The 144,179-nt window shown below is 35.0% G+C and overlaps 3 protein-coding genes across 4 annotated transcripts; 1 reads left to right on the plus strand and 2 right to left on the minus strand.

Moving 5' to 3' along the window:
* Positions 1 to 7,504: 7,504 nt before the first annotated feature.
* LOC148942055 (uncharacterized) lies at positions 7,505 to 8,507 on the minus strand. Its single transcript, XM_089103224.1, has 2 exons — positions 8,143 to 8,507; positions 7,505 to 7,892 (listed from the first exon to the last, which is right to left on the minus strand). Exons 1-2 carry the CDS (start codon positions 8,505 to 8,507, stop codon positions 7,505 to 7,507), a joined length of 753 nt encoding a protein of 250 aa, XP_088959350.1.
* Positions 8,508 to 13,419: 4,912 nt separating this feature from the next.
* Positions 13,420 to 67,576, plus strand: LOC148942056 (ATP-dependent DNA helicase DDX11). 2 transcript variants are annotated; one of them, XM_089103713.1, is made up of 11 exons: positions 13,420 to 13,604; positions 24,109 to 24,369; positions 25,684 to 25,988; positions 37,665 to 37,908; positions 38,476 to 38,628; positions 48,057 to 48,586; positions 51,489 to 51,699; positions 54,253 to 54,402; positions 57,227 to 57,481; positions 60,003 to 60,236; positions 67,479 to 67,576. In XM_089103713.1, exons 1-11 carry the CDS (start codon positions 13,479 to 13,481, stop codon positions 67,509 to 67,511), a joined length of 2,502 nt encoding a protein of 833 aa, XP_088959839.1. In that variant the 5' UTR covers positions 13,420 to 13,478; the 3' UTR covers positions 67,512 to 67,576. The 2 variants fall into 2 exon arrangements, with proteins under 2 accessions (XP_088959839.1, XP_088959840.1); XM_089103714.1 differs by having other exon boundaries at positions 25,684 to 25,850.
* A 4,505-nt stretch (positions 67,577 to 72,081) lies between these two features.
* Positions 72,082 to 102,637, minus strand: LOC148942057 (U5 small nuclear ribonucleoprotein 40 kDa protein-like). The gene is made up of 3 exons (XM_089103576.1): positions 102,531 to 102,637; positions 82,818 to 83,092; positions 72,082 to 72,907 (listed from the first exon to the last, which is right to left on the minus strand). Exons 1-3 carry the CDS (start codon positions 102,536 to 102,538, stop codon positions 72,150 to 72,152), a joined length of 1,041 nt encoding a protein of 346 aa, XP_088959702.1. The 5' UTR covers positions 102,539 to 102,637; the 3' UTR covers positions 72,082 to 72,149.
* Between the last annotated feature and the right edge of the window lie 41,542 nt (positions 102,638 to 144,179).

Raw genomic sequence — 144,179 nt, forward strand, 5'->3', positions numbered from 1 at the left:
TCAAGAGATTGTAACTGTGACAAGGTATACCACGACAAAACACTACTGAAATATTCCAACTCTTGCATTTCAATGAAAGAAATCCAATACGAACTTTGACAAATCAAGAGAATTTAACTGTGACAAGGTAAACCTCAACAAAACACTACTGAAATATTCCAACTCTTGCATTTCAATGAAAGAAATCGAAAATGAATTTGAAAAATCAAGAGAATGTAACAGTGACAAGGTAAACCACGACAAAACGCTTCTGAAATATTCCAACTCTTACATTTCAACGAAAGAAATCCAAAATGAACTTTGAAAAATCAAGCGAATGTAACAGTGACCAGGTAAACCACAACGAAACGCTACTGAAATATTCCAACTCTTGCATTTCAACGAAAGAAATTCAAAATGAACTTTGAAAAATCAAGAGAATGTAACTGTGATTAGGTAAGCCGCAACAAAACATTACTGAAATATTCCAACTCTTGCATTTCAACAAATGAAAATCAAAATGAACTTTGAAAAATCAAGAGAATGTAACTGTGACAAGGTAAGTCACAACAAACCACTAGTGAAATATTCCAACTCTTGCATTTCAATGAAAGAAATTCAAAATGAACTTTGAAAAATCAAGATAATGTAACTGTGAAATGGTAAACCACAACAAAACACTACTGAAATAATCCAACTCTTGCATTTCAACGAAAGAAATTCAAAATGAACTTTGAAAAATCGAGAGAATGTAACTGTGACAAGGTAAACCACAACAAAACACTATTGAAATATTCAAACTCTTGCATTTCAATGAAAGAAATTCAAAATGAACTTTGAAAAATCGAGAGAATGTAACTCTGACAAGGTAAACCACAACAAAACCCTACTGAAATATTCCAACTCTTGCATTTCAATGAAAGAAATTCAAAATGAACATTGAAAAATTAAGAGAATGTAACTGTGACAAGGTAAACCACGACAAAACACAACTGAAATATTCCAACTCTTGCATTTCAACGAAAGAAATTCAAAATGAACTTTCAAAAATCAAGAGAATGTAACTGTGACAAAGTAAGTCACAACAAAAAACTACTGAAATATTCCAACTCTTGCATTTAAATGAACGAAATTCAAAATGAACTTTGAAAAATCAAGAAAATGTAACTGTGACACGGTAAACCACAACAAAAAACTACTGAAATAATCCAACTCTTGCATTTCAAATAAATAAATTCAAAATGAAATTTGAAAAATCAAGAGAATGTATCTGTGACAAGGTAAACCACGACAAAACACTAGTGAAATAATCCAACTCTTGCATTTCAACGAAAGAAATTCAAAATGAACTTTGAAAAATCAAGAGAATGTAACTGTGTCTAGGTAAGCCACAACAAAACACTACTGAAATATTCGAACCCTTGCATTTCACGGAAAGAAATTCAAATGAACTTTGAAAAATCAAGAGAATGTAACTGTGACAAAGTAAACCACGACATAACACTACTGAAATATTCCAACTCTTGCATTTCAATGAATGAAATTCAAAATGAACTTTGAAAAATCAAGAGAATGTACCTGTGATAAGGTAAACCACGACAAAACACTACTGAAATATTCCAACTCTTGCATTTCAATGAAAGAAATTCAAAATGAACTTTGAAAAAACAAGAGAATGTAACTGTGAAATGGTAAACCACGACAAACCAGTACTAAAATAATCCAAGTCTTGCATTTCAATGAAAGAAATTCAAAATGAACTTTGAGAAATCGAGAGAATGTAACTGTGACAAAGTAAACCACAACAAACCAGTACTGAAATAATCCAACTCTTGCATTTCAACGAAAGAAATTCAAACTGAACTTTGAAAAATTAAGAGAATGTAACTGTGACAAAGTCAACCACGATAAACCACTACTGAAATATTCCAACTCTTGCATTTCAATGAAAGAAATTCAAAATGTACTTTGAAAAATCAAAGAATGTAACTGTGACAAGGTAAACCATGACAAAACACTACTGAAATATTCCAACTCTTGCATTTCAACGAAAGAAATTCATAATTAACTTAGAAAAATAAACAGAATGTAACTGTGACAAGTTAAACTACGACAAAACACTACTGAAATAATCCAACTCTTGCATTTCAACGTAAGAAATACACAGTGAACTTTGAAAAATTAATAAAATGTATCTGTGACATGGTAAGCCATGACAAAACACTACTGAAATAATCCAACTCTTGCATTTCAATGAAAGAAATTCAAAATGTACTTTGAAAAATCAAGAGAATGTAACTGTGACAAGGTAAAGCACAACAAAACACTACTGAAATAATCCAACTCTTGCATTTCAATGAAAGAAATTACAAAATTAACTTTGAAAAATCGAGAGAATGTAACTGTGACAAGGTAAACCACAACAAAACACTATTGAAATATTCCAACTCTTGCATTTCAATGAAAGAAATTCAAAATGAACTTTGAAAAATCAAGAGAATGTAACTGTGACAAGGTAAACCATGACAAAACACAACTGAAATAATCCAATTCTTGCATTTCAATGAAAGAAATTCAAATGAACTTTGAAAAATCAAGAGAATGTAACTGTGACAAAGTAAACCACGACATAACACTACTGAAATATTCCAACTCTTGCATTTCAACGAAAGAAATCGAAAATGATCTTTGGAAAATCACGAGAATGTAACTGTGACAAGGTAAACCACGACAAAACACTACTGAAATATTCCAACTCTTGCATTTCAATGAAAGAAATTCAAAATGAACATTGAAAAATCGAGAGAATGTAACTGTGACAAGGTAAGCCGCAGCAAAACACTACTGAAATATTCCAACTCTTGCATTTCAATGATCGAAATTCAAAATGAACTTTGAAAAATCGAGAGAATGTAAGTCTGACACGGTAAACCACAACATAACACTACTGAAATATTCCAACTCTTGCATTTCAATGAAATAAATTAAAAATGAACTTTTAAAAATTAAGAGAATGTAACTTTGACAAGGTAAACCACGACAAAACACTACTGAAATAATCCAACTCTTGCATTTCAATGAAAGAAATTCAAAATGAACTTTGAAAAATCGAGAGAAGGTAACTGTGACAAGGTAAACCACAACAAAACACTATTGAAATATTCCAACTCTTGCATTTCAATGAAAGAAATTCAAAATGAACTTTGAAAAATCAAGAGAATGTAACTGTGACAAGGTAAACCACGACAAAACACTAGTGAAATAATCCCACTCTTGCATTTCAACGAAAGAAATTCAAAATGAACTTTGAAAAATCTAGAGAATGTAACTGTGACAAGGTAAGCCGCAACAAAACACTACTGAAATATTCCAACCCTTGCATTTCAATGAAAGAAATTCAAATGAACTTTGAAAAATCAAGATAATGTAACTGTGACAAAGTAAACCATGACAAAACACTACTGAAATATTCCAACTTGCCTTTCAACGATAGAAATTCAAAATGAACTTTGAAAAATCAATAGAATATAACCGTGACACGGAAAACCACGACAAAACACAACTGAAATATTCCAACTCTTGCATTTCCCTGAAAGAAATTCAAAATGAAGTTTGAAAAACAAGAGAATGTAACTGTGAAATTGTAAACCACGACAAACCAGTACTGAAATAATCCAACTCTTGCATTTCAATGAAAGAAATTCAAAATGAACTTTGAGAAATCGAGAGAATGTAACTCTGACAAGGTAAACCACAACAAACCAGCAGTGAAATAATCCAACTCTTGCATTTCAACGAAAGAAATTCAAAATGAACTTTGAAAAATCAAGAGAATGTAACTGTGGCAAGGTAGGCCACAACAAACCACTGCTGAAACATTCCAACTCATACATTTCAACGAAGGAAATTAAAAATGAACTTTGAAAAATCACGAAAATGTAACTCTGACAAAGTAAGCCGCAACAAAACACTACTGAAATATTCCAACCCTTGCATTTCAACGAAAGAAATTCAAAATGAACTTTGAAAAATCAAGAGAATGTAACTGTGACAAAGTAAACCACGAAATGCCACTACTGAAATATTCCAACTGTCCTAGTTGATTACGTCATTCAATGCCCATTTTTGGACTCCCGTCATGACCTTCTGATAGGGTTCTACCGATTATTTAATCAATTTCTCAGATATCCAACTGTCCTAGTCGATTACGTCATTCTATGCCCATGTATGGACTCCCGTCATGACCTTCTGATAGGGTTCTACTGATTATGTAATCAATTTCTCAGAAATCCGTTTTCCTAGTCAATTACGTCATTCTATGTCCATATATGGACCCCTGTCACGACCTCTTGATATGGTTCTACCGATTATGTAATCAATTTCTCAGAAACTCCATTTGTCCTAGTTGATTACGTCATTCTTGTGTCATATGTCATGTGTCATGTGTCATTCGTCATGTCATGTGTCATGTTTCGTGTCATGTTTCATGTGTCATTTGTCATGTGTCATGTGTCACGTGTCATGTGTCATGTGTCATGTGTCATGTCTCATGTGTCATGTCTCATGTGTCATGTTTCATGTGTCATGTGTCACGTGTCATGTGTCACGTGTCCTTTGTTATGTCTCATGTGTCACCCGCTAGACTCAATGATCCATCAAAGTGAGAAAGTTTCTGTTTTTCCAATCTCACTGAAAGGAACCATAAAACAGACATAATTTGATGTTGGCATCCATTAAAGTGAGAAAGTTCCTGTTTTTTCATTCTCACTGACAAAAACCATAAAACAGACATAAATTGCTTTTTACATCCATAAAAGTGAGAAAGTACCTGTTTTTAAATTCTGACTGACAAAAACCATAAAACAGACATGAATTGTTGTTGACATCCATAAATGTGAGAAAATTCCTGTTTTTTCATTCTTACTGTAAAAAAAAAAAAAACAGGCATGAATTTATTTTAACATCAAAAAATGTGAGAAAGTTCCTGTTTTTTCATTCTCACTGAGAAAACCATAAAACACGTGGTCATGTTGGGATCAATTGAGGCCTCTCTACTCATGGCTACTTAACAACGGCAATAATTTTCAGCTAAAACACTTATAGTGGGATATGGCTTAATAAACCAAAGACTTGGCTCCCTTTTTAAACACAGCCAGAACTTCAGCTCGTTTTAGCTCCAAGTAAATTGCTAACTCGTTTTTTTACCTATTCTATACTAAGCTCATTTTCGCATTAACTCGAGACTTGGCTCGTTTCTAAATAGAGTTTTACACAGATCGAAAGCTATTTAATTTCCTTTTTAGCTAACATGCACCTCAACAATAAAATTTTTAACAATTCTTAATTTCCAACATGATGAAACTCGTGGGCACATTTTTACACAAAGAAACGGATGTTCTATGGTGTGATGAGCTATTTGGAAAAGATTAATCAACGTTAAAGCAATTTTTTTTTCTCTTGATTAAAAAATTCTGATTTTTATCACGGGCCAAATTTGTGGTACCAAGAAAGCACAAAGAGTGATTTTCATTGCTTTTTTTTCTTCTTCTTCTTCTTTTTCCTTACCAGTGGGAGAATTGTTAAATTTTAGGAAACAAAAGCAATATACTCACTTGGTTTCTGCGCTAGGCAATGAAAAACAGCCGAAATCAAACAATTCGTGGTATCGAACGGTCAATGAAGAGCGACTAAGCCTAATAGTAACCAAAACTCTAAAAAAATGAATTTTGATAACAATTAACGGATTTTATGATGGTTGAGTTATGTGGGAACCAAAGAATTGGTTTGCTATACAGATTCCAAATACATAAAAACTCATTAAGTTTCATGATACAAACCGAAAGCTAAGAGCCTGAGCTAATTTACCTGATTTTTGAAAAAGGGGGGTAGATACACCCAAAAAGTCAAACAGTCTTAATGAAAACGAAAATGCCAAATTCAGCATATCAGAGAACCCTACTGTGGACGTTTGAAGCTTCTTTTTGCAAAATGTGCATTTTGAATTTATTCCCAGAGGAAAGATCACTGATGCGTGTTTATTTGTCGTTTTTCCCCCAGACGTGAAAGGGTGAAAATAATATTCCTAAAACATCGTAAGGTGGCTCATTTGAACGGAACTTGAAAATTGTAGTGCATTTTATTTTCAGTGACCGAAAAATTCTTCCACGGAAGAGTGGTGTTTTTTGCCATTTTGTGGTACCAAACTATGATTTGGTCCCATGGAGGGCTGAAGTTGCCATCGATTGACAATTCTGAAATTTCCTAATTGATTTATGAGTATCAAATCCTACCTGTTGATCTTCCAAGTTGGAAAGAAAATAATGGCACATGGTGGTGCATTCGAACCTGAAAAGTTACTAGTCTAGTCCATTTAAGATGATTAATGGTAAATACAGACATTTATCATCTTATTGCTCGGTTTAACCATGACATTGAATCATTGTATAAGTAGGGAGGGGGTATCATAGGCCTAGAAGAGCGCATTCCAATGTCCAAATTGTGTAACTCTCCTTGAACTTTCACGTTAACACAAAAAAGGGCATGTCTGGTGGTGGAGGATTTATCTGTCATGTTCTTTCGTTTACGCTAAGCTTAAACAGGGTTGCTACGGAGTGATGGCTTCCTTCTTATTTTAATGCTTATTTTAATAATTTTTATTTTATTACTTGATTTAACTAAACAGGTATACTTCATAGCACAGTGATGCATAAGTGCATGTCAGCTATTACGAAGGAAGCTTCAAATTAATGTGGTGCAAAATTGTACAAAATAAAACATTTTATTTTGTGGTACAAAAAAAGCTTCAATGTTTCGTGGTATAAAAGGGAAGGAAACAGCACTTTGACGTTGCATATTACCAATATATACTTAAAAGGCCATCATCCGTTATTAATATTCTACTCCTTTCTCAGAATCAGAACTCTGGGCTAGCTTGGCATGTGTGTAATTCAATATCTTCGGATAGATAAAACAATTGACTGAAAAAAAAACTGAGAAATGAGAGCACTTAACACTCTACAACATTACTCATTTCCCTCTCAATGACTGGCTATACATTTAACAACGTTACTTAATATAATGCTAAAATTTTACATTTAAATATGGCATATTTACTTTGAAACTCATAATACTATTCAACCTTCTAACGGTTAATCAACCTTACTATTCAACGATTCAACTTACTGAATTAGTAAAATTCTTTTCAATTAAATAAAATTTTCTTCTAATCCAGCATCTTACCAAAAACTCGACTTAACAATATACAAAATTCTCGCCTATTCATTTATCAATATCCGCTTAGCAAAATCACAAGCCAACTTGACACATTAGGGCATACTGAGCCATTTCGATGGCAAATATTAAAATTAAATGCCCTGCATTACATCATTGACGTAAAATATATACCATATCGACAAAAATCGGACTTTGCGAAACTACAATTAAGTGTCAAATTTAATGCTATCCATTAAGAAGCTAATGGAATAATACTGAATGATAAGACTTCTACTTGTACTTGTAGCAGGACTCAAGCATCTCCGCTCTCCCTGGCGTCCAGTAACTTTGTCATTGCAGTAAGCAAATAATCTCGGTCGTTTGCGAGTGGCTCAATCAAATCGAGCCAGGACTTTTCCCATCTTCGTCCATACTTCTTGAAGCCACTGATTGGGTCTAGGTCAGCCTTGATACAGGCGAGTCGCGTTTTCTTTTGTCCCCCATGTCGATTTGTCCATCCCAAAAGAGGTGTACATCTGAGAACTTTATCGACAAAGGTGTGATGTGGGCGGCGAAGTGTATGGCTGAACCATTGAAGTCTTCTTTGTTTAATTATAGTGGCCAAATCAGAACGCTGATAGCAGATTTTGCGGAGTTCGACATTGCTGACACGATCACGGAGTTTAGTGCCAATGATTTTCCTTAAACATGAATGGTCAAATACTTTGAAGGCTTGAATGTCGGATGCTTTTATAGTCCATGTCTCACAGCCGTATAGTAAGCCAGACCGAACAAGGGCCTGGCAATTCCTTATTTTTATCTTCAGGAGAATATTTTTCTGGTTCTATAGAGAGTGATTTAGCTGGGTGAAGACTCCAGCTGCTGAATCAATTCTTGACTGTATTTCAGATGTGCATCCTCCTTATTGGGTTTAGCAGAGAGTCTAGGTACTTAAACTCATGTCTCGCGTAAATGGGTGACTGTTCTTGTAAAATTAGAGGTTCTTGAGATGATATACCGGACGCCATGACTTTTGTCTTCTGGAAGCTTGTTTTTAGGCCAACCAAAGAGGATTCTTCATCCACCATCGATAGCATAGATCGGGCTTCTGGACAAGATTCAGCTAACAAGCAAATATCGTCGGCGTAGTCCAGATCGGTGATCACAAAATTGGGACTTACTTCAACGCCTGAAAAGGTCGTCATTGCTCTGGTCATAATCCAGTCGATCACGAAATGAAATAAGACGGGAAACAATATACATCCCTGTCGGACACCAAAATCAATTTGGAACATCGAGGAGAGTTCTCCACCCATCTGAATTTGGGCTCGTGTATGCTGTTAGTATGCTTGGATAAGTCTGACTATGCTCCATCCTCTGTCGTGGCCTTCCAGATTCCATCCCTTAGAACAGAATCAAAAGCTGTAATAAAATCTATGAATAGAGACACTGTTGGTTTCTGGTCTTTTGCCCTGTGTTCAAGGGTTAGTCTTAAAATAAATAGTCGGTCAATTCGATCCCATGCCTGGGCGGGATCCCGATTGACTGGGCCTTGTCTTTGCGTTGCGCTGGAAACGAAAACAATTATGTAGCACTATGGCAAATATTTTTGCAGCACTGCATATGAGAGAAATCCCGGGATAATTGCTTCATTTTGCCTTTAGCCCCTTTCTTCTTCCCATTTACGACAAGTTAGTTTATGAATCCTGCTGGCAAGTGCTATCCCTCCATACTTGTAAAGTTCAGCTAGAATAGCATCAGGACCAGGGGCTTTATTGATTTTAAGGCAATTGATTGCTTGTAGGACTTCCTTCAACGTGGGCGTAACCACATTCACGTCATTGTAAATACTGCTGGGAGAGTTTTGTTCCTGCATTCCATCAGAGCTACGAGTTGGATTGTGGCAGCGCTGATTATCGTCTATTGCTGTGGAGAGTTGGTGCTGGATAAGTAGTTTGGTCAAAGTGCTCCTTCCAGCGATTTATTATTTTAGTATTATTCGAGAGTAACTTGCTGTTTTCATCTTTAACGGATGTACTAGTAGGCTTATTTGATTTACTTCTGATTGATTTTAGGAGCTGATAAATCTTCCTGATGTCCGACCTAGAGGCAGCGGCTTCCATGTCTTCAGCGATTTTCTCCCAGTACTGTTTCTTATCATTTTTAGCTGACTGGTGGCACTCTCTTCTCAAGCGTTTGAACAACTCCGATTTTCTGTCCGTTATCTGTTGCTTGTGCTCAGCCAACTGAATTGTGCGTGTTGACATCCACTTTTTGGATATTCTTTTGCGATAGCCTATTGTAGCTTCCGCAGCCTCGTGGACTGCATTACGTATGGTCAACCACTCTTCATCCAAACTTTGAGTTTGCTTGTCGTTCGCTTGCACTTGGAGAGCTTCAAAGCGGTTAGCCAACTCTAAAAATGATAAAACAACTATAAATAAATTTTAAAATGAGTACATTTGTAGCATATCCCTCCCCCGCCCTTTTAATTGAAACATTCAAAAAAGAAAATAAGAAATTCTACAGATTTCCTGGGACGAGCTTAAACGTCAAAATTAAATTTTTACAACTCAGCAGACCTTCTTGCTAGACGTCGGTCCATTGACTTGACGCTGTTGAGCAGGATCTTGTGAAATAACATCACCTAAGGCAAAACCACTTGAATTTCTTTGCAGGTTGAACATTTTTGAATAACCTGGACACCAGAATATTAGTTGTAAAATAATACCCTCTTCAAATTACTAAAAGTCTGTCGGTCATGTGATCCCCAAGGAATTTTGTCGGGAATGTCCTTCTTGGTCAGATCTGGTAAAGGCTTGGGTACAAAGGCGTAATTCTTTATGAGCTTTTGGTAATATCCAGTAAATCCAAGGAACGATCTCACCTGTGACTTCTTGGGAATGTCTTGAGAGAGATTTCATGGCTTCGACTTTGCTAAACGAAGAAGATATTCAGAACTAATAGTAAATTCCCAAATACTGTACTAGTTCTCCAACAACCCCAGCTTTCTTCGGTCCAACGGTAGCCACTTTTTCCCTCTGTGTCTCAAGAACTGGTCAAAGATAGTTAAGATGCGTATCAAGTAAAAATTAAGAAGTGTAGACGTCGATGAAAGCTTTCACGAATTCCAACATGTCCTTAAGCATTTCATCCCTAGCCTTGTGAAAATAAAACGGAACATTCTTTAGTCCAAATTGTAAGACTGTCCATTCAAACAATCCAAAATGCGAAATGAATGAGCACTTCCCTTTTGGTTGCTTTGTTGATTTTTATTTTTCCAATATACACACCTGCGAGTATTGCAAATATCAGGATACAGCTTGAACCTGTGAACTTCCGTGTCAATTGATCGGCTCTTAGCATTTGATAAATCTTATCCTTCGTTACACAGTTGAGTTCTCTATTGTCCGCACTAATTAGCATTTCTCCGTTCTTTTTTGGCGCCACGATAATAGGAGAATTCCATTTACCGTTGTATAATTGCATGATACGCGCGGCAACTCAGAGTTGAAGCTTGATCTTAAGTTGATTCATCTTGGATTCAGAGATACGGTTGGGGTTTTTCAGATTGGTTTAGCGGAGCCGGTGTAAACGTCATGCTCTATATCTATAAAGCAGGCATATTTCATTATGTTTCGACAACATCTTTCCGACATTTACGGCTCTTAATCGTAACTCTCATAAATTTGTTTTCACGGTAAACTTTTGCTGTTAAAACTAACCAAAACATTAGTTACTTTTCCCGAATCAGCTTGAACTTGAAATGTCAATTTTCTCAATAGACAGTTTTTTCATGACACGTTTCTTATATTTTCCACGGGCCACGTTTTGCTCTTAATTCGATACCGTACTCAGGGCTTCCACTCTCGGAAATTAAAATTCGGGGACAAGTCTTAAAAGTTCGGGGAGTTTTCGGGGACAAGTCCTCAAGATTCGGAGATTTTCGGGGGAAAATCAAAATGGAATTTTGTTGCGAAAATTTGGGAGCCAAAATTGGTTTTAGCTTCGTTTTCAGGCTCAAGTAGGGCTTGTATCTGCGTAGTAAATCAAGCCTTTTACAAAATAGGTTTTAGAGCCAGAGCCTGGGATTGGAACCCAAAGCTGAAAACATTTATTGCTGATATTGCGGCAACAACTTCAAAACTGTTTTCAAAAAAAAGAAGAAAAATAGTGAACACATGTGAACTGTAAATACCAGTAGCAATTTTTTATTAAGTCATTAATCTCAGAAATTCATTAATAATATTTAAAAACAAAAACAAATATTTTTTGCAGTTTCTAGAAATGTAAATTAAATAGACAAATTCAACCTATCAGTACAGCGTAATATTAAAACTTAAATTAAACAAGAACTAAACTAAACAAGTAAATTTAAACTTAAATTAAAAAGGGAATTTTGACGACAATTGAGACATTGTTGGTTTTTCATGCTGCTTCTAAGAACTTAGGTGTTTACCCCCCCCCCCCCATAAAAAAAATCATCCCACGGTAAAACAAAAAATACCCCCCTCTCCTCACAAAAATATACCCCGCAGAAAATGCTCCCCTGCTGAAAATACTCTCCACGGAAAATACCCCAGCGGAAAATATCCCCCGCGAAAAATACCATCGGAAAATACCCACCCCCGTGCGGAAAATACCCCCTCGGAACATACATTTTTTTCATTGCTCGTTTCTACTATGCTTTTCTTTCTTTTGGTTACCTCATAATTACTATATAGTCAGCAATTAACCCCCAACCCTCCCACCAACCCTGTGACCATCCATATTCCAAATATAATACTTATTGCAGTCTCATTTTTATATCAGCCCATCTAATGCCTGGACATGATAGCTGTAGGCTATAAATCATATAAAATTTACTAATTCTTTTACTTCTCACTGACATTATTTGGCATTATTAACCAACTTCTCGCGATAAATATGTTCGAAAATAGTTAAAACTTGACAAGAAAACATATGATCCTAATACCCAAATTTTTACTTTAAGCTGTATGGTAAGTTTTCTTATGGATAATATTTTTGGGGTTACTTCCGTTTGAATCCTTTATTCCTCGACCTTTTACATAGTCTGTAGCTAAATTTTGCCTCATTAGGAGGGGGAGAGAGTTGCAAATTTTTTATGGTAAGAAGATCATATTTAGGGATAGTTCTTGGGAAGAAATAAATTATACCACATTTTCTTTAAAAAAAAAATTTATCTCAGAATTAGCCTTCATACAGGGTTATTAATTGTTAAAGCATTAGAAGTTGTAAAGGTAGGCCTTGGAAATTAAGAAAAAATTACTTGGCTATCCCAAATTTGAGCAGAATATATTTTCCTTAAAATTTCCTTTGCCTAACTAACAGGTTTGTAAGACTGTAAAAAATTCCTAAAACTGCAGTTTAAAATAATACGCCCACTGAAAATATTACACGGATGAATGGTTCAGAATAATAATTGCGAAGGAGTGCTGGGTGAATACGTTTGAGGATAAAGGGTGGTATGACAAATACAAGTCTCAGATAAAAAGAAAAGAACTTAAATTTTACACCGAATGAAACAAAAATTTAAATTGTAAGAAGTTCTGTCAAAAAGATAAATTCCTTCAATATGATATGCGTTCAATTATCAAGTATTAAACATTAATACAGTATGTCCAAAATCTAAAATAGCAAAAGAAAACCAAATTTAAACTTATGATTCGGCTTTCAAAACAATTCTCTTTCTTTAGAAGTTCAGTTTCAAAATCCAGAATCTAACTGAGCGTTCCGTTAAACAACTTCAAGTATAATTCTTGGCTAATTTTGTCAAGATACTTGACCACGAATGATGTAAATGTAAGAATCTTATAGCATTTGGAATACTGCGTTCGGAATTATTAAATCTAAATAAAAGAAATTGATGCAATTGCAATCATAAAGAACCGTCTATAATTAAATCTTATCGGTCTGATTCTCGTACAAAGTAACACAGGAGACAAAAAACAACAAACAAGAGAGAATTTAAAAATTATAGTATGTAAAGTTATCTATGACAGGAGTAGTTACTGGTGGTAAGACCGTGGTTGAGTGATTTTCGGGGAAATTTCGGGGATTCGGGGAAAAATACATATTTTCGGGGAGACACATAGATTTTCGGGGAAATCCCCGACAATTCGGGGATAGTGGAAGCCCTGACCGTACTAGTAGATGGCGTTAATTTTTCAAACTTTAAATTTTAACAACGAGGTTAGGTGATTGGAATTAGAATCGATTTATAAAAAAGTACCATTTGCCAATCATTCTGAAACTTTCACTTTGTAATGCTAGAAACAGATAGCTATGGCTTTCCTTTTCAGCCATATTCCATCCAATTGGAGTTTATGAGAGGGCTCTACACTGTATGTGAAGATTCATCTGTTGGCATATTTGAAAGCCCTACAGGCACTGTATGTTTTTGTTATATATAAATTGTATAATTGAAAAAAAAATGAAAAACAGAATCAGCAAGCTCTTGTTTAGGCAAAGTTCTGCGAAATCATATTTTTGAGTTAGGAATAAAGTGAACACACCATTCGATGCCTTTTTTATGCTGATTACAAATATAATAAGCATTTCTATTGGAAATGAATTTCAGCCCCCGCGCCTATATAGGCTATACCTAACCTAACCTCAAATTGGCATATATAGGGGGGGGGCTGAAATTCATTTCCAATAGAAATGATTATTATATTTGTAATCAGCATAAAAAAAGGCATTGAATGGTGCATTCACTTTTGTCCTAACTCAATAATACAATTTCATAGAACTTTACCCTTGTTTATAGTCTACAGCAGTGATCAGGTGCCTTTTTAATTTATAACACCAAGTAACCTTTTTAAAACTAGGTAAAAAATCAAATGAAGAGCTATAGTTAGGACATGAAATGTTATACATAAAACATATGTATTGTTGATTTTGCAACCTTAACCATCTCTTGTTGACAGATTCTTTTTATATTGGAAAGGAACTGAGTTAGGCAAATATAACTTTCAGGAATGTATCTCTACCAAAGATTCAGGAAACTATCTCTATCCTACTCTTTCTTTATTTTTATGACTAAAAAGGTTGCATAGATGACAGGCATATGCCTATCTAAATTTCTGTGAAACATGTTATCATTTTTGTCAGAAATGAATTTTACCCCCACCCCTATATGTACCAATTCAAGGTATATATTTGCACATTAGGGGGTGGGGGCATTTCACAGTTCATACTATTGACTTAAAAATAAAGTAAACATACCACTAGATGCCTTTTTTTATTTCTTTTTCCAAATATAATAATCATTTTTGTTGGAAATGTGTTTGACCCCTACCCCTATATATACCAATTCAGGGTATATATTTGCACATTAAGGGAGGGTGGTGGAGGTAAATTTTATTTATGATGTAAATGAGAGGTAAGTTTAAAATTTACCCCACCTGGATTTTTTCATCAGGATTTTAAGCCATATAAAGCCTTTTTTATCTCAAATTCAACAAATAGATTATCAAATCTTAAAGCCTTATAAATGAGGACTAGCCTAGGTCTAAGCCAAGGTATAAGATTCAAAACACTTTCCTTGTTGCTTGTTTGAGCAATGTATCCATTTTCAAAGTTTCACTTTATAACAGCACACATGTGTAGAATAGATGGTGTTGGGCAAATGGTTGGCTCCCCCCATGCTGAAAGAGACCTGGGTATACTTGCAGATGAAGAATTGAAGTTTGACCAACATGCTCAGTCAGTTGCCTCCAAAGCTCTCTAGACGCTGAGAATTGTAAAAAGAACGCTCCACAATAGGTCACCAAAGCTGATGTCAAAGCTCTACAAAGGACTTGTTCAACCAATACTGGAATTTGGAATGTGTATGGCAACCCCATTAAATAAAGGTGACAAGAAAAAACTAGGGAGTGTCCAAAGGTGAGCAACTAAATCAATAGTGGATTCTAAAAGCCTGTACTGTCCATCCTGTCTGGAGAAGTTATAGATTCCTATCCTCTCCTATCAACAGAAGTGTGGGGATGTCATCACAGCATACAAAATGCTGCTTACTCAGTCCTTGCAACAAAATATGCTCACTCAGTCAACAAGAACTAGAGGACACATTATGAAGCTGTACTGCAAAAAACCCAACACCAGACTACAGAACAACTTCTTCCCGAATTGAGTTATGTGACTCTGCAACACCCTAAGTAAGGGAACAGTCTCTGTCCCTAGTGTGGAGGCCTTCAAGGGAGCTGTGGACAATGATTGGTCTTCCAAGCCATGGCTTCAAGAATGAGATGCAGCTGATGCAATTGGCTCAACATCTTCACTAACCAGCAACTACAGGATAATTCCTTATATGCTGAACAATGCAATTTAAGGTAAGTTTTAAAAGGTCATCAGATATCAGTGCTCTTTCGAGGGGGAAGGGGTAGAGGTAGGTACTTCAAAATACCCTTGCAGGGGATCATTGAGGCTCTGGATACATTCCTGAGTGTTCACTCACCCTCCTCAACTGCTTTCCAAGAAAGACAAATTTACTTCATCTAGAATTTTACTGCAGCCTAATTAGCTTTGATCAAGATGTGGTGAAATAAATTTATAAAGAGCATGTGCGTTCAACAGCTCACAATCCTTTGTTAAACAACCTCCATATGGCAAACATAAATACATATAGTTTTGATTTAAGATCAAATAGCTAACTATCAATGATGTTTGATAAATGGCAAATTAAATGTCTTACTACACACATAGGACTACTACATCTGTCAATATAAATCTATTTTACAAACTTGTCCTCAAGCTATTCCTTCTCATGTTTGTCCAGCAGACTACATGTACAAATTCCATCTTAAATAGTTTGATAACACTGTGGGTGTGATGCATGTGAAAATAAAGTAGCACTGCTACTCATGGGCTATATTACAAATTTTTCTAAGGAATAAACTAATAACAAACCTTTAAAATGTGTTTGGGTTAGAATGTGGATATGAACTGGGGAATACTTTAGATTACAAATGATTCATGCTGACAGGTTTGTAAATAGAAGTTTTAATCTGTTTGCTCTATTTTTTAAGCTGATTTTGATTGTAGAATTTGCATAATCAAAATGACAAAGGGTTTCTCAAGATTCATACCTTCATGACAAATAACCTGGATGCGACTACAATTCTTAAGCTGCTGACCACTGGTCTAGGGTTTGGGTAATACACTTGTCATTTGGCAATAAAAATATGTTTTGGCTCTGAAGAAGATAATGTTAACTGAAATTAATGAAATATTGCTACTGTTTCAAAGCTTACTCATCAAGGGATTAGAAATTTTTTTACTTTCATGTATGAAATTCAATCATATAGTTTTAATTGTTCCCTGAGTACCAGAATTCTGAACTCCTAAAATTTGTGCATCAGTGTTTTGTTTGATCATAGATAGCATTTAGCATAGCACTAATGTTGGTAACATTCTTATCTGTTGCCACTTCCAAAGAAAACACAATAATAACAAAGTTCTTACTTTATAACATTCAGGAGCAATTCATTAAGCAGATTTTCTGAGCTGCTTCCACTTTAGTCAATGTTTTCCTGCAAGGCTTATCTTGGTTTTATTTAAAATAATGTTGTTATCCCCTAGTAGTTTTTTGTATGCTCCTGTAGTTAAAATATCTATGTTTTTATATGCCAGCCATTTTTTGTCAACAAAGATCTGCAAATAGGGCCTACCTATTTCAGATATTCTAGAATTGTATATATGTATAAAACAAAACACAAAACAAACAATATAGCAGACAAAACATAAATTAAGCAGGAAGTAACCCCAAAAATTTGTGTAGCAAAAATTTTGTGCATATTACAAGGTAAGAAAATTATTGCAGTGCATTCTTCAGAATAATGTATACAGAAGAATGCTACCCTGACATCATTTTATAGAAGAGGGCTGCTGATTTTGAAATTAAGGAAAAATTATAGCTCCTCTGTATATTGGAAAAAGTACCCCAAAGCAATCCTCATGTAGGCTATATAGAATACTGACAAGGCAGTACCCAACAGAAGCTTTGAAAAGAGAATCTAATGGTAATTTTGCACCAAGATTTCTTTTCTGAACTAAACACTATAATAACTAAACGGTTGTACAATTAGATTCCCCATTTAACAGTTTCCTTGTTGCTAGTAATATTGCTTTAGCTAGTTGCTATTTCCTTGTTTGCTAGGAATTGTATCCCAGAACCCCTGCCCCTGTTTTTGTTTCAAATTGGCATTATTTTAGACTATGAATCAACTGCTGATAAGGAGCAAAAACTAAGTATAATGCAGTAAATTTATAGATGAGGTTTTCCTTATTTTTAATGGTAGTTGAGCTAAGGGAAGTAAAATTTAGGTTTTGAGAATAAATTCAGAGCTTAAATTATGCTCTGGGAAGCTGTCTAAATGTTCCTGTATCTACTGCATCTCTGTTTCTAAGGCTTAGGAAACTGCAAAAACATGTCTAAACTGCTTTGACCCTATGAATCAAGATCTAGCAAAGCTATGAGGCTCAGAAAACTTTTCTTATGCCTTGTGGGTGTACTCTGGATCAATTTCTAAAAGTTTTTAACTTTCAGAATATAACATAAAGTTTGTCAAATCCCATTAAAGGTCACTGTTCTTGGGAAAAAGAAAGGGTAGGGGTAAATGCTTTTAAAGAAATTTTCTAGGATATTTAGCTTAGCCTCTGGAGTGAGAGTGAAAATGGAGATGGGAGGGCAAGGATTTTCTTTCAATGTATATTTTACTGGAGATACAAAAAATGGTCTTTCGAAATTCAGGAGATGGAGAGGGGGACATTCTTTTTTCATTGAGAATATCTGGAGGTAGAGGCAATTGCCCCCCCCCCCCCAAGAAGGAAAGGAATCTTGGCAAAGGGAAGGATGGGACAAAGTTACCAAAAGGAAATATACCTTTCAATGGCATTTCCATATATACTAATCACTGCTATTGCATCCAAGCCTCCCCCCCCCCCCGTTTTAGTTGGGCCAGAGATAGCCATAATCTATGTGCAGAAATTTATTTATTTTATGGATTTACATTATATTTTGTGTTTAGTTCTGATGAACAGTTGGTTCATATGCCATATAAAGCCAGTCTGAATTACTTTTCATGGAGCCAGATATAACCCCTAGGTTACAAATAGAAGCTTGCTAGTTTTTTTTTTTTTGTTTTTTTTTTGCAAATTAGCATTATGAACCATCTGCTGATGATAAATAAGCACTAGAAAATTTTTAAACCAACCAAAATAGGAAGAAAAAAAAAAATCAAGTTATGACCTCCTTTGACTATTTCTGGCCTTTTTGAAGAGCTAGGGTGAAGCAGCAGCGATTATTATCTTTCAAAAGAGAATCCAGTAGGGATTAAATAATAAACTTCTTCTTTTTTCTAATTTCTTTCCAATAACACGAATTTACTACCTGGTCTAATAGGGATCAGACCTAACTATGCTTACATTTTAAACCTAGCATTATCATTTGTCTTCCAAGTTTCTTAGAATGTTGACGTTTTTTATCCCCTAAGTTACTGTAAAACATTGTTTTTAGATGCCATGTTGTTTAAAATTCAATTAAACTGATCTAGTAAGCCAAAGAAAATTAATGTGAAAATGATTTCCATATCTCTTAGTAGAGTACCCTCTAACTTTACCAAAATAACACAGTTTTCAACTGCAATACTTTAAAGCAATTAAACCACTGTTTGTTTAACAATAGCCTACTTGACAAATAATTGAACGCCAACATTGGACTTATGAGCTACACTGATGGAAATGACAACTCTATTCAAGCATAATACACATATAACAGATTTTGTGTATAAGCTTGTTCTTAGGTTTTCACCTAATATAGCCTATGGTGAACTGATCAATTTTTTTTAGCAGCCTTGGTAATGCTAAACGTTATAATAACAAAATTCTTACTTCCTCACATTCACAAAATTCCTACTTATTGGCTATTCAGAGATGCTTCCGGTTTAACTATGTCCCAGCCTTGTTCCCCTCCCCATATACATGAATAAACCCCAGGCTACTCACAAAAGATTGCTGATTTTTTTTTTTTTTCAAATTGATATTATTTGGCATTATGAGCTAATTGTTGATGAAAATTAAGCACAAAAAGTAATGGAAACCCAAAAAATCCAACATATTAAAACCAAACTGAAACAAAGCTGTATAATAACTTTGGGGCTCTTGTATTAAGTCTATCTGTCCTTGAAGGTGGATTTGGGGCTTCTTCTTTCATCAGTCTTTATGCCCTCTCCTATGTGAAATTCCATCTTCAGCCAGGCAAAGAGCATTCAGAATGTTGAGCAATGATATATTGTCTTTCCATCCCCTTGGAGGGTGATCTATAGGGTGAGAACAGTGATCAAGGCATTCAAATGTTGTCTTTAGGAGATGAGTGCTTTCTCAATATTTGGTTTGTCCTAGCAATCTAAGTTGTTGCTGCTTTATTCTCTTAAGGATTTATTCTCTAAGTAATTTTTTGTAGTGACTTTTTGCAAAGGCAGTGAGGCAACATTGATCATCCATTCTATGAGTACAAAATTCAAAAGTATAAATGATAATAGGAGTAATGAGCAAGTTGAATAGCCTCACTTTAAGGGTTTTTGTTATTTTCTTGTTTCTCCATATGGGCATTAGAGCTTTACAACTAGAGTTCACAAATTCCCAGGGGTCTCTTCATGTTTTTGGAGTGGTTACTGTCAGAGGTGAGCTGGCTATCAAGGTAGATAAATTCCTTTACCCACTCTACATTACCACCTCTCAGCTAGAGGCGGGAGTTCACCTAGAAATCAGATTAATGCGAACAGCGCATGGCTTTTGTTTTTAGGGTTTTGATGATCATTCCAAAAAGGCTGGTGGTAGTGTAGACAATGTTGGCCTGAGATTGTTCCAGGGGTAACTACTGAGCACATTGCTAGGATATGCCTAAGGATGAAAAGGATATGTCCAAGTCAGTATTTTAGCAGCATGACTGACAAGACTGATTGGTCACTAATTGTTGCAAACGGGCTTTTGAACCTTTCTTATGGAGAAGGGCTATCATGGCTTTACACCATAGTGAAGGAAAGCAGCCTACTTCCAAGGAAGCTGTGGTGATTTTGTGACTATGAATGAATAAATGTATATAAAGCAAAAAGAAATTAAGATGAATAGCTAGCCAAACTTAAACTTAACAGTGATTGTTATGAATTAATAAATAAAACATAAATCATACAGAAAATAAAATTAATAATCATTTACAAAAAAGGGTTTTCTTAAAGAAGTAAAGAGCAAAGTTGAAACTTGAAACGGACAAAAGTTGTTACATCACATTATAAACAAGATAAATCTCTCGAACTAGGTCAAATAAACTGAGACTTGATATTTTGCCATATTTGTAGAATATAAAAAACTTGTGATTTTTTTAAAACACAGAACCAGTGCTAAAAAAGAAGATGTAGTCTTAGGAGCAGAAGAGTCCATAAGTAACCTGCTGAAACAAAAGACTAACTTGTAAATTAATGAGCCAACTAACTGTTTGATGATCACCACCATACCCAAAAGCAGGGGTAAGGAAGCAACACTTTTACAGAAACTTAGCATTGCAGAAAAAATCATCACTTCGGAAAGAAAATTTCTTACTGACTCCTGCTTAAAAGATATTCCATGTGCAACTTCTTCTACTTGGTTTTCTTCCAAGGCTGCAATAAATACAGCTTAAAACAAGTATATTCAAAGAATTCGTATATAACGGTAAGATGTTAGATCCCACTTTTTCCAAGAGTTCTTGATTACTGTTTAACAGCAAATTGCCAGTGAGCAACAACATACAACACAGATTCACAAAGTCCAGAGCTAAGATAAATAACTAAGTGCTATGTTGTTAAAAGAGAACTTTGATTCTCTAAAATTCCGCTTTGCTATGAAGAGGTTGGAGGGAAAATCCATTTATTTGGGGGTTATTCTTCACTCTATGGAAAACAGCACTTTAAGTAGTAACAGTTTCTTAGACAATTCATCTAAAGTAGTTTACAGCTTTGTATTGTTATCTTTTGTGTTTAAAAATCATGTCACTAATAAATATGTTTTTATTTAATTCTTGGTCTATCCTTCATCGTTAAACAGTGAAAACTTAAATCAAGGAAGCAAGTTTATACCAGCAACCAGTTCTAATTTTTAGTTGTTTTTTTTTTTTTTTTTTAACAGTTGCCAAAGTAACCTTTTAAATAATTATTAGCATCATAATTATATCTCCATTGTCCCCTCATAAGATTTGCTTCTCAAGCAGAAGATATAAAACGGAGTATCTGTTATAACAGCGAAAAATGATGTATTTTATTAATAGCAGGTATATTTAAAAAAAAACTGTAGACTGTGTTTAATCATTTTTGTTTCAATGATTCCTTAGAAGTACTTTTCTATACCTCATATGTACTCCTGTATATAATTAAATAAAAAAAAAACAAGTTTTTTAAACTGAAAGTAAGGAGCGACATTATAACTTAAAACGAACAGAAATTATTCCGTATATGAAAGGGGCTGTCCCCTCCTCAACGCCTCGCTCTTTACGCTAAAGTCTTTTATTTTTTTAAAAATTAAAGTTGTGAGAAAGAGTCAAACTTTTGCGTAAAGAGCGAGGCGTTGAGGAGGGGACAGCCCCTTTCATTACGGAATAATTTCTGTTCGTTTTAAGTTTTAATGTCGCTCCTTACTTTCAGTTTAAAAAACTTGTTTTTTTTATTTAATTTCTGATCGTTTTTTAGTTAATGCAGCTTTTATTTTGGCTCATTGTCATTGAATAAGTAAACAAAATTTGCATAAAAATTTTACTTTTCTTTTGCTAAATGGCTGTCTCTAAATTTGGTTCTGACGTAATTTACAAATTAACCTACGTAACCCTAGTCAATACCTTACTCTTTAAGCTAAAGTTCGAATTGTGTTCCAATTCTTTAAAAACGACCCCTTAATCACAAAGGCCGTTAATTAGAACAAATAGCTCTTATGAAGAAAGTACTAAAAAATCTTTGGCTTAAAGAGGGAGGTATTGACAAGAAGGTGAACCCAATCATATAGCTAATATTTTTTGTTCGTTTTAAGTTTTGATTTTGCTCCTTACTTTCAGTTGAAAAACTTGTTTTTTTTATATTTAATTTCTGATTTTTGTCTTAAATAATGATGGGAAATCCGGCGCCCCCTACTTAGCCAAGTCCCTTCCCCCATGAAAACTTCCTTCATGAAAAGATCCTCCCATATAAGCCCCGACCCACCCCCACCCCCCACTACCAGAAAAATTCCCCCTGAAAACGTCTGTATACTTCCCAATAACCAATACTATATTTTAACATTGGGTAAAGTTCATAACTTTCAGTCCTCCCCCTGGGGGCTTTGAGGGATTAAGTCATCCTAAAAGACATAGTTGTAATATTTTCGACCATGCTGAACAAAATGGCTATCTCAAAATTTTGATCGGATGACTTATGGGAAAAAAATGAGCGTGGGAGGGGGCCTAGTTGCCCTCCATTTTTTTTGGTCACCTAAAAAGGGCACTAGAACTTTTAATGTCCATTCCAATGATCCCTCCCACGATATTCTAGTACCAATGGGTCGATACGATCACACCTGGGTAAAAGAAAAAAACAAAAAAAAACAAATAAACACGCATCTGTGATCTTTCTTCTGGCAAAAAAAAAGCAAAATTCCACATTTTTGTAGATAGGAGCTTGAAACCTCTACAGTAGGGTTCTCTGATACGCTGAATATGATGGTGTGATTTTCATTAAGGTTCTGTAATTTTTAGGGGGTCTTAATTTGGCTGATTTTCGAAAAAAGGGGGAAAGACCCCCTTAAAGCTATAGAACCTTAATGAAAATCACACCATGATATTCAGCGTATCAGAGAACCCTACTGTAGAGGTTTCAAGCTCCTATCTACAAAAACGTGGAATTTTCCATTTTTTGCCAGAAGAAAGATCACAGATGCGTGTTTATTTGTTGTTTTTTTTTGTTTGTTTTTTTGTTTTTTTCTTTTTCCCAGGGGTATATATATATATATATATATATATATATATATATATATATATATATATTCACATAATTATTCTAAAGCTTGGTCATCCAGAAATAAAATTAACAATTTTCTTACAGTTCCAATTTGTATACCATATTGGTTAGCATTTTTAGCTTATATCACTTATATGTTTTAGAAGACAACTGGTGTATCCTTTTGGGGGTGCTACCATTTCGGCGAACTGTCAAAAGCACGAAACGTCATAACATCGAACCGTCAGAACCTCGAACCGTCATAACATCTAAAAAAAAAAATTATAAGTGTATATAATAGTAAGAAGTATATAATAGTTTAGAAACAAATTTCGACTATATATTTGCACATCAGGGGGTAGGGGTAAATAATAGCATATATTAAATATGTAACCTAACCTAACCTGGGTACCTTTTTCCCTCTAAACCCCAAAGAACCAAAGTTTGAAAATTTCGATGTTATGACGGTTCGAGGTTCTGACGGATTTTTTTTTTGTCGATGCTATGACGGATTTTGTACTGTTCCTGACGTTCGTGCTCCTGACGGTTCGATGTTAGGACCCCTTCCCTCCTTTTTGGTTTGTCTTGGCGGTACATCATTATCCATAGATTATCGTAGTGACTTATAACTGTTGCTGCTTACGATATAGAGATATGCTTTTGCATTTTTTAATTATTTTTTTTACGGCCTCATATTTTCTGAAGTCATTGGTTATATACCCCTTGGGTTAGCTAATAATTTTCCTTCTATACCTAAAACGAATGAGTACATCTGAAAGCTTTTGCAGAAAAAGCTATTGCTCAAACATCGAAGGAAAACATATTTTAAAAGTGTCAGGTGTGCTCACTCGGTTTCGGGTATGACAATACTATAGAGAATAATCCCTTATAATTTTTGAAGGGTAAATCTTTGAGCATCATTTGTGGCAGCCTATCATGGCTTCGAAACTATGAGAAGAATCGAGTTTCTAGTTTACAGGAACAAGCAACATGTTTGAAAAATGAAATAGAAAGGCTAAGCGAGGGCGATGATTGGCTTTCGAATGCATCTGAAAAATGTCAGCTAATTGAAAAGCTGTCTGCCATCAGATGTGAACTATCGATCTGGGAGGAATATAGAAGTCGAATAGAGAATTTGAAGAAAGAACAAGCTAAACTAAAGGTGAGCTATACTGGTACTTAGTCATTGTTTCTAAGACCGACAATCTTGCCCTAAGGAAAACCAAAAGGACATCCCCCAGCCCCCCGCCCCAAAAAAATATGACCTAAAATGAACTTCTTTGCATTTTGGACTCTCCATAAAGAGAATTCCCTGATCTTAGGGTTTGACTTGCGTATCTATCAGTAGTGAAGGAATTTTTTTTTTTCGTTTGCTTCTGGGACTTCTATCTCTAAAGCTTTTTTTGCTGAGATCAGTTTAAATCTTAAGTTTTCAGGAGATATTTTTTAATCTATTTCCATCTGATGTTCTTGATGAACTTGCTTAAAAATTTTTCTGAATAAGTTTCTTGTTTGATTAGACCAGAAATTTAAACTGCTTCCTCTTAGCCATTTATCAACTTTCATTTTGTTGCAATGCTGCTATCAAAGGAGTTTGGCCTGATAAAATTTTTTTTCCTGATTTTGTAAAACTGCCTACCTGAAAGCTAATATTGGCACAAGAAATAAATCTTTGCTTAGGTAGCACTACAGTACTGCTTCTGATAATAGCTTTCAATTCTGGTGAAACTATGGTGAGTCGCTTCATCTTAGGTTCTCTCCCCTCCCCCCCCCCTTCCCTGATTTTATTCAAGCAAACTTACAAAGTGGAATCATCTTTTATTTTACTAGAGCAGATTTAAAAATGGGGTGGGGTTTGCAAGGTTTCCTGGAGTGTGTTGCAAAATTTTCAACAAATTTCTCTTCTTTTTCTTGTAATTGTTAGTAGTAGCCAAGCTTTTTTTAAAGTAGGCTAATGATTGTTCATTTCAGATTGTGAGGGTGATCGCTTGAAAACATTTGGCAAACGCTGGAAATAAAGAAAACTTGAGTTTAGTATGAAACATATGTATTATTTGCTTTTGACCTCAATCTTATCCTGGTGAATTCACCTATATATAGTAGTCATAAGCACATAGATGCATATCAGAGGGAATATAAGAGGACAGGAGGGTGTATCTTCGCTGTGGAAGTTGAAAATTTCTAATAAAATTTGAGGGCTTATGTTGAGCATAATCGTTGACTGTAACTGTAGAGGATACTTTAGATGGTAATATTTTGGTGAGGAGAACTATTGGTCACTTAGACAAAGTATTCTGATATATTATCGAACTATCACTGCCTTGGAAAGAAAAGAAGTGTGCATATTTTAGGATTGAGCTTTTAAATGCCTTGATATGGACCAGAGATGGTAAAAACAACCAGGTAGGTTTTTATATAAGTTTATTTCTTTGAATTTTTTAACAATTACATGAACCGTTTTTCGTATTTTTACCAGGAAGATACAAAGAGGTCTAAATTTCATCCACAAATAAACTATAAAACAATGATAGAAGATGACGAAGATATACTGGATTCTTATGGACATGACGATTCTGATGATGAAATCAATGAAGACCTTGGTGGAGGGATCAAAATATTATTTGCATCAAGGACGCATTCTCAGTTAAGTCAATTTGTTAGCGAGGTGAAAAAATGGAAACATTGTAGTGAAATTCGATTGGTGACCTTAGCATCTAGACAGCAGCTGTGTATCAATGAAGATGTGAGGAAACTAGAAAATAATAGCCTAATAAATGAAAGGTAAAGAAATATTGCCTATAGAAGTATCAGAAACGAAAGGATATATCTACAATTTTTTATAATATCAGAGGAAGCGGAAATGAGTCTTTTAGGAATGTTTTCTGTAAAACTTACTGTGACCAGCTAAAAAAAAACTACTAAATTTTTAGATATAGTGCCAAAAAAACTCATTGTGAATTATTGTAAAAGAAAGAGAGAGAAAGTAAGCAAAAGGACAAAGGAGAAAATATGCATCAAACCTGGTAAAGTTTGTATTGTAATAAGGAAAACTGAACAAAAATATGGGACAAAGGGATGTCCCAAATTTGTATTTGGAAAGATAATTTTTCCAAATAAAAAACTTCTTCCACGACGCTTCCCTTTACTTTAAAAACGTAAAAAACTTTTTCGCATCTGAGTTGCATAGATAACGATCTCCTGATTCGATGCCTTCGGCCAGAAGTGCAATCCGTGGTTGGGGGCAAATCATCCAACGCTTCCCGTGCTTCCTCCCAGATTTCTCCAGGTATCCATTTTGAGCTGGGTCGACTCTGGCTGAGCTTACAGAGTCACACCATTGACACCCATTCCAAAACTAATAACCATCGACACCAGGAACCGAACCCTTGACCTTAGAATTCCAAGTATGGAGCGCTTACCACTCGGCTAGGACGGCTCTTACGGAGAGTATCCCTTTAACTGGTGCTTAAATCTTCGTTGTTACACCTACAGGTTTTAACTGCCATTACCTTCTGAAAACCAGGCTATCCAGGCTATCTGAAAACCAGGTTTACAACTCTTATGAGGCTGCCCTTAGTACCTTACGACTGCCAACGTTGCGTGATAGGCGCTTACAGTTAATGTGCAATTTTGGGCAGTCCCTTCTTTCGTCCCAGAAACACCGTTCGTTGCTTCCCCCACCTGCACCTATCACCGCCAACACCCGCCATAAAAATCAACTAGTGCCGCCAAAGTGTCGAACAACCCGTCACAGCAATTCTTTCGTGCCTTTTTTTGTCAGTTATTTAAACCGCCAGTGACCAGTTTTATGCAATGTACTAAATAGCGTCATTTAGTCGGGGCTTCGGCCACGGCTACGATAGTTGTTTATAAATAAATGAGTCTATGAGTCTATGAGTCTATTTACTTCCTACAAAGAAGGTCTATCAAATAAGGGTTGTGTCTCTAGGTTCTACTAACTCCCTGGAGAGATGCAATAGTTATGCTTTGTTTAACGAAATTGCTGCGTTTCAACTCAAGTTCATATCCGTTTTTTATTTTAATTTCTGAAACTTTGATCTCTGACAGATCTCAACTAGCCCTCTGCTTAATGGTATTTTTTTCTAATGAACGCATATTGCTAAGGAAGACAACCTTTAACTCTGGGGATGGCTTCGAAATGGAACCCAAAACTCTTCTTAATAGTTGACAAAATAAGAATAGCAAAAACCAAAGAAAAGTTGGCTAGTTTGAAATTTTTATGTTTTACTTGTCGTTGCTTTAGTGTTTTGTCTAGACAAGAAGATACTTTTTTCTAATAAAGGAACATTGTCCTAGGAATACTAAAAACCATTACTACGGGAATGTTAATATATCACAAAACACTACTATATTTAGTATTATACTAATGTTTACGCAGATAGTGCTTATCTAAATATCGAATTAATAAATACTACTATAAAAGGGGGAACCCCCTGATCTGTTTTAATTTAATTGCGATAAGTTTTCACTTGCAGTACATCAATCTGTTCAGCAAAAAAACTACATTTGCCACCGTATTTTTTTTTTTTTTTTTTTTTTTAGAAACAATTTTCGAAGAATTTTAAAATTTTTAGGTTGGAAAATTATGGTTTTACCTTTTTTAACTTCTGTACAATTTCCCCGTTTAAAAAGTTGAACTAGGTAGCAAATTATAGATACATACATAAATGTGAGGAAATCATGAGAAAGATTTAATTTGGAAGAAACATTAATTACCAAACATATTAAAAAAATCACTATGTGGGGTAACCATGCTTACGCTCTTTTGAAAAATATTTTGTTTTATATTTAGTATCTTCTGATTGTTAGAAAGAAACTATCCTATAAAGTACTGCCATCCTGATGTAACATTCTTGATCCATGGAGCAAGAGCTTGACAGTCTTAATACTGCAGCTCTTGCTCATTCTGAAAAAAATTTAAATGAATCTACTGAAAAAAATGTGCATTGTTAGTTTAGTATACATATGCTGATATTTATTCCTTTAAATCTGAAATTAATTTTTATTTCTCAAAGTTATAAAAGTGAAAACATTTAAAAGAATATTTCAGTAAAGTACAAATTATAATCTGGCTTTTAGAAAACATAGGGTTTAGTACCCCACTCAGATTAATTTCTGATCGTTTTCAGTTTGACTTATTTTAATTTCTGTTTGGTTATGAATAAGGAAGCTGCTAAGTCTTGTTTAGGCTGGGAAGGTATTAATAATAGAATACTAATTGCTCATTTTATGACTAGAAAGTTCAGGGTATCAGTTATAGTAGTATACGCCCCTGTAGAACCGACTGACGGAAACACTGGTGACTCAGATGAACTTTACTTACAGTTACAGGAGCAAATAGAAAGGGTCCCAGGAAGAAATATGAAGTTTTTATTCGGAGATTTTAACGTCCAGGTTGGTAGAAATAGGGATAGATGATATCCCAGCCTAGGTATATTTGGTGTAGGAAAAGAAAACAGTAATGGATACAGACTTTTGCAATTTAGTAGGTATAACAATCTAGTTATTACCAATACGGTGTTTTGTCATAAAATGGCTCACAAGGTAACATGGTATTCACGTGATGGTAAGACAGCAAACCTTATTGATTGTGTTATAGTAAACTGAAGACTGGCAGGATCAATACAAGATGCTAGGGTATATAGGAGTGCTGTTATTGATGTTAAAAGTAAAGATCACCATCTAGTAGTGTAAAGGGTTAATTTAAAGCTGAAATTTCGGAAGGGTAACTACCTCCCGGGAAGTCGTGATGTTGGTAGACTCCAGGATGAGAATTTGAGAGAAACTCTCCAGGAACAGTTGAAAAAGTTGATAATGTGGAAGATGGTTGGAATAATTTTAGAAACATAATTTGTGAAGTTGCTGAAGGTGTCTTAGGGAAGAAAGCTAGGACTGCAGCTAAGAATATTAGTGAAAAGATTTATGTTTAATAGAAAGGAGAAAGGACTTGTACAAGAATTATCTGAGTGATAGATCATATGAAAACAAAAGGAATTTACGGAAAATGGAGAAATCATCAAAATATAAATCAAGGAGGTGTAAAGTGGACGCCATGGATGAAATTGTCGAGGATCTGGAAGATGCAGCTAGACGGTATAATAGTAAAATTTTATACTTGCATGTTAATAAATTGAGAAGGACTAATCTACCCGGACTTGGTGCAGTAAAAGATAGGAATTGGGCCGCAATTAGTGATAATTAAAAAACTAAGGCGAGATAGGCCGAACATTTTGAGAACTTGCTTAACAGAGATAGAGTTGCAGGAACAAATATAGAGGAAAATGAAAAAGTTTGTGATACCTTGGATGTGAAGTACGAGTTGTTTTGTGAGGAGGTATTAGCAACAGTACTAAAAGGATTAAAGAATAATAAGGCTCCAGGTGCTAATAGGGTAGTAAATGAGTTTCTTAAATATGGTGGCTCTGAGGTTAGAAATAAGTTATTAAAGATTATGAATATGATTTTTGAAAAAGGGGAAGTACCTAACGATTTTAGGAAAACTAAAATCGTTTAACTTAATTAAGCCACTTTATAAGAAGGGGGATAAAAGTGAGTGTGGTAATTATCGAGGCATTAGTCAGGTCTGTGTAGATAGCAAATTACTTAGTAATATAATACTTTTTAGACTGAGAGATGCCGTAGACAAAATTTTAAGAGAAGAGCAGTGTGGTTTTAGAAAAGTTAGAGGATGTATCAACCAAATTTTCACTCTTAGGCAAATTATTGAGCAGTGCCTGAGTTTTCAAACACCTTTGGTCCTCAGTTTTATAGATGATGAGCAAGCGTTCGATTCTGTTGATAGAAGAGCTTTAGTAAAGGTCTTATCCATGTATTGTATACCAGACAAGTGCATTAAAGTGATTAGTGCTATGTACGAGAATAACACTGCTGCGGTTAAGGTAGGAAATGAGGTTAGCAGCTGGTTTCGTTTAAAATCAGGAGTTAAGCAGGATTGTGTTCTACCCCCTTCATATGGATTATTTTGATGGACTTTGTTTTAAGCAGCACAGGAAAGGCAATAGGAGACCACGGAATCAAATGGGGAGGAAAAAGTCGCCTGGACTTGGATGATGCTGATGATTTAAGCATCCTAGATGAAAATGTGAACAAAATGAATGAAGTTTTAGAGGTTTTACGAGTTCAGGGTGCTAGAATTGGGTTGAAAATTAATGTTAGGAAGACTAAGTCACTAAAGCTAGGAATAAGTGAAGATTAAAATGTTACATTGGGTAAAGAAAAGCTAGGTCAGGATGGCAGTTTAACTTACCTTGGTAGTATTATTGGTAAAGACGGTGGGAGCAGTGAAGATATTAAAAATAAAATAGCCAAGACTCAGGGTGTTTTTCACAGTTTAAAAAAGTCTGGAAGAATAGGAAAATATGTCTACAAGCCAAGGTTATATTATTAGAAACTACAGTGATGATAGTGATCAAATATGGCTGTGAAGCATGGATGCTTCGAAAACTGGAGAAATATTTGCTAGATTAGTTCCAGAGACATAGTGGAAGGATTGTTCTGGGTACCTGGCTGACTGACTGTATTTCAATTACTAGGCTGTACGAAAAATTTGGTTCAATACCACTCTCTATGGCTATAATTAAAGATAGGTTGAGGTGCTTAGGGCACGTTGTGTAGATGAAGGATGACAGATTGCCGAAGATTGTTCTTTTCGGCCAACCATCTAGGGCTAAACGGAAAGCAGATTGTCCCCGTCTGGGGTGGGAAGACGTCATGAAGAAAGATTTAAAGGAAATGGGAACTTCGTGGGCGGGTGTAAAAAGGGAGGTCTTGAATAGATTGGGGTGGAGGAGGAGCGTGCGTAGCTGTGTTGGCCTCAGGCGGCTTGGTGCGGCGGTGAGTTGTTAGTAGTAGTAGTAGTAGTTTGGTTTGGGTTTCATTTATTTTTTTATACTGATTTGTGCTAGTTGTATGTTTGGTAGATTATTTGATTCTTTTTTTTTTCATTTTTGGTTTAATGGAGTTCTTTAATTTTTTTGAAAAACTTTTTTTGTGCAAAAAGGTTTTTGATTAATTTCTGTTCCTTTTATATTGGCATAGTCTTTTTCAGGGAGGAAGACTGAGCCTATTCTAAAGTTAAACAACCATCCCTTCTATTAAAAACTTGAATACCCGCTTGGCATGTCTTACAACCCCTGCCCCTAATCACTGTGGTTTGTTTCAACCCCAAAGCCTTGTTATATGATATTTAGACTATTTTGAATAGAATGGCTATCTCAAAATTTCTATTAGATGCATTTCGGGACAATACGACGTGTGTGCAGGGTGGAGGGGATAGCTGACTTTCTGATGACTTTGACTCTTAAAAAGAGCACTAGAGCGTCTGATTTTCCTCCAGAAAGCGTTTCCGAGGGAAGTTCCACCCAGGCGAGTTGGTAACAACGCCCAACAAAATAGTATTGCCGATATTATTGCAGCGTTCAAAAGATGCGACTCTGAAGATATAGATGTGCCGGACTTCGTGATAAGGAACGCTAGGGACATCCCGAGAAGTCCCACATCGGCATATTCCATGCTTACTATTAAGGTAAAAGCCAGTTTTAATGAACTACGCGCTTTGTCAGAAAAGCTTCAAACACAGTCGCTTTTACCCCCCACCACGCCGTCGTTAGTTGGAGATAAACCTACAAAAGCAGTGATTTTGAAAAATTCTGCTACCGATTTAAGTGATCCTGGTTTGCGAAAAGATAAATTGAATACGCTTGAAGGTCATGAAGGGATTTTAAGTCTAAAACCTGATAATCAGAATAAAAAGTGGATCGTAGTTACTTGAGATAGGCAGTCAGCAGTATCCCTTGCCGCCTCAGCCTCTAAGAGCCTACCTAATGTTTAAACCATGGTCCTTGATAAGAAAGCACTTGGTATTGTTCGGAGTATCCTTGAACATGTATCAGAATCATCTCTAAAGGAAAGCGTATAGGGATTAGTACGTGCTATAAAAATAGGACATTCGAATTGTTTTCTTTTGGAATTTCTGGATCAGTTAGCACTGAAAAATGCAATTAACCGATGGTCTCTGACTTGGATATGAACTTTTTCGTGTTGAAATCTACCAAGAATTACCGCGTTGTTGTTTCCGGTGCCAAGGGGTAGATCACACTATTGCTAGATGCCCACGTTCTCCTGATTTACCAAAATGTTCCCGCTGTGCTGGGGCTCACGAAAACACCACGGACAACCCTTGCTCAGTTGCTCCTAAGTGCGCCAATTGCGGAGGAAATCATGTTTCTTATAGTTTAAAATGCTCGGTACTGAGAAATGCGCTTACCAAGACAACATGATGACTTCTCCTACAGCCTTAAGTTTTGTTTCTCTGAACATTAATGGTACTAAAGATAAGGATCTGCAAATTGACGAGCTGCTAAATTTTGATGTTGTATTCCTACAGGAGCATCTACTTTCCAAAGTTAATATGAACAGTTTAAGGTGGTCTGCTACACATGATATATTTATTCGAGAAGCAAAAAAGACCCGCGGTCGCCCTTCCGGCGGCACCGGTATCTTCATTCGGTCGGGATATCAGCCTATACAAATTTATTCTGATGTTAACATTCTAGCAATCCAGTGTAATAACATGGCTTTTGTAAATGTGTATCTCCCATGCAATCATCGAAACACTCAGTCTTTTACTGCTTTTGCTAAAGCTTGCCATAAACTGAAATCTCTTTTCATAAATTTTGCAGATAAAAATGTTGATTGGATCTTAGCCGGGGATATGAATACTGACATATTGACCTCATCTGATCGATCTGAACTCCTGCTAGATTCTCTGCCAAGTGTCTATCATGTCGCTGCTAAGAACCTGGCTTATACATACATTCATAATCGAGGCTCCGTTAAATCCAACCGCGACCATATTATTGTGTCTAAGTCCAGCCTAATTAAATCCGAGGCGTTTGCTGACGAAGATAAAATCAATGATGACCATTTCTCTATTTCGTGCCTAATTGAGCCTCCTGATGTTCAAGCCCACTTTAAGGGTCCCCATTCAAAATGGTATCAAAAGCCCAATTGGAATCGTATAAACGTTGAGATGTATATTACTACTTTGTGCACTCTACTCTCAATTATTAAAGTCCCGTTTCACTTGCTCCAGACTTCGATAAAGTGCCCTGATTCTAAGGAAAACCTAAATTCACATTATTACCGGATAGTGGTGTGTTTAAAGTCGGCCCAAAAACTGCAGTTCTGTTTGAGCACGTGCGTTCTGGGTCTTGCAAGCCCCTGTGGACTGTATATCCGGAAGTGAAAAGAGTAAAGAGTCGCGCGAATTTTTGACTGCGACTGTGGAACGCTTGCGATCGACCCTCTTCCGGTGCTGTGTTTACAGTCAAGCAAAAAACGAAGAAAGAATACAAATCTTGCTTACGTAATTCAAGGCTAAACGCGTGGGACGCTCCAAATAGTAAAATTACTTGGAATAGAGTTATCAATAGCAGTAACTGTTCTCCCCCACCTCAGTCAGAATTAAACCTTATGAATTTTGTGCGCCATTATATTGACATATTTTCCGTATTTAATCAGTGTGTTCAGAAACATTTTTCTAATCTACTTAGTTTGGTCCTGCCAGTGTCTGTTTGTTAATATAGGGTCCCTGCGATAAGTATGAGTGATTTACATTGGGCGCTGAAGAAAGTAAAAAGATCAGATTCTCCTGATTGTGATGGCCTCTGCTTTAGGAATTTTGCTTATGATTGTCCATTTTTGTTGAAACACCTGCAGTTATTATTTCAGATTTGCGTTGCTCAATATTTGGTAACTGATAGTTTTACTTTCGGTAGTATCACGTCCATACTTAAACAAGGTGAAGATCCAGATTCACGCTCGAATTACAGACCGATTACTGTACCTTGCTTTATGAGTAAGATTTTTGAGCATATTCTTTTGCCTGAAATAACTTCTAAGTGCGATTTTTCGTCTTTTCAACTAGGATTTAGAAGAGGGGTTGGTTGCCCCCAGGCGCATCATGTGCTCAGCCGGTTGTTAAAGGAAGCTTTTGCCCAGAAGTGTTCATTGTATTGCTGCACAGTAGACATTTCCGGGGCTTTTGATAATGTTGTTCACGCCCAGGGATTGCATTCCCTTGCTTGTTCTGGAGTCAATTATTCAGTTATTTCTACATTGTGATATTGGTATGATAATTCTTATGTGCGTATTAAGTGGCTGTGAAATACTTCTGATTAGATAGCTTTTGGGAAAGGTGTAAGACAGGGAGGAGTTTTATCTCCTTGTATATTTAATTGTGTTCTCGCTGCTTGTTTAAAACATCTATCTCCTACTGTGTTTTTTCGTGATATTGGTGTAATTTATATTGCATATGCTGACGATATCCTTTTAGTTAGTTTTTCTTGTCGAGGGTTGGCTCAGAATTTCTGTAAGCTGTCTTCTCTAGTTAGTGATATTGGCCTATCTGTTAATGTGGTAAAGTGTGAGTTTATGTGCTTTAATAGTAGAACTTCTGTATCTCCACTAAAAATTGGTTCGATTTCATTACCTTGTTTGGATAAAGTCAAGTGGCTTGGTATATCGTTTTGCCCGTCCATTTATGAAACTTGCTCCGAGTTGGTTACTAATGCATTAAAAAATATTTGTGTATCATATGGTAAGATATCTCCAAATAGAGGGAGTTATAATCGTAAGGGCCTAGCCCGGCTTTATAATAGTTTTTGCTCTCCAGGTGTAAATTTTCTATCTGGATTCCACCACTTACTGAGGAAAAAAGATTTACGGAGACTTAGAAGTGGTTACTTTCGATATTGTAAATATTTGATGTATTTACCTGGCCGTTTTGAAAATCTAAACATTTTATTCCGGTATGGTGTCATTTATTCGTACGCGTGACTGGCCAGTGTGTCTTCTAATATGATTATGAATACTATCATTGGTGTTTCTGTCACTGACCCCTTAGTTTGTTTTTTTCATCGTGATATCGGTTAATTTGTATTTTTTTGTTGTTTGATTACGTATTGATGTTGTTATTTTTTCTTTTATATTTTCCATTACTCCGCAGTGTCATTTATAATGTTCATATGTGGGTCATAAATAAATTATTATTATTATTATTACCAATTCAATGAACCCCTCCGAAGTTTATATGACCACGCTTTCTATAAAAATCCTATATGTCACCAGGGTATAACTTACAACCCTTGCCCTTAGGGCTGGGGAGATTTGTTATCCTCAGACATAATTTCCAGAATTTTCAACTAAGTTGAACAAAATGAATATCTCAAAATTTCGATTAGATGTGTTTGGAGAAATGGTGGGTGTGAGAGGGGGGTTAGTTGCCCTCCAATCACTTTCGACTATTAAAAAGGGCAATGGTCCTTTCAATTTCCAATCGAATGAACCCTGTTTGAATTTTCTACGACAACTCTTTCTATAAAAAACCTTATATGTCCCCAGGGCATAACTTACAACCCTTTCCCTGTGGACTGTGTGTGTGTGTGTGGGGGGGGGGTGTCATCCTCAAATACCTAATTTCCAGAACTTTCAACTACGTTGAACAAAATGCTATCTCATTATTTTGATTGTATGTGTTTGGGAAAATGGTTAGCGTGATAGGGGGGTTAGTTGCCCTCCAATTACTTTCGACTATTAAAAAGGGCACTAGCCATTTCAATTCCCAATCGAATGAGCCCTTTTTGAAGTTTCTACGACAGCGCTTTCTATAAAAAAAAACCTTATATGCCCCCAGGGCATAAATTACAACCCTTGCCCTGAGCGCTGTGGGGGGGGGTTGTTATCTTTAAAGACCTAATTTCCAAAACTTGTTGAACAACATGGCTATTTAAAAATTTTGACTGGATGTGTTTGGGGAAAAGGTGCGCGTGAGAGGGGGTTAGTTGCCTTCTAATCACTTTCGACTGTCAAAAAGGATACTAACCCTTTGAATTTCCAATCGAATGAGCCCTTTTTCAAGTTTCTGCGACAAAGCTTTCAATAAAAACCATATATACCCCCAGGGCATAACTTATGACCCTTGCCCTGAAGGCTCTGATGGGGTTATCATCCTCAAAGACCTAATATCCTGAACTTTCAACTACATGGAACAAAATGGCTATCTCAAAATCTTGATTGGATGTGTTTGGATAAATGGTGGGCGTAAGAGGAGGGTTAGTTGCCCTCTAATCAATTTCGACTGTTAATAATGGCACTAGCCCTTTCACTTTCAAATCGAATGAGCCCTTTTTGAAATTTCTACGACTAAGCTTTCTATAAAAATATTATAGGCCCCCCAAGACATAACTAACAACCCGTGCCCTGAGGGTTGTGGGGGGACTGTCCTCCTCAAAAACAAAATTTATATTTTGAAATCAACTACGTTGAAAAAAAGGGCTTTCTCAAAATTTTGATTGGATGTGTTTGGAGAAATTGTGGTTTTGGAAGGGCTGCTAGTTGCCTTCGAATCACTTTCGACTATTAAAAAGGGCACTTGCCATTCCAATTTCCAATCAAATGAGCCCTTTTCGAATTTTCTGCGACAACTCCTTCGATACGAAGTGCCCTGGTCTAGAAAAAAAAAATACATTTTGCCACCATCGTTCTTTACTTAGGCAGCGCTATTGCGCTGCCTATGATTAATGGGGATTATGTTAACACCAAAGTTGCACTAGCCCTTGGAATTTCCAATCGAATGAGCCCTTTTTGAAATTTCTACGACTAAGCTTTCTATAAAAATATTATAGGCCCCCAAGGCATAACTAACAACCCGTGCCCTGAGGGTTGTGGGGGGACTGTCCTCCTCAAAAATAAAATTTATATTTTGAAATCAACTACGCTGAAAAAAATGGCTTTCTCAAAATTTTGATTGGATTTTTTGGGGGAAATGGTGGTTTAAATGGTTGCGCTGCCTATGATTAATGGAGATTGTGTTAATGCCAAAGTGATCGTAAAAGATTTTTCATGGCGATTTTCCATCTTTGAACATAGGCTGGAACAAGCAATGTTTTGGATGATTTTTCAGTATTACGTGGTGCTGATAAAAATACTATGACTCATAACTCGAGTTGTAACAACAGTTCGGAGCTACTTATAACCCAATCATTTAAAATCCTGGGGGTTTGACTCTCATGTTTGTTTTTTTGTTTTTTGTTCTTTTTTTTAGTGTGGATTTACGTTACAAGCCATTCTTTTGAATTAAAAAGAACAGTCAGAACAGTTACAAATTTGCAAGATTGCTAGAATATCTGGTTGAAACAAATCTCATTTGTTACTGAAAGCAGCAAAATTTAGACTTTTTGGGTATAACACCTTTAGTTCACAGCAAAAAAACAAAAACAAAAAAAAACAACTTAAGTGCAACAAACAGTAAGTTTTCAAACTCAAAACTTTGTTCTTGAAGACTTAATAGTTTGTAGGACCTATATAAGCCATCAAGTTGTGCGTATTTTTTCATAGTAATTCACTTATTCTCAGATGTATTGAACTGAAATCAAAATCGAAACAGACATCATCAAAGACAACCGACGCTGGTGTCCCTCAAAAAAAGAAACGAGAATCAGCCGGGTGTGCATGTCCTTATTATCGAAGTGAAAGCATAGGTAGTATGGCGATGGATATTCTCTTTGAAGTTAGTGATATTGAAGATATAGTTGCTAAAGGAAAAGAGAAGAAGGCATGCCCATATTATGCCAGTAGAAAAGCTGTAAAAGATTCACAGGTATCTTTATCTTTACATCTCATCCTTTGACTCTCTTCGTCTCTCTTTCTTGCTTTTCTATATTTCTTCTTTTGCGCCTTCCTTACATTTATTCCAATCTTATATTGAGGAAGTTTGACGTTGAACTAGAGAAACTATTGTAAGTCACTATGATTAAGTAATAAAAACAAGACACTAATCTGTCATTATATACCAACTTATTAAATATTCTGCATAAAGACTTGTGTTATAAAAATCCTCCCTTTTTTAAGTATGTCAAAAATTTCTTTTTCTGCCACGGCAAAATCATTTATTCCTAATTATTTGCGCAAGTGTTTGACGAAAACGAAATGAAATTTTGTATTTGGAAATAAATTCAAAAAGTTTTGCCATCCAGGAGGGAGGGGAATGGCAGGTAATACATCAAACTTTTAGCTCTGTTTAAGTAAGGTATGTCAGAGTTAACAAATAAACATTGTAATCTGCTATACATTCACAAAATTTAAGGTTTTAGTCTTATTTTGTTTCCCTTACAAAACTGTGTTCAAATGCATGCTACTCACTTCAGTAAAACATGTATACTTTCAGATCGTCTTGCTGCCATATAATATACTATTCCACAAAGAAACAAGAGAATCCTGTGGTGTTAGTACCAAAAATAATGTTGTGATCATTGACGAAGCGCACAATATTTTGGAAACAATATCTGGAATCTACAGCGCTGAAGTTACACTTAAACAGGTAAAATGAGCAAAACCTGAAATTAAGTAATAATTTTCTGATAAAATTAATGTTGAGTACTAATAATAAATAGTCTAGAGTAATGAAGTAGAATAATTAACTTGAAGTACAAAGGACATCGAAATTCAATACAATTTTTTAATTACTAAAATAATTACATAATTACACTCAGGTGCTAGAGGTCCCAAGAAGCATAGCTTGTGGAGGACCTCGTATCAATCGCGAAGTTCACACACAAAAAAAAACAAATCAGGGAAGAATAAAATACAACAGTATCTCGAAAATATAACTACAATACGAGAAAAAAAAAGACGCTAACAATTACCTTAGACTTAATTTTCTCCAAACTGAAATTTCCTGTAATTAATTTAAATTCCAAACCATTAATAATAATATTGAAAACAGGGTCCTAATCTGATCCAACATAATAAGAAAAAAAAACTAGATAAAGTAAAGCGATAAAAAAATAGATAAAGTAAAATGAATAAACAAATAAAGAAAACAAAAATACTTTAAGACTTAGAGGATATTTTTCTGTAAAGGGAATAAGAGGTTTTTAATAAGAAATTGTTTGAAAACCCATTTATATGGCTTAAAATTTCACTCATATAACAGGAATTGCACTTTTCAAAACTGAAACCAGAGAAAAAGAAACTGAAAACAAAAATCTGAGGTATAATGTTGTTTTGTCAAAAAGTATAATACTGTTTTGTCAAATTTCCAATAGGTCCTGTCAAGTAGGCAAATTTCTAAGGCATAGATAGGCATAGATAACATAATAGCTGGGCAATATCTTCCCGGGGTAAGTTTTTGGCCCTGGATTCGATAGTGAAAATTTCATTTACCTAACCTAACCACTTCCCAAGATAGCGAAAAATAGCTTGTCTAGAATTCTACCCAGCATATTGTTAATGTTCAAATTTATAGGGTCGGAAAGTGCTGTTGAAGTTAACCAATTAGTCTTGTTTTTTTTTCACGGTTTAGTGTGGCAACACTGACGAAAAATCGGTACTACTCTAAAAATTTCATAATTTTGGAAAAACTATAAGAAAAGCCATTAAGAATTGCGGTGTTCCGACAATAGTAGACCTAATATGGGTCCAGGGGAAAAAAGATGTTTTCATTTTAATGTCCTTGGTACTTCAAACATTTTTAGCTATGTCAGTTTAGTGGTGCTTGCTTCATGGACTCATCTTAGGTCTATTCATACCTGAAAACCTGATTTCTTGGAACCTGGATTGTTTGCTTCATGGATCCATCTTAGGTCTATTCATACCTGAAAACCTGATTTCTGGAAACCTGGATTGTTTGCTTCATGGATCCATCTTAGGTCTATTCATACCTGAAAACCTGATTTCTTGATTTCTGGAGACCTGGATTGTTTGCTTCATGGATCCATCTTAGGTCTATTCATACCTGAGAACCTGATTTCCTGATTTCTGGAAACCTGGATTTCATACCTGATTTCCTAAGATTTTTTATTTGGTTGATTCAAGACATAGTCATCAGCACTTCCATGTTGAACCTTGAAAATAAATACGCAGAATAATTATTTAAATTTAACAATGCTGTTTGTCTATTAGAAATTCATGTATTAATAATTTGTGGATTCCCAGAGACAAATACACGTTGAAAGGAGAGCTACATTCAAAGTGGAGCTGTCATTTGTTTTTAGTATATTTGTTGCTTCTTTTTTTATCACCTTTCTTTCTTTTGAATTTTGTGTCCGTTACTATCAAAGACATGATATCTGCTTATGGTTTCTTATTAAAAATGTAACTCCTAATTTTTTCTAATTTGCAAGATTTGTATACATGTCCGATCACGTGGACGGCTTCACTTACCCAGGTAGTATTATTAGTAATGACGGTGGGCGCAGTGGAGATCTTAAAATTAGAATAGCCAAAGCCCAGGGTGTTTTTTGACATTTGAACAAAGTTAGAGAGAATAGGAAGACAAGTCGGCGATCCAAGATTAGAATATAGGAAGCTACAGTGATGACAGTGGTCAAATCTGGTTCTAAAGAAAAGGTTCTAAACCATATATATATATATATATATATATATATATATATATATATATATATATATATATATATATATATATATATATATATATATATATATATATATATATATATATATATATATATATATATATATATATATATATATATATATATATATATATATACATATATATATATATTATAGTATCTAAATTATGAATCAGTAATTTATAAATCAGATTTGAATTTTGGAGCTTAGAGTTGCAAATAATTTTAATTTGACAATAATCACTTCGATCATGTTTTGTTTTATTTATAGAAATATTCATCATAGCCTATAGCCTCTGATCACCCTCACTGCCCCCTCTCAATCAACAAAGGGTTGCTGTCCCCCCTGGATATGGGTAGCTGTTGATCCTTGAGTAAATTAAATCACCACAGAGGAATCCTGGTATAATCTTGAAGATTTCAGTTGAGAAATGTACCTTTGCCAAGCTTGACCCAGGTGCAAAACACGATCAGTAGCATGATCAGTATCGCTTCGCATACATTTATTGTGAAACCTACCTAAGGTGCTGCTTTGAAGTCAATTGAATAAGCTTTAAGTAGAAAAAAGCAAATTTATATAAAGTATGCTTGTATTTGGTTCCCACATTTCGCCCAGATTTTGAATTTAACACGTCAAGCTAGGTGTGTGACGTCACACTGACAAGCCCTATCCTGTCCCCTATTTGATGTTTTTCTTCAAGATATGAAAAAACTTTTATCCCCTACATTGCTTAAAAAATTGAAAAAACAACCCGATAGTTTCCCCTTTGTATTCCATAAGTCAGTCCTTTTCTGTTCCCTCCCTTTCGTGTTTTTCTTGACTTTTTAATATATTTTTCAATTTTATCAGTTTTTTCCTTCTAATATTTTACAGGTTTTGTCTTTCTCTGTGCTTTTTTAAACAATTTTATCAAATGAAGCATTGACCTAATTTGTTCAACGTACGATTTGTTGTTATCTGTTAATGTATTCTTTAGTCAGTTTTACATGAGTCTTTGTTTTGAGCCTCTTTGTGTATTTTGATGCTAAATTGTTTTACGTTATTTTTAATTTATTGGCCCATTGTTTTGCTATAGCTGTTTCTTTTTGTCTTGCTTTAGGCTCCGATATGCGGATTTTGAGAACGCATATGAACTTCAACATCGCTTTAGGCTTAAGTTTTAGCCAAAAAACACATAGAATCCAAATTTTACGGAAAAAAGCCCGGAAATTTACTGCTCTTCGCAAATACTTTAAAATGTAATTTTGTTTCTTATCCTACATGCTGCGTTACAAAAAATTTAGGGACGAAAGACCTAACGACCTTGAATTCATGTAGCGAAAACTTCTTGGGCACCCCAAAATTGATCCCCAAGTCCAAAAACATATTTTCTTTTAATGTTTGAAGTTCTGCTAAGAAAAAATACGCATTATGTTTGCGCATTAGAATACCGTACATGTTTTCTGTTAGTATTTCAACTTATGTGAAGTCCCGATGTAGTGATACAAATTTATTGGCCCTGCTGGTCCATCACTCGAATTAAAACACCGACTGACTTTTCTACCATGATGAAAGCAAGCCTAATGCGAAGCATTTCAGTATACTAAAAGTGAAGTGTAACCTTGGTGACGCTGCAGTTGACACTCTGTTCTTCCATGCCTTCCTTGGTTTTGACACTGCATCAGGATGGCATGATTTCGGTAAGCTGGTCGGGCTCACGGTTGGGAAACGTGACAGGTATTTTCACGAAGTTGCTTCAGTATTTAACCAAGACACAGTGCTGAAAGATCAACTGGTTAAAGATAGAGAGCGGACGCTGCTCAGTCTTTACAAAGGTTTAAAGGGGGTTAAACGCCCCCTTTCGTACGACAAAGACTTTTCGTCACGAAATTTGCAACGCCGGTGTCCTTTGTCAGCCCTAAGATATTTCCACCCACACCGTCAACTGCTGGATACTACGTCTATAGAGTCTTCTTTCAGATAGCTTAGTGGGATGGAAATCCTTCCTCTCTGAACCCTACCACACAGGGATAGTGCCTTCAAGATGGTTAACTTGTGCCAGTTATGACAGATGTCAATTTTAATAGGAAACGATTCTGCTATTTATTTTTTACAAAAAAGAATTTATGTTTTTGGATTTAGATTCAATTTTAGGCTGCTTAGTAAGTCTTGGCTATGTCAAGTTGAGGCTGTAAGGTCTTTCGTGCGTAAAACTTGTATAATATAGCACATAAGAAAAGGTATTAAGTGACATTCCAAAACAGTTTTGAAGAAAAATTAAATTTTGAGCTTTTTTCTAGAAATTTTACTTTTATCAAGTCTAAAGCAATTTTAAACCTAATATTCATTCTCAGCAGGTTCGATTACATAGTAAATCCCTTTAAAGCCCATCCGAAGCCAAGAAATTATTTTTCGTTTTTTGTACTAAAATTTTTAAGTGCGACTTTGAGGCATTTCCCGGTTTATTTTTTTTAGCTTTAGTATGTTGTTCTCCAGGTTTGCTTGAACGTTTTAAGAAAAAATAAAGTTGTTTAGCATTTTGTTCTGCCTGAAATCGTAGAATGACCATCCTAAGTATGTTAACTTATCTAAAAGGTGCGTATTCTAGTCCATATTTCTGGATGTACATTAACTTTTAGCTTGTTTTTGAATTTGTCGTGGGATAATTTTTATGATTCAGTCCTTGTGGTATCTTTCCAATAAGCGTATCGGAGACGAAAAAAAAAAAAAAAATAAGAATGCCTCACGTAAGTCTAGATTTTTGTTCGTCTTGGCATGTTTTGTTTAATAATTTGGAGTGTTTTGAAGGTATTTTCTTTGTCACTCTTCAGTCATCCAAAAACACTGTACATTCTCTACGGAGTTCTAGTTTTGAAGAAACAAATTGCAAGGCTTTATCCAGTTTAATTTTGGGTCCTTTCAAATATTAAATTAAGAAAGAAAATAATGAATAGTCACAGCTACTGGATTCAGAAAATTTTCTAGAAGGTTTTAACAAGCAGAATTGTACGCTGGGTACCTCATGGCCCAGTCCTCTCTTTTAAGAAAATTGTAATCTTAACGACCTTTCCTGCTTATTATTTTTGAATTTATTGTGCATTTGTTACATGTGTGTCTTTGTTTTGTTTTTATCTTACCTATGCCCCAAGGGTCATGGGTAACTTTTTGCCACTCTAGCAATGAACACGATGATAATTCAGACTCGAAATGACTTAAGCAGTGCTTAGAAATCTAAATTAACCAATCACTCATCTCAACAGAGATATCACTTCCCCCACTTTCTTATGCTAAAAATTAATAATAAATGCAACTAATAAGTTGCAACTGGAAAAATTCTTATTTACTAGTAGAAACCAAGCAAATTTATGAAACATGCGATTACCGTGTCTTAAGTTGGATTTCTATCTTGCATTATTAGCGTACTAATTAACACACTTGGAAGATCTTGAATAAAACTGTGGGGGGAGGGCATTTATGATTATTTTAGGTTAGATGCTGTGTTTTGTTTTGATATGCTAGCATTGGAATTCTAGCCATGGGGTGAGGATCTGTGTCCTCATCGGCTTTTAGTTCTTTTACTTGAGCACTAGAACTTCTGATTACCAATCCAATGTGCCCCCTCCAAAGTTTGTACGATTACCCTTTATACATACACCTTACATGCCCCCAGGGCATAACTTACAGCCCTTCCCCTGAGGGCTGTAGGGGGTTGTCATTCTCAAAGACATAATTTCCAGACTTTTCAATTACGTTGAACCAAATGGCTATCCTAAAATTTTTATTGGATGTGTGTGGGGAAAAGGTTAGTTATCCTAAATTTATCACTTTCGACTATTAAAAAGGGAACTGGCTCTTTCAGTTTTCAATCAACTGAGCTGTTTTCGAAGTTTCTTCGACAACAAGTGGCTATATAAATATTTCTATCAGATTCGTTTCGGGAAAATACGAGGCGGGGGGGGGTATCCACCCTCTGATCACTTTGAATCTTAAAAAGGGCACTAGAACTTCTGATTACCCATTCAATGAGCCCCCTCCGAAGTTTATATGATCGTCCTTTCTATATATATACCTTATATGCCCCCAGGGCATAACTTACAACCCTTTCCCTGAGGTTTCTGGGGGGGGGGGGGTGCCATCCTCAAAGACATAGTTTCCGGACCATTCAATTACGTTGAACAAAATAGTTATCTAAAAATTTGGATTGGACTGGTTTGGGGAAATGGTGGGCGTGGGAAGGGGGTTAGTTGCCCTCCAACCACTTTCGCTTATTAAAAAGGGCACTAGCCCTTTCAATTTCCAATCGAATGACTTGTTTTCGACAACAAATAGCCATCTCAAAATTTCTGTCAGATGCATTTATGGAAAACATGAGGCTTGGGGGGGGGGGGTATCCACCCTCTGATCACTTTGAATCTTAAAAAGGGCACTAGAACTTCTGTCTACCAATCCCATGATCCCCCTCCAAAGTTTATACGCTCACCCATTTTATATATAGCGCGTATGCCTCAAGAGCATAAATTACAACCCTTGCCCTGTGGGTTGTAGGGGGATTGTCAACCTCAAAGACATAATTTTCGGACCTTTCAACTATGTTGAACAAAATGGCTATCTCAAAATTTTGATTGGATGTGTTTGAGGAAATGGTGGGCATGGGAGGGGGGCTAGTTGCCCTCCAATTACTTTTGACTATTAAAAAAAGCATTAGCCCCTTTCAATTTTCAATCGAATAAGCTATTTTTGAAGTTTCTACGACAACAAATGGCCATCTCAAAATTTTTATCAGATGCATTTCAGGAAAACGAGAGGTGTTTGTGTGTGGGGGGGGGGGGGTTATCCACCCTCCCATCACTTCGAATCTAAAAACGGACACTAAAACTTCTGATTGTCAATCCAATGAGTCCCCTCCAAAGTTTATACGATCACCCTTTCCATATAAACCTTAAATGCCCCCAGGGCATAACTTACAACCCTTGCCCTGAGGCCTCCGGGGGGGGGGGGTTGTCATTCTCAAAGACATGATTTCCTGATCTTTCAACTACGTTGAACAAAATGGATATCTCAAAATTTTGTTTAATGTCTTTTGGGAAATAGTGGGCGTGGGAGGGAGGTTAGTTGCCCTTCAATCACTTTGGACTATTAAAAAGGGCACTAGCCCTTTCAATTTCCGATCGAATGAGCCTTTTTCGAAGTTTCTACTACAACAAATAACCATATAAAAATTTCTATCAGATGCATTTCGGGAACCCTTGCCCTGAGGGCTCTTGGGGGGGGTCATCCTCAAAGACATTATTTTTGGACCTTTAATTTACGGTGAACAAAATGGCTATCTCAATATTTTGATTCGATGTGTTTGAGGAAATAGTGGGGATAGAAGGGGTGTTTTTTGCCCTCTAATCACTTTCGACTATTAGAAATAGTCTTTTCAATTTCCAATCGAATGAGCCTTGTTTGAAGTTTATACAACAACAACTGGCCATCTCAAAATTTCTATCAGATGCATTTAAAAAAAATACAAGGTGTTGAGGGGGGGGGGATATCCATCCTCTGATCACTCTGACTCTTAAGAAGGCATTAGGACTTCTGATTACCACTCCGATGAGCCCCCTCGAAGTTTACACGATCACCCTTTCTTTGTATACTTTATATGCCCCAGGGCATAATTTATAACCCCTGAGGGCTCTGGAGGGGTTGTCATCCTCAAAGACATAATTTCCAAACCTTTCAGTTACGTTGAAGAAATGGCTATCTAAAAGTTTTAATTGGATGTGTTTGGGGAAATGGTGGGCGTGGGACGGGTGTTAGTTTCCATCCAATCACTTTTGACTATTGAAAGGGCACTCGCCCTTTCAATTTACAATCAACTGAGCCTTGTTTGAAGTTTCTGCGACAACAAATTGCCATCTCAAACTTTCTATCAGATGTATTTTGGAAAAATATGAGGTGTGTTTGTGGGGGGGGGAGTATCCACCCTCAGATCACTCTGAATCTTAAAACGGGCACTGAAACTTTTGATTATCAATCCAATGAGTCCATTTCGAAGTTTATATGATCACCCTTTCTATATAAACCTAATATGTCCCCTGGGCATAACTTACAACCCTTTCCCTGAGGGCTCTGGGGGATGTGTCATCCTCAAAGACATAATTTCTGGACCTTTCAACTACGTTTAACAAAATGGCTATCTCAAAATTTTGATTGGATGTGTTTGGGGAAACGGTGGGCGTGGAAGGGTTGTTAGTTGCCCTCCAATCACTTTCGACTATTAAAAAGGGCACGAGCCCTTCCAATTTCCAATAAAATGAGCTCCTTTTCCAAGTTTTTACGACAACTCCTTCGATACGAAGTGCCCGGGTCTAAAAAGAAAAAAAGAAAAATAATACATTGTGCCCACATCGCTCCTTACTTAGGCAGTACTATTGCGTTGCCTATGATTAAGGCAGCATACTAAACTACAAAGTGCAGGACTTGCCATAAAGAGCGGGGATAAAGCAATGGAGCAGGTAGTGGAGTTTGAATACCTTGGAAGCACAGTGCAACAGATGGGGCCCACTGGTAGGGAGGTAGAGTTTAGATTGAGGAAAATCCAGCGGGGATTTTTATCAACTAAAGCCAGTTTGGCGATCGAAGAAGTACTCTTTGAAAGGTAAAATGGGACTGTTCAGCAGTAATGTCCTATCCACTCTCCTGAGTAACTAGAAATGCTGGAATCTAAGCCAGAGTAGGAAAAGAGGGTCCTTGCTTCTGAGAATAACTGCCTTCGGAAAATATTATATAAAAGTGAAGAAATCACGTTACCAGCCATACAGTTCATTCTATATCGTGACCGCCCCTAGTAGGAGATGTCTTACGTCAACAAAGATGGCGCTAATTGGACTTTATGTCCATGTGACAGAAGATAGCCTCCCAAGAATGGCACTGGAGTGGCAGCCAGATGGAAGCTAAGGAAGATAAAGACCAAAAATACGCTTCGTTGCACTCGGGAATTCTCTCACAAACATGTAGGCTTTGAGCTCATTTAAATGCTCTCTCTCTATCTCTTACTCCTCCGCATCTCTCCTTTCCTCTCTCTCTCTGTCCTTCTTCCTGTTCTTTCTATGTCCCATGAGTGAAAATCTGAAAGGGGCTCCCTTTGTACAAATTTTGTGATTTACAAGAGTTTACTTTCACATTTTCGTCCAGCTATTCCTTTTTACTAGGTTTAATCCTATCCTCCCTCACATATTCCTATATACACGCCAGTGCTCTTCCTCGTATATCTTAGTTATATATGGCAAGTTCTTTATATCTGAATTTTTGCAATCTTTTGTCCTTTTTTTCTGTTTTTAGACCTATAGGAATTTGTTGTTTTTTACTATTTTTTTCTGTCGTTAAACTTCAGAAATATCATTTCAGTTAAATGAATCTCGTTCTCAAGTTGCTCAATATCTACATAAATATAACACAAGATTGGCTCCTGGAAATCTTCTATCGTTACGTCAGCTTATCCAAGTTCTCAAAATGATTTCGAATTTTGTGCAGGGAGGAAATCCCCAAGTCCTTCTCCCCAGTGAGTTTGTCATCAAAGCTGGCATCGATAATTTAAATCTGTTCAAGATAATTCAGTTTCTCAACAAGTCTCAGCTCTGTCGCAAATTAAACAGTTTTAAAGTATTTGTTGAGCCAGAGGAAGTTGGGAAAGTGCCAAAACTTGGTTTAAAAGAATTTATGAATAAAGAATCGTCTACTCTGACTTCTGACGTAGATGAAAAGAAGATCCGAGGTTCGCCATTGTTATCTGTCATTCCTATACTGAGTGCATTATGTCGGCCCCACAATGAAGGTAGAATTGTTTTGAAGAAAGATAACTCAAGAGAAATATATAGCCTGAAGTATCTTTTGCTAAATCCAGCAGCTGAAGTCAAGGATGTCATAAACGAATCAAGGTTAGTCTTTTATCTCCTTTTAAGATCGTGTTTAAAGGGGAAGAGGGCCCCTGTTACAGGGGGTGCTTATTTGTACTTGCAACAGGACCAGGTGTTTTACGCCTTACTCGGCATCTCTGCCTCAAATTTTACAGGGCTGCCATTTAAAGAAAAAAGTCTAAAAAAAGTCTAAAGAAAAAAATTTGTAAGCTAATATTTAAAACAGATAAAAAATCTTGGGAGGGACTGTTTAATCGAACTCTCAAAGCTTTATTGTATTTTTAAGGGTCAAAACCGGTCGGATTATAATCAGTTGCTCTAGCAGCACCCTTTACGCTCTGCAACCCCGCATAGCAAGGTCCAAAAAAAGGGAGTATTCAAATATTCATAATATTCAATTTTTTTTACCAGAAAGATGGAAATGTTATACTTTTCTTGAATCAAAATCGTGCCAGCCTTTTCAATACGCTCTTCTACTGCACTATGCAGTCCCACAAGGTATAGGGTCGAAGTTTTAAGATAGGAAATTGAGTCTAAAGGGTTGAATTGTCCATAAACGGGAGTAACTTGATATGTGTATCTCCAGGGACAACGGCCCAATATTATTCAAATAACATGTTTAAAATAACGTTTTATAGATACATTTTAATATAAATTTAAGTATTTTATGCCTTATTTTAACCAGAGTTGTCCGAGAATGTACTGATGACAAGAACTTTGCCCTCCCACAGGGGTTGGAACGGACCTGAACTCCCGAAAGACTTAATTATGACACTAGCTCATTTTCTACTGACAATAGTTCGTTCCCCACCGAGGTTTTCCAACGACCGCCTCTGAAATCTTTTTTTCTCATAGATGCCGTTACTGACATGTATTAACAGACTCCCACCTCTTTCTCCCTGATGGGTGCTAGCAGTAAATTAGTGCACAGCTAGGACGCATACTCTCGCTTCTGACTAAATGTGGTTGAGATGCAATAACTTCTTCTGCTAGATGTTCCAACGACAAGAATTTAGGAATATCTCTCCTTTCCCTCCCACCTCATCAACCTCTTTTGTTAAATGTTCAGAATACAGGAATTTAGAGCCCTCTCCTTCCGTCCCTAACCGGAGTCTCGTTGGTTCTAATCCCTAAAAGGTATGAAAGATCTTAAGCCGAACAGGCCAGCCATGACAAAAAATTAAAAAAGAGAGAATAAACTCAATGAAAAAATGACAAACGAGACTGCGGCCAATAGAGAGAAAAGATGAAAAACTAAAACAACGCAGATATTTCGCCTGTATCCAAACTAGGCTTCTTCAGCAGAAGAAAAAAAAAACCAAACAAAACTAAAAACAAATAAAACCACCACATATAAAATACAATTTTCGCAACTGATCCACGAAGGGAAAAGAAGCTATTAGAGTCACTTCGATGAGATCACCAAATCAACTGAGATGGGAATAAAATAAATGATATTAAGTCGACTCTTTTTTTGCGAAATGATCCTCTTATCAGCTATTACAGAAGTCACTCGTTTTGGTCTAGTAGATAGTATAGTCCCCTGGTGATTATTTAAAATCTTTTCCCTTATTGACAATTGGTTCAGTTTTCATAAAATTGAGTCAATATTTAAATTTCCCGTTTCTTTATTTATCGAAGAGTTAGTAAACTTATGTTTTTTAATTTTTATAGCCTCCCTCGCCCACTGAGAAAAACCTCTATCATTCGATATAGCCATCTCGTCATATTGTACAAAATGATCAGTTTGAAAGAGCAAATGTTCTGCTAGAGCTGATACAAAAGTTTCAGGAGGCTTGCTTAATTGTAGGTTGTTTTTTTTTTTTATTGAATTACGATGCTCAATAGATCTTTCAAGAAATTGTTGGTGAACTTCCCACAAGAACACGGAATCTTATATACTCCACTTACTAAATTTCACCGGGTTAAATCCTTCCCAGAATTAAAGAAACTACCCATTGGTCTCACTGATTGAAAACATGTATTAATATTAAAATTACGCAACATCTGTGAAAGCTTCTCATCCAAAGCAGGTACATTGGCAATGAAATTAAACTTTTAGATACAATTAATTCCGAAGACTGTGATGCTCCAATAACCCTACTATTATGTTTAATGCGTCTATTTTCTAGTATTTTATCAATGAACTATTTTTACTAATTAATTAAGGGTAATTATTACAAAACAAAATATCCCTCAAATATAACAATTCTGAATCCATAAATTCCTGGGAACAAATTCTGAAGGCTCTATACACTAGTGAAATTACAACCCCTCGTTGCTTTGGTGTTCTCATCGAAGTAACTAATAGCTTTTTTTCCCGTCGTGGATCAGTTGCGAAAATTGTATTTTATTGGTGGTGGTTTTATTTGTTTTTAGTTTAGTTTGGTTTATTTTTGTTTTTCCTGGGGTGAAGACGCCTAGTTTAGATGCAGGTAAAATATCTGCGTTGTTTTTAGTTTGCTATTTGTACTGGCCCCTAGTCTCGTTCGTCGTTTTTTCTCTCTTTGTTATTTTTTCTTAATGGTATTATTTACGGTTTAGTCAAGTTAGTCTAGATCTGACTGTCCTTTCTGGTGGATTTCCTAATTGCCGTGATTTATGGATCCCCCTAAAATTTAGAAGAATCCCTTAGGGTGTAGACAATGGAAATCGTTTTTATTTGGAAGCTTATAATTTGTTCTACTCAATGCAAATAACAATAACAATTTGAGTAAAAAAGGGAAAACTGACCGCTGAGTTATAATCTGAAATTCTTGTAGTACTTAGATTCTTGATATTAAAAAAAGTTTTGCTACGCTTCATGTCTTTCTTGTTCCAAATTGGTGTTTATTATAGGTTTGTGCAGTTGAATTGCAAAGGGGATACTAATAAATTTAATGCAAAAAAATTATATTTAGGTGTCAATAATGGATTTTTTTAGGACAGTAATCGTTGCTGGTGGCACCATGCGTCCTATTTCGGAATTCCAGCACCAGTTATTTGGGGCGGCTGGTATACAACCCGGTCATGTCAAGATATATTCATTTGGTCATGTGGTCCCAGCTGAACAGGTTCTACCGGTTATAGTCACCAAAGGTCCAGCCGGCAGAGTTTTTGAATTTAGTTACGGAAACCGAAGTAACACGAAAATGGTATGTCGTTAAATTGGGTAGGTCCTATCAGACGAAGAAGCTATAGCTAATATACATCACACATCTGACATGGGCAAAATGCAGCTTTCCGGCCGGATGCAGCCCGTGACAGAATGAATGCTGCTCTCGAAACGAAATGAAAAAAAATAATGGAACGAAAACTTGTTATGTCAAAATACGATTCCCAGTTAACTAACCGACATCTTGGAGAGCTACTAAGAACACCTTTACTAGCCAAAAGTAAATGTGTTGTAAATATATTAAATGTGCATAAAAATGTTTTCCATACACCACATAATTACCTCGAGACTTAGCTTGTACTAGTATGTAGCTGTTCCGTCAAAACATAAGACCGAAAGATGGCTCCCAATATATGTAAATATATATATATATATATATATATATATATATATATATATATATATATATATATATATATATATATATATATATATATATATATATATATATATATATATATATATAAAGCAAACTTTTGACCACACTAAAATAGACCATGTAAGTTCCTTTACTTAAGAGGTTTATCTTAAAGAGTTTTTTAACGTATTTTAAAAATCAGACATAGTTATACAATATGTGTATAATTACAATATATTTTCTATAATAGATGATGAGTAACCATGTGTTGGAATGAAACAAACTGGCTTTAGGCTGTATTGTACCTTGTAAAAAACTGTGTCGTGTAATGGTCAGTGCCTAGTTTATTAGAGAACAAACAATTTGATAGATGAATGTAGGTATAACTCTAACTTGTGAACGATATTAGTGATTTTTTGTCTAATTTTGTGATATCATGGTGATTTGCCTCCTAATTTCTTTTCTAGGTTCAATGGCGACTAGTTTTAGCTATAGTTTATTATAGTTATGTTAATATTATATTAATATATATTATTATATTAATTATATATATTATATTATTATATTACATTAATAATATATATTATATTATATTATTAATATTATATTATAATTAATATTATAGTTATAGTCTATTTTTTTATAAGAAGGAAGTCCTAGTGCGTCCATCTAACTTAAAAACTTCTATTTATGCAATCAGTTCTAAGACTGTGCGTTATTGCTTGCTAAGTGACGAAGGCTGTTTAGTCTGTAACGGCTGTTGTTGTTATTGACACTACAACCTCTATCGAATTATTGCAATTTGTTTGTTTGTAAACTTAATTATCCTCTATAAAGTTAAAAACAGCGTAACCATTCATCATGAGTTCCGTATCTTCTCTCTCCACCTGCCTCATTTTTTATTTTATATCACAGGTTCCATCTTCTTTAAGTTCACAATGCCTTAAAACTGATTATATAACCGGAATATATAAAATAACCAAAGAGTGTGTTGGACGACTGGTATAAAAAAGGAAAAAACTTAATGTATGCTCTTTCCTGAAGACCTGAGGAAAAATAGTCTTTCCTCTTACTCCAAATACAAACTTTTAAGTCACCTTACAACCCCCCTATCCCCGGAAATAAAATTTATTCACGTTTTAATAAAATCTACTAACTATGCAATCGCGATGGCAGCCGTAGCTGCAACTTTGTAAAGGATCTCTACAATAAAATGCACTCATTTGCCTTTAAGCTTTATACATAATTTTTTTTTTCACTAAAGAACTAAGGAAATAATTCTCCCCTACAACATCAAACTCTTCACGTAGAGCTCTCTCAGTTTGCACCAAGTGACGCTGCGCAACCAGTAGCTGAAGCAAGTATTTCTCTCTTGTTAAGTCACAGACAGCAGGCTTTCAAAGACAGTATATTTTTTGCCTATCGGACTCTTCTGTTAATGTAAACATAATGACTTCATCTCCCTCATTATCAGTTGTCAGGAAGTGCTTTTTAATTTTATTTCTATTTATGGGGGAGGGGAGGGGGTAAGGTGTATACTTCTTGGATATCTATAACCCAGATTTTTGTCTTGTTTCGTCTTCGATTTCTTTTCTTTTGTCGTTAAAACACTAAGGTGATACTTCTCTCCTACAATACCTTTATGTAGACTGCCTGTGTAGAGTTCTCTTAGTCTTGAGGTGTAAGTTCAATGCTAAGAATTAACTGAAACCTGAAACAAAGGAATTATACATTAGTAGCGGCGTTTGACAAATTCTAAAAATTAAAGGAGTTATTCAGGCTACAAAGCTCGCAGCTTTTTAGTAAATCCTCAAAGGTAATAGAACTTGGTACCAAAATGTAGCTAATTGTTTTGCTTTTTCAGTTGTTTGCTTTAGCAAATATTGCTTGCATTAGAGAATCTTGGTGATTAGCGTAACCTAAATGGACCTTTACATAAGAGGAAGCTAGATTAAGTAAAGTGCGTTCACCTCAAGAAAATCCTATTGTTCTCACCATTTACAGTAAATAGGCTCCTAGCTTTTACGTGTTAAAAAAAAATATTTGTTGTTTCACGCTAATATCAAACTATTGTAGTTTCTTAACATGAAAATGAAGCAGATGATAGGAACCTTGCGTTTCTGTAATGCAATAGAACCTTTAACCCCTATTATGTTTTCACTCTTTTGTTTATAGTTGGACGAGCTGGGACAGTTGATCGTCAACACTTGTAACATCGTGCCAGGAGGTGTTATAGTTTTCTTTTCCAGTTATGAAATAGAAAATAATACCTACAAGCATTGGGTAGAATCTGGGCACCTAGAAAAAATGGCTCTTAGAAAACGGGTAAGAACAACTCAGTTTGGCTTTTAAATTTTCTTGCAAAGATTATGATTATCAAAAAGACACTTGATATCATGGCGAAAGTTGAAACAAAAAATTGCCTTATCGAAATTGTAAATACAATCTTCTTCTATAATGCCGGGAATTCTGTAAAAAAAAAGAAAAAAAAAGAATAAGAGAATCTTGAAAACAAAGGGCCTACGGCGAATAAGAGTATATTGTTTGTATGCGACAAATCTTCCTCGGCCTCGAAATGGTGACCGTAACAACTTAAACAAATTGAAGAAATCTAAAATTAAAAGAGCATATAGAATAAAAGCAAACAAATATATATGCAATAGCTACTGTACTCAATTTCAAAAAACCAAGGAAATTGAGTGCAATCACCCTGCGACCTATTCTTCTCAACAATGCAGAAGCAACTGACAATAAAGTAATAAGATGAATTTTCTTCTGAGGTTTTATTCAATTTTCGCAAAATCAATTTGCATGGGCGAGTTATATTTCTTACTATTGGTTCATCTTAAAAAATAACGTCACAAATTGAATCATTATTTAAATTACATCTATCTCTGTTAATTACTGCGAACAAAAATATGCTTTGCCAAAGCAGAAACGAAAGCTTCAGGAGGCTCTCTGAATTTGAGAGTTTTACCTAAGGAATTGCGTTACTCAGTAAATCGTTCCACAAATTGATGGTGAGTTGGTCATTGTAGAACCTACCACAAGAGTAATGAATGCTATGCACTCCACTCCCTGTGTCGTTGCAAGTTTTATCTTTCCGAGAATTCGGAAAGATAACAATGGGTCCGACCGATTTGAAATAAGTTTCAATGTTATACTTTAATAAATTTTGTTTCGAGTTTTCACCGAAGCCTGGTAAATAAGGCAAAGTAATATAGCTATTTGAAACTTTAAAATGAAAAATTGAAGCTTGCTTTAAGGCAGTTCGATCTAATATATTTTATTCATTTATTTATTTAATCTGATAGCATATATAGGCACATACACAGATTTTTTTTTTTTTTATAGAGTGTGTGTGGCGGGACAATTAAAAAAAGAAAATACCCCAAATAGACTAACTATATGGTGAATGCAAGTAATCATTGTAATTACCTTGAAAATCCGAGAAGGAATAGTCCCGACCCCCCACCCCCTCAGCCTATTGGTGTCTGGCCATACCTAAGGCATGAAGGCCTGGAAGTAAATTTGCTGCTATGTCAGATTCCCTTGTATTGATGAAGACCTAATTAAAGTTGATCATTTTGTAACCTAATTCGGCCATAGAAGAGAGTGTGGCCCAAAAGCATTTAACACTAGGAGGGAATAAGATCCTCTGGTGCCCCTAGGCTAGTGTATTTTGGGAACCTCAAAACCCAATATAGATTCAAATAGAGATCACTAGTATGAAATATAGAGCCTAATCTAATTATCCCTAATCATAGGGCTTAAATAAGCGGCTAAACCTGGAGCTGATTATTCGTTAGATTTTTGGGCTTCCGAGGTACCTTACTTAAAGGAAGTGTTTTACAATAAGAAGAGTTGTGGGAAAAGTGCTCACTATTGTGTCTGTCTTCGTTGGATCGGTGCTGTAAAAAGGTTTTAGTATAATTGAAGTAGTAATAGTGTGAGCTAATGATTCAGTGGTGAAACATTTTTCACCGGGGGGGGGGAGGCTACAGCCCCCCTGGCTTAATGACGCTGCCTCATATTTTTATATTTTTGTTTTGAGATTTCTATTATACAGCATTGTAGGTACCAATTGGACCAGGTCAGCCCCCCCCCCCTAAAATTCAGCTTATGGGTGCCCATGACGTTAGCACAAGGTTCAAATCGTTAATTTCAGGGGAATTTCGGAGAGCCAAATCTTCTTTCGGGCCGGTTCGGAAAAACCCCAGAGAATTTGGAGATAGTGCAAGTGCTGGTTCTTGGAGAGGAGACATCTAGGAAAACAATGAGGTGAAGGTTGGGTTATAAAATATTTGAAACTATTTCATATAAACCATATAACAGTTTTTATGCTAAGTATTTTTAAAGGTAGTTCGTGTTAAGCAAATAAAAATAAAGTACTTATATAATATTTCTTAAATAAATTAGTATTCAGATCTGGCTATAACCAACGTATTATCAAAATATTCTTTAAAAAAGTTTTAACTGGCCAGCATTTTACATTAAGAATAAAAAATACAATAGTGGCTGGTTCCAATCAAAGACGGATCTAGGGTAAAATTTGAGGGAGGGGGGGGGGGGGCAATGTTATAAGGGCGCCAATAATTGACAGAATTAGCAAGTTTATTTAAAGAAAAAAGGGCGAAAAACAGAAAAAAACGGAATGAGGGTGCCAAAAAAATCTTGAGAGGCCTGAGGTTTCCCGGCCCCCCTGGATCCACCAGTAGTTCCAATGTTCTAATAAATACTAAAATCTCATTGCGTTCGCTACTGTTGAGTTTTTTTGTTGTTTTTTTTTTTTTTTTACCGAAACTTGGTGTTATTGAATTTCCTTGTGAATGGGCCTTAAACAACTTAACTTGTGACGGCTTTGCTAAATGTAGGTTCAATTTCAGTCAATCATTTAATAAAAGTAAATTTAAAAATTAACTTTTTATCATAGTTTAACCCTCAAGATAGATTAGCTGTAGATAATCATCAGCTTGCGGGACAGAATCATAAAGTAGCATTTTTACTATGATTGTTGCTGGTTAGAACAAGCAAATTCTCGGAATGTTTCAACTAAGTTAGGTATCAGCAGGAAAAAATAACTAAACTGGTTTGTGATACAGGGCGATATTTCTGTTGTTGAGTGTAATTTGTTTCAATCCGTTTGCAGGTGTTTCGTGAGCCAAAATCTTCGGCCGAAATGGATTCTGTGCTAAACTCTTATTCTAAATTTGTCTCGACTGCTATGAAAGGAGGAGTACCTCAATCAGGTGCCTTATTATTCAGTGTTGTCGGTGGGAAAATGAGTGAAGGCATCAACTTCAGTGACGATCTTGGTCGATGTGTTATTGTAGTGGGTCTGCCGTATCCTAATGTCGACTCTCCTGAGTTGAAGGAAAAGATGGCTTACTTGGATCGAACCCAGGCAAGAATTGTTTTTAATTTAAGTGCCTAGTATTTAATTTTCTGATCCGATTCTAATATTTAACATATATATTATGCATAATATATACGTTACAGAATTTATACAGCGTGAAAGAATGTGAAAACAATAAATACACACACAGTTGACATCCTAGAAGGCTAACTCTCGTGTGAGAAACAAATAGAGCAAGAGGGAATGCCAATAATATGTCCCACCCAGCTCAAGGAAACTAGTATTTAATTTCTGATCTGATTCTAATATAAAACATATATATTATACATAATATATACGTTACAGAATTTATACAGCGTGAAAGAATGTGAAAACAATAAATAAACACACATTTGACACCCTAGAAGGTTAACTCTCGTGTGAGAAACAAATAGAGCAAGAGAGAATGCCGATAATATGTCCCACCCAGCCAAAGGAAAATCGTATTTAATTTCTGATCTGATTCTAATATAAAACATATATATACATAATATATATGTTACGGAATACATACAGCGTTGGAGAATGTAAAACCAGTGAAGACATTATAATATGATTTGAAGTCCCTTTCTTGACCTTGGACGAAGTCGTTGCTATTTTAGGAATTTTCAGAGTGAAGAAAATATAACCTAGGTCAGGGTATTTCACTAAAATTAATCCGTCATTTTGTCTAAAAGCAATCAAATGGGCTATTAAGACGCGTTTCCCACTTTCTTATCTTTAGCAACAATTTTGTGAAGATTATGAAAAAATACAGTTTAATCTATAAAAATTTGTTCTCAGTTGTCCATGGAAGTATATGATTTTCCCTGGAATTTAAAAATAGAAATACTAAAATATAAATGAAGGTTTGAAACAGCATTTTAGGATTCAAATATGGATGAAGCGAAATGCAAAAGTACGCGTCAGAAAAGGACCCTACAATTATTTCTTAAATCAATGTTTTTTAGCTTTGAAGTTCTAAGCAGTTTTTTTTAAGCAATCACTGCGCAGACAATAATTTCTTACGACAGTTTTTAAGCAACCATTATCTTTAGTTTTTGGAGAACATCTATGGTTGTATAGTAAACTGCTGCTAAAACTTCAGCAGCAGTTATCGCTTATTAGCTGTAGCTGAAATTAATTTTTTAATTTTTGGTTTCCTAATTCCCAGTGGAAATGCTAGCGCAAGACTTTTAGTTGAAATTGTCAGGATTTCTTTCCAAGCATTACTTAAAACATGACTTACAGATATTGAGCTTTTTGTATGTACATATAAAGAATTCCTCACGTGGGTGTAATTTAAAGTTGAAAAAGAAGTTTTTGTGAAATTTACAAACGAGTAAGTTTATTATTAAGTAATAATATTTTTATTTTTGTTAACAAATTTATACACATCTGCAAACAAAGTTCTACATCTGCAAACAAAGTTCAGTTATAATTCATTTTCCCAGACGTCAAACCCACTTGTTTACACTACCTATATGTCTTTTAAGCATTTCTTTCGAGAAAAATTCAATTCTTTGTGTAGACAGACTGGGTAGAATATTAATCGATTGCAGGTTTACACCCCCCCCCCTCCTGGATCCGCCAGTGTTTAATAGCACTGTGAAATAACAACGTCTTTCTGACTGTCCAATAGAGATAAACCTAATATTTAAATAAGTTTTGATGAATGCTTCCACTGTATCTAGCTCTCAAAATTAGCAGAACACAAATAAAAATTGTCCAATTTGTTTATCTAAGTGACAAAAAAAAAATATTATGACAAAAGAAAAACAAATCTTAAAAGTAGATTATTGACCAGAGAAAGAAAAAAAATTGTTTTTCAGTAAAACATTACTTAATCTTACCTTTTTCTGATTAGAAATTGGTATTTTAACCTGCGATAGCTCTTTAATGAAATAAATAATTTCTTAGACGACGCTACTTTTCCATTTACAGGATTTAAGAGATGCGAAAACGGGTATAATTAAAATAAAACAGTGGAAACGAACTATCAAACTTTAAATAATAAAAATCCGAATATTTCTACTCTGAATATCCTTTTATCAACGGGGAAAAACATATTTAACTTAAATTAAGCGCAACATATAAAGAAAAACACAAAAAAGAAACAACAAACAAATGAATAAAAAATCTCATCTTAATAACCTCCAAAATAAGAGCCGAAAATCACTATAAGAGCCTAAAAAAGGAAACAGAAATAGCAAAGGATTGTCTCTTTGGAGGCACAGAAACTGTGCTCGTATCCTATAGTCACTTTGCACGTTGCAATGTGATTGTTTACTAGTATTCATAAAACACAGTTTTGCTTAGCCTTGAAAAGGGATAAAGGGTTCTTAGGGAACATAGTATAACAGAAATATTAACAAGCAATGTTCTAATTTCAGGGATATGCCTAATGCTTTTTGCGGCGCAATACTTTTGCCTAAGTATTTAAAATCCAATAATATATAGATTTGCGTACATTTAACATGCTTTGTAAAAAGAAATTTCTTTAAAAAAAAAGCTTTTCTTCTATTTGTTTACACCTTAATCTTTTTCACAGCCACGATCATCAGATGGCCGCTCTGCTGGACAGTTATTTTACGAATCACTGTGTATGAAAGCAGTCAATCAGTCAATCGGGAGGGCTATCCGCCATCGAAACGACTATGCTTCAATCCTATTGGTTGATCAAAGATATGAAAGACAAAATGTAAGAAATGCACTTCCTGATTGGCTCTCGTCTCGTCTGCTCTCGGTTACTAACTTTGGACAACTTATAGTACAATTGAAAAAGGTATGGAATAATTGTATTATGTATAACCAATAAGTGACAGAAATTTACCTTTTTTTATAGCAGCCATGGATGTATTATTTTATAATAGGTTAGATTATAAATGCCTACTTAATATACTCGTAATTGTACTCGAAGCAGGACATATAAGTTTGCTCTCCATGGTGTTCAGCATTCAAGTCAAAGTGGTCTGTCAAGATCCTCGGTTCTTATTGAGTGGTTCAACTAGCTAAAGCCAGCACTTATCCAATCTCCTGATATACTTTCCGAATCCATTAAGTAATTCCAGGTCAGCTTTTATGACACTCATCCATGATACTTTCTGTCCTCCATCCGGGTAGGAAAAAGTACTTAGCGGCTTTGTAGAAGGAAGTGCTTTCGAGCCATCTCAGACTCGAAAGCACTTCGAGCCATCTAAGGGGAATACCAAATCACCGAAGGCGTCTTTGTTTTGTCACGGTACCAATTATTTGCTCGATGGCTGATTAGCTTTAAAACGTAACAAAATGCATATATACAAATTTTTGATGCGTTTTTTTAAGTTTTTTCAGGAAACACAAATTCTCAAAAATTTAAGGAAAGACCCAGATGTCATTATTACCAGGGCTGATGGCGGGAATAAAATTTTTATCCTTGATAGAATTTCATATAATAAAAAGTTACGGACATTTTATCCGACAATCACACTTATAAGCCTATAGATTCAGTAATAGATTCGTGACGCATTGATTTCTATGATTTGTTTAGAGAAGTGGGATTAATTACACTTAGGGCTTGGATATCACTTGCTTTCTCCGGTCACGCCTTGCAGCTGTATAAGAGTACTAATTGAACTAGTAATTTGTCTTGTCTTATTTTCATCTTACGTAGGCCTTTCCCTTGTCTCCAGGGAAGTTCTACTTAAAACTACATTAGAAAAAAGGAACTTGACATGTCTCTAATAGGAAATAATGGTGTACAAGCAGTATAATGCAGTCTTAAGCTATAAGATATAACACAGTTTTAACTATAGGAACAGAGAAAATGAGAAACCGAGTTAATGGGAATCTTTGAACCTCTTAGATATACTCAATAGGAATTAACAAGTACTAGCAGTTCTACCCAATTGAACAACAGTAAATAAAAACAAACTTAAATAGAGTTGAGTCATAATTTATTATGATTTTAATTCGAATCAAAAAAGAAAAGTAAAGAATTTAAGAAAAAAAAATAGTAAATAAAAAAATTGAGATAAAAGCGTAGAAAAGATACCTTTTGCTCTTTTTTGTAGTTTTTTTTTATCCTTTACCTCAATGTAAAGCATAAGTAAAAATAAGAAGCTCAACAACAATTTCTTGCAATAACAATTTTTAGGCTTACGGAGGGGGGGGGATTCGACACATATTGTTTCTTAAGGAATTTTTGTCATGTTTCTTTCAATATCTATTATCATCTAATGCAAGTAATCAGAATCTTAAGGACCACAGGAAAAGCTAAAACCTGTCTGAATTTTATGCTCTAGGACGGTCACTTTTGACCATTCGGGTCACATTTTAATTCGGGTCACATTTGAGAGGGCTGATATTGGTCTATACTAAAGAGGATCTGAGTCAGACTTATTTAGCTTTAAAATAGGGTAGCAATAGCTTTCTTCCATACATTAGAGGAAAGTATTTATTTAGTTCAGAGTTGGTCATCATTTAAAAGAACATTTTTGAAAGGAGAAAATATTCTGAAATATACTGAACATGAATTTCGTCGCGTTCAGGCGTTGATTTTAAATAGCTTCTAGAAGCTCAGGTATCTTAGAAGGTTTTGAGAAGCAATTGTTTGAGTCTGGCTCTGGTGGGAAGAAAAATACAGCAGGGCGAGCTGACGGGGTGGGGCAAGTTTACTTTTTCTAGGAATCTTGAAAATTCCTAGATTCTAGATCCTAGGTTCTAGAAAACTCTTTGTGGACTAAAATCTTCAAATTTCCCCAGCAGTTCATTAAAGCAAGCGGGGGGGGGGGGAGTATATAGTTGTTCACACTAGTCTACAAACATTCAAGCCAAGTTTCTTAATTTTCTAGTGAAGATTCTAGCTTTTTGTTAATTGAATTTTATTGCATATGATCAATCATTAAGTCATATATTTGACCATCCAGAGCTTTATTGCAACCGTTTTATTTAATTATAAAACAGTAATTTTTTTTTGAAGCGGTCAAACATTTACTTAAGCGCTGAAATTCTGCCACGATTGCCACCTCTTCCTCCTACTGATGAGTTTAACTCTGGCTGAAGCCTGATTTAAGAGCAAAGCTATTGGTGCAGAAAATTTTGTAAAGGATTATCTGGCCTTGCTTTGACTATAACTGCATACTTGCATTCTTTGAACCACCATGGTTTCGGAGATTTTCTGCAAAAACTAAATTATTTAATTGTTATAGGATAGAAAAATTACCTGCCTTTGTTACAAAAGTGGCCATGATACTGATTATATCGTCAGTAATGCTAACATTATGGATAAAACCCTAACTTGCCTTATTTAGGAAATCTTGAAAATATTACCAAGATGCTTCATGATTTAGTAAAAGGGATAGATAAGGAAGGCTAAATTAGCATAAATAAAAGCACATTGTCAATAGTAGTCCGGAATGCCAGATGATCTGTTAAAAGTTCGTTAACTGTTGATCTCAGGGTATTAATAAAAAAAGATGCCTAGTAGGCTATTAACGTCGCATTCTTTCTAGCTACTCTAGTATAATATTTATTTACCAAGTTATCTTAGTACTGAGGAAGAATGTGGTGGTGAAAGTCTGACCGTTGACAATTCTGTTCAAAGTCCATAGAGCTAAATTGCCTTAGCAATTGGCACATTTGGGGTGAAGGGGAGGGGGTGCAGTACATGTGGTTGATGAATGAGATTCAAAGTAGATGTCACATTTCTTAGTTTTAGAATTTGAAGATCACTTACCAAAATCCGAGGCATTTTTACATTGGAAAGATTTAATTTGACAGGGCTTGAATTCTTTAATTTGGCCAGTAGAAGTTTTGGTGAGAAGATGTGTCATCTGGAATAATAAATAGGACGTTTTTACTAGATAATTATCCAGAATCATTAGGTTTATTTAATTTACAAGCTTTGAATCTAGGGATAAGCTCATCTTTATTAGTCATCGGATCTCTTTGAGCTCCTCAAGGGAAAAATCCAAGAGCAAATTGTAGACTAAAATCTTGTAATGTTTGAATGGTAGTTTAAGCTTTCCTGCTTTAACGTCGGTGCTTTCAGTGGAGCTTATTTGTAGGGCCCTATTCACATCTCTTTCACTTTGGAACAGAACATCTAGACTCCTTTTTTTTAATGCAGGTAGTTAAGTTGCATTAAAAATAGCTTTTGGTTTGAAAGACTGCGCCTTCAACGTTGGGGTGGAAATATTGGGCTTTACTTTGGGCATTGTTTTATCATGAATATCAGTGAGGTTCTAGAAAATTCCTTGAGGGTTAGCTAAGTTTTTTTTTCTTTTAGGTTTACATGGAACTGCTGGAAACCCGGGAAGGTATTTTTGGGTTGGGGTTGTGGAATTTGTTTTTCTACTTCAGTTATGGCGCCATCTACACTGTCATCAGAAAATCCTTCTGAGTAGGGATTCGAGATGGATTCATTCAATCTTGATGATTTGCCATCCCCCTTTAGAGGGTTGTTGGAATTCCACATATGGCACAATTAGGGGAACAGAATAAGGGATATAAACTTACGATTAAATAAGATATGTTTTATGTAATATAAATATTTAGTCTTTTTCTTCTTTTCAAGCGGTTTACAAATCCATCTGCAGAAAAATATCTTCTCTGTTAATTTATTTTGAAATCATAAGCTAAATAAATTTAAAGTTTTGTCGTTAAAAAGTATTCTTTTTAAATCCATTCATTTGAGAAATAGCCTATAGAAGGAACGATTGGCTGGATGAAACTTTCAATTTAAGCAATATATTTATCTTTTTTTTAGGGCACAAATGACTCTAGCCTTTTGTGGGGACTTGGGGCATAGTGATACAACCTTTCTGAGTCGTAAAAATTCGTTTTAAGTTAAATTTCATCGTTCATTGTAATTTCTGCTCATTTTAGGTCAGATATCTTATGCAAGCTAAGTTTTTACTCGTTTTGAGTTTCAAGACACTTTGTTTTTTGTTGTTTTTTTTTAGTTTTATTTATGTTTTTGCTTCAATGACTAGAACTTTGAATAGTAGCATTTAAAAAAAGAAAGAAAATGACAAAAACAATTTCTTTTTCATGTAGATTCAAAAAATGTGAAGTAGATTTCGATTCCGTTTTTCTAACACATATCGATAGGTGGAATCCTTTCATCAGAATAACTGAGACCCAGTTCCTTAAACCCTCTCCTGCTTCGATATGTGTATATATTGAATACACCTATGGTCATATTGACCAAACTTCAGAATTTTACCTTTTATCCCTTCTTGGAAGTAAGTCTGGGAAATTTACGGGTCTGAACTCAGAATACAATCTTTTTAAAATATTTATTTGCATTATAATCACTTTTTCTGCAGCAACATAGAAAAGACACAGCCAGACAGTACTTTATTCATTATTTTTAAATCAGTGACCTGAAGACAGGGTGGTAAACGTAGACACTGCCTTTCGTGCCTGAATTTTAACCAGCATTATTTCAGCTTTTTAGAACATATACTTTTGATCCAATCGTGTTTTCACCTTTAAATGCCGCAATCCACCCGGTTTCATCATATACATATTAACCCGGTACACTGGACGAGCACAATATCCCACTGCTTAATCATCTATATTTAATAATGCTAACTCATAGCAGGGGGAGATTCAGAATTGTTTAGAGTGTCCATTACAGGCAAAAACACGAGACAATTTGCCAACAATTTGGCCCTTTTTTAAGGGTCATTCACCCGGCACTTGTGCATAAATTTCTTTCGCGTGACAACTTCGAAAACAAAGCACAAAAATAGGGAGCTTTACTTTTATGTATAGATTTATATAATATTTTAAAGTTGTAGCATATATGTTTTTTATTTATATTTTGAATTTTTTTATTTAGGGAGTCAAAACAGAAAATTTTTAATTGTTTGTAAAACCGTAATCACCCGGATATTTCGGAGTCCTGTATACCTTTTTCATGCGTATGTGCCTCCCAATCACAGTAATATTTCTAAAACCATGCATAAGCAAACTTCAAAATTTGGTATTAACTAGTGTTAAAGATTAGATAAATGCAGAAACAGTTTATGCCATATTTACTTATTTTGATTGTGAACATGTTAGCCAAGCAGAATTTTGAGAAGAATATTCTGACTGGTCAGGTATAAATAAGTTCAAGTTGATTAAACTTCGATTTTGGATTGAGATAAGGCTGGTGGCTCGGTAAACATCTAATGTTACTGGATTTGAATCCGTCTAATTTCAAAGTTATAATTAGTTGAATCTCAATATTAGTAAAATTTCAGTGAGAATGGGATTTTACTAACATGTAATTTAGTTCATAAGTGATGTGTATGAATTGAATTACTGGGTGTGTATGAACTTGAATTACTGGGGGGGCATTTTTTGTTTGCAAGGAATAAAACATCAGAGGATTTATCAAGAGAAGGAGTGCTCAAGAGCCTCAAAAATTGCTTTTTAGGCCCAGTGCCCGCGGGACAACTGTTTTGAGACTAGAATTGCTAACCGATTGCGCAACAACTGCTTTGTGAACATGGCCTTGAAGAAGAGTGGGGGACCGCGCACGAGGCAATCCAGATGAGACTGGTTCCCAATCAGTCTAAAACCGATTCCTTATGAGCCTCTAGCCCTGGTCACAGTTGCGTTGCAGAGAATTTAACATAAAAAAAACCGAGCGTCAGCAGAAGCAGATCGAAGTGTGGCTGAATACTTCAAAGCTAAAAAAGCTAAGCTCAACGCAAACGAGACAGAGATTACGTCTGGGAAAATTGACAAGCAAGAGAGTCTCAAAATGTTTTTGCTTAGCTTAATGCCAGAATTAGAAGACCCCAATGGCGCTCAAATAAAGGTGTTCAAACGACGAGTTTTCCCACTTATTGACGAGATAGCGACTACATTACTGCACCAACCACCGATGTCTACATACAACATACTAGTCTCACCGCAGTCTGATTCATCTCATGTGTCGCAAATGTCATCGCATTCGCAGGCAACCGGATTTTATCAATTAGATAAAAACAACTGATCCACAAACCACTCGCGTTCGTGGGAGGTGACACGTTTCATTTTGGTTGTAAACTGGTCGTAAATCAGTTGCAGATGAGACTAGTCTCCAACTGTTGTCTTGAAACAGTTGCCCTGTGGGTGCTGGGCCTTAGCCTAAAGTTTCCTCTTTGAGGAGGAAGAGGCCTTCAGATAATCTTTAGAACAATTGAACATTCAATGGAAGGCCTCTGCTTTAAGTATATTAATAAGGTTGTACGACATTTTTGAAACGAAATTCAAAACCCGCCTTCTGCCAAAAAAAGTTTTTAGTTATTTGATGTACCATTCTCAGTAATGAGTCTTGTACTGTTGATTGGTGGCGTTGGTAAAATCGATATGTGTCTCAGTTTTATTTATTTATCCGTGTTCAAAACATGTCTTAACTCTTATATGCTCTGCAACGTAATAACTTAAGACTGATATTGCTCATTTTCTATGGGATTGTGCTTTTAGTTTGGATGGACGAGTCAATCTTGCTCCTTTCCTTTTTCAATTCCTCTGTCAGCTTCAAAGTCTCTAAGCTTGAACGCTTTAACCGATGTCCTTTTTATCTTAAAAAAGAATACTTTTTTGAAAAGCAGTATACCAGCCTTGTATATTTCCAGAGAAAATATTGTGAATGTGTCTTTAAAAAAAACATCAAGCCCCAACGGAAAGTAGAGCTCCTAAAGCTGGGTATTAAAAGTAGGCTGATAAAAGTAAGTGATTAAATGAAAAGTTCGAGGAAAGTTTTATGTTTTTTTTAGTGAATCGGGATTGGAGTCCCCCCCCTCCCATTAAATTCACTTGGATGAATAAATTGTTATGAAATACCTCTGACAGTTATTTCATATGTTGTTTGTTTAAGAACTACTGATAAAACTTATGACTCCTTACAAGTCTGTAAAAACGTTTAAACAATGTTCAATGTCAAAGCACCAACGTCAACCCAATGTACTACAAAACGCCACATTTGGGATCTCAATGGTGAATATCATATACAATAGGCTAGCAATAGGTTTTTTAATCCATTGATAATTTCTTTTTTTTTCAGTTCTTCATCTCGAATGCAAATGCTAAAAAGTGACTAAGTGTTTCTATATTTGTTCTCCTTTTACTCGTTTATTTAGAAATAAAATTTTTACCCTTTTATTGATTGTGGCATGATTATTAATTTATTGGTATTTATTTGGAAATGTATTGGTATAAGGATTATATCCCAACGGAATACAAAAGGAGAAAGAGCAATACTTGTGGTTTCCATAAGTTACTCATTTTATGACAGTTTTATGACTGATTTTTAAAATATTATGATCGATCTCATTCAAGTCCACACTTTTTTGTTCAGTCACTCAGAAAACCGGAAAATCCTCCTTAGGAGATTCACACAACTACATTTCATTTAAAATACGTTATTTCATTATAGAAACTTACTTTCGCAACATATTAATCGAATATATTGGCAACTCAGCATCATCTATGTTTAATCAATCATTTTTGCAAGCCCAACCTAAACAATTATGTGGTTTTCACAATAGTGCTATATTTTACTTCAAATCAAGTGCTTAAGAAAAAACGGTGCTTTTGTGAATATCATGACTGTAAAACAGTTCACAACGTTAAAATTTCTACTAAATTAATATTAAGCTTATAACCGAAAAGAAACGCTATTACTCGTGCAAATTATGGAAAATTAGACTGAAATCCAGGCAATTGTTGATAGACACGCGAACTCCTCTCAAATGAACCTAAACAAGCTTCTGGTTATAACATTGGCTGGAAACTCACTCTAAATGAAAATTTACTATGGTAGCAGATGAAGATTTTTAAATATTCCCTGATTTAAGGTCCCCCTCGAAGACAAATCAGGCCGAGCAAGGTCAGGAAATGTTATTCTCATCACCTCTAGAACGACTGAGGGGATTTTGCGAGACTATCACACAAACTTGAAGTTTTTCTCAGTTAGTTTATCGAACTCTTCCATGAAATTTTGGTCGTGAGTAAACCCATATTTAGAGGAGGGGTTAGGGGGTTTGAACCTCCCTCTGCGAAACGTTTGTCCGACTCGAAAAAACGTAAAAAATACATAAACGCATTTTTATGTATATTTATACCCCCCCCCCCCCCCGAACAAAAATCCTGGACACAGCCCTGGCTGTGAGGCTTTGCTTAAAGTCTATGTTCCCTGCGCTATTTTGGTATATTTTTGTTCTGCTCTCCTAGGGTTTTAATATAAATCGACGAAAGGCGAGTTTTGCTATCACTCCACGATTGAGGTTCAGTTCCATCTATTCAACAAAAACATTAATTTGGTGAACAGGGTTTTTTATATTGTAAATTCGTTTGAAATCGTCACAAAAGGGACAATTTTCCTATTTTTTAAGCAAGTTTGGATCCTTCTCTAAAAAAAATCATTCTCCAAATCGTTCTGGCTCAGTGAATAGATACATATGAGACTAATTCAGTTATACAAGTATTTTGTCCTTTCGGTGCAAGTTCCAGCCGCCGGTTTGTTTTAAAGTCACTCGTTTCAGAGGGAGCATAGCCTATACCGAAAAGCTAAGGACGAACATAAACGTTATTTGAGAATGAAATGGAAGATGGGATTCATTTTCCTGTGAGTAGCAATGATTGGAAAAAAGCGGTTCTTTAAATTCTGATAATGAATTAATTCTGTTAAATTTGATTTTTTAAAAATAATCAGTTTGATCAATTTTTATCAATTTAAAATTCCAATTTTTCAATTGAATTGTTTGAATCAAATCGGAAACAAATTTTTCATAAATTTCGAGTTTTGATGAATTTATTATTATTGTTTATATTAGCAAAAATTATCAGATAAATTTTGATAAATTATACAGTGACGGCATAAATAACATGGTCTGGCCATCTTAACCTTGCTTTGATTAAAGCTCTAGAAAATGGGATCGAACCGATTTTCCGTATAGGTTGTTGTTTTATATGTGATCAGTCAAGCGAGTGACCAAAACTATTTTTAGACAGGGTCTTTGGCACACGTTTAAAAAATCTTTCTCGGCCTTTCGAATGCCGATTGGATCAATCCTCAGCTTGGACTCAGCTCGCCCTTACACTTACCCTGGACTCCAATTATTTTCACACTGCGTTACCGAAAATCTGCAGCTTCGTCTTAGATTGTTGCTTTGTAAAAAATAAGGACTTCGCTCGTGTTTGTACCAAATGCGGACTTACCTCGCTATTGTATTGAGTCAGAGCTTGACTTGTTTTTATACTGAGTCAGGTCTTGCTATTTTTGACATCGAGTCAAAATTTGGCTCCTTTTTGCACCGCATTCGAACTTGGTTTGTTTTTGTGTCGTGGACCTATCTTGCTTTTACAAAGATTCAGGGCATGACTCGTTTTCGCAAAATCAATTAGAAAGACTGGACTTCTGGTTTTACATCGACTTAAGATTTGTTTCTTAGAGTCAAGAGCTTGTTTTTGTACCTAGTCACAACTTAGATTTTCTTAGATCAAGTCGCCTTCAGCTTGGACAGGTCTCATTTTTGCAGTGATTCCGGAATTAGCTCGTTGCTGCACTGAGTCAGGACTTGGCAAATTCTTGCAATCAATCAGATCACAGCTTCGCACTAAATCATGATTTAGCGGACTTAGTTGCATCGAACAAACTTCGCTTGTTTTTTCAACAATTTAGGAGTTGGCTGGATTTTCCACCGATTCGGTCCAAAGCTTGAACTTCGCTTTTTTTGTCCAGCGAGTCAGGAGTTAGCTTGGACAGAGTCAGTTCACACCATGAACTTAGCTTGCTGTTCTATCAAGTCACAACTTAAGCAACTTCTGAGTCGGAAGTTAGGGCTTAGCTAGTTGTTTTGGCAACAAGCCAGCCAGCGGCTGGTACTTAGCGCATTTCTGCAATGTGATTGACAATTCCTGCATAATTCGAGTTTATATATGTAGCAACATGCCTACCTTTCCACTATAGGTTGATGTTTAAGCATTTCATCAAGCGAAGCTCGATCCCCTGATACTCTCTCAATCTAATGAACAAATACTTCGTTAACGCTGACCAGGAAATGGAATTTCCATTATTATACAAGAAAAGAAAAATTCAACTTAAAATTCATGCCTTCCTCAACGTATGAAATAATTATTTATCCTTTTTTGACTTTTCAAACTGTTTATAATGACCAGTTACCGTTTAATGAGCGGTAAGGAGCAGGTTAATGAAATGAGTGGTAAAAGGTGTAACTCAAGGAAATATCAACCGAAACTAAAAAAATGGCAGTTTGAGGGTAATATGTACCTAAGATAAATTCTATTTTCACCTCGTTCCAATTACGTAAAGTTTTTCGAGTACAAAATTACCTATCAATGAGAATGTCATGAAATTAGACAGTTTGTATGGCTTTAATTGGGAAGGGGGAAAGCTAAAATTCTACTATGTTTCTCATTTATTTTCTTTTTAATGAGTTTCTTTTTTTAATGTTTTTAAGAGTTTCTTTTTTTAATGTTCTTTATAGAAGTGAAAATCATTAACTATTTATCTGAATCGAGATTTTGTATCAATGGAAAAAGTATATGATTCTTTAGAAATGATTTAATTATACTCTTGCTACTGAAGCAATAACGCAACCGTAATAGTGAATATAAAAAAAAGGATCAAACCCCCATTGAGATAACAGTCCGTATTCGTATGTTTACATTATCTAAATTTCTGATGATAAAAATGTTTAATTCAAATTCAGCCTTTATAAGTTAATATATCCATGGGTTACACTTTTTTACAGTTGACTACTTTAATTTCTGTGACCACTCTAACCTTCTACGACTGGTGATATGAACAGGATTCAGATAGATTAATTTAAATTTTGTGGATTGCTGCTGTATTTTCTACCGTGAACCAAAAACCAGTTTCTTGTGAGTAATTTAGGCGTTTGATATGATTTCAAAGTTAGGGATACAGCATAGGAAACTTTCAGATATGGCTTATGCGTGTTTATGCCATCAAATCGTCTTATCCGATTTTTTCGTTGATTATGTGTTATTCTATTGTGTGTTTTTTCCTTCTTGCTGTTACTCCTCCCTTATACATTTATGCACGTTTTGGTGGTTATAAAGACGTAAATAAATGAATTTGTATTAACTTTTGATACCCAGGCAAAAAGAGGACAAAGAAACTGCATCCCAATGAAATTTACAATAGTACAGTACAGCTTTTTGGGAAATAAGTTTTGTAACAATTACACAACCAAAACATTACGAGAGGGAGGAGGTTAGACAATTTTCTATAAATAAGGGTTTGATGACAATAAAAAAAAATGATTTAAAATTACTTTTTTTACTTTTTCGTTGGGGGGCGGGGGGTCATTTGATGGATATTAGGAGATCCCCTCCCCCTTATTCAGGCATGAGCATAACTCAAATAGGCTTCAAAGGATTTTAAGGCTAATGATCCTCACTTATGATAATGACCCTAACTTATAACGCGTTATAATAATCATATCAGGAAATAAAAGTAAAAACGTTGTCTTAACCTCTCCCTTCAGAAATCCCAAAATATTTACAGTCCCAAAAATTTCTTATATTTTCATATAATTTGCATGTTCCTTGTGGGTTTTTTTAGTCCCTCTTCCCGCTTGTCATTTTTCTGTTTTTATGTAATAGTACGAAGAGGCAGCTTTCAAGCTAGTAAACAACAGAACTTTTATTAGCAAAATCTTGAAAATTGAAATATCAAAGAGAAAAATCAAGGCTCCACTTCTCCAAAATATATATTTTTATCACTTGACACAGAAGAAATAATAGGCTCACTAGGATGAAACTGTACATCATTGACGCTTCCATTGTGTCCTGGAAGACGGTAAGCAACTTTTCTTGAGAACACATCCCACACATAAACCAGTCGATCAGCTGATCCTGCAGCAATGCGATTCCCTTTTGGTGACCAAGAACATCGTAAAAGGTTCTTTTCAAAATTATGTTGGTTTCCACTAAATATTTTTAAGCACCGGTCACCAGGACAATAAGGCCTAACGTCCCAAATACGAAGAGTACCATCCATAGAATTTGACAATAACAAATTACCATCTGGACTTAATGAAAGGCCAGTTACTGTATCACCATGTCCAGACAGTTTATAAAGAACAACTTTCTTCCTCAAATCCCAGACTTTAACATCATTATCAACACCTCCTGATATAACACACTCAGAAGAATCATTGAAAGTAACTGCTGTTACAGGATAATTTGCATTAAAATTATGGCATTCTCCTTTGCGTCGTGCATCCCACACACGAACAGTACAGTCATCTGCACCACTGCAAATAAACTGCACACCACGACGCGACATATGGCAGGAGTTGACAAATGAAGTATGTCCTTTGAGCTTCTTTAATCTACTTCCAGTGAATGGATCCCACAGTGAGACAATTTTATCGGTGGATGCAGTTGCCATCAGTGATCCATCAGTGTTAAATTGCAAGTCCAGAATAGCGCCAGTATGACCTATAAAAATATAGCATAAAGAATATCAAAAATGATCCTCTAAAACTTCGCACACATAACCATTTTGTTGCTACTCTATACTAGGGTCCAAGCAATATATCGGCCGACCGATATTATCGGGCCGATATGAGGGTCAGTGTCATTATCGGATATCGGGAAAAAGATATCGGTTATCGGCCTATAAATATATATATATATATATATTTTTAAGCGCAACTTGTCCAGAAAACGGCACCAGATTTCCTCAGTTAATTTTGGCTTGTCCAGTCCTTGGGGGTGGAGCCACCAGCTAAGTCGGACCATGGTGGAGAGAGCTGCGCATGTGAGTCAAAAGAAGTCAAAATATATTTGTTGTCAATACTTGTCAAAAACAAACCCAGTGCAGCGATGTTCTAAACATACGCTGACTTCAAGAACGTACATCCCCTACCAAAACACTAAAAAGAATACAATAAACAATACATATCTGTTTAATGAATGTCCACTTGCATGGGTGAAAGACACAAGGTTCAATCGGTTAAAACCAAGAAAAACCCCCTTCAAACTTAAAACTCTAGCTACACGCCTGTATCCAATGTGACTAGCATGGATTCAATTACTAAGAGACCATATCATATGAATGTAAAGTAAAGTTTTCACATGAATATGTGAATGATTAAAACTCAAAAGTCCCGCTATTGAAATTTGGGTTTTGGACAATCAATTTCAATAAATATCTTTGGCTTCTTTCAATAAGATTTTCACGTATTTGTGTTTATGTAACTAAACCGGCTTCTTTGATTCAATTTTTTTTCTTATTTGTCACTTCCGCAAATATTCACCATTTCATTTGTGCGCTCAGAAGCTGTTGATCAGAAAAAGTAAAAAAAAAAAAAATCGAACAATTCTTGTAAATGGTCTAATTTTTGGAATCCACAGTAAATTATTGAGGCTGTTCCTTGGTGTGTAATAGACCAGGGACAAACATGTGAGTATGAATATGGGCAGAGAATGGGGGGTTTAAACTTTAGATGGGGAATTTATTTGCAAATTAAATCGGTATTGTATCTGTACGCTACCGATATATCGGTATCTCACTCCAAAAATCCAAAATGGCCCATCTTTTGCCTCTAAATTCGCAAAAGTAGTTAGGCAAAGCCGTGTTTGATTTAGAGCAATTTACGAAAATATTAGAAAAATCTATGTAATTCTTTTCTTTTTTAGAATTGCGTATCTTGCATATTTTAATATGAACAATGGTCTATGGAAAAATTTTGAGGACAAATTCCTGTTTGATAATAGCATCAATAGCTTTTTATGTTTTACATCCTTATTGAGCTAATTTCTGCCCATTTTGTGTTCTAAATCCACTTCTTAATTGTACTGTAAAATGTGTTTCTAAGTTTAATGTCATGAGAAATAGCATAATTGTGCCTAAAATAGATGGCTGCGTTTTTACAGATAAAACTTTTATAGTGAATTATCATAAATGTTCAGCTTCTAAATTTAATAGTGGAAATAATTAATCTAAATCAAGCACATTTAGCACTCAATGGCAGAGGAACTAAATATAGCATGAAATAAAAATTGGACTGAGTTAGATTTGCAGATGAATTGAAGATAGGGCCTAATGGAGTGCTAAAAGCAAATTAGAGCATCTTGAACGGGTTAATTATAGCGTGTTAACAATCACAATATTTCAAAGAGAGAGTATTCATGAAATCTCATCTACTACTGTATTTAGCTTCTGCTCAATGAAAACTGGTATATAAAAAATTCCGTATATTATAAGAAGCGCAAATATATGATGGTAAAACCAAGCAGAAGTTAAACCTACGAAACTGCCCCACCTTAGTTCACCAACATAAATCCTAAAATACTCTTTAAAACAGAGAATATCTATTGTACAATTAGAGGTAAAAAGATTCTTAAACAAATTGGAAGAGACAGAAAATATAATTAAATTTTACCAGATTATCTGAAGTTTCAATGTAGAGTGCAGGAACTTAAGATTGAAGCTGACGAGGCAAGTCTGGCGATAAGAAATTGTTAAACCCCAAAGATCGTGTGTATCACCCAGCTTGTTGTGCTCTACAAAGCAAGCAAAAAGCTTATGGTTTCCCATCCAGCCTTTAGGTAGGAGATTACTTATAAAGCCTCAGCAGTCTTACTTATGCAATATCTTGCAGAGATATGAATTGGAGGCAGGGGAGGGAGCAACTGCCCTCTATTAGAGAAGTTGTGCAATTGGAGTGTTTGCCAGATAACGTAATAGCAGTGACAGTTTTTCCTTTTAATACGGACAATTTGATTTGGATAATTTGAATGCAGAAATTTGGATGTCGGAGTATGGTGGAAAAAACTGACAGGCTCCCACGTTCCACCGGGCCCCCTCCAATAAGGGTGTTTGCCTCCACATTACGTGGCCCTGTCCGCTAAAGATAAGTCAACTTTCGATTTATTGGATTATTATTTTCATCTTTAGAAGGGAGATTTGGCGGTAGCTCGGTTCAAGGGATATCCCCTCTGGCCAGTCCGGATTGTTAACATAACAAACCAAAAAAAGTCTATGCCAAAATGCATTTTTTTTTTTTTTTGCTACGGGTCCCATCACTTTCAGACTGTGGTGGAAGAGCATCTTCTGTCATAGTGGAAATTATGCCGAAGCTTCGAAAAAAACCGCTAAGGGCGTTAATCATGCTTTTCGTGAGTGTGAATCTTCTCGAGATCTTTACAATAACTTCATAAAGAAGAAAACTGAGAGAGGCGCGGGTAGTGATTTAACTGCTTTGACCGAATCAACTGCATCCTAAAAACAACTTACTTTAGCCCAAGATGAAGTTACAAAGCTTAAATTTGACCAAGCAAAAGAAATAGAAAAAAAAGTTCAGAAAAAAGGGGTTTCCTTGACAGGTGTAGCAGGCTAATCGCAACAAGCTACTCTGAACCCTGAACTTATTATTTCGGAAATACGTGACACAATCACTTTAGAATACAACACAAAGTTTGAGAAAATAGAAAAAACTGTTTTCATCTTTGGATAGCCCGATTCAGTCATTAGAACTTTGGGTGGCTACTATTGAGGAAAAGCTGGATGATTACGAACAGGATAACTTACATGATTCTTTAGTTTTTTTTTGTTTTTTTTTGGAGTGAAGCAGGACCCCAGAAATGACCTGGGTACTACTGTTCTTGATATAGTGAAGAAAATGGGTGTAAATGTCCAGAAATAACAATTGTTGTATGTAAACCGTTTTTACAGACTTTTGAATGCTGCTCGGAATATCCAGACACCTACGACTGTTGCGCCAGTTATTGTGAAATTTGCAACTAAAGATACGGCGTATACTGTTTTCAGAGCGAAATCAAAGCTGGCGAAATCGGGCGTATTTGTCACGGAATATCTTAAAAAAATGAAAAAAGTGATTTTTGAAGCCGCAAGAGGCAGATATGGTGTATGTTTTATTGTTTTTTTTTGTTTTTATTTTTTTTTAAGAAAAGAGAGATTAGTTTGTTTCTTTGAATTTGTTTGACTGTAGTTCGGGTGACATCTCCTCCTTGGGTGAGAGACTACTTCAATTTGAAAATAATCCAATAGATGTTCCTAGCTTGATTAATAATTCAGTAGGCCAGTCTAATAAATGACCATCAAATCCTTATTTGTCAGTTAGTTGTAAATATGCATCGGATTTTGATCGAGTATTCAAACGAGATGGTAGTTTCTCTGTGCTTCAGGTTAATGTAAAGGGTCTTTGTTCATCATTTGATGAGTTTGTGGAACATTACATTCTGCATGCATTCCAACTCGCATTGCTCACACTACTGCTTGTTTGCTTGATAATATTTTTTCATCGTTGACCTTGGTGCAAAATTTTGTATTGACAAGTGATATCTCAGACCGTTTTCCTGTTTTTTCCACGTATAATTTTTCCGATGCGTTGCCAAGGAGGAACCAAGGAGCAGGTTTTTTTCTCTTTAAAATTTAATGATCAGGGTTTGCATCTTCTTAGGTCACGGTTGGCGGCTTGTTTGTGGAGTATTTCTGAAAATAAATCTGATATAGGTTCTTTGTTTAATTATTTTTATGATTCTTTGAAAGAAGTTACCTTGGATACATGTGATGCGCCCCAGTCGAATCCGGCATCGAAAAAAACAACCCCTTTGAATCCTTGGATGACTCCGGGACTCCTTAAAAGTTTGAGGAAGAAAAATAATCTTTGGAAGGCTTACAGGTCTTCTAAGCCATCTTCTTGTTGTTCTCGACTTCAACTTTTCAAAGCTTATTGACGTTTATAATTCGTGTTACCGAAAGACCAAATTGTTATTTTATTACTGAAAGTTCCCTGAATATGGTAAAGACACTAGAAAGAATGGCAGGTAATCGAATTTGTTATTAGACCATCTTTTCTGCCTCCTTCTACCCCTTCAAGTATTGTGATGGAAGGCGAAAATGTAGAGGGTGAGCTAAAAGTTCAAGATGCGTTTACTTCCTATTTTGCTAATATCGGCAAAACTAAAGCCTCTTCTGTAAGTCCTTCTTCTTCTCTACCTGACTTTAGGGCTAACCTTAGACCGCTTTATCCTAAATCAATGGAATTGGAACCTGCCTCTGAAACTGAAATAGCCAGAATTGTCAATGGTTTGAAGGGTTCTTCATCTTCTCGCCCAGACCGTATTCCGACTAAGTTTGTAAAGTTCATTCTTCCTGTCATCATTTCTGCCCTCACGAGACAATCTTTCTTTCGAAAATGGTGTTTTCCCAAGTATTTTAAAGCGTGCTTGCGTTATCATTCTTTTTAAAGGTGGATCAAGGAATGATCCTGCAAATTATCGTCCCGTATCTATTTTATCAATGTTTGTTAAAATTCTTGAAAAGGCTGTGTTTTCTCAAGTACTTGATTTTCTTGATTCCAGAAGTTATTTCACTGATTTTCCATTTGTATTTAGGACGAGGCTGTTAACTGAGCATGCATGCACAAATCTTTTAAATTATTTACATTCAGTTCTTGACCCTGGTCTGTCTCTTTTTCTCTATGTACGAAAAGAATTTGACTCATTAACGCACAAAATTCTTCTTTGGAAACTGTCCCGTCCCATATTGGTATAAGAGGGAATGCTTATTCTTGGTTTTTATCATATTTATCTTGTCGAGTCATCTCGGTTGATCCGCACTTTTCTAACCCTTTGGGAATAGAGTTTGGGGTTCCACAAGGATCTGTCATTGGACCGATACTCTTTTTAATCTACGTCAATGATCTTATTAATGCGGTTCAAAATTTAAAACCTACCATTTGCTGTCATCTTTGTCAACCAGCATCCGTCACTAATTGTGACAGGAGTTCGTCCTTACCGGATGCACTTATTGCTTTTGCTGATGACAGTACTCATGGCACAGCTGGTAGAACTGAGTCTGATCTTCGTTCAAAGATAAATGTCCTTTTTGAAAGAGTTATCAAATGGTTTGATGTAAATTATCTTGCCTTAAATGTCGGGAAGTCATTTTTTCTCGTTTACTCCAGAGTTTCAAAGGCTTGCCCCGACTTAAATGAAATACAAGTATCAAGAGGTTCTCTAAGTAGACCTAAGGACCGTTACGTTCGATTCCTAGGCATCTTGCTTGACGAAAATCTTTCCTTCAAACATCATATTGACCTGATTAAAATGAAAGTTTCCGGCAGTCCTGGAATCGTTAGAAAGCTTAAACACATATTTCCAGGGTCGATTCTTAGAATCTTTTTCTACAGCCTAGTTCAGTCTTATGTTTCATATTGTTCTGTTATTTGGATGTCAACTTTTCCATCGTCTCTGATACCACTTTCAAAACTAAATGATAAAGTAAGGACTCTTATTAAGGAAACTAACAAATCTTGACTTAAACCCTTACTTGATTTGATATCTCTCTATTTTCTTTCCTGTTCTTCCTTCATCTTTTTACAGTTGCAAGGACATCTTCCTGCTGGTCTTTGTAACAATATATCTTTTGTTTTTGATCAATCGACTTATCATCTCTGCATTTCCAGCAATTTACAGATTCTTCATAATCCATCAATGAGGTCTGACTTCACCCCTCTGACAACTTGCAACAGGATTTGGAACACGCTCCAAGTGTCTGCACGAAGCTGCCACTCGTTTGGTATGTTCAAAAATTATGTTAGAGATTTTGTAGCTAGTAATTAAGTTTTTTTCCGGGTTCCCTTGGAGTTGATGTCTCTGGATTGAGTTGGATATTTATTTGAGTTGGTGAATTAATGTGTTATCCCCTGCCTATCTTGTCATTCTGGGGATTATTAAGGTGGGCGACTGGATTTTTTTTCTTTTTTTTTTATTTTGTTTATATTTTTTTTTTTGTGTGTTGGTATTTTTTTCTCCCCTGTTCTGTCCCGGCCATGAAGCCTTATGGGGGAGATTTTGTTGATGTAGTTTTTTGTTTATGATTTTTATAGTTAAATAAAGAACTCACTCACTCATGGATTTTGAAAAATATTTTTTTGGTCTCTTCATTTAAAAAATTCGATAAAAATCCTCCCCTTGTCCCTATGTTTTTGTAAATAGGCGCCCCTGATGCCTGTATAATTCAAGTAGTGTTTATGCTAGAAGTGCAATGTTAAAATCATCTAAAATGTTTCTTCCGCCTTTCTTAAGATAGTTTTCTTTTTAGTTCTATCACTTGAAATGTTATTTGAAATATCTTGACGTAATATATAAATAATTTTTAAATGATAAGATTATGATCACTGGTATATGAATGCTCACGAAAATACCAATAGTGCAAAATTAAGATTTTTTCAGGCGAATAAAAAAATATAAAAATCAACTCCCATTTCAATTTTAAAATTTTTAATGCACAGACACTAATATTTATCACCAGCTCTTAACTACCAAACCTGAGACTCCTTTTCAGCCAGTCATAAAGCAACTCGTACAAAAGAAAATTATAAATTACAACTGAAAAGTAATCTTAGCTTGAACTTATCCTCATTTCAAAACTAAAAAAAAGAAGAAAATCCGAAATAAGCTAAGTTGCTTCATGTGAGACCAGTTCTAAATCCCACACATTTTTTTTATTTGTATCAAGAGATTAAATTATAGGAGCCAAAGAGGTTGATTATAAATCTCTCTTGGAGAGGCCGGATGTAAGAAAAAATACATATTTTGTGGCCGAAAAGACCGAATCTCCCATCGATATAATTTTATAGTAGAGCAAATATAAACATTTTGAGCTTCTAAAGATTTTTGTCCTCTACGATTCATGCTCAAGCCACATTATAGTCAGACTTGTGGATAAAACTAAAATCATGCATGACCAAAAAGCCTAAGTATCACATGTGTAATTTAGTGAGTTGTGCTTGGATCAACCTCTTAAGAGTAATTTCTATAACTGACGAATCAGAGTAAAGATTTAAGGCATAATCTTTTTGTTTTGAAAAGACGAAACCTTAGAATAGAATTTTCTATCTGTATTATGAATCAAGTTTAGAGATGTAAACAGATAGCATTAGTAGACAATAGTTGGGAACAATTTAATGTTGATATTGGCTTTTCAAACCAATGTCTTGTTACTTCAATTTTCGGCTTCAATAGCGCAAGTGTAACATTAAAATCAATAAAAAACTAACATATTTGTTACTAAGAGACAAGACTTTAAAAGTTGAGGAATGTAGCTGATTGATTTAGTATTTATAAAATAATCAAAAAAACTATGTTATTTAGTCTTTCAGTTAGAGATACTGAGAATCTATGTATCCCAATTCCCTTTTTTCTTCATTCTTCACATCTTTGCAACCTTATTATATTAATATATTTATTGTCGATTCTATTTTATTTACATATATATGATTGAATGTTTAAGTCCTTTATGTAACTTGCATGGTTTCTTTAATGTAATTATCAGTTTCCTGGACAAGCATTAGCTTTAAGGACCCATAGAATGTTATACTTTTTGTTGTATTTTTCTGTGAAACAGCACTAAAAAAATTAAATAACAGTAGGTCTCAGGTGCCTCCTATAAAGTAAATACTTATTTGTAAACGATAACAATGGATAAAAACACACTCCCAGAATCTTTCTCACATTCAAATCAATTTATGAGATAAAGTGTGAGATGTTGTCTTCTGTTTTGGGTACTTAGCTACAACTAACAGCTGTCAGGTATATTTTCTTTTTGGCCACCCATATGTTGCTAAACAAAAGTAGGTCGTCCTGCGTGAAGAGTGAAAATGTGGATAGATTAGGTTAGAGCAGGAGCATGGGGAATTGTGTTAGCATCAGGCGTCTTGGTGCTGCAGTGAGGGGTTAGCAGGAGTTGTAATAGTTAAGTGTTTATTACAAATTCCTTGGCCTGTCTAGGATCTTACAAACTCCTTTAGGGTGAGAGAGGTTGTGTAAGTTTTATAAGACTGTTTATAAGTTTGAGGCTCCTTTTCGTAAAACTTGAAATTTTGACTTTTCTATCAATACAACATTATGAAACTGGATCAGGATAAGAATAAATACCATTTTGGAGATTTTTGTCACTGGACAATTTTCAGACAGCCATTTTTGGGCCATGGCTTGCTGTTTACTAGGTTATAGCTGTCACTGCGACTATGATAGCATAAATGGTTAGTTAATATAGCCTGCAATCATTAGAATTAACGAACCAAAGGCCGTAAGTTTGGAGGGACTAGCATCTTTTATTTGGGATCGTAAAACTAATTACGACCATCGTTTAGCAACATTTTTTTTGGCTAAATGAATTTTTATAGCAGAGAACTGCAATGCCCATAAACAAAGGCTATGCAATAAAAAACTTTAATGGTTTTTGTCTTGATGTCAGCTTGTATATGACAGACTCATATGGAGTCTGTCACAGGAAGCTGACCTGTCTTGTCATGGATGGATTTGTTGGTTATCCTTTGTTGCCTGTGGATGTTGAGAATTCTTGTGAGACATGTGTTCTTGAAAGCAGAACTCTTCTCTCCTGTTGCTGGTTCAAGTCCCAGGTTTCAGCTGCGTAAATCAGAGCTGGTATAACGTCGCTATTAAACAGTCACAATTTCAGTTATAGAGAGACACTTTGGGACCGCCAAACTTTCTGCAGGCTATTGGAGCCTCCATTGGCTTGATTAATTCTAGAGAGCACTTCTTTTGTGGTAGATCTTATGTTTTCAATTTTAATTCCTTGATATTTGAAATGAACGACTTATTCTATGCAATGGTCTCCACATGCGATGCTCAGGGGTGAGTCTGTGCTGGCCATGCAATTTGTTTTTTAGTATTTATTTTTATGACAATCTGGCAGCCTCTCTCCCTCACTTGGTCTCGGAATTCTTGAAGCCGTTTCGTGCACGATGCTAGAATGGCAATGTTTTCAGAAAAGTCCTAAAGTACGCTCAGGCGTTTTGGATTCACCTAAATGTTGTCTGTGCTGGTGGGAACTAAAGTCATTTAATCACATTAGTGATTAGATTCTTGGATGCGAAGTGCACTCTACTTAACTGGCATTTAGTATTGCTGATTTGAAATTTCAGATTAATAATAACGCAAAATAAAATAATTACTATACGTCGACTGGAAAAATTTCTTAATCTAGTAGATTTGTTTCCAATTACCTAGTAATAATTGCTCATAAATAAGAGGCGATTGAGGGCATATTCTAAATTGATTTATATTGATTACACAAAAATTACTTTGGCATTGTGAAATGAATTTCTTCTTATTATCTGACAATATGGAACATCGTTTAACAGCAAAAATAATAACAATTGTCATAGTGATGGGGAGAGTTGAAATCCTTCAGAAAGCAGCAACTTTGTGCAAACTATCTAAAGTCTAAATATTTTAGAACATATTTCATAGAAAATCTAGGGGCCCCTTAAAAGACTGCAAGAAGACTCTCCTCCCTTAGGTCAATAGAGTTGTATTTACTAAACATTTTTAAGGCATAGCTTACCTTGCAAAACAGCATAATTCTCACAGTCTCCATACACATTCCAGAGCAATATTTGCCTATCAAATCCAGCGCTAGCGAACATTGTACCATCTGGATGAAATTTACCACAGAAAATGTCTCCACCGTGACCAGACAAGAGCATTATGGGAGCCAAAAGATTCGATGTCCGTGGTGGCCCTGACATCTGGATTTGTTTCCCTCTTTGTGATACAGCAACCGATTCATTATTTGGCCTTTTTGCTACTGCTATCATGCCATGTGAATCATCATAGCGCCTAAAATGACGAGCTCTTAGTTCCAGTTTGCATCCAATAAGTGAAGAAAATCATAATGATTTAAAGCAAAAGGAAAATCTAGCAAAAAAGTATGAAACTTTTTGAAATGAGACTATGTATTGCAGGTACACACATAGTGGGAAATAGAGAAGTTCAAACTAGAAATTTATTCCTTTAAACAACCAAAGTAAATAATATATTCCACCCCCTGAAAACGCCATAAAATTTTCTAAATAATTTTCCCTCATAAAATCTGTGATATAACTTTTTTTTGTAGCTGTTCTATTTTAAAAAGTATTCATAAAAGGACATAAACTTGAAATCTTAAAAGGGCATACATTACAACTTATGAAAAGGCCTGAGCCTTTAACACATAAATCTTGAACTACCCTTTATGTCTATATTAGTATTAATACTAATAAAAACGTATAGGTATGACACATTATCCAAATGTTTGGGAATTCCCAATCCTGCACCATTAAGGAAAAATTGATGATTTTTTGGCAAAAAAAGTAAAAATGGTTATGTAAAGGAGGAGAAAATGTACATTAGGCAAGTGACAGCAGTCAGACTACAATATGAAAAATAAACTGCATACACATAGTTTTGTGCAAATATGCAGAAAACTGCATATAGGTAGCCAAGCAAAACTGGCTTAGTATCCAAGCCAGTTGCTATTGAAAGCTTAAAACTCAATTCCTTAGAGAATTGTGATATTAAGCAGATTTTTTCCAGGAGTTCTGAGCTGGGGATAATATACCAAGGATATGATGTATGGTCTTCGTTTCAAGAGCTGATGTGCATCATTTGTAGTTGGACACTATGTTTTCCAGGCAAACATTGTGAGAGGGGGAATTGGTAGCCTATGCTGAAGAGTTAGCTACATGATGTATACAGACTAGCTTCAATTTCTATCTGGGACATAAAATACATTAAACCCAGGATAAAACATTTTTCCTAGGGTGGGTGTCAAAATTGTGTGGAGTGAATCTTTAGGCCACAGTCTTCCAGGATGGAAGGCTCCTTTAGATCAATCTCAAAGGGAGTAGTCCCATCTCCCTGCCTATGTGCAGATATGAGCTATAAAATACTGGAGAATTTACCATATAGAATATTAATTTCATTAAACTTCATTCAATATGATCTCTTAAATAACTCCTATATACAAAAATGTCAAATTTTGTTATTATTGCCAGAAGACAGATCACGGATTCGTCGTTTTTTTCCAGGGATGATCGTAATGAAATAATGGTCCCAGAAAACCAGAAGAGGCTGCATTTGAACGGAAATAAAAGTTCTTGTGTCCTTCTTGAGTGACCAAAAAGATTGGAGGGCAACTGGGTCCCCTCCTATGCCCATTTTTTCCCTAAAGTTATCTGATCAAAATTCAGTATTTTGATTTAGTATAGTATTTGTTATTTGAAGTATACAGACTTTTTTTTTGAGGGGGGGGGGGGGGGTTCTTGGGGTGAATTTCTATAAGAAGAATCATCCTTTGGAAAGGCAACTTCTGGGGAGTGAATTTTCCAGGGGAAATGGTGCACTCCGATCATTTTGACTCTTAAAAACAGCACAATTTTTATTTTCTATATACAAAAAGTTACAATCCCCTATGGCATAACTTAGAACCTTTGTCATGAGGGCTTTGAGGGGGGAGGATTGCCATCCTCAAAGACATAATCTCCAGACTTCTCACCTACGTGAACAAAATGACAATCTCAGAATTTTGATGGGATGTGTTGGGGAAAAGAAGGGCATTGGGGTCTAATTGCCCTCCAATCACTTTTGACTATAAAAAAGGGTGCTAGCCTTTTTATTTTCTTATCAAATGAGCCCCTTCTGAATTGTTGTATAACAACTTTCTATACAAAGTACAGAATTACTATAAGAAATTCTCTTTAATTTTCACGAAAGGGGGCATTCCTGGAGTGACTGAAAAGCATGTTAGAGACTAAAGTCGTATTCAAATGAAAGATTACTAAGGCGAATTTTTCAGGCTGAATCATCCACAAGTAATTTTGTGGGGAGGGGGGATTTTCAGCAAGGATGCAACTGTCTGAAGGAAATTTGATGGGTGGGCGGGGGGGTATATTTCATAAAGGGTGGGTCAGATTTACCTGCATTATTTGAAAACAATCAGAAATTGAACATAAAATACAAGTTTTTTTAAACTGAAAATGAGGAACAAAATTAAAACTCAAAACGAACAGAAATTATTCCATATATGAAAGGTCACCCCCTCCTCAGTACCTTGCTCTTTAGGCTAAAGTTTTACTATTTGTCCCAATTTTTTAAGAGCGGCTACTGAAACACGGAGGCCGTTTAACAAGAACAGGAAGCTTTTTTTTAAATGCTAATAGCTTTAGTGTAAAGAGCAAGGTATTGAGGAGGGGCAACCCTTCATATATGGAATATATCTGCCAGAATTAATACACAAATTTCGTTTTAATTTTTCATGTATGGTGAGCCAAATTCGAACCTGCAATAGTTGAAAAACCTTCAGAAATTATCTAAAAAAAACTTAACTGAAAGTAAGGAGCAACATCAAAACTTAAAGCGAACAGAAATTATTCCGTATATGAAAGGGCCTGTCCCCTCCTCAACGCCTCGCTCTTTACGCTAAAGTTTTTTATTGTTTTAAAAAGTAGAGTTGCAACAAAGAGTCAAAATTTAGCGTAAAGAGTGAGGCGTTGAGGAGGGGACAGCCCCTTTCATATACAGAATAATTTCTGTTCATTTTAAGTTTTAATATTGCTCCTTACTTTCAGTTAAAAAAAAAACTTTTTTTTATCTAATATCTAAAAGAAATTCAGGCTGTTGCTGCAATGTGAAAACCTATTAGATCTCTGAATCCAATTTTAAATAAATTGAAAAATAAAGCAAAGTTGAGGTTAAAAATATAAAATAAACAGAATTGACTGCATTACAGAATGATTCCTGATCAAACATAAGATGCAAAGTGAATATAAAACTATCCAGAGTCATCAGGATATTATAAGTATGGTCTCCTATGTTAAATGAGAATAGTGAAGTGTCATTAATTCTAATAAGGTTAAGAATAACACAGCAAGTAGTGATTGTCTCTTTCATTAGTTTCCACCCCTCCCCCTTACTCGCCATTTTCATTTATTATTTAGATGTGCATTTGTGCTTCTAGTGTACAGGAGAATTTAAGATGTGGTACTGTTTCTTCAATTTTAAAGAGGGGAAAACTACATTTAAATTGCTCTTCTTACCGGCCAATTACTATTTCTTGCACTTTAAGTGAAGTTTGGAACCTTTCTTGGGACCATTAAATAATAATTAATATAATACTTTATAAATAATTAAATAATACTAAAACTTTAATTATACCATCTTCTTCTTCTATTTAACAGCAGGCGGGCTTTTCAGTAACACTATTTAGCCCTTTTCCTTTTGCTTCACTCTGTGGGCTACAGAGCTACTGGCTTGATTGCCTCATATTTATTAGATATATTCAGATATCTTTCAGCAGATCTTTCGACTCTAGGAGTTCAAATATAAGATGATAGATGTCGATTTCTATACTCTGTGTGCAGGTATAGTTGGCTAGGCTCTTGGCTGATAGTGGGATTTTGTGGTGTTTGAAGTATTTTAACAGTTTAGAAAGCAAGGTATGTTGTGCAGACGTCAGCATATTACATTCAAATAGGCAATGGTCAATTGTTTCATTATTCATATTAGAATGCCTGCAAAGAGGGGACAGGGGAATTGAACCACTTGAATTAGAAAGCTTATATGAGAATGCAAGGAATTTTAGTCCATTTGTTCCAGAACGAATTCTATGATAAATTTTAGAAAGATACTTATTGGGAAAGGGGGAAAGGATAGGATTAATCTTATTAAAATTAATATCTGATAGCCTCCATCGGTAAATATCTCTAATTGGGATTGGTCTCCCACTTGGCTGGTCAATATTTATAGCATTTTTTGCTATTTCATCAACCTGATGATTACCACTTATGCCAGAGTGGCTAGGAATGTACTGAAAGTAAGTTTTTATGCCACTTGAAGCAAGATTATCAATAATACTGAGACAATGATAAGTGTCAATGTCCAACTTGTATTGAGGAGCTGAGGCCAGCAACTCAAGGCTTGATAAAGAGTCAGAATAGATGATAATATTATTCGAATTTTCAATCAAAGATTGATTTTGCTTAAGGTGTTCTAATGCCATGATTATGGCATTTAACTCAGCAGACATTATAGATAAATTATTAAATAATCTCTCGCCCATTGCAATTTTCAGGTGAGGAAGGAAAACACCACTTGCAACCTTCTCATTCATTTTTGACCCATCAACAAATATTTGGAAGTGATTTTTATAGGTAATTGTATTAAGTTCTGCAAATTTTTTCTGAACAAAAGCAATGGGGGTTAAATCTTTATTTCATTTTGAAAATTCAGTATTTATTATGGGAAATGACCAATTCCAAGGAGGGGATTGGGGGAAAGTAGGTGCAATAGACTTTGCTGGTACAGGGAACTTCTTTTGAATATTGGCATACTCATCTGCAATACCTCTATACATGGCTGGATTTCTTAACCAATTATGTAATGTGTGTGAGCTATTTGATTCAATTTTTGTAAGATGTTTTATCAAGAGAAAGCTACGTCTCTCCCTTATTGTTGTTAATCCACTCTCCATAAGCAGAAACCTGGTGCTTGTGGGTTTCCTAAGACCAAATATGAGACTTATTATATCATATTGTGTTGTTTTAATTTTTTGCATCTGGGTCTTTGCACATGCACCGTATACGATGAGCCCATAGTCAATATGGGGTCTTATATGTGATTTATAAAACTAGAGTAAGGTTTTCTCCTTACAACCCCAGGGTGTGGAAAGAAGTCTTTTTAGTATATTTGCTTTTCTATAACTTTTTTTTATTGTGTTTGAAATGTGGAGGTGGAAATTTAGTTTTTGGTCAAGCATGAGACCTAGGTAATTAATATTATTATCTTCTGGAATAGTTGTTTTATTTAGAGTTAGTTTAGCATTAACATGGTTTCGCTTCCTGTGAAATTGGATTATTTTTGACTTGGTGGGTGCAATGGGTAAATCTGAATGTTGAGAGAATTTTTCAAACTGGAAAAGTGACTTTTGCAGATTTGACTGTGCTATCTGAAAGGTGTTGCCAGATGACCATAGCACCAGATCATCAGCATATTGTAGAGTCGTATGGGGTAGGTTCATGTCCCAGAGATATAGGGCAAATAGGAGGCAACTGAGGACTGCTCCCTGAGGTAGGCCTTTGGATATTGTCTTTTGGGGTGAAGAGGCTGAACCAACACAAACAATGAAACTTCGCACTTCTATGAAGGATTTAATAAAGGATACTAGCTTGGGAGGTACTCCAAGGTTTGCAAGTTTATTTAAAAGGATTTGGTGGTTCACATTGTCATATGCTCCTTCAAAATCAAGGAAAGCTGCCACTAGGATATTATTTTTTGAGAAAGATTGATTTATTGCATTTGTTATCAAAATGAAAGCATCTGTTGAGGAGTGGTATTTCCTGAATCCAGTTTGAGTGTGTGGGATCATGTTATTTTTCTCAACAAACCAGAGAAGTCTGTGATAAATCATTTTCTCCATTATTTTCCCCATCACCGGTGTAATCATTATGGGCCTATAAGACTCAGGGTTATCTTTTGGTTTATTTTTCTTTAGGATTGGTAGGAGGGACGAACATTTCCATATATTGGGGAACCTAGAGGATGCCCAAGCGTGATTATAACAATTTAGCAGTTCTTGTTTGTATGAAGGTGTGAGATTCTTTATCCATGTAGGGTGTATATTGTCATAGCTGCTGCTAGTTTTGGACCTAATATGATGTATTGCATTATTCAAAGACACCATCTAGAAATTGGATTGTTTCTTCTTCTTCTTCTTCTATTTCACAGCAGGCGGGCTTTTCAGTAGATACTATTTAGCTGCTTTTCCTTTTGCTTCACTCTGTGGGCTACAGAGCTACTGGCTTGGTTGTCTCTTATTTATTAGATATTCTCAGATATCTTTCAGTAGATCTTTTGTCTCAAGGAGTTCAAATATAAGATGATAGATGTCGATTTCTATGCTCTGTGTGCAGGTATAGTTGGCTAGGCTCTTGGCTGATAGTGAGATTTTGTGGTGTTTGAAGTACTTTGACAGTTTACAAAGCAAGGTATGCTGTGCAGATGTCAGCATATTACATTCAAATAGACAGTGGTCAATTGTTTCATTATACATATTACAATACCTGCAAAGAGGGGACAGGGGAACAGAACCACTTGAATTAGGAAACTGATAAGAGAATGTAAGAAAATTTAGTCCATTTGTTCCAGAACGAATTCTATGATAAATTTTAGAAAAATACTTATTGGGAAAGGGGAAAAAAATGGGATTATTCTTATTAAACATAATATCTGATAGTCTCCATCGGTAAATATCTCTAATGGGGATTGGTCTCCCACTTGGATGGTAAATATTTATAGCATATTTTGCTATTTCATCAACCTGATGATTACCACTTATACTAGAGTGGCTAGGAATATACTGAAGATAAGTTCTTATGCCACTTGAAGCAAGATTATCTATAATACTAAGACAATGATAAGTGTCAATATCCAACTTATACTGAGGAGCCAAAGACAGCAACTCAAGGCTTGATAAAGAGTCAGAATAAACTACAATATTATTTTAATTAACAATCAAGGGTTTATTTTCCATAAGGTGTTCTAATGCCATGATTATGGCATTTAACTCTGCAGACATTATAGATACATTATTATACAATCTCTCACCCATTGCAATTTTCAGGTGAGGAAGAAAAGCACCACTTGCTACCTTCAGATTTAGTTTGGACCCATCAACAAAGATTTGGAAATGGTTTTTATAAGTAATTGTATTAAGTTCAGCAATTTTTTTTCTGGACAAAAGTAATGGGGGTTAATTCTTTAGTCCACTTTGAAAAATCAGTATTTATTATGGAGATTGACCAATTCCATGGAGGGGATTGGGGGAAAGTAGGTGCAATAGACTTTGCGGGTACAGGGAACTTCTTCTGAATATTGGCATACTCATATGCAATGCCTCTATACATAGCTGGATTTCATAAACAATTATGTAGGGTGTATGAGCTATTTGATTCAGTTTTTGGAAGATGTTTTATAAAGAGAAAGCTGCATCTCTCCCTTATTGTTGTTAATCCAATCTCCATAACCAGAAACTTGGTGCTTGTGGGTTTCCTATGACCAAATATGAGACGTATTATATAGTTTTGTATTGTTTCGATATTTTGCATCTGGGTCTTTGCACATGCACCATAGACGATGAGCCCATAGTCAATATGGGGTCTTATATGTGATATATAAAACTGGAGTAAGCTGTTCTCTTTACACCCCAGGGTGTAGAAAGAAGTCTTTTTAGCATACTTGTTTTTCTATGACATTTTTTTATTGTGTTTGAAATGTGGAGGTGGAAGTTAAGTTTTTGGTTAAGCATGAGACCTAGGTAATTAATATAATTATCTTCTGGAATAGTTGTTCCATTTAGAGTTAGTCTTGCATTAACATGATTTCACTTTCGGTGAAATTGGACTATTTTTGACTTGGTAGGTGTAATAGGTAGATCTAACTGTTGAGAGAATTTTTCGAGTTGGAAAAGTGACTTTTGCAGTTTTGACTGTGCTATATCCAAGGTGTTGCCAGCTGCACATGGCTCCAAATTATCAGAAGATTGTACATTTTTTTTGGGGTTGTTCATGTCCCAGTTATATAGAGCAAAGGGGAGGCGGCTGAAAACTGCTCCCTAGAGAAGGCCTTTGGTTATTGTCTTTAGGGGTGAAGAGGCTGAACCTATACAAACAATGAAACTTCGCAATTCTATGAAAGATTTTATATAAGATACTAGCTTGGGGATAGTCCAAGGTTTGCAGGTTTATTTAATAGGATTTGATGGTTCACATTGTGACATGCCCCCTCAAAATCTAGGAAACCTGCAACTAGGACATTATTTTTTTAGAATGATTCATTTATTGCATTTGTTAACAATATGAAAGCATCTGTTGAGGAATGGTGTTTCCTGAAGCCAGTTTGAGTGTGAGGGATCATATTATTTTTTTCAACAAACCAGAGGAGTCAGTAATAGATCATTTTCTCCGTTATTTTCCCTATCACAGGAGTAATCATTATGGGCCTATAAGACTCAGTGTTATTTTTGGGTTTATTTTTCTTTAGGATTGGTAAGAGGGATGAACATTTCCAGATATCGGGGAACATAGATGAAGCCCAAGAATGATTATAAAAATTGAAGTTTCTGTTTTTATGAAGGGATGATATTCTTTTTCCATGTAGGGTGTATATTGTCATAGCTACCGCTAGTCTTGGTCCTAATATGATGTATTGCATTATTCATCTCCTGGATTGAAAATGGGCTGGTTATGTACTCGAATCCTGGGCAAGGTTGGTAACTTGGGTTCATAGGAATTGGGGACATTTTGCTACAATTATTTGATGTTAGCTTATTAACAAAAAGAGTGGCAAATAGCTTAGCTGTTTCATTATCATTGTCATAATGGGTATTATTATATATAAGCTCATACAGGAGTGGGTTGGGGGAAGTCTTTTTCCCACAGATGTGGCTTATGACTTTATGTATAATTGGCTCATGTGTTTCTCTGGAGAAATTATTTGCAAAATTATTCCAGTGGTTATATTTAGCATTTATTATGGTCCTTTTTGGATTAGATTCTGCTTGTAATTTTTTTAAATATGTAGTTGGTGATGATTTTTTTAGGAATGTTCTCTTAGCTGCCTTTTTTGTTCTCCATTTATTTCGGCACTCATTTGTCCACCATACTTTGGGAATATGTTTAGGTAAGGTTTTCCTGGGTGTTGTCCTGGGGATAGCATGATTAGCTGTATTTATTAGTAAAGATCCCAAAACTTCAGCTTGCGTGTCAGCTGTTGCGTTTGAAATGCATGAATTTTGGGTGAAACTTGTAATTTCATCATTTAGCTTATTTTGGAACATAGGCCAATTTGCTTTAGTGTTGATATATTTGGAGGTATGTGATAGGGTTTAAGCAGGATCATTTAGGGAGCAAAATATGGCAAAGTGGTCAGTACATAGACTATCAATTTTATTTATATAAATTTTATTGAAAATATTTAAAGACACAATTTGTAGGTCAATAGTGGAGAAACTGCCACTTTTGGGGTTGAAATATGTATTCAGGTTTGGAGGGGTAGCAACAGCTAATTCAGTATTATTTGAAGTCATACGCTCAATGAACTTACCAGATTTGTTTGCTGGTTTATTCCCCCACAAAAGGCTGTGGGCATTAAAGTCTCTAGAAATAATGATATTTTTCAACATATTAGAATTATTTATATAGCTGAAGAAATCCATGGCATCTGTAGTTTGGCCATTAGGGTCATAAAAGCTTATTATGTAAGTTTTTGTATTATTCAGCCAAACACTGATACGAATTGCATCAAAATAATTTACATAATCTGGAAATTTGATGCAACAGAATTTTATATTATTTTTGACTATTAAAGCTACTCCACCTCCTTTTCTCTCTGATGATCTATCTTTTCTCAGGATAGTATATCCCAGAGACTTAATTTGTTGATTTTGGGTTAAATGAGTTTCCTGGAGGCAAGCAATATTGATGGAATTATTATTCATAAAAGAGATTAGTTCATTTAACTTATTTTCTGTGAGTGATCTTACATTCCACTGGAGTATTGATATGTGTTGTGTTGTTGATTTATTTTTCATATGACTGTGTATCAATGTTCAGCTTTGTTAATAGTAAAGCAAGATCTTTTTTTGCTTGAATGAGCATATGATCAGGGATGAAGATTTTTGCCAATTCTGCAATGATTTTTGTTTTCTGTAGTTGATGTATATTCATGGCCTGAACTGCATTACAGTTTAGAATGAATGAGCATATATTTGGGGATTGCATGTTTAGTTGTGCATCCTGTTTGTCAGTTAAGGGATTAATTCCTGGTAGTGTTTCTGGTTTGTTTCTTCTTGGGAGAGGGTGCCAGGCCAACCTCATCTCACTAGACAGGGGGGCTTGTTGGCTAGGTGATTCATTCTGATAGAGATGTGAGCTAGGGGGCTTAAAGGATGGTGTTTTGTAAGGGGTACTTGATGCATTGGAAGTGTTTGACTTGAGAGTTTTATTTGATTTCATTATAGGTTTTATTTGGTGTGGTTGGGCAGCATTTGCTTCCATAGCTGCAAAAGGGTATGGAAGGGCCTTCTCTGTTGCTATTTGGAGTGTTAGTGCTCTTTTCTCGTATGCAGGGCATAGTGATTTATTGGTGGATTCCTGCAGGCCTTTACAATTGATACCTGTAGGCTGAGTATTTTTTCAAGTTGTCAACTCTTTAGGATGAGAGCCCTTACAATTACTACAGGCTAGGAAAATTTCATTGCATTTATTTGTTGTGTGTCCCAGTTTCAGACACTTCTGACACTGGATAGGCTTTGGCTTGTATTCCTTGTGCGGTTTGATTTGCCCAGATAGGAATAACTTTTCTGGGATATTAATTTTTTCCTTCAGTGTAAATAGGAAAGATCTACTTGTTTTTAATCCATTAGAATTGGGTTTACCCAGCTGAGTGACATCTTCTACAGGGATTGTGTTACCAGCCCTATCTGAGAGCCCTTCTTTTAACTCCTGAATTGGTATTTCTAGGGGAACATTATATACTACTATTTTTGTTGGGGATTGTTTTGGGTTCCATTTAGATGAATTAATTGGGCTGTTCAGAAGAGATTTTAGATTTAATATTATATCTGCTGATTTCTGATCTTGGACAGTTATTAGCAAGGATCCATAACGGTGAATGTTAAGAGAAAACATTGATTTTAACATTTTGAAAATTGCAACCCTTATTGCAGTAATCTTTGTTATTTCAAAGGGGGTATTAGGAGAAATTTTGAGGTAAATTCCTAAGTTTTGGGAAGGAGAATCTTGGACTGGTTGATGGGAAATACTTTTAATTGGGGACGTTTTTTTCCTTTTTTTGGAGCTCCTAGAAAGGACCTCTTGAAACCCATTATCATCAATTGTGACATTAGCTCCGACACTGATCATTGTCCTATTCTCAGAATTTGAGCTTTCATGTGAGCTTGGTGATAAAGAGCTTGACCAGCCAAGATAGTGCAAAAAATGGATCAATTTTATTAGTATTTAGGGTGGGATCCGAAGGGACTTTTTTTAGGGGGAGTTCTTTGCATTGCCTATTGGAATATGCTTTAAGCTAAACAGGAAAGGATAATACTATGATACCAGACCGTCTGCACTCTACTGTGGGAAAAACTTCACCATCCACAAAAGAAACACCACAGTATGGCCCTGAGGAGGATTTTGACCACGATTGGTTCAGTACAACTACTGATAAATCAAGACAATAATTAACAAGAAATTTATTTGTAAATTTCTTGAAGTGTTCACTATTATTTTTATTTATTGAAAAACTCCTTATACAGTAAACACTGCAAACAACAGAGGAAAAGAGAAAAAACTAAACAAAAAAAAGAAGAAGAAAACTTAATATTAAAAAATTATATACTGTGCTAAGTCTAAACTTCACACAATGCATTAGTAGCAGGTACCAAGGAATGTTAACAGTCTTAAAATTGTTTTTCTTATTTATCAAAGATACAGCTTCGTTGAGATCAGCAGCTCAAAACCTCTGAACTATCCTAGAATTTTGTGACCACAGCAGGAATTGAAGCAGGTATTTAGCAAACCTAAAGAAATATTAACAAATTTTTTCTTTTATCAGACTTGGCAAAAATCTCACAAAAAGGGGCAACATGCAGAATGTGAGTAAGGGAAAATAAACTAAAAAGAGATGCAAGAATATTTTGGTTGAAGCCCAGTTTTGCGGAAACTATGGGTACATGTGCAGTGGCAATTCTGCAAGAAATATAACTTATCAGAAGTTGTTGGGTGTGAGAAAAAGTTGAACCAACTGGGAAACTAAGTTAGGTGAAACTTTCAACTGGCTGAACCATAGAGGGACAAAGAGTCACACGTGCAACAGGGCTGCTTTCATGCCAGTTGAAAACAAGGAACTGACACTTCCTGGTGTTAAATTTACAACCTAGCTTTAGACATTCATCTTGGGAGGTTTTCAAAATTTTCAGAAAGTTGTTTAGTAGTTCAGATGATATTAAGAATATCTTCAGCATATGACATAAGAGAGCATTAATACTAATGCTTCTAGTATTAATGAAGATGGACATTTTTCTTGGGGATTAACAACATGGTTGTTAAATAGAATAGGAGAAGTAATTGCATCTTTGGGGGTTCTTCTTCATACAGGGATTCTTCTAGCTTGGGGAATTGGCTCCTTAGATTCTGAAAAGGGATCTTAAGGTGGATTTCAAGGCGAGAATACATGTCACAAAAAGCCTTAATGGTGCAACAATTTACACCCCTTTCAGCAGCAAGAAGGAGCATTACCGCATCGATAAGGAAGTTGAAGGCTCAACTGACGTAAGTCCTCCAAGAAACAGGTGAAAATCTGAAGCATCAGATACAATGAGCAAGTTGACAACAGCAGGAAGTGTCTCAGGACAACAGAATCCACACTAAAAGCTGAACTGACGAGGTGGAGTATAACACTTAGCCTTGAGCTCATCTATAACAACCAATTTGAATAGTTTGCACAGGGTCATTAAAACAGTAATAGGCTGAAAAAAAATACATTGAGCAGTTGTTTCACCCTTCTTGGAAGTGGGCATGACATCAGCAATACAGAATGTGAGCAATGTTAGATGCTGGGGAAGGGCCACTATGTTTGATATGTAAACTGCAAATCCTATCATACTGGAAATCAACTTTGGCTTCAGCCTTTTAATTGCTGATTTTACTACAGATGCCAAAACCCACAATATCATCAAATGGACACTGAGGCATATTTAACAACTTTTCAAGATCATACCCAAATGTTGACTCAAGCAAGGGATCTGGTGAAGACAACTTAGGTGTAACGTTTGATTCCTTTTTTATGCTCTTTCCAAATATAGGATAACTGCCTTAATTCATAGCAAATATTTTTATTAGGCTAAAATTTATCTTTTCTAAACATGGACAGTAGTTTCCTAATCTTGGACATGTGTATATAGATAGACTATATATGCTAATACATAGTTGAGAATTAGCTGATATAGTAAATTTGTAGTTGGCTAAACAGTTTAGCTAGGATGAAAGTGAAAACCTCATTTGATGCCTTTTGATGCTCTTTCACAATTCAATAATCACTTCTGGGGCTAACTACATCTTGAGCCCTTAAAAGGGCCCCAAATGTATTTCATTTTTGCAGCCCCACAAAGAAGTTATCAACACTAGTAAAGGTATTGAAAAGAGGCTAAAAACATATTACTAGTTTATAAATAAGTTTTCCAAGAATAATATAATCCAAAAATACTTATTTATAATAATTCAAACCTCATTTATTATGTCGCTCAAATAGAAACCTTTATCCTGCTGTTTCAATTTAAGTGAGCATTTGACAAATCTGAATACAACATGAGAAATCGTGTTTTCCATACCCCAGTATTAATTTTCACCTTCATATGGGGAGGGGTGGGTAAAGTGGTAAAGTAAACAGATCATTATTTGACAGATTCCTGCTAGAGGATCATTTTATATTGAATAGAGTAGTGTATTGCCAAATATAAGGTCAAGAAACAGTTTATTTTACTATTTACCAGATTTCCACCTCTGAGGGGCCTGTAATATGAGGGGTTGCTAAGTATAACTTCTTAAGAACCACTTCTTTAATTGAGATTAAAACTTCAGATCAATCAGTTGTAAAAAAGAAACATTTAGAACTCAAGTAAATTAATCACAAAAACATTTTGATTTTAAAGCACAACCTAAAGCTAATTCTTTTTACTACTCATCTTTGTTATCATCTTTATCCTATCTTGCTGCAGGTTAGCACATAACAGCCCTTTACACTCCCTGCAGGCTAAGCTGCACACTAAACCATTCCAAAAGCATCTCAGACTTGCACCTGCTGGTGCACTCGCACCACACCATCTTCAGCAGATTTTCTGGTGCAGATGAAGCATCTGTCATAATGGGAAGATATATATTCCTTGACAAAGAGAGGTACCAACCCCACTCTTCAGGCTGTAGCAAATTGGACATGTTTTGTCATTTCATTATTTGCAAATAGCACAGGTAAAAGTGGTACTTTGTAGGAGCCAAAATTGGTGGAAGCTGCTCTGCCTGAGCAAAAATATTTGAACTTGCAACCTGCATGGTAAATGCCAGCACCCAGACATCTTTCAGGGTCTTCTCATTACTTTTCCCTGTGTATATGCAGAGCAAATCTGTCTCTCCAGCTTTTGTGATCTTCTGGTGGTTAGATACTGGTGTCATGAAGATCTTGCAAGCCTCCTTAAAAACACCATCTTTAAGTGACAAGGAAACCACTGCTGGCTTCCTTACACTGCTTTGAAACACAAGCATCTCTCAGCTTAAACATTCCTTTTCTAAGTTTTTTTTTTGTAGTAATGTACAGCCAATTTGATTCTTTTTGTTGTTTGTGTGGCAAATGGGTTGCAACTAACCTGCTCAGCAGCTATAATCCATTTAGGGTTGTTGTTTTTTGCAAAAAATGGCATCAATCTATTTGCAATAGTCTTTGTTGAATATATTCATGCACCCCCAACACTTTATTTTTTCTTGATTTGTTCTTAAACTTGACATATCTAATACCTTTCATTAATCTATTCCTTTGCACTTGAGATCAATCATCCAACTCACATAATTTCTGAATTTTGAAACTGACATGTGGTTCCCTTGAATGGGCATTGCTCTTTTTACCACCCACAGCTCTTAATCTACTAACCACCTAACCTTTTATAAAACATGACTGCAACCTTAATGCCTTGCAAGTAGCTGGTACTAGTTTCCACCAAATTAAGTCTTTGCCCATTCTTCCCAGTCAGTAAAACTTGTGCATTTGCTGACTGAGATCAGAATTTTGGAAGATGTCAAGTCAGTATTTTCATGTGCTTTATTTCACCAAATGAAAAATTGTGGTGCCATCCATAACATCAAGGCATGAACTAGTAACATTGCTTTATTTACTGACCAAAATTAAGATTTTGGTATATGTCATATCATTATTTTTAGGCTTTTTATTTAACTAAATGCAAAATTATGGAACCATTCTGTGTTTACTGACCAAGTTTAAGATATCTGTAGATCGCATCTTAGTATTTTTGTGCTTTTTATTTACCTGAAAAAAAAATTGGCAGCATTAGAAAAATCATGACACTTTGCACCAGGCTTTTACTGACTCATGTACATACAGTTTGTCAAACACACAATATGCATACAGGTGGTCAAAAGGATGCATCAGCAATGCTTCAGGCATGGTACATGGTATTATCTCCAAACTTTCAGCATATGTTGAGGGGGATGTTGAAAAAACCAAAGGTGTCATATGCATGCTGCCACTACAACTATTGCTACTATACAATCTAATGGTATTAAGGTGAAGCATTCAAGGACTATTTAGGCAGATGTTAACCTTAATCAAAACAAACTATGAGAATGTATATTGTTAAAGGGTTACACAGCAATGTCTCAAGGATGGCTTACATTATTAAGTTAGACAGTTCAGGGTAAGTTGTGGCAGATTTTAACTAGACAGAAGGCAATATGGGTATACTATTAATACAACTACTATAATTGCTGTAACTAATGATTCTAAGGGTAGTAAGGTGAAACTTTTTGGGGACATTAGCAAGCAGTTTCAATTAAACAAAATAATTATATACATGCAGGCTTTCAAAGGGGCATATAAGCAATATCAAAGGCAGCACAGCCCTTACATAGATAGCAACATTATAAAAACTCATAAAGAAGCTAATCCAATTGGAATTAAAAGTTCTAGTGCCCTTTTTAAAGGTCAACAGAGATTAGAGGGCAAGCAGCTCTCTTCTCAAGTCCAATACTTTTCTAAATAAATCCAATTAAAATTCTGAGAAAAATAAATTGTTCAGCATAGTTGAACAATCCAGTAACTATGTTTCTAGGAACTCTGTGACAAGTCAAATTCAGATTGTTTCAAACAAATTCAGTGCTATTGTTAGTTGATGGCAAAGTTTTGAATTGCAAAATTCAGTGCTATTTTTAGTCAACAGCATTTGAAATATGCACACTTAAATTGAAACAGTAGGAAAAAGGTTTCTATTTGAGTGACATAATAAATGAGGTTTGAATTATTATAAATAAGTATTAAAGAATATATCACTCTTGAAAAACTTATTTATAAACTATTGATATGTTTTTAGCCACTTTTCAATACCTTTACTAGTGTTGATAACTTCTTTGTGTGGCTGCAAAAATGAAATACATTTGGGTTCCTTTTAAGGGCTCAAGATGCAGTTAGCCCCAGAAGTGATCATTGAATTGTGAAAGAGCATAAAAAGACATCAAATGAGGTTTTCACTTTTATCCTAGCTAAATTATTTAGCCAACTACAAATTTACTATATCAGCTTTTTCTCAACTATGTATTAGCCTATATAGCCTGTCTATAAATACATGTCCAAGATTAGGAAATGGTAAAATTCTACTTTAGTTATTTTTGGCTATCTTGGAAAGGGGTTGGGTTGGGAAAATGAAACTTTCAGGGATGGATGTGCATGCTAAGGTATGTCCCCGGAAGGTACTTTGAAGTACCTACCTCCACTCATCCCCTCCCCCTCTATATAATGGTAAATTAATGCACATTACTAGTTGTTTTAGCTCATATTTCATCCTATATTACTATCATGAATATAAATCACTGCTTACCTTACACAACTTCAGCTTTTAATCTTGTTCATTAAAATATATTCCAAAATCCTATTTCCATTATAAGCCATTTAATTTTCTACCCATGCTGACTTTGGTTATGGTATAATGAAATCAGGTCTGTGATGTCACAAATTTGTTTATCTTTACCTCTTAAGGGTAGCATGCAGGTGGCAAATGTAGATAAGCCATTTAAACTGTATTATTTAGGGAAAGGATTTGACAAATGATAGACCAGTAAAAATAACCAAATTGTTTTTAGAGGACAAATTATGTCATGGGAAGATGTTTTCGAAATCCCCCTTCCACCCAAACCCAAAATTTTCTAAAATTCTACTTTAGAAGCTTTTAAAATATTTCTAAAGCACTAAAAGAAAGAGTGCTAAAAACATCAGAATCGACTTCAGAGGACACGTTATATCACGGGAAGAGGTTTTTGAAATCCCCCTTCCCCACAAATGCAAAATTTTCCAAAATTCTACTTCAGAAGCTTTTTTAAATATTTGTAAAGCACTAAGACATAGAGCACTACAAACATCAGAATCAACTTTAGAGGACAATTTATGTCATGGGAAGATGTTTTTGAAATCCCCCTTCCCTCCAAACTCAAAATTTTCCAAAATTCTAATTTGGAAGCTTTTTTAAATATTTCTAAAGCACTAAGATATAGAGCACTACAAACATCAGAATCGACTTTAGATGACAATTATGCTATGTGAAGATGTTCTTGAAATCCGCCTTCCCCCCAAACTAAAAATTTTCCAAAATTCTACTTTAAAAGATTTTTTAAATATTTGTAAATCGCTAAGACATAGAGCATTACAAACATCAGAATCGACTTTAGAGGACACTTTATGTCATGGGAAGATGTTTTTGATATCCCCCTTACCCCAAGCTCAAAATTTTCCAAAATTCTACTTTAGAAGCTTTTTTAAATATTTGTAAAGGGCTAAGACATAGAGCACTACAAATATCAGAATCAACTTTAGAGGACAATATATGTCATGGGAAGATGTTTTGAAATCCCCCTTCCCCCCAAACTCAAAATTTTACAAAATTACACTTCAGAAGCTTTTTTATTTCCTCTAAAGTCAATTCTGATATTTTTAGTGCTCTATCTATTAGTGCTTTAGAAATATTTAAAAAGCTTCTGAAGTAGAATTTTGGAAAATTTTGAGGTTGGGGGGAAGGGGGATTTCAAAAACATCTTCCCATGACATAATTTGTCCTCTAAAGTCAATTCTGATGTTTGTAGTGCTCTATGTCTTAGCACTTTACAAATATTTAAAAAAGCTTCTTAAGTATAATTTTCAGTTTTGGGGGAAGGGGGATTTCAAAAACATCTTCCCATGACATAAATTGTCCTCTAAAGTCGATTCTGATGTTTGTAGCACTCTATGTCTTAGCACTTTAGAAATATTTAAAAAAGCTTCTAAAGTAGAATTTTAGAAAATTTTGAGTTTGGGGGGAAGGGGGATTTCAAAAACCTCTTCCCGTGATATAATGTGTACTCTGAAGTCGATTCTGGTGTTTTTAGCACTCTATCTTTTAGTGCTTTAGAAATATTTTAAAAGCTTCTAAAGTAGAATTTTGGAAAATTTTGAGTTTGGGTGGAAGAGGGATTTCAAAAACATCTTCCCATGACATAATTTGTCCTCTAAAAATGATTTGGTTATTTTTACTGGTCTATCTCTTGTCAAATCCTTTCCCTAATTAATAAAGTTTAAATGGCTTATCTATACTTGCCACCTGCATGCTATCCTTAAGGGGTTATGATAAACAAAGTTGTGACATCACAGACCTGCTTTCATTATACCATAACCAAGTCAGCATGAGTAGAAAATTAAATGGCTTATAATGGAAATAGGATTTTGAAATATATTTTAATGAACAAGGTTAAAAGCTGACGTTGTGTAAGGTAAGCAGTGATTTATAATTATGATAGTAATATAGGATGAAATATGAGCTAAAACAACTAGTAATGTGCAGTAATTTACCATTATATAGAGGGGGTATGAGTGGAGGTACGTACTTCAAAGTACCTTCCCGGGACATACCTTAGCATGTACATCCATCCCTGAAAGTTTCATTTTCCTAACCCAACCCCTTTCCAGGATAGCCGAAAGTAACTAAAGTAGAATTTTACCATCTTATATTTGGAAAGAGCATAAAAAAGGAATCAAACATTGTGTTTAGCCTACCATTCTGCTCTATTAGGCTAGTTTTGGAATTGGTAAATTTTTGTTAGTTCATATTATTGACTTATAAATAAATTGAACATACCACTTGATGCCTTTATTTATACTCTTTATAAATATAATAATTGCTTCTATTGGAAATTCAAATTTACCCACCCACTAGATGCCAAAGGCATCTAGTGGTATGTTCACTTTATTCCTAAGTCAATAATATGAACTGCCAAAAAATTACCTTGTAATCTTATTAAGGCCTAGGCTAGCCTATGTTTACTGATTTAAGTGAGGAAGTGATAGGCCTAATTAGATACCCAACTGCAGGGTATCTTGCCCTTACTGAATTACCACCCAAGATAGCTAAAAGCACTTTTACTAAAACTTCTCCACTGACCTTTTCATAGTTTTGAGTACTTATCCTTCCAAGTGAATGAAAAGCAAGGACTTTTTAGAGATTCCTGTGTGGATAGACAAATGGGAAACGTTTAATTTATTTCTTCCTCTATTGTCAGCGTTAACGATTCCAGTCGAGAGTCTCATTCGGCGTCACTTAAAAACTCACATAAGTGCCACCTCCAAGTGCTCCAAAACAGGCAAACGGCCATGACAACAAAACAATTAAAAGAAACTGCTCAAACGCAAGGGCGAATCTCCATCATTTTTATTGGGGGGGGGGGGGGGGGGTCCATATCCGGATAGTCAAAGTGCCTGGGATGTATAATAATTTTTTCTTCACATTATGGGGGGGGGGTCAAATGCCACCCCCAAACGACGCCCCTGCTGAAACGCAAAGCCCGCCGTCTAAGAAACACGCACACCTTCTAAATTTTTACAACTGATGTAATTTTAAGATGGAACGGCTTGGAATATTGGACTGAAACTTTCAGGGAACACAAAGCTAGCCAAAAGGCACTATTTGCATACTGGTACAATTACTTTTACTATAACTATTTCTTTTACCGAAGCTAAGAGCCTTTTATATTTTCTTAGATCACACAGCTTTTCCATATACAAGAATTTCTATCACGACAATTCTATTACAGAGCTTAAGAAGAGGATTAAACAGACATAATGTAAAAACAGCATTTAAATCCAGACAAACTATTAATTCTTTACTGGATAATGAAAAAGATAGGATTCCGAAAAACATAAAAAGGGGAGTATACAAAATTCCGTGTTTTGGGGAAAATTTTACGCAGGAAGAAACAACAAAATTTTGAAAATAGATTGCAGCAACAAAAAAATGCCACTGACTGTTTGCTAAAATCTAATCAAAAACCAAAAATGTTTGAGTCAGCTGTAGGAGAACATTTATTTGACTTTTCTCATCAAAATATTTTATTTGACCAAATACAAATTGTAGATACATCTATAGACCAATTACAAAGGTTTAGAGGAATTATTCAAATTAAAAAAAAATAACTATGGGGGTAATAGTATTAATGGAGATGAAGGGGATTTTAGAAATGATTCAATTATAATAGTTGAATTAAGGGGCGGCTAACATTTTTAACAGTGATAATTTCAATATTAGTCCTCGAGCAAATGACAACCATGTAAGCCAAAGTCGGTAAGAGGTCAAGGCTGGCAAAAGTCAAAGGACTGCAACTAAACATGCAAATCAAAGAATTCATATAATTTATAATTCATGATTTTTGTTGACCTATTTTCCCATATCTATATAGGTCGAAGGTTTTAACCTGTAAATTTAATCAGGGGTGGTGACCTGGGTTTCGTTTTATGTAATTTTTTTTCAAATGAATATAGTATTTTATTTTAGACAAAACCCATTTGCCAATCTGATCCTAAAGAGGAAAAATATTTATAGATTTTGGTGCTTCTGTTCTGTGTACAGTGAAGCAGTATTGAGAGACTTTTATTAAAACGAGAGTTTTATTTTTTTTTTTGTCCTTTTTTCTCTTTCTTGTTGTGTTGATTTTCTTGTGTTTTTTTAATTGTTTAAATTTTTTTTGTTTTCTCTCTTTTTTTTCTTTTCCGTTGAAAGGCTCCCAGATGTGGAGTTGAAATATTCGGAATTTTTTTATTAATTAATGTTTTCTTGTTGCGTTTGTTTTAGTAACTTTTTCGTACGTTTTGTTCACTGCTTAATTTAAATTAAACCTCTTAAACTTTCTTTTAGTTTTTCTCTCTTAAATTTCATCGAGTTCTTGTAAGGGTCTTTCGGACTTGTCAAAAATTCCTATTCATGAAAATACAATTAGAGTGACATTACAAGGGGAGAAAAACATGCGTTTTCGAAAAACTGCGTGATTTAGCAAAAAGAATTTTTGCTAGCAAAAATTCCTGGCGATACGGAAAATTCAACGTTTGCCGCAAGTATACCGTCTGATGAAAGTTTTTACCGCTTCCAGTGGCAAATAATTGGGCTCTGAATATATCTGTTTCAAATTATTATATAACGTAAATGCTTTTCAAATGAAGATAATATCAATAGATGTCCAATTGTAATAAACCACCAGATCATCATCGCACAGAAAACCACCTGGTTTTCTATATCATGTGATAGTACCTTAACAAAAAACGCTCCTTGTGAGCGTAGAAACCTGAAACTTAGGTAAAACTCGACTGCATCTCAGCCTAACGTGAATGATGTATAAGCAGCAATTTAGTCACATATATATAATCTTTCTCCCTTTCTCTCTGTATTTCTCCTATATCTCTCCTTCTTATCACTTACAGAATCCCAAAACATTTTAATTTTTCTTTAGATTTATAAACAAAATTCGAGCGACTGTAAATTTCTTGAAAGTCTATAGACAACTTGATGCCTATTAAAATTCTGACTGAAATCTCTAATGAAATCAATTTTGAGGCAATGGGCCTTGAAGACCTGAACCTCGATCCAGTGGTATTGGGTCCATCTTTTTTTTAATAATGATGAAATAAATACAACTTTGTTTTCAGATAAGACATCAAATTTTCATTACATACCAATTAAGTATATTATGGCCTAGTAAACAACATCTCGTTGCACTGGATTCTGATCAATTGATAATTCTTGTGCTTTGTTTATTTTTGTTGCGTTTTCTAAGCTGAAAAGCCTCTTCCTAGTTAGCTTATATTTTATGAGGTGCCTTTCCCCCATTGTAATATAACAGTTTAAAGAACGAACATATAATGAATCAGAGGTAAAAAAGCCTGAGATTGCTTCTGCAAGACGTCAACTTTCGTTGACAATAGAGAATCTCCAGACTTGGAAAACCATGTAATGACTGATATTCGTCCAGGAAAGCCTCCATTCAGCTGGAGGCCCCTGTGATGTCTTTCTATTTGGTTCTGAACCCGCTTAAGCACTTCGTATAGACTTGGAAAAGTTGTATTAGTCCTTGAACTGTATTAGTGGTATTGTACTAGTGGTATTAAATTTAAGCACTCGCTTTAAGATTTATTTATTCATTTATATTGTTACTAGTTGTATGTTTTTTCTTTATGATTGCTTATTTAATTTCTGTTCGTTTTGGGTTTCATTTATTCTTTAATAGTAATATCTGGTCGTTTTGAGTTTAAATTTTAATAGGTATTTGTATCTGCTGATCTCAAGTTTAAAATGGCCTTTACTTTTCTTTGAAAACATCTTTTTCTGAAAGTTTTTTTTATTAATTTTTGTTCGTTTTTGATTACAAAAAGTTTCATGTTTTCAAAAATGCCTTATTTCAAATTCAAACTTTTTTTTCCAAATCAAATGTTCATGAAAGTATCAAAACTAGTATCAAAGTAACAATATCGAAGTAAAAAAATGGGCTCGTGTTAACCTCGGAGTTTGTATTTTCTGATTTTTGAACTATTTTCTAAAAAATGGCTATCTCAAAATTTTTATCGGATGAGTTTGGGGAAAGAAGGGCGTGGGGGGTGGGGTAATTTCCCTTTGATCAATTTTAACTCTTTAAAAGTGAACTACAACTTTACATTTTCAATCAAATGGGACCTCTCTGAAGTTTATACGAGCATCCCTTCCATAAGAACCATATATGCCCCCAGGATATACCTTACAACGCCTGTCCCCGGGCTTTGGGGTGTTTTGTCGACTCCAGAGTTTTAATATCTGATGTTTGAACTATTTTTAATAAAATGGTGACCTCAAAATTTTTATCGGATGGGTTTGGGGAAGAGTATGGCGTGGAGGGTGAGTGGCTAGTTGCCCTCCGATCTCTTTTGACTCTGAAAAAGTGAACTAGAACTTTTAGTTTCCAATCAAATGAGCCCTCTCTGAAGTTTATACGAGCACCCCTTTCATAAGAATCATATACGGCCCCAGGACATAACTTACAACGCCTGCCCCCGCGCCCAGGGGGGCTGTGTCGACCCCAGAGTTTTCGTTATATGATCTTTGAACTATTTTAAAATGGCTATCTCAAAGTTCTTATCGGATGGGTTTGAGGAAAAAAGGGCGTGAAGGTGGGGGCTAGTTGCCCTCCGATTTATTTTAACTCCATAAAAGTGAACTAGAACTTTCAATTTCCAATTAAGTGAGCCCTCTCTGACGTTTATATGAAAATCCCTTCTATAAGCACAATATATAGTTCCCAGGGCATAACATGTAACGCCAGCCCCCAGGCCCTGTGGGGTTGTGTCGACACCGGATTGTTTTTTTATCTGACCTTTGAACTATTTTTAACAAAAGGGCTATCTCAAAATTTTTTCCATCAAATGGGCCCTCTCGAAAGTTTTTACGAGCATCCCTGCCATAAGAACCATATATTCCCCCAGCGCATACCGTACAACGCCTGCCCTCGGGCCCTGGGGGGTTGTGTCGACCCTGCCGTTGCCGTAATATGATCTTTGAACTATTTTTAAAAAAATGAATATCTCAAAGTTCTTATCGGATGGGTTTGACAAAAAAATGGCATGGAGGGGGGGGATTAGTTGCCCTATGATCTCTTTTGACTCTTAAAAAGTGAACTAGAACTTTCAAATTCCAATCAATTGAGCCCTCTAAGAAGTTTATATGAGCATCTCTTCCATAACAGCTATATATTACCCCTCATGCATCAGAGGCAACGGTATAGCGTTGCATGTAGTAAAGCTCCAATGTTTTATTGTTATTTATTTTTGTATTTATTTATTTTTGCTCAGAGACACTTCATATGGAAGGGGCCGTCATAGAAACTTCAAAGGGGGCTCATTCGATTGGAAATTGAAAGTTTTATTGCCCTTTTAAATAGTCGAAAGTGATTGGAGGGCAACTAGACCCCCTCCCCCACGCCCATCATTCCCCCAAACACATCCAATAAAAATTTTGAGGTAGCCATTTTGTTCAGTGTAGTTGATTTCCAGATAATAAATATGTTTTTGAGGAGGACACTCCCCCTCAGGGCAAGGGTTTTAAGTTATGCCATGGGGGCATCTAAGGTTTTTATAGAAGGCGTTGTCGTAGAAACTTCAAAGAGGAAATCGGTTTTCCAATCATTTGATTGGAACTTCAGAGAGGGTTCATGAGATTGAAAATAGAAATTTCTAGTTCACTTTTAAAGAGTCAAAAGAGACTGAAGTCTAATCTAGCCCCCCCCCCCTCAGCTCTTTTTCCCTAAACCCTTCTGATACAAATTTTGAGATAGCAATTTTATTAAAAATATTCTCAGAGTCAAAAAAGATCGGAGGGCTACTAGCCCCTCCCGCCCTCCACGCCTTTGGGTTTATCGGATGGATAAACCTAGCCGATAAAAATTCAGGTGACCATTTTGTTAAAAATAGTTCAACCATCAGATAGTAAAACTCCAGGGTCGACATAACCCCCCAGTATCCAGGGATAGGCGTTGTAAGTAATACTCTTGGGATATATAGGGTTTTTATAGAATGGATACTCGTATAAACTTCAGAGAGGGCTCATAAGATTAAAATAGAAAGTTCTAGTTCACTTTTAAAGAGTCAAAAGAGACCGAAGCTTAATTTAATCCCCCCACGCCCTTTTTCCCCAAACCCATCCGATAAAAATTTTGAGATAGTAATTCTGTTAAAATTAGTTCAAACATCAGATAATAAAAGCCCCGAGGTTGACACAAACCCATTTTTTCACTTTGATATTGTTACTTTGATATCACTTTTGATAGTTTCATGAATATTTGATTTTTTTTTTAAGTTTGATTTTGTAATAAGGAATTTTTAAATACTTGAAATTTTGTGCAATCAAAAACGAACAAAAATCAATTAAAAAAAGATTTCCGAAAAATAAGTGTTTCAAAGAAAAGTAAAGGCCATTTTAAACTTAAGCTCAGCATATACAAATACCTTTTAAAATTCAAACTCAAAACGACCAGAAATTACTCTTAAAGAATAAATGAAACCCAAAACGAACAGAAATTAAATAAACAATCATAGCAAAAAAATACAATAAGTAATAATATAAATAAATAAATAGATCTTAAAGTGAGTAATGATTAGATTGAATATGAATATCAAGCTTAAAGCGAAAAAAAAATTTCCTATTGAAGTATAAATGAAACTTAAAACGAACAGAAATTAAATAAACAATCAATGCAAAAAAAAACATACAATAGATATTAGTGTAAATTAATAAATAAATCTTAAAACGAGTGAAACTTAAATTGAATATGCAAATCAAGCTTGAAACGAACAAAAATCACCACAAACAAGAGTTTGGCTATGACCTCCTTCTCTCACTATAAAAGTCTAAAACCTACTGCTTCATTGGCGCTTTACTGAAAACTATATGCGTCTTGAACAGTATTGGAAAGTATAAACAACATCAACTTGAATTTTTGATGTATAAGGATATTAATTGTTGAAAGATCCATCAGTTCAAGAATTTGTTTCACTGTAATTATATTTTTATTTTCAATACTGTTAGAACTGGAAAAGAAAATATTTGTAATATAATCCGTTTTCAGCTAAGCGCCAATGACGCAGTAGGCTTTGGGTTTTTATTTACAGTTAGGAAAGGAGGCAGTATCCAAACACTTGATTGTAGGGAAAATATATTCGTCTTTAACAACTTTAAAAAGAGTTAACAAATTAAACTGAATATTCGATGTATAATGATATTAATTGCTGAAAGTTCATCAGTTAGAAATGTCACTCTAATTTTAATGTTTGTTTTCAATATTAAGTACAAAAGAAAATATTTGTCCTAAAATTAGTTTTCAGTAAGGTTTTCGCCAATGACGCAGTAGGTTTTAGACTTTTACAGTGAGAGAAGGAGGTTCTGTTCGTTTTAAGTTTCATTTATACTTCAATTACTCGCATTACTCGCTTTAAGATCTATTTATTCATTTATATTATTACTTGTTGTATGTTTTTGCTATGATTGTTTATTTAATTTCTTTTCTTTTTGAGTTTCATTTATTTTTTAATAGTAATTTCTGGTAATCTTTAGTTTTAATTTTAAAAGGTATTTGTATCTTCAGAGCTTCAGTTTCAAATGGCCTTTACTTTTCTTTGAAAAACTTATTTTTCGGAAAGTTTTTTTTAATTAATAACTTACAACGCCTACCCCGGGCCCTGAAGAATTGTTTTGACCCCGGAGTTTCGTTAAATGATCTTTGAACCAGGATGGGTTTGAGGAAAATAGGGCGTGCAGGGAGGGGGGCTAGTTTCCCTCCGATATCTTTTGACTCTTAAAAATCGAACAAGATCTTTCAATTTCCAATCAAATGAGCCACCTCCGAAGTTTATACGGGCATCCCTTACATAAGAACCATACATGCCCCCAGATCATTACTTACAACGCCTGCCCCTGGGCCCTGGGGGGTTGCGGGACACGGGAGTTTTTCTTATCTGACCATTGACCTATTGTTAACGAAATGGTTATCTAAAAAATTTTATCGGATGGGTTTGGGGAAAAAGGGTGTGTGTCGGGGGGGGGGCTAGTTGCCCTGGAATATCATTTTACTCGTAAAAATTAATCTAGAACTGTCAATTTCCAATCAAATGAGCCCTCTCTGAAGTTTTACGAGAATCCTTTTCATAAGAACCAAATACGCCCCCAGGACAACACTTACAACGCCTACCCCCAGATCCTGGGGGGCTGTGTCGACACCGGAGAATTGTTATCTAATTATTGAACTATTTAAAAGAAATGGCTATCTCAAAATTTGTAGCGGATGGGTTTGGGAAGAAAAGGGCGTGGAAGGGGGCTATTTCCCTGTCGACCTCTTGACTCTTAGAAAGTGAACTATAACTTTCAATTTCCAATCAAATGAGCCCTCTATAAAGTTTATACGAGCATCTCTTTCATAAGAGCCATACAATCCCTCAGGGCATAACTCAGAACGCCTGCCCCCGGGCGCTGAAAGGTTGTATTGACACGGGAGTTTTTCTTATCCAACCTTTGAACTATTTTTAACAAAATTGCTATTTCAAAATTTTCATCGGATGGGTCTGGAGAAAAAGCGTGGGGGAGGGGTCTAGTTTCCCTTTGATCTCTGTTGACTCTTAAAAAGTGAACTCGAACATTCAATTTCCAGTCAAATGAGCCTTCTCTGAAGTTTATACGAGCATCTCTTCCATAAAAGCTATATGAATTAGTCAAAAAGACAATACTATAAGCATATGACCCCCAGGCATAACTTACAAAGTCTGCCCGGGCTCTGAAGGATTGTGTCGAACCCGGAGTTTTCGTTAAATGATCTTTGAACCAGTTTGAAAAAAAATAGCTCTCTCAAAGTTCTGATCGGATGAGTTTGAGGAAAATAGGACCTGGAGGGGGGGGGGGGCAGTTGTCCTCCGATATCTTTTGAATCTTAAAAAGTGAGTGAGAACTTTCAATTTCCAATCAAATGAGCTCTCTCCGAATTTTATACGAGCCTCCCTTCCATAAGAACCATATATGCCCCCCAGAGCAGTACTTGCAATGCCTGCCCCCGGGCCCTAGGGGGTTGCGTTGACACAGGAGTTTTTCTTAACTGACTTTGAACTATTTTTAACTAAATGTCTATCTCAAAAATTTTATTGGATGGGTTTTGGGAAAAGAGGGTGTGTGTGTTTGGGGGGGGGGGGGCTAGTTGCCCTCGGACATCTTTTGACTCTTAAAAAGTGAACTCGATCTTTTAATTTCGAATAAAATGAGACCTCTTTGAAGTTTATACGAGTATCACTTTCATAAGAACCATATACGCCCCCAGGACAACACCTGTAACGCCTACCCACGGGCCCTGGGGGGTTGTGTCGACATGGGAGTTTTGTTATCTAATTTTTTAACCATTTAAAAAAAAATGGCTATCTCAAATATTTGTAGTGGATGGCTTTGGGGAAAAAAGGAAAAAGGGAGGGGGGGGGCTAGTTGTCCTCCGATCTCTCGACTATTGAAAATTGAACTAGAATTTTTAATTTCCAATCAAATGAGCCCTCTATGAAGTTTATACGATCCTCTTTTGGGCGCTTGTTCTCCACTTTTTCTGATCATTCTGTACTTTATATTCCGGGTGTTCATTCTGTTCTTAAGCTAAAGGATTTGAAAAAGATTAAAGCTACATATTTCAAATTTTGCAAATTTCTTCTTTCTCTGCCGCCATCTAGAAATCGGTATCTAGTTGAAAATTTCTATGTTACGGATGCAACTCAGAAGCTCGGTAACCTACACAAAAAGCTTTCTGCAGATGCATTTCGTAATATTGGCCCTGACCATGGTCTTTTACAGTTTTTTTCTTAATAGAAATTAATTGCCAGTGTTTGTTGATGTTCTTTTTTATTTTTTTTTAAATTTTTTATTATTATGCTTATACTCCACATGTACTACTTGTTCTCTTGTAATTATGGGTAATAAACGATTGAAATGAATTGAAATCATTGGAGCCGTACGACCTTTACTATAGTCAACGCTATAGCGTTGCCTCTGAAACAGAAGACTGACAGGATCGATACAAGATACTAAGTTATATAGGAGTGCTCTTATTCATGTAAAAACCGAACTTTCGAATGAAAGTTCAGTTTGGCTAGCCGATACTTACCTCATACGTTGGTACATCTATTAACAAAAGCTTGTCCGGTTTTGCAATACAAAGAACGGGGTTAAGACACCACAAATCCTCCGAAAAATTTTTTTCACAACGACCCAATTCTTCTCACATGGCTGAATCAGATCAGTTTCTGTTTTGAACTAAATCCCTTATAATTCCTTAACTCTCTATGAGTGGGGAGGAGGGAGGGACTCTATGTACCAACGTATGGGGTAAGTATCGGCTAGCCAAACTGAACTTTCATTCGAAAGTTCGGTTTTGGCGTCGCCATTACCTCATACGTTGGTACATCTATTAACAAAAGCATAGATTCCTACCGATTTGGTGGTGGGTTCATAAATCAACTAATATAAAAAATTAGTTTCACTCTAAAATATTCAAATGTATAAACTATAAACTGTTTGAACCGCAACGAAATGTAGAGCATCGGTTCGATCTTTTTTTAAAGTTGTCACGTCCAAGAATTGGTTTAGGCATGATAAGTCTATTACTGGGCGCCAGCCCTTGTTTTCCTTTCTCGGAACCAGAAAAATCCGACTGTAAAAACCTGGAGACGACTGAGTTTGGACTTCCTCTAATACGCCTTTCCGAGCATTACGGCAATCTCTGATCCCAAAATTAGCAACTGATTGCTTGACATATTTGTTTCGTTGATCGGGCTCCGTACTAGAGGAGGGTATTTTTTGAAGTCCAGACGGTAGCCCTCTTTGACGACGTTTAGAACAAACTTGTCGTCTGTTATGTTTTCCAGTTCTCTACAAAGTGAGAAAAACGATTTCTTACGGGAAGAGGATCTTGAGTTGGCGCCAGGATCAAGTCATTGAGTATTTGACTGTTTTCTTCTATTTCATGAAGGTAGGGTTGTCTGGGAGTAGACTCCGAAGACCAGCCAGCAGCACTCATTATATCAGCAAGTGGTACTGATTTTGATAGTGCCCATGACACCGCCATGGATCTTGTGTCGTGTGTTTTCCCTTTTCTACACTCTTATTTTGCTGCCTCATATGCCATAGTTATGGTCTGCTTTATCCAAGAAGAAATGGTTCCAGCTGCCACCTCTCGTGGTGCTGTTGTAGAAAAAGGAATGAAGAACCTTTTTCTCCCTTTTCTGACCGCCACGTTAGCCGTTCGCTGTGCGTAGGCCGATAGTATTCTCACTGGACACAAGGCTAGATCTACATCTAGCACGGGAAGAAGTATAGGAGAAGGTATCTCATTAGGCTTCACGGTTTTGGGTCTAAACGAAGGGAGAAACCTGAGAGTTAATGAATTATCCGAAAATTGCGCTGTACTGAAGGACAAGGCATGAATTTCACTCCTTCGACGACCATATGTGATGGCAGTAATGAATACCGTCTTAATAGTAAGATCTCTCATATCATGTTCCACAAGTCAAGAAATCGTGAAGTTCTAAACTGCTTTAGAACGAGGCAAAGATCCCAGGCAGAAATATCATGTTGTGTCCGTGATGACTTGCGTCAAAAATTCTGTATTACTTTCATCCAACAAGTATCTTTCTGATATCTGTTTCTATAGCTAAAGCTAGCGTTCCACGTATTGCTGCTTTATAACCTTCTATCGTTGATGGTGCGAGGTTTCGACCCGTCTTTAGATATATCACGTTAAGCCCCTTTCCTCTTATTAGTGCCTTCGGTGATTTCTTGTCTGAATTCTGCAACTGCCTGAGTACTGGTTTCAAGAGGATTAATCTTCCTTTCACTAAACCAACCCACGAACACTTGCCATTTTCCATTTTACAGTTCAACGGTAGATCGTCGCTGGGCCGGGCAATTGCACGGGCTGATTCCTTAGAAAAACCTCTTTTTTTGAGTCCACGCTCGCTATCTTCTAGCCATGTAAATTTAGATTCCTTAGTGCTGGGTGGCGAAGTTGACCCTGCTGAAGGATATCTGACTGATCTCCGAAGGGTATAGGCAAGTCTACTAGTAGGTTGAGAAGATTCGCCTACCAAGCTTGGCGAGGCCATCGCGGAGCAATTAGCGTTATTCGGCAGTTCACAGATTTTCGAACCTTCTCCAGAACCTTTGGGATCAGGTCAAATGGAGGGAAGACATAGCTGTGTTTGTTCGACCAATCGCGGACAAGGGTATCTGTGCCGATTGCAAAAGAATCTGGAACTGGTGAGAAATATACGTCGATCTTCCGGTTCAATCGAGTTGCAAATAGATCGACTTCTGGCAATCCGTACTCTTTTGACAGGGCTCTGAAGACACTCTTGTTGATACTCCATCCATGGGCAGACCTTTTCCTTCTCGTGACAGTGTGTCGGCTACTAGATTGAGTGACCCGGCGATGTGTCTTGCCCTCAAGTGAACGTTCAGGGCCATCGTAATCTCGAAGAGCTTTATGAATTCCTCCTCTAGGGAGAAAGAGAGAAAGAACGGGTTTCGCCCTCTTTGTTTATGTTATTGACTACAGTCGAGTTGTCCGTCGCTAACATGACTACCTCGTTTCTTAGCTCCTCCGCAAAGGATTTGATTGTGTTGGCTACGGCTCTAATCTCGAGGCAATTTATATGAAGAGATTTCTCTTCCGGAGACCAAGTCCCCGATGTGTCTTGATGTGGGTGCTCTTGATAGCCAACCCGCCCGTAGGTTGATCTGTCGGTGAATATTGTTTTGGAAACAATAGGGGGCTTGAGAGGAAGGCCTTGATTCAGCCAATCTTTGTTCAGCCACAGTGAAAATGCCTCTTTCATCTCTGTCGTAATTAGGATGTTTAAATCTATGTTGTCCCAAGACCTGTCCCACAATCTGAGCATTAGTAACTGACATTTCCTAAGATGTAGTCTGTTGAAAGGAATTGCTCTTGAGCCCGCATTGATGAGTCCAATCAGCTTCATCAGTTGCCATATTGAGGTAAGCGATTTTTCCAGAACTGCCTTGATTGCGTGTATCAAGCTCTGAATCTTTTCCGGGGTTAGGTACACCCTCTTTACCTCCAGGTCTACCAGAAACCCGAGAAATATGATCCGTCACATAGGTTGCAATTCTGATTTCTCGCTCAGCATGAACCCAAGTCTGTGCAGGAGAATCATCTGATTTCTCGCTCAGCATGAACCCAAGTCTGTGCTGGAGAATCATAATGGTCTTTACATTGTTCTGTACTGATGCTTTTGGTAATTGTGCAGAATCTATTTGTTCATGTAAGCATGCAATTGGATGGTTTGAAGATAGCCATAGCTCACGATGGCACTTTGAATTGATAGATTTTGTTTTTGAAATTGAACCCTAACCGCATTCTGTGAGTTAGGTCCTTAAAGTCGGCGGAAAACATGAAATATTTTCCAGAGATAATAATCTCGGTTTATTCCTAATCTCCTGAGACAAGTCAGGAATTGAGTTCGAGACAGTATCCCTTCTCATAAACATAAATTTTGAGTACGCTTTAGAAAGAATATTTGAAAGATGCTGCTGACATCTATTAACAGAATCCAAGAACTTTATCCGTTTTTGGGATAGTGTCAGGAGAGACGTTCTCTGCCTTTAACATCTTTATGACAGTACCTAACTTGAGGTCACTGTATGATAGCATGCTCAGAGTCACTCGTGTGGAAGAATCTAAGGCCAAGAATGACCTTCTGTCAACTGATATGAACTTTGGGCTTATGCTTGGTGCCTGTGAAGCTGAAAATGCGTCTTGACATTTGTAAGCTCTCGCTCGGTCTGGGATGCCAAAAGGGTCAAAGAAAGTACTACGTTTTGAAACTATATTTTCTTCAATATTATAAGTATATACTGTTATCCAGCTAGCATAGCATATTTGTAATTAGACGCTGGAAGTAAATTTAACTCTAATAACCAGAAAAACTTACCCCATGCCAGAACAGACCTATAGGCCAGCGCTGTAGTCGTTACTGTAATATGCAATGGCGGTACGTACGTCCAAGGCGTCGTGACCTTATATAATGGCGGTTTGTATTTCCAAAGCATTATGACCTTATGTAATGAGGGTCTGTACTCCCAAGGCGTTATTACCTTATTTAATGGTGGCCTGTACACCCAAGGTGTTATTACCTTATGTACTGCCGGTCTGTACATCCAAGACGTTATGACCCTATTTCATGACGGTCTGTACACCCAAGGTGATTTGACCTTATGCAATGACGGCATATACACCCAAAGTGTTGTGACCCTATGTAATGACGGTCTGTACACCCAAGGTGTTATGGACTTACGTAATGGTAGTCTGTACACCCAATGGTGTTATGATCTTATGTAATTCCGGTCTGTACGCCCAAGGCGTTATGACCTTATGTAGTGAGTACTATACCATACCATAAATATTGGGTTTAACACACCCAAATTATTAAAATTCAAATAATTACAAATAAGATACAAAAATTCACTTTGTAATGTTTTGTTCCATGATTTTTGCGTACCACCAGGGTTGCCAGCTGCCAATATCTAAAAAGAGGTAAAAACTAAGGAAAAAGGGGAAGTTTTACTGCAAGTCCGAAATAAAGAATTGCGCGCGCCTGTGAAGCCAAATGTGTATCGTGACATTTGTAAGATTTCGCTCTGCCCGGTATGTCGAGAGGATAAAGGAAAGTACGACGTTCTGAGAATGAGTTATTCTTTGTCGTTGACTGCAGTTCTTCTGAGCGCTGCTTGATTAAGTTTTTCAGCATTGGGGAGAAAGCTAACGTGATAAGCCGTTTTCTCTTGAATGGCTCAGTCGGCAAAACCAGCTCTGCCGCCGAGCGAGGCTGTTGGACGGTAATGGTAGGCCTGGGGCAAATAGTGTCACCCAGTACTTCGTATACAAGGTTCAGTGTCTCTGCCAAAGAGATTTTGTCATCTATTCCAGGATCGGTGTCTACCATCGGCTGCTCGTCATCGAAATGCAAAGAATGATTGTCCTTATTCTCAGAATTGCCATCACCTGTATCCTCTCAGTTCCTCGAGGCCGTTGTTGAGGGGTCCTCACCCTTGTTAGTGTTGGAAGTGTGGTCCCGCTCGGAAAAGGATCTTCCATCATTTTGTAAACAAACAATCTGTGACTTCATATTTTTCATTTCATCCTGAAGTGATTATTTAAACAATTGCGATATTATAAATAGGCCTACATAATTTTATCCAACTATAAAATCTTTATAATTAGATGCTGGGACTAATCTCAGCTGCAATCTCCAGACCAACTTATCCCTTGCCAGAAGGCCTATATGCCGGAGGCGTTATTACACTGTGTACTAGTGGTCTGTACGCCCTAGGCGTTATGACCTTATGTAATGACGGTCTATACGCCCTAGGCATTATGACCTTATATAAAGACGGCCTTTACGCCCTAGGCGTTGTGCCCTTATGTGATGACGGTCTATACGGCCAAGCTGTTATGACCTTATGTAACTTGTTATGACCTAAAATACAAACTTATCGAAGGTATTATCCGTACCCAAATACTCGATTTACCGCAGCTAAACCATTAAAATACAAATAATTATCTGGTCTACTAAACACCAGGCTAATACATGACCAAATCTATAAACTCATTTTCCTTTCTAGTAAATAAAAAATTTGTATATGTTAAAACAAAGATACTACCTTGGATGGTGTCTATCCGTTTAACTCCGTGTACCACAAAACAGAAACTGATCTGATTTAGCCATGTGAGAAGAATTGGATTGTTGTGAAAACGTTTTTCGGAGGATTTGTGGTGTCTTAACCCCAATCTTTGTATTGCAAAATCGGAGAAGCTTTTGTTAATAGATTTACCAACGTATGAGGTAATGGCGACGCCAAAGTAGAGATCATCATCTAGTTGTTTGGAGAGATAATATAAATCTGAAATTTAGGAAGGATAACTACCTTCCGGGTTTTGGCTCAGGTTCATTTATTTTCCAATCATATGTACATAACATACTAAGTATACCAATATCTGGCAGAGATGCGGGCTCGTTTTGCACAGATAAAAAACTAAAGTAATAAATAACGAAATATATGGATGATTAATCAAAGTAAGAAGAAAGAGAAAAAGAAAAATGGATATAGTATTAATTACTTACAACGCAACAGCAGGCATCCCACCCGACGATAATCAATAAAAAATTAATTTTTTCAACCAGCAATGGGACAACAGAGAAATATGAAGACCCGAGGAAAAGATCTAGAACAAAAAAAAAGTTGATATTGGGAGACTCCAGAATAGAGAGAGAAATTTTCCAGGAACAGTTGGCTATAAAACTGTCAAATATGACAATGTTGAAGATTGATGGAACAGTTTTTGGAAAATAGTATCTGAAGTAGCTGATGTTGTCATAGGGAGGAAAATTAGAAACGTAACTAGGAACTTTTTTTAAACCGCCTCAAAGTTGGTAGAAAAGAGGATTCGTACCAGAGAACATATAAAATAGGAGAATATGAGGAATGTAAGGAAAGTAGGAAAAACGTTAAAATATGAATTAAGGAGGTATGAATTGAAGGCCATGAATAAAATTGCCGAAGATCTGAAAGATACAGCCAGATGGTATAATAGTAAAATACTGCATTGGCACGTTGAAAAAATGAGAGGGAATAATCAGTAGAACCCCCTTACTGAATACTGGACGAACATCATGCTGCCATCTACAATTTAGTCTAACTCCATACGAACACCATATATGGGCATCCCTAGACTCCTTAGGGGAAATGGATTTCCGAGAAATTGATTTGTTGGTGTTCGTCCAGGTGAATCGTCTCCGGGTGAAGTTTGCACATGCGCTTTCAAGTTCAATTGATTTGTTGGTGTTCGTCCAGGAGAATTGTCTCCGGGCGAAGTTTGCACATGCGCATTAACGGTGGGGAAGAGATATATTGATCTTAGAGATGAAGAGATTAACGCGGGAAAGGGTTTCCTAGGAATTTCAAATGTGACAGCGCAGGGATGCCAAAACAAAAGGAACACGCAGAAATTACGTTTAGGGATTATTTGGGTGAAACCATTTTGAGACATTTTAGAAGATGATTTGGGCGAAACAGTTAGAGACATTTTAAAAGATGATTTTAGAAGATGATTTAGAAGAGGATTTGAGGGTGAAACTCTGTGGTCGTTATAATACACAAGTTCTATTTGAAGTTGTGAGGTCCTATACCCCAACCCTAAAGGGCCCCGACTCCCTACCCCAACTCCGAAGGAACCCCCCGGCCCCCAAAGGCCTCTGAGCCCCCAAAGGCCCTCTGGACCCCCAAAGGGCCCCCTGGGCCCCCAAAGAGCCCCCAGGCCCCCACAGACTTTCCACCCCCCCCATTTTTTAATACTTTTTAATTTGCGCATTTTGAGACACAAAAGGGCCTCATCCCCCCAATTTTTGACTCCCCCTCCCAACATTAGAGTTTTGTCATGGTTTACCTTGTCACAGTTACATATTCTTGATTTCTCAAAGTTCATTTTGAATTTCTTTCATTGAAATGTAAGAGTTGGAATATTTCAGTAGTGTTTTGTCGTGGTTTACCAAGTCACAGTTACATTCTCTTGATTTTCCAAAGTTCATTTTGAATTTCTTTCATTGAAATGCAAAAGTGGGATTATTTCAGTAGTGTTTTGTCATGGCCTACCTTGTCACAGTTACATTCTCTTGATTTTTCAAAGTTAATTTTGGATTTCTTTCGTTGAAATGCAAGAGTTGTAATATTTCAGTAGTGTTTTGTCATGGTTTACCTTGTCACAGTTACATTCTATTGATTTTTCAAAGTTCTTTTTGAATTTCTTTCATTGCAATGTAAGAGTTGGATTATTTCAGTAGTATTTTGTCTTGGTTTACCTTGCCACAGTTACATTCTCTTGATTTTTCAAAGTTCATTTTGGATTTCTTTCATTAAAATGCAAGAGTTGGAATATTTCAGTAGTGTTTTGCCGTGGTTTACCTTGTCGCAGTTACATTCTCTTAATTTTTCAAAGTTCATTTTGAATTTCTTTCGTTGAAATGCAAGAGTTGGAATATTTCAGTAGTGTTTTTTCGTGGTTTACCTTGTCATAGTTACATTCTCTCGATTTTTCAAAGATCATTTTGTATTTCTATCATTGAAATGCAAGAGTTGGATTATTTCAGTAGTGTTATCTCGTGGTTTACCATTTCACAGTTACATTCTCTTGATTTTTCTAAGTTTATTTTCTATTTCTTTCATTGAAATGCAAGAGTTGTAATATTTCAGTAGTGATTTGTTGTGGTTTACCTTGTCACAGTTACATTCTCTTAATTTTTCAACGTTCATTTTGTATTTTTATCGTTGAAATGCAAGAGTTGGAATATTTCAGTAGTGTTTTGTTGTGGTTTACCTTGTCACACGTACATTCTATTGACTTTTCAAAGTTCATTTTTAATTTCTATCATTGAAATGCATGAGTTGGAATATTTCAGTAGTGCTTTGTCATGGTTTACCTTGTCACAATTACATTCTCTTGATTTTTCAAAGTTTATTTTGGATTTCTTTCGTTGAAATGCAAGAGTTGGATTATTTCAGTAGTGTTTTGTCGTGGTTTACGTTGTCACACTTACATTTTCTTGATTTTTCAAAGTTCATTTTGGGTTTCTTTCATTGAAATGCAAGAGATGGAATATTTCAGTAGTGTTTTGTCATGGTTTACCTTGTTACAGTTACATTTTCCTGATTTTTAAAAGTTTATTTTGGATTTCAGTCATTGAAATGATTGAGCTGGATTATTTCAGTAGTGTTTTGTCGTGGTTTACCTTTTCAAAGTTACATTCTCTTGATTTTTCAAAGTTCATATTGAATTTCTTTCGTTGAACTGCAAGAGTTGGAATATTTTAGTAGTTTTTTGCTGTGGTTTACCTTGTCACAGTGACATTCTCTTGATTTTTCAAAGTTCATTTTGAATTTCTTTCATTGAAATGCAAGAGTTGGAATATTTCAGTGGTGTTTTGATATGGTTTACCTTGTCACAGTTACATTCTCTTGATTTTTCAAAGTTCATTTTGAATTTCTTTCATTGAAATGCAAGAGTTGGAATATTTCAGTAGTGATTTGTTGTGGTTCACCATTTCACAGTTACATTCTCTTGATTTTTCAAAGTTCATTTTGGATTTCTTTCGTTGAAATGATATAGTTGGAATATTGCAGTAGTGTTTTATCATGGTTTACCTTGTCACAGTTACATTCTCTTGATTTTTCAAAGTTCATTTTGAATTTCTTTCGTTGAAATGCTAGAGTTGGAATATTTCAGTAGTATTTTGTCGTGGTTTACCTTGTCACAGTTACATTCTCTTGATTTTTCAAAGTTCATTTTCGATTTCTTTCTTTGAAATGCAAGAGTTGGAATATTTCAGTAGTGTTTTGTCATGGTTTACCCTGTCACAGTTACATTCTCTTAATTTTTCAAAGTTCATTTTGAATTTCTATCGTTGAAATGCAAGAGTTGGATTATTTCAATAGTGTTTTTTCGTGGTTTACCTTGTCACAGTTACATTTTCTTGATTTTTCAAAGTTCATTTTGAATTTCTGTCATTGAAATGCAATAGTTTGAATATTTCAGTAGTGTTTTGTCGTGGTTTACCTTGTCTCAATTACATTTTCTTGATTTTTCAAAGTTCATTTTGAAGTTATTTGCTTGAAATGCAAGAATTGGAATATTTCAGTAGTGTTTTGTCGTGGTTTACTTTGTCACAGTTACATTCTGTTGATTTGTCAAAGTTCATTTTGAATTTCTTTCATTGAAATGCAAGAGTTGGATTATTTCAGTACTGTTTTATCGTGGTTTACCTTGTCAAAGTTACATTCTCTTGATTTTTCAAAGTTTATTTTGAATTTCTTTCATTGAAATGCAAGAGTTGGATTATTTCAGTAGTGTTTTGTCGTGGCTTACCTTGTCGCAGTTAAATTATCTTGATTTTTCAAAGTTCATTTTGGATTTCTTTCGTTGAAATGCAAGAGTTGGAATATTTCAGTTGTGTTTTATCATGGTTTACCTTGTCACAGTTACATTCTCTTAATTTTTCAAAGTTCATTTTGAATTTCTTTCGTTGAAATGCAAGAGTTGGAATATTTCAGTAGTGTTTTGTCGTGGTTTACCTTGTCAAAGTTACATTCTCTTGATTTTTCAAAATTTATTTTGAAAATCTGTCGTTGAAATGTAAAAGTTGGAAATATTTTAATAGTGTTTTCTCGTAGTTTACCTTCTCACTGTTACAATCTCTTGATTTTTCAAAGTTCACTTTGGATTTCTTTTATTGAAATTTAAGAGTTGAAATATTTCAGTAATGTTCTGTCGCGGTTTAACATGTCACTCTTATATTTTCCTGTTTTTTCAAAGTTCATTTGATTTTCTTTCATTGAAATGCAAGGGCTGGAATATTTCAGTACTATTTTGTTGTGGTTTACCTAGTCACTGTTACATTCTTTTGATTTTTCAAAGTTCAATTTGTATTTCTTTCATTTATATGCAAGCGTTGGAATACTTCAATATGGTTTTGTCATTGTTTAAATTGTCAGAATTACATTTTTTTGATTTTTCAAAGTTCATTTTAGATTTCTTTCGGTGAAATGCAAGAGTTGGAATATTTCACTAGAGTTTTGTATCTCGGTTGGTTTTTTACAAGTCCAAGAATTTGTCTTTGTTGGTTTGAATGTCAAAAGTGCATGTGTTTATCTGTTTCTATGTCTGAATCTATTTGTTTACATGTCTGGGTTGATGTTTGGTTAGGTTAGGTTAGCTAAGTTAGGTTAGGTTAGCTAAGTTAGGTTAGGTTAGCTAGTAAACATTTCTCCATGTTTAAGTTAGGTTAGGTTAACTTATCATGAGTGCTCATGGTAAGCTAACCTAACCTAACCAAAGCATGGTACAATGTCGACCTGGGGGGATTTTCCGGCGAGTATGGTTAGGTTAGGTTAGGCTAGGTCAAGTTAGGTTAGGTTAAGTTAGGTTAGGTTAGGTTAGTCTACGTACGTGCGCGTGCGTAGCATAAATCCCCCTATGTCGACATTGTACCATGCTTTGGTTCGGTTAGGTTAGTTTATCATGAGCGCTCATGAAAAGTTAACATAACCTAACCTAACTTAAACATGGAGAGATGTTTACTAGCTAACCTAACCTAACTTAGATAACCTAACCTAACTTAGCTAACCTAACCTAACCAAACATCAACCCAGACATGTAAACAAATAGATTCAGACATAGATACAGATAAAGACATGCACTTTTGACAATCAAACCAACAAAGACAAATTTTTGGACTTGTAAAAAACCAACCCAGATACAAAACCTTAGTGAAATACTCCAACTCTTGAATTTCAACGAAAGAAATCCAAAATGAACTGTGAAAAATCACAAGAATGTAACTGTGACAAGGTAAACCATGACAAAACCATATTGAAGTATTCCAACTCTTGCATTTCAATGAAAGAAATTCAAATTGAACTTTGAAAAATCAAGAGAATGTAACAGTGACTAGGTAAACCATAACAAAATAGTACTGAAATATTCCAACTCTTGCATTTCAATGAAAGAAATTCAAATGAACTTTGAAAAACCAATAGAATGTAACTGTGACAAGGTAAACCACGACAAAACACCACTGAAATATTCCAACTCTTGCATTTCAATGAATGAAATTCAAAATGAACTTTGAAAAATCAAGAAAATGTAACTGTGACAAGGTAAACCACGACAGAACACTACTGAAATATTCCAACTCTTGCATTTCAACGAAAGAAATTCAAAATGAACTTTGTAAAATCAAGAGAATGTAACAGTGACAAGCTAAACCACGTCGAAACACTATTGAAATATTTCCAACTATTACATTTCAACGACAGATTTTTAAAATGAACGTTGAAAAATCAAGAGAATGTAACAGGGACAAGGTAAATCACAACAAAACACTACTGAAATATTCCAACTCTTGCATTTCAACGATAGAAATCCAAAATAAACTTTGAAAAATCAAGAGAATGTAACTTTGACTAGGTAAACCACATCAAAACACTACTGAAATATTCCAACTCTTGCATTTCTACGAAAGGAATTCAAAATGATCTTTGAAAAATCAGGAGAATGTAAGTGTAACAGTTTAAACCACAAGAAAACACTAATTAAATATTCCAACTATTTAACTTTAATGACAAAAACCAAACACGATAACCGAAAAATAATTACAATTTCGCAGTGACAATGTAAACAATATCACAACACTAATGAAATTTACAATCTACTACTTTGACATGAACGCAATTCGTAATCAACTCTGAAACACGAAGAAAACGTAAGTGTGACTAGGTAAATCACAACAGTCCAACTCTTGCATTTCAATAAAAGAAATCCAAAATGATCTTTGAAAAATCAAGAAAATGTAAGTGTGACAAGGTAAACCACAACAAACACTACTGAAATATTCCAACTCTTGCATTTCAACGAAAGAAATCCATAATGAACTTTGAAAAATCAAGAAAATGTAACTGTGACAAAGTAAACCACGACAAAACACTACTGAAATATTCCAACTCTTGCATTTCAAGGAAAGAAATTCAAAATGAACTTTGAAAAATCAAGAAAATGTAAGTGTGAGAAGGTAAACCACGATAAAACACTACTGAAATATTCCAACTCTTGCATTTCAATGAAAGAAATTCAAAATGAACTTTGAAAAATCGAGAGAATGTAACTGTGACAAGGTAAAGCATAACAAAACACTACTGAAATATTCCAACTCTTGCATTTCAACGATAGATATTCAAGATGAAATTTGAAAAATCAAGAGAATGTAACTGTGACAAGGTAAACCACGACAAAACACTACTGAAATATTCCAACTCTTGCATTTCAATGAAAGAAATTCAAAATGAACTTTGGAAAATCAAGAGAATGTAACTTTGACAAGGTAAACCACGACAAAACACTATTGAAATATTCCAACTCTTGTATTTCATCGAAAGAAATTCAAAATAAACTTTGAAAAATTAAGAGAATGGAACTGTGACAAGGTAAACCACGACAAAACACTACTGAAATAATCCAAATCTTGCGTTTCAATGAAAGAAATTCAAAATGAACTTTGAAAAATCAACAGAATGTAACTGTGACAAGGTAAACCATGACAAAACACTACTGAAATAATCCAACTCTTGCGTTTCAATGAAAGAAATTCAAAATGAACTTTGAAAAATCAACAGAATGTAACTGTGACAAGGTAAACCATGACAAAACACTACTGAAATAATCCAACTCTTGCATTTCAATGTAAGAAATTCAAAATAAACTTTGAAAAATCAACAGAATTTAACTTTGACAAAGTAAACCACGACAAAACATGACTGAAATAATCCAACTCTTGCATTTCAAGGAAAGAAATTCAAAATGAACTTTGAAAAATCAAGAAAATGTAACTGTGGCAAGGTAAACCACGACAAAACACTACTGAAATATTCCAATTCTTGCATTTCAACGATAGAAATCTAAAACAAACTTTGAAAAATCAAGAGAATGTAACTGTGATTAGGTAAACCACATCAAAACACTACTGAAATATTCCAACTCTTGCATTTCCACGAAAGAAATTCAAAATGATCTTTGAAAAATCAAGAGAATGTAAGTGTGACAATTTAAACCACGAGAAAACACTACTGAAATATTCCAACTCTTAAATTTCACTGAAAGAGATCCAAAATGAACTTTGAAAAATCAAGAGAATGTAACTGTGACAAGGTAAACCATGACAAAACACTACTGAAATATTCCAACTCTTGCATTTGAACGAAAGAAATCCAAAATGAACTTTGAAAAATCAAGAGAATGTAACTATGACTAGGTAAACCACAAAAAAACACTACTGAAATATTCCAACTCTTGTATTTCAATGAAAGAAATCCATAATGAACTTTGAAAAATCAAGAGAATGTAACTGTGACAAAGTAAACCACGACAAAACACTACTGAAATATTCCAAATAATGAAAGAAATCCATAATGAACTTTGAAAAATCAAGCGAATGTAACGGTGACAAAGTAAACCACGACAAAACACTACTGAAATGTTCCAACTCTTGCATTTCAAGGAAAGAAATTCAAAATGAACTTTGAAAAATCAAGAAAATGTAAGTGTGAGAAGGTAAACCACGACAAAACACTACTGAAATATTCCAACTCTTGCATTTCAATGAAAGAAATTCAAAATGAACTTTGAAAAATCGAGAGAATGTAACTGTGACAAGGTAAAGCATAACAAAACACTACTGAAATATTCCAACTCTTGCATTTCAACGATAGAAATTCAAAATGAACTTTGAGAAATTAAGAGAATGTAACTGTGACAAGGTAAACCATGACAAGACACTACTGAAATATTCCAACTCTTGCATTTCAACGAAAGAAATCGAAAATCAACTTTGAAAAAACAAGAGAATGTAACTGTGACATGGTAAACCACGACAAAACACTACTGAAATATTCCAACTCTTGCAAATCAATGAAAGAAATTCAAAATGAACTTTGAAAAATCAAGAGAATGTAACTTTGACAAGGTAAACCACGACAAAACACTACTGAAATATTCCAACTCTTGCATTTCAACGAAAGAAATTCAAAATGAACTTTGAAAAATCAAGAGAATGTAAGTGTGACAAGGTAAACCACGACAAAACACCACTGAAATATTCCAACTCTTGCATTTCAATGAATGAAATTCAAAATGAACTTTGAAAAATCAAGAGAATGTAACTGTGACATGGTAAGCTACTATAGAACACTACTGAAATATTCCAACTCTTGCATTTCATCGAAAGAAATTCAAAATGAACTTTGAAAAATTAAGAGAATGGAACTGTGACAAGGTAAACCACGACAAAACACTACTGAAATAATCCAAATCTTGCGTTTCAATGAAAGAAATTCAAAATGAACTTTGAAAAATCAACAGAATGTAACTGTGACAAGGTAAACCATGACAAAACACTACTGAAATAATCCAACTCTTGCATTTCAATGTAAGAAATTCAAAATAAACTTTGAAAAATCAACAGAATCTAACTTTGACAAAGTAAACCACGACAAAACACTACAGAAATAATCCAACTCTTTCATTTTAACGATAGAAACCGAAAATGAACTTTGAAAAATTAAAGTAATTCAGCTGTGACATGGTAAACCACAACAAAACACTACTGAAATAATCTAACTCTTGCATTTCAATGAAAGAAATTCAAAATAAACTCTGTATAATCAAGAAAATGTCACTCTGATATGGTGAGCCATAACAAAACACCACTGAAATATTCCAACTCTTGCATTTCAATGAAAGAAATCCAAAATGAACTTCTAAAAATCAAGAGCATGTAACTATGACAGGGTAAACCACAACAAAACACTACTGAAATATTCCAACTCTTGCATTTCAACGAAATAAATTCAAAATGAACTTTGAAAAATCAAGAGAATGTAACTGTGACAAGGTAATCAACAACAAAACACTAGTGAAATATTCTAACTCTTGAATTTTAAGGAAATAAATTCAAAATGAACTTTGAAAAATCAAGAGAATGTGACTGTGAAAAGGTAAACCAAAACAAATCACTACTGAAATATTCTAACTCTTGTATTTCAACGAAAGAAATTCAAAATGATTTTTGAAAAATCAAGAGAATGTAAGTGTGAAATGGTGAGCCACGACAAACACTACTGAAATATTCCAACTCTTGCATATCAACGAAATAAATTCAAAATGAACTTTGAAAATTCAAGGGAATGTAAGTGTGACAAGTTAAACGACTACATAACACTACTGAAATATTTCAACTCTTGCATTTCAATGAAAGAAATTCAAAATATACTTTGAAAAATCAAGAAAATTTAGGTGTGATAAGTTAAACCACGACAAAACACTACTGAAATATTCCAACTCTTACATTTCAATGAAAGAAATTCAAAATGAACTTTGAAAAATCAAGAAAATGTTACTTTGACACGGTATATAACGAAAAAACACCACTAAAATATTCCAACTCTTTCATTTCAACGAAAGAAATACAAAATGGACTTTGAAAAATCAAGAGAATGTAACTTTGACAAGGTAAACCACAACAAAACACTACTGAAATAATCCAACTCTTGCATTTCAATGAAAGAAATTCAAAATGAACTTTGAAAAATCAAGAGAATTTAACTGTGACAAGGTAAACCACGACAAAACACTACTGAAATATTCCAACTCTTGCATTTCAATGAAAGAAATTCGAAATGAACTTTGGAAAATCAAGAGAATGTAACTTTGACAAGGTAAACCATGACAAAACACTAATGAAATATTCCAACTCTTGCATTTCAACGAAAGAAATCGAAAATCAACTTTGAAAAAACAAGAGAATGTAACTGTGACATGGTAAACCACGACAAAACACTACTGAAATACTCCAACTCTTGCATTTCAATGAAATAAATTCGAAATGAACTTTGTAAAATCAAGAAAATGTAACTTTGACAAGGAAAACCACGAAAAAACACTGATGAAATATTCCAACTCTTGCATTTCATCGAAATAAATTCAAAATGAACTTTGAAAAATTAAGAGAATGCAACTGTGACAAGGTAAATCACGACAAAACACTGCTGAAATAATCCAACTCTTGCGTTTAAATGAAAGAAATTCAAAATGAACTTTGAAAAATCAACAGAATGTAACTGTGACAAGGTAAACCATGACAAGACACTACTGAAATAATCCAACTCTTGCGTTTCAATGAAAGAAATTCAAAATGAACTTTGTAAATTCAACAGAATGTAACTGTGACAAGGAAAACCATGACAAAACACTACTGAAATAATCCAACTCTTATATTTCAATGATAGAAATTCAAAATGAACTGATAAAAATCAAGAGAATGTAACTGTGACATGGTAAACCACGACAAAACACTACTGAAATAATCCAACTCTTGCATTTCAATGAAATAAATTTAAAATGAACTTAGAAAAATCATTAAAATGTAACTTTGACTAGGTAACCCTCTAAAAAAGCCTGCTGAAATACTCCAACTCTTGAATTTCAACGTAAGAAATTCAAAATGAACTTTGAAAAATCAAGAGAATGTAACTGTGACATGGTAAACCACGACAAAACACTACTGAAATATTCCAACTCTTGCAGTTCAACGAAAGAAATTCAAAATGAACTTTGAAAAATCAAGAAAATGTAACTGTGACAAGGTAAACCACAAAAAAACACTACTGAAATATTCCAACTCTTGCATTTCAACGAAAGAAATTCAAAATAAACTTTTAAAAATCAAGAGAATGTAACTGAGACAAGGTAAACCATGACAAAACACTACTGAAATATTACAACTCTTGCATTTCAACGAAAGAAATTCAAAATGATTTTTGAAAAATCAAGAGAATGTAAGTGTGAAATGGTGAGCCACGACAAACACTACTGAAATATTCAAAATCTTGCATATCCATGAAAGAAATTCAAAATGAACTTTGAAAAATCAAGAGAGTGTAACTGTGACAAGGTAAACCACGACAAAACAATACTGAAATGTTCCAACTCTTGCATTTCAATGAAATAAATTCAAAAATTAACTTTGAAAAATCAAGAGAATGTAACTGTGACAAGGTAAAGCAAAACAAAACACTACTAAAATATTCCAACTCTTGCATTTCAACGATAGATATTCAAGATGAAATTTGAAAAATTAAGAGAATGTAACTGTGACAAGGTAAACCATGACAAAACACTACTGAAATATTCCAACTCTTGCATTTCAACGAAAGAAATTCAAAATGAACTTTGGAAAATCAAGAGAATGTAACTTTGACAAGGTAAACCACGACAAAACACTATTGAAATATTCCAACTCTTGTATTTCATCGAAAGAAATTCAAAATAAACTTTGAAAAATTAAGAGAATGGAACTGTGACAAGGTAAACCACGACAAAACACTACTGAAATAATCCAAATCTTGCGTTTCAATGAAAGAAATTCAAAATGAACTTTGAAAAATCAACAGAATGTAACTGTGACAAGGTAAACCATGACAAAACACTACTGAAATAATCCAACTCTTGCGTTTCAATGAAAGAAATTCAAAATGAACTTTGAAAAATCAACAGAATGTAACTGTGACAAGGTAAACCATGACAAAACACTACTGAAATAATCCAACTCTTGCATTTCAATGAAAGAAATTCAAAATAAACTTTGAAAAATCAACAGAATTTAACTTTGACAAAGTAAACCACGACAAAACATGACTGAAATAATCCAACTCTTGCATTTCAAGGAAAGAAATTCAAAATGAACTTTGAAAAATCAAGAAAATGTAACTGTGGCAAGGTAAACCACGACAAAACACTACTGAAATATTCCAATTCTTGCATTTCAACGATAGAAATCTAAAACAAACTTTGAAAAATCAAGAGAATGTAACTGTGATTAGGTAAACCACATCAAAACACTACTGAAATATTCCAACTCTTGCATTTCCACGAAAGAAATTCAAAATGATCTTTGAAAAATCAAGAGAATGTAAGTGTGACAATTTAAACCACGAGAAAACACTACTGAAATATTCCAACTCTTAAATTTCACTGAAAGAGATCCAAAATGAACTTTGAAAAATCAAGAGAATGTAACTGTGACAAGGTAAACCATGACAAAACACTACTTAAATATTCCAACTCTTGCATTTCAACGAAAGAAATTCAAAATGAACTTTGAAAAATCAAGAGAATGTAACTATGACTAGGTAAACCACAAAAAAACACTACTGAAATATTCCAACTCTTGTATTTCAATGAAAGAAATCCATAATGAACTTTGAAAAATCAAGAGAATGTAACTGTGACAAAGTAAACCACGACAAAACACTACTGAAATATTCCAAATAATGAAAGAAATCCATAATGAACTTTGAAAAATCAAGCGAATGTAACGGTGACAAAGTAAACCACGACAAAACACTACTGAAATGTTCCAACTCTTGCATTTCAAGGAAAGAAATTCAAAATGAACTTTGAAAAATCAAGAAAATGTAAGTGTGAGAAGGTAAACCACGACAAAACACTACTGAAATATTCCAACTCTTGCATTTCAATGAAAGAAATTCAAAATGAACTTTGAAAAATCGAGAGAATGTAACTGTGACAAGGTAAAGCATAACAAAACACTACTGAAATATTCCAACTCTTGCATTTCAACGATAGAAATTAAAAATGAACTTTGAGAAATTAAGAGAATGTAACTGTGACAAGGTAAAGTTCATATCGATAGAAATTCAAAATGAACTTTGAAAAATTAAGAGAATGTAACTGTCACAAGGTAAACCATGACAATACACTACTGAAATATTCCAACTCTTGCATTTCAACGAAAGAAATCGAAAATCAACTTTGAAAAAACAAGAGAATGTAACTGTGACATGGTAAACCACGACAAAACACTACTGAAATATTCCAACTCTTGCAAATCAATGAAAGAAATTCGAAATGAACTTTGAAAAATCAAGAGAATGTAACTCTGACAAGGTAAAGCACAACAAGACACTACTGAAATATTCCAACTCTTGCATTTCAACGAAAGAAATTCAAAATGAACTTTGAAAAATTAAGAGAATGTAACTGTGACAAGGTAAACCACGACAAAACACTACTGAAATATTCCAACTCTTGCATTTCAATGAATGAAATTCAAAATGAACTTTGAAAAATCAAGAGAATGTAACTGTGACATGGTAAGCTACTATAGAACACTACTGAAATATTCCAACTCTTGCATTTCATCGAAAGAAATTCAAAATGAACTTTGAAAAATTAAGAGAATGGAACTGTGACAAGGTAAACCACGACAAAACACTACTGAAATAATCCAAATCTTGCGTTTCAATGAAAGAAATTCAAAATGAACTTTGAAAAATCAACAGAATGTAACTGTGACAAGGTAAACCATGACAAAACACTACTGAAATAATCCAACTCTTGCATTTCAATGTAAGAAATTCAAAATAAACTTTGAAAAATCAACAGAATGTAACTGTGACAAAGTAAACCATGACGAAACACTATAGAAATATTCCAACTCTTGCATTTTAACGATGGAAACCCAAAATGAACTTTGAAAAATTAAGAAAATGCATTTGTTACATGGTAAATCATGACGAAACAGTACTGAAATAATCTAACTCTTACATTTCAATGAAAGAAATTCAAAATGAACTTTGAAAAATCAAGAGAATATAACTGTGACAAGGTGAACCACGACAAAACACTAGTGAAATATTCCAACTCTTGCATTTCAACGAAAGAAATTCAAAATGGACTTTGAAAAATCAAGAGAATGTAACCGTGAAAAAGTAAACCATGAGAGAACACTACTGAAATATTCCAACTCTTGCATTTCAACGAAAGAAATTCAAAATGAACTTTGAAAAATCAAGAAAATGTAACTGTGATAAGGTAAACCACAAAAAAACACTACTGAAATATTCCAACTCTTGCATTTCAATGAAAGAAATTCAAAATGAACTTTGAAAAATCAAGAGAATGTAACTGCGACAAGGTAAACCACGACAAAACACTACTGAAATATTTCAACTCTTGCATTTCAATGAAAGAAATTCAAAATGATTTTTGAAAAATCAAGAGAATGTAAGTGTGAAATGGTGAGCCACGACAAACACTACTGAAATATTCCAACTCTTGCATATCAAAGAAAGAAATTCAAAATGAACTTTGAAAAATCAAGAGAGTGTAACTGTGACATTGTAAATCACAACTAAAAACTGCTGAAATATGGCAACTCTTTCATTTCAACGAAATAAATTCGAAATAAACTTTGAACAATAATAAGAGTGTAAGTGCGACAAGGTAAACCATATCAAAAAGCTTTTGAATATGCAAACTCTTGCATTTCAATGGTAGAAATTCAATATTAACTTTGGTCAATCATGAGACAATAACTTTGACAAAGTAAACCATGATAAAACACTACTGAAACATTTCAACTCTTGCATATCAATGAAAGAAATTCAAAATGAACTTTGAAAAATCAATAGAATGTAACAGTGACAAGGTAAACCACAACAAAACACTACTGAAATAATTCAACTCTTACATTTCAATGAAAGAAATCCAAAATGAACTTTGAAAAATCAAGAGAATGAAAGTGTGACAAGGTAAACCACGACAAAACACTACTGAAATATACCCACTCTTGCATTTCAATGAAAAAAATTCCAAAATGAACTTTGGAAAATCGAAAGAATGTAACTTTGACTAGGTAAACCACGACAAAACACTATTGAAATATTCCAACTCTTGCATTTCAACGAAAGAAATTCCAAAATGAACTTTGAGAAATTAAAAGAATGTAACTTTGACAAGGTAAACCACGACAAAACACTGCTGAAATATTCCAACTCTTGCATTTCAATGAAAGAAATTCAAAATGAACTTTGAAAAATCAACAGAATGTAATTGTGACAAGGTAAACCATGACAAGACACTACTGAAATAATCCAACTCTTGCGTTTCAATGAAAGAAATTCAAAATGAACTTTGTAAATTCAACAGAATGTAACTGTGACAAGGTAAACCAGGACAAAACACAACTGAAATATTCCAACTCTTGAATTTAAACGAAGGAAATTCAAGATGAACTATGAAAAATTAAGAGACTACAACTGCGAAAAGTTAAACTACAACATTACACTACTGAAATAATCTAAATCTTTAATTTCATTGAAATAAATTCAAAATGAAATTAGAAAAATCGTGAAAATATAACTGTGAAAGGGTAAACCACAACAAAACACTACTGAAATATTTCATCCCATGATTTTCAACGAAATAAATTCAAAATAAACTTCGAAAAATTAATAGAATGTAGCAATGACATGGTAGACCACAAAAATTCACTACTTAAATCTTCCAACTCTTGCATTTCAACGAAATAAATCCAAAATGAACTTTGAAAAATCAAGAAATTGTAACTGTTACAAGGTAAACCACAAAAAAACACTACTGAAATATTCCAACTCTTGCATTTCAAGGAAAGAAATTCAAAAATGAACTTAAAAATCAAGAGAATGTAACTGCGACAAGGTAAGCCATAAAAATCACTACTGAAATATTTCAACTCTTGCATTTCAACGAAAGAAATCCAAAATTATTTTTGAAAAATCAAGAGAATGTAAGTGTGAAATGGTGAGCCACGACAAACACTACTGAAATATTCCAACTCTTGCATTTCAATGAAATAAATTCAAAATGAACTTTGAAAAATCAAGAGAGTGTAAGTGTGACAAGGTAAACCACGACAAAACACTACTGAAATATTCCAACTCTTGCATTTCAATGAAAGAAATTCAAAATGAACTTTGAAAAATTAAGAGAATGTAACTGTGACAAGGTAAACCATGACGAAACACTACTGAAATAGTCCAACTCTTGCATTTCAACGAAAGAAATCCAAAATGAACTTTGAAAAATCAAGAGAATGTAACTGTGACAAGGTAAGCCACGACAAAACACTACTGAAATATTCCAACTCTTGCATTTCAACGAAAGAAATTCAAAATAAACGTTGAAAAATCAAGAGAATGTAACTGAGACAAGGTAAACCACGACAGAACACTACTGAAATATTCCAACTCTTGCATTTCAACGAAAGAAATTCAAAATGAACTTTGAAAAATCAAGAGAATGTAACAGTGACAAGGTAAACCACGACAAAACACTATTGAAATATTTCCAACTCTTACATTTCAACGAAAGATTTTCAATATGAAAGTTGAAAAATCAAGAGAATGTAACAGTGACAAGGTAAACCACAACAAAACACTACTGAAATATTCCAACTCTTGCATTTCAACGATAGAAATCCAAAACAAACTTTGAAAAATCAAGAGAATGTAACTGTGATTAGGTAAACCACATCAAAACACTACTGGATTATTCCAACTCTTGCATTTCCACGAAAGAAATTCAAAATGATCTTTGAAAAATCAAGAGAATGTAAGTGTGACAATTTAAACCACGAGAAAACACTACTGAAATTTTCCAACTCTTACATTTCAATGAAAGAAATCCAAAATGAACATTGAAAAATCAAGAGAATGTATCTGTGACAAGGTAAACCATGACAAAACACTACTGAAATATTCCAACTCTTGCATTTCAACGAAAGAAATCCAAAATGAACTTTGAAAAATCAAGAGAATGTAACTGTGACTAGGTAAACCACAACAAAACACTACTGAAATATTCCAACTCTTGCATTTCAACGAAAGAAATCTAAAATCAACTTTGAAAAAACAAGAGAATGTAACTGTGACATGGTAAACCACGACAAAACACAACTGAAATATTCCAACTCTTGCATTTCAATAAAAGAAATTCAAAATGAACTTTGAAAAATCAAGAGAGTGTAACTTTGACAAGGTAAACCACGACAAAACACTAGTGAAATATTCCAACTCTTGCATTTCATCGAAAGAAATTCAAAATGAAGTTTGAAAAATTAAGGGAATGTAACTGTGACAAGTTAAACCATGATAAAACACAACTGAAATATTCCAACTCTTGCATTTCAACGAAAGAAATTCAAATGAACTTTGAAAAATCAAGAGAATGTAACTGTGACAAGGTAAACCACGACAAAACACTACTGAAATAATCCAACTCTTGCATTTCAATGAAAGAAATTCAAATGAACTTTGAAAAATCAAGAGAATGTAACTGTGACAAGGTAAACCACGACAAAACACTATTGAAATATTTCCAACTCTTACATTTCAACGAAAGATTTTCAAAATGAACTTTGAAAAATCAAGAGAATGTAACAGTGACAAGGTAAACCACAACAAAACACTACTGAAATATTCCAACTCTTGCATTTCAACGAAAGGAATTCAAAATGATCTTTGAAAAATCAAGAGAATGTAAGTGTAACAATTTAAACCACGAGAAAACACTACTGAAATATTCCAACTCTTGCATTTCAATGAAAAAAATCCAAAATGAACTTTAGAAAAATCAAGAGAATGTAAGTGTGACAAGGTAAACCACGATAAAACACTACTGAAATATTCCAACTCTTGCATTTCAACGAAAGAAATCCAAAATGAACTTTGAAAAATCAAGAGAATGTAACTGTGACAAGGTAAACCACAACGACACACTACTGAAATATTCCAACTCTTGCATTTCAATAAACGAAATCCAAAACGAACTTTGAAAAATCAAGAAAATGTAAGTGTGACAAGGTAAACCACAACAAAACACTACTGAAATATTCCAACTCTTGCATTTCATTGAAAGAAATCCATAATGAACTTACAGTGACAAGGTAAACCACGATAAAACACTATTGAAATATTTCCAACTCTTACATTTCAACGAAAGATTTTCAAAATGAACTTTGAAAAATCAAGAGAATGTAACAGTGACAAGGTAAACCACAACAAAACACTACTGAAATATTCCAACTCTTGCATTTCAACGAAAGGAATTCAAAATGATCTTTGAAAAATCAAGAGAATGTAACTGTGACAAATTAAACCACGACAAAACACTACTGAAATATTCCAACTCTTGCATTTCAAGGAAAGAAATTCAAAATGAACTTTGAAAAATCAAGAAAATGTAAGTGTGAGAAGGTAAACCACGATAAAACACTACTGAAATATTCCAACTCTTGCATTTCAATGAAAGAAATTCAAAATGAACTTTGAAAAATCGAGAGAATGTAACTGTGACAAGGTAAAGCATAACAAAACACTACTGAAATATTCCAACTCTGGCATTTCAACGATAGAAATTCAAAATGAACTTTGAAAAATTAAGAGAATGTAACTGTGACAAGGTAAACCATGACAAAACACTACTGAAATATTCCAACTCTTGCATTTCAACGAAAGAAATCAAAAATCAACTTTGAAAAAACAAGAGAATGTAACTGTGACATGGTAAACCACGACAAAACACTACTGAAATATTCCAACTCTTGCAAATCAATGAAATAAATTCAAAATGAACTTTGAAAAATCAAGAGAATGTAACTGTGACAAGGTAAACCAAGACAAAACACTACTGAAATATTCCAATTCTTGCATTTAAAAGTAAGAAATTAAAAATGAACTTTGAAAAATTAAGAGAATGTAACTGTAACAAGGTAAACCACGACAAAACACTACTGAAAAATCCAACTCTTGCGTTTCAATGAAAGAAATTCAAAATGAACTTTGAAAAATCAACAGAATGTAACTGTGACAAGGTAAACCATGACAAAACACTACTGAAATAATCCAACTCTTGCGTTTCAATGAAAGAAATTCAAAATGAACTTTGAAAAATCAACAGAATGTAACTGTGACAAGGTAAACCATGACAAAACACTACTGAAATAATCCAACTCTTGCATTTCAATGTAAGAAATTCAAAATAAACTTTGAAAAATCAACAGAATTTAACTTTGACAAAGTAAACCACGACAAAACACTACTGAAATAATCCAACTCTTGCATTTCAAGGAAAGAAATTCAAAATGAACTTTGAAAAATCAAGAAAATGTAACTGTCGCAAGGTAAACCACGGCAAAACACTACTGAAATATTCCAACTCTTGCATTTCAATAAAAGAAATTCAAAATGAACTTTGAAAAATCATGAGAATGTAACTGTGAAAAGGTAAACGACGACAAAACACTACTGAAATATTCCAACTTTTGCATTTCAACGATAGAAATTCAAAATGAACTTTGAAAAATTAAGAGAATGTAACTGTGACAAGGTAAACCATGACAAAACACTACTGAAATATTCCAACTCTTGTATTTCAATAAAAGAAATTCAAAATGAACTTTGAAAAATCAAGAAAATGTAACTCTTAAAAGGTAAACCACAACAAAACACTACTGAAATATTCCAACTCTTGCATTTCAACGATTGAAATTCAAAATGAACTTTGAAAAATGAAGAGAATGTAACTCTGAAAAGGTAAACCACGACAAAACACTACTGAAATATTCCAACTCTTGCATTTCAACGAAAGAAATTCAAAATGAACTTTGAAAAATCAAGAGAATGTAACTGCGACAAGGTAAACCATGACAAAACACTAATGAAATAATCCAACTCTTGCATGTCAATGAAAGAAATCCACAATGAACTTTGAAAAATCAAGAGAATGTAACTGTGACAAGGTAAACCACGACAAAACACTACTGAAATAATCCAACTCTTACATTTCAATGAAAGAATTCAAAATGAACTTTGAAAAATCAAGAGATTGTAACTGTGACAAGGTAAACCACGACAAAACACTACTGAAATAATCCAACTCTTGCATTTCAATGAAAGAAATTCAAAATGAACTTTGAAAAATCAAAAGAATGTAACTGTGAGAAGGTAAACCATGACAAAACACTACTGAAATATTCCAACTCTTGCATTTCACGAAAGAAATCCAAAAAGAACTTTGAAAAATCAAGAGAATGTAACTGCGACAAGGTAAGCCATGACAAAAAACTACTGAAATAATCCAACTCTTGCATTTCAATGAAAGAAATTCAGAATAAACTTTGAAAAATCAACAGAATGTAACTGTGACAAGGTAAGCCACGACAAAACACTAGTGAAATATTCCAACTCATGCATTTCAATGAAATAAATTCTAAATTAACTTGAAAAATCAAGAAAATGTAACTGTGACAAGGTAAACCATGACAAATCACTACTGAAATGTTCCAACTCTTGCATTTCAATGAATGAAATTTAAAATAAACGTTGAAAAATCAAGAGAATGTAACTGTGACAAGGTAAACCATGACAAAACACTACTGAAATATTCCAACTCTTACATTTCAACGAAAGAAATTCAAAATGAACTTTGAAACATCAAGAAAATGTAACAGTGACAAGGTAAACCACGACAAAACACTACTGAAACGTTCCAACTCTTGCATTTCAATGAAAGAAATCCAAAATGAACTTTGAAAATCAAGAGAATGTAACTATGACAAGGTAAACCACGACAGAACACTACTGAAATATTTCAACTCTTGTATTTCAACGAAAGAAATTCAAAATGAACTTTGAAAAATCAAGAGAATGTAACAGTGACAAGGTAAACCACGACAAAACACTATTGAAATATTTCCAACTCTTACATTTCAACGACAGATTTTCAAAATGAACGTTGAAAAATCAAGAGAATGTAACAGTGACAAGGTAAACCACAACAAAACACTACTGAAATATTCCAATTCTTGCATTTCAACGATAGAAATCTAAAACAAACTTTGAAAAATCAAGAGAATGTAACTGTGATTAGGTAAACCACATCAAAACACTACTGAAATATTCCAACTCTTGCATTTCCACGAAAGAAATTCAAAATGATCTTTGAAAAATCAAGAGAATGTAAGTGTGACAATTTAAACCACGAGAAAACATTACTGAAATATTCCAACTCTTACATTTCAATGAAAGAAATTCAAAATGAACTTTGAAAAATCAAGAGAATGTATCTGTGACAAGGTAAACTACGACAAATCACTACTCAAATGTTCCGACTCGAGCATTTAAGCAAAATAAATCCAAAATGATTTTTTAAAAATCAAGAATATGTAACTGTGATTAAGTAAACCACAACAACAAACTCTTGAATTACTCCAACTCTTAAATTTTTAGGAAAGAAATCCAAAATGAAATTTGAAAAATCAAGAAAATGTAAGTGTGAGAAGGTATACCACGACAAAACACTACTGAAATATTCCAACTCTTGCATTTCAATGGAAGAAATTCAAAATGAACTTTGAAAAATCGAGAGAATGTAACTGTGACAAGGTAAATCATAACAAAACACTACTGAAATAATCCAACTCTTGCATTTCAACTATAAAAATTCAAAATGAACTTTGAAAAATTAAGAGAATGTAACTGTCACAAGGTAAACCATGACAAGACACTACTGAAATAATCCAACTCTTGCATTTCAATGTAAGAAATTCAAAATAAACTTTGAAAAATCAACAGAATTTAACTTTGACAAAGTGAACCACAACAAAACACTACTGAAATAATCCAACTCTTGCATTTCAATGTAAGAAATTCAAAATGAACTTTGAAAAATTAAGAGAATGTAACTGTGGCAAGGTAAACCACGACAAGACACTACTGAAATATTTAAACTCTTGCATTTCAATGATAGAAATTCAAAATGAACTTTGAAAAATCAAGAGAATGTAATTGTAAAAAGGTAAACCACAACAAAACACTACTGAAATATTCCAACTCTTGCATTTCAACGATAGAAATTCAAAATGAACTTTGAAAAATTAAGAGAATGTAACTGTGACAAGGTAAACCATGACAAAACACAATTGAAATATTCCAACTCTTGCATTTCAACGATAGAAATCCAAAACAAACTTTGAAAAATCAAGAGAATGTAACTGTGATTAGGTAAACCACATCAAAACACTACTGAAATATTCCAACTCTTGCATTTCCACGAAAGAAATTCAAAATGATCTTTGAAAAATCAAGAGAATGTAAGTGTGACAATTTAAACCACGAGAAAACATTACTGAAATATTCCAACTCTTACATTTCAATGAAAGAAATTGAAAATGAACTTTGAAAAATCAAGAGAATGTAACTGTGACAAGGTAAACCATGACAAAACACTACTGAAATGCTCAAACTCTTGCATTTTAGTGAATGAAATCCTCAATGAACTTTGAGAAATCGAGAGAATGTAACTGTGACAAGGTAAACCACGACAAAACACTACTGAAATATTCCAACTCTTGCATTTCAAGGAAAGAAATTCAAAATGAACTTTGAAAAATCAAGAAAATGTAAGTGTGACAAGGTAGACCACGACAAAACACTACTGAAATATTCCAACTCTTGCATTTCAATGGGAGAAATTCGAAATGAACTTCGAAAAATCGAGAGAATGTAACTGTGACAAGGTAAAGCATAACAAAACACTACTGAAATATTCCAACTCTTGCATTTCAACGATAGAAATTCAAAATGAACTTTGAAAAATTAAGAGAATGTAACTGTCACAAGGTAAACCATGACAAGACACTACTGAAATATTCCAACTCTTGCATTTCAACGAAAGAAATCTAAAATCAACTTTGAAAAAACAAGAGAATGTAACTGTGACATGGTAAACCACGACAAAACACTACTGAAATATTCCAACTCTTGCAAATCAATGAAAGAAATTCAAAATGAACTTTGAAAAATCAAGAAAATGTAACTGTGGCAAGGTAAACCACGACAAAACACTACTGAAATATTTAAACTCTTGCATTTCAATAAAAGAAATTCAAAATTAACTTTGAAAAATCAAGAGAATGTAACTGTAAAAAGGTAAACCACAACAAAACACTACTGAAATATTCCAACTCTTGCATTTCAACGATAGAAATTCAAAATGAACTTTGAAAAATTAAGAGAATGTAACTGTGACAAGGTAAACCATGACAAAACACTATTGAAATATTCCAACTCTTGCATTTCAATAAAAGAAATTGAAAATGAACTTTGAAAAATCAAGAGAATGTAACTGTGAAAAGGTAAACCACAACAAAACACTACTGAAATATTCCAACTCTTGCATTTCAACGATAGAAATTCAAAATGAACTTTGAAAAATCAAGAGAATGTAACTGTGACATGGTAAACCACGACAAAACACTACTGAAATAATCCAAATCTTGCATTTCAATGAAAGAAATTCAAAATGAACTTTGAAAAATCAAGAGAATGTAACTGTGAGAAGGTAAACCATGACAAAACACAATATTCCAACTCTTGCATTTCAACGAAAGAAATCCAAAATGAACTTTGAAAAATCAAGAGAATGTAACTGTGACAAGGTGAGCCACGACAAAACACTACTGAAATAATCCAACTCTTGCATTTCAATGAAAGAAATTCAAAATGAACTTTAAAAAATCAAGAGAATGTAACTGTGACAAGGTAATCCACAGCAAAACACTACTGAAATATTCCAACTCTTGCAGTTCAACGAAAGAAATTCAAAATGAACTTTTAAAAATTCTTTTCATTTCAATGAATAAATTCAAAATGAACTTTGAAAAATCAAGAAAATGTAACTGTGACAAGGTAAACCACAACAAAACACTACTGAAATATTCCAACTCTTGCATTTCAATGAAAGAAATTCAAAATGAACTTTGAAAAATCAAGAAAATGTAACTGTGACAAGGTAAACCATGACAAAACACTACTGAAATATTCCAACTCTTGCATTTCAGCGAACGAAACTCAAAATGAACTTTGAAAAATTAAGAGAATGTAACTGTGACAAGGTAAACCATGACGAAACACTAATGTTGGGAGGGGGAGTCAAAAGTTGGGGGATGAGGCCCTTTTGTGTCTCAAAATGCGCAAATTAAAAAGTATTAAAAAATGGGGGGGCAAAAAATTTGAGGGGCCCTGGGGGCTCTTTGGGGGCCCGGGGGCCCTTTGGGTTTCCGGAGGGCCTTTGGGGGCCCGGGGGCTCTTTGGGGGCCCTTTTGGGGCTCGGGGGCCTTTTGGGGCCGGGGGGTTCCTTCGGGGTTGGGGTAGGGGGGCGGGGCCCTTTGGGGTTGGGGTAGAGAACCTCACAACACTGTTCAATAAGAACTTGTGCATTATAACGACCACAGAGTTTCACCCTCAAATCCTCTTCTAAATCAACTTCTAAAATCATCTTTTTAAATGTCTCTAACTGTTTCGCCCAAACCATCTTCTAAAATGTCTCAAAACGGTTTCGCCCAAATAATCCTTAAACGTAATTTCTGCGTGTTCCTTTTGTTTTGGCATCCCTGCGCTGTCACATTTGAAATTCCTAGGAATCCCTTTCCCGCGTTAATCTCTTCATCTCTAAGATCAATATATCTCTTCCCCACCGTTAATGCGCATGTGCAAACTTTGCCCGGAGACAATTCTCCTGGACGAACACCAACAAATCAATTGACCTTGAAAGCACATGTGCAAACTTTGCCCGGAGACAATTCTCCTGGACGAACACCAACAAATCAATTTCTTGGAAATCCATTTCCCCTAGGGAGTCTATGCCCATATATTGTGTTCGTTCGGAGTTAGACTAAATTGTAGATGGCAGCGCGATGTTCGTCCAGTATTCAATAAGGGGGTTCTACTATAGTCAAACTAGACTTGTGCTAGTTAAAAATAAGAACACTACATCAATTAGTGATAATACAAGCATTTAAGAGAGACGTACAGAACCTTTTTGAGAAAGTTACAGGATTTGATGGAGGAAAGAATTAACAGTTTTACAATTTAGAAGTGAAGGGCTAAGAAGGGTGTCAACCCCAGAGGCATGGTTATATTGCCTATGGACTGTTTGGAATAAAATGGCTGTTACAAAATTTTGATCGGATCCATATGGTGGAAGAACGGTATGAGGGGGAATGGTTGCCCTCTGTTCACTTTTGGCTCTTAAAAAGAAACTAGAACTTTCGATTTACAATCAAATGAGCCTCCTGCAAAGTTTATAAGGCTACCCCTTCCATAAAAATCTTATGTGTTAACAACGGGACACTTGCATAACTTGTAGCCTGAACCCCAGGCTGTGGGGGGTTTTGTCAACCCTAAGGCATAGTTAATTGACCTTTGGACTATTTTGAAAATTATATCTATATCGAAATTTTTTTCAAATGTATCTATTGAAAAGAGGGCTTGGGGAGGGGGCTAGTTACCCTCCAATCACTTTTGACTCTTAAACCGGGCACTCGAAGTTTCGTTTTCCAATCGAATGAGCCCATGGGCGTGCGGAAGGGGGCAGGGGGGCTGCTGTCCCCCTAGAACTTCAAATTTACACTAGATAATGCTGAAAAAGCAGATGGTTGAAAAATCAGAATGTTGAAAAAGCAGTTGAAAAAAGGCATGTGGCTAAAAAAGCAGTTGATAAAACGTAGATGGTTGAAAAAGCTTTAAATAAACAGCCAAAATGAAAGAATAAAAGTCAAACAAGAAGCAATTATCCATACTGCCTTGGAAAGATTTAGCCCTAATCCAAGAGGATTAATGCTGAAGCTTATGTCTGATAGAAAGGAAAAGGACTTGTACAAGAATTACCTTAGTGATAGATCATATGATAACGAAAGGAATCTAAAGAAA

Source organism: Artemia sp. Qi Xiang Cuo, chromosome 17 (assembly GCF_049724085.1).
Source record: "Artemia sp. Qi Xiang Cuo chromosome 17, ASM4972408v1, whole genome shotgun sequence".
In the NCBI taxonomy this organism is placed as follows: Eukaryota; Metazoa; Arthropoda; class Branchiopoda; order Anostraca; family Artemiidae; genus Artemia; species Artemia sp. Qi Xiang Cuo.

What these genes read in the sequence shown, in the direction of transcription:
- LOC148942055 (XM_089103224.1), bottom strand. Translation starts at nt 8,507, where the DNA reads ATGGGTGGAGAACTCTCCTCGATGTTCCAAATTGATTTTGGTGTCCGA. An exon ending in TACGCGAGACATGAGTTTAA is followed by an intron (nt 7,893 to 8,142) that starts GTACCTAGACTC and finishes TTCATGTTTAAG; the next exon opens with GAAAATCATTGGCACTAAAC.
- LOC148942056 (XM_089103713.1), top strand. Translation starts at nt 13,479, where the DNA reads ATGCTAGAAACAGATAGCTATGGCTTTCCTTTTCAGCCATATTCCATC. An exon ending in AATAGCCTAATAAATGAAAG is followed by an intron (nt 25,989 to 37,664) that starts GTAAAGAAATAT and finishes ACTTATTCTCAG; the next exon opens with ATGTATTGAACTGAAATCAA. An exon ending in GATGTCATAAACGAATCAAG is followed by an intron (nt 48,587 to 51,488) that starts GTTAGTCTTTTA and finishes GGATTTTTTTAG; the next exon opens with GACAGTAATCGTTGCTGGTG.
- LOC148942057 (XM_089103576.1), bottom strand. An exon ending in GAATTATGCTGTTTTGCAAG is followed by an intron (nt 72,908 to 82,817) that starts GTAAGCTATGCC and finishes ATATTTTTATAG; the next exon opens with GTCATACTGGCGCTATTCTG.